This window comes from Sciurus vulgaris, assembly GCF_902686455.1.
Source record: "Sciurus vulgaris genome assembly, chromosome: 12".
Classification (NCBI taxonomy): domain Eukaryota; kingdom Metazoa; phylum Chordata; class Mammalia; order Rodentia; family Sciuridae; genus Sciurus; species Sciurus vulgaris.
The window spans coordinates 64,153,200-64,275,095 of NC_136473.1; the positions used below are offsets into that span (position 1 = coordinate 64,153,200).

Below are 121,896 nucleotides of genomic sequence, written 5' to 3' on the forward strand. Positions count from 1 at the left end.
AGAGATATATGACAACTGTCATATTTACTTCTCTCAACTGTCATATTTACTCCCCTTGCTTTAACTCTGTACAAATTTCCTAGAGAGCTGACCTTGCTGTATAGGCCTGGAAGTCAAAGTATCCATGACCTCCTAACAGATGTCAGTGCTATAGTTTGGCTGTTGAAAGTCCTCCAAAAGTCAATATGTTAAAGACTTGATCCCCAGGGTGGCACTGTTGGAAAGTGATGGACTTTAGAGGAATGATCTCATATGAGGTTTTTAGCTCTCTGAGGTCTCCAAAGGGATTGTGAGACCCTAGCCCCTTCCTCATTTTTTTTTTTCCTTCCTAGCCGATGAGGTGTTTTGTTCTACTATGTGCTGCCACCATGATGTGCTGCCTCACAGCAGGCCCAAAGCTATAGAACCAAGAGATCATGAACTGGAACCAAAATAAAAATTTTCTCTTTAAAGTTCATTTCCTCAGGTATTTTGTTATAGTGGCATAAAACTAACACAGTCACTATAAAATTTGTATACTAGAGGTGTATTTGTGTTGCTACCATATTTTTTCCTTGTTTGTGCCTTGCTTCAGCTTCATTCCTCAACTTCCATAAGAAGTTGAACTTTGTTATACATGCCTGAAGTCAAAATGTCCATATTTTCCTAATATCGATTGTTATGGGGCAACCTCTTTACTTCTTGCTGGACCCCTCCTGGGTTCTGATTTCCTGTGCAGCAATCTACCCGTAGAGATCATAGTTTCTGCCTATAACAGTACACTGCTACATCTACTGACTAGTTTCCTGTTAGCTGAAACTTTACTCCTCTTAGTTTTAATGTTAGTTCTTCCCAGATAACCCCTCAAAATTGAGTGTGACAAAAGTTAAAAAATAAAAATAAAAGCTGGGTACAGTGGCACATGCCTATGATCTCAGTGGCTTGGGAGGCTGAGGCAGGAGGACAACGAGTTCAAAGTCAGCCTCAGCAAAAGCAAGGTGCTAAGCAACTCAGTGAAACCCTGTTTCTAAATAAAAATACAAAACAGGGCTAGGGATGTGTCTCAGTGGCTGAGTGCCCCTGAGTTCAATCCCCAGTACCAAAAGAATACTTTAAAAAAATAATAAAAATGGAAATGGGAGGAAAGAGAAGGGGACAGTAACATTTAACCTAACCTACTCCCAACCAAAATTCTATGATCAATTCCGTAATGAGTAGGGACTGGTAGTTACAATTCATTATAGTTTGCTTTGAAACACATTTAATATAATTGTTTAATAAACATGATTGTAGTATTACTTATTTTTAGTTCTTTTATAATGGTTTCAACATAAGCTCCATTATGAAGATAGGTCCTCCATTAAGCAGGACTATATCATTGCTCTGTTAATTTTGACATTACCTAAGAACAAGAGAAAAATGTGGGTGTTTATAGAGCTATCATTTGAACAATATAATTTTTATCCCATAGACAGTGTCTATAATGTGGAATTTTCCTTAAAGGGAGCTAGAGATTCTCAAACTAAATGCCAGACCTAACAATTCTACAAGATCTTAATGGAACAAGGGGCAACATCTTAAAGAAGCCAAGCCTTTTAAAATAAAAACCTAGGACAAAGCTAAAACTTAACAATGAAGTCCAAGAAAATAACAGGAATTTCAAAGAGCAAATGCAGAATGGCTAGAGTCTGGGGTGAAGTTAGACTTCTAACAGATGAGACAGGTAATAAACAGGATGTTTAAATCTACAACTAAAAAAAAAAAAAAAAAAAGAGGAAGGGATGGGTTGTTGAAAAATCACCAGACTTCAGTGAAAACGGTGTTATATGAGCTAACAACAAAAGGAAATAAGAATTGTCCCACACTTACTTTATGCAAGTCTTCTCCGTTAGGGAGAATGGTTTTCAAATACAAATAATATCACAAGAGTAATGTAAATTTGGAGTTCTAATCCAGTACACTTCTGAAGCTACATAAAAGTAAAAGCAGTTGTTTTAAATTAATTTGCTCCTTAAGCTCAGATTCGATGTTTTTTATCCCAAAGTGCTTAAAAGCATTCTGATATCATCCTAGATTCATTGTTGACTACGTCTTTGGGAATTTATGAAGAATGGGAAAGATGCCAAAATCTACAGGCAAAAAATGGGCCAAATTTTTAAAGGTTATAAATTTCAGACTAGTAAATATGAGATGTGTCCCTGGAAACTCTGAACTGAAGTTTCAAGTCAATCATTTGTTTGCATTTTGAAAAGTTCATAGTATTCCACTTCAGCATCATGGATTTTTTTTTTTTTTAAGAACAAGTTATATCAAGCTAATCACATTTATTTTTTCCTGAAAAATTATTAGCAGCTGGGCATAATCCAAGTGACCCAGGAGACTGAGGCAGGAAGATTTCAAGTTTGAGGGCAGCTTCAGCATCTTAGTAAGACCTCAGCAATATAGCAAGACACTATCTAGGGAGGAAAGAAAAGTACAGGACTGGGGACATAGTTCAGTGGTAAAGGGCCCTTGGGGTCAATTCCCAGGATTCCCCATCCAAGTAACAGAAAGGTTACTAAGTTGATCAAGTAATTCACTTATTACATTCAAAAATAATTTTCTATAGGGAGTACCTGGGATGGAACACAGGGCTTCATGCATACTAGGCAAACAATCTAAATTTGAGCTACACCCCCGGTCCACAAGTAATTTATTGAACTAGGTGCTAAATGCTAAGAACTTTTCCAGACACTGGCAACCTAGGAGAACAAAGTAAAACAAACTCTTGCTTTCAAGAAGCATGAAGGTTAGTGGTGAAGCAGACAAAAAGGGAATAAATACATGATAGGTTCATGGTGAAGAATGCTGTAGATAAAAATTAAGCAGGATACCAGGATAAAAAGTAAGAGGGCTATCCCACTCCTTGGCCTATACCCAAATGACTTAAAATCAGCATACTACAGAGATACAGCCACATCAATGTTCATAGCTGCTCAATTCACCATAGCCAGATTGTGGAACCAACCTAGATGCCCTTCAGTTGATGAATGGATAAAGAAACTGTGGCATATATATACAATGGAATATTACTCCACCATGAAGAATGATAAAATTATGGCATTTGCAGGCAAATGGATGAAATTGGAGAATATCATACTAAGTGAGATAAGCCAATCTCAAAAAACTAAAGGACGAATGATCTCACTGATAAGCGGATGAGGACATATAATGGGGGGTAGGAGGGGTTAGCATTAGGGTTAGGGATAAGGAGGGTGGTAAGAATGGAGGAAGGAAGGACTGTATAGAGGGAAAAGAGGGGTGGGGGGAAGGGAAAAAATAACAGAATGAATCAAACAATATTGCCCTATGTAAATTTATGATTTTTAATTAAAAAAATAAATAATAAAAAAAAGTAAGCGGGGTAACACTGAAAAGCTACATTTTGTAATAGGCAAAACATTCTAAATGACTGTGTCACTGGAGCAGATCTAAGGACGGGGACATTAACTTAGGACAATGAGATCCTTGACAAATGTCTCAGAAAAGAATTTCAAGACCTTTCAGAAGAAGCACAGATAGATTTATTTAGGAAAGCAAGGAACACACATGCAAGTGAGAATACAGGCTGTCGAGAGAGATGTGCTTTGGGGGTCTTGGACTCTTCTTTTAAAGGGGACTTGGTAAGGGATGGGTGTGGGAATGTATGCGGGGTTGACAGTCTGGTGATCCCAGAATGGTTTATGATGATCTGGCAATTCTCAGGATCCTTAGGTTAACATCTTCTCCATTATCTGATCAATAGAAAATATGGAGAAACTAACCTATTATAAATTTCTTTTCCCCCTTTGCTCTCTCTATTCTAAAAATACATATATTATTGGGCTAACAGTGAACAGGGAACTTTTCATAAGTGGGTGAATTTCCAGTAACTTTACCATTTTTTTTTTTTTTTTTTTTTTTTTTTTTTTTTTTTTTTGTGGTGCTGGGGATTTGAACCCAGGGCCTTTTGTTTGCGAGGCAAGCACTCTACCAACTGAGCTATATCCCCAGCCCTAACTTTAAGATTTTTAAAAATATTTTTTACTTGTAGATGGACACAATATCTTTATTTTATTTATTTGTTTATATGCAGTGCTGAGAATTGAACCCAGTGCCTCACATGTGCTAGGCAAGTGCTGTACCACTGAGCTACAACCCCAGCCCCAACTTTAAGATTTTCAGTGAATATTTATAGATTTCCCAGAAATTTGGGAGAGTTGCAGGCCTGGGGAAAACACTGGTTGGGGGAGTGAGGGCATGAGGAAGTTCAGCAGAAATCTTTTAGATTGAAGTCATAGTCTCTTTTTCCTTCCTGTCATTTCTTTTTCACTTATCTCTTCTTCTATTCTATCTCATCTGCAAAATATATTTTTGGACAACCTAATGAAATGTAGATTGACAATGTAAAGTTGTTTGAATTCAACCCTGACACTCAGTAATTGACATGGAACCAAAGGGTTTGATTCAGGAATATGCACCAGATTGCTCCTGGTCCAGTCTTGATTGACACTGGTATTTATAATTTAGATGGAGATGCGAGAAGGCATCATACCAGATGTGCTTGGCAACAAATCTAAGAGGATCAATGGCACAAAACCAAAAAGGGCAAAATGGTGGCACTAAGGATCTCTGAAAATCCATTCCTCTCTAAAAGCAACAATACTGCAAAACATAACTAAAAATCATCTTTTTTAGGACTCTGAAAATTAGCTAAAACATTGCAACAATTGGAGAAGTATTTATTCAAGAAAAAAAAAAAAAAAGACTAAACCTTGATAAGACTGCAAGCTCTGTGGATCTTGAGCTTCCCGATGCAGACCCTCTGCTCCTAGGTCAAGTAAATAGCCTTGGAAACCAATAGCTTTGCCATTATGGTACCATGAAAACCAGCAGTCTAGCAGTCACCACAGTGGAAAGAGACTCCCCAAAAGTCCCATCCCCAGAAAGCTGCCACTGTTTGACTTGTCTGGCAGTGTTCTAGAAACCTCAACCTGCAGAGCTGACCTGTATTTCCCTAACTCCAAGCTCACTGATGTGAGCAGCCTTTTTCAGGGATATAGGACAAAACAATCAACAACAATTACTTAACATCACAGCTGCCTGAGGCTGCAATAACAGTTGGTGGGCAAATAAAACACTGACCAAAAATGTTAAAAGGAAAGGCTAGGGAATATGCTGTCCATAGGGAGCTTTGAAAAGCTTTCCCATATTTCTGGTACTCAAGAAGGCCATGCGCATATGCGGAACTGTTCAAAAGCATGGGAAAACCTAAAGAGGCACTAATCACTCACCTTTGGCTGAACTTAAGGTTCTGCATAAGCAGGAAATTAAGACTAAGGTATAATTGTAAACTGTCTGCAAGAGCATTGAAGATACAGCTCCAATGCATACACAGAGTCTCTGGGCAAAGGTGGAGAGCATCACTAGCACGAGGCATAGAAGAAACTCTAGGTTCAATAATTAGTTGAACACTAAACTAACCAAGCCGACTTTAGTGGCTACAGGTGACTATGAAGAATAAAGACTTTACATCATTAATTCAGGATAGTCACTAAACAACTGCTACTATACAAACATTAAAAAAATAACCAGCAAACCCTAGAGAAAGGTGGGATCTGATTTTCCAGTAAAATGAATTGCCACAATTTACTGCTTACGATGTAGAGTTTAACACACACACACACACACACACACAAACACACACACACACACACAAAGAAACAGGAAAGCATGCCCTTTACTCAAGCAGAAAAAGGGGTTAAAAGAAAATGTCCCAGAGGAAATCCATACTTTAGACTATACTATACAAAAATTTTAAATCAGTTAATTAATATGTAGAAAGAACTAAAGGAAAATTTAAGAATGGTATACCACCAAATAAAGAATACCAATAAAGTCAGGCACAGTGGCAGATGCCTGTAATCCCAGTGGCTCAGGAGGCTGAGACAGGAGGATCACAAGTTCAAGGCCAGTCTTGCAACTTAGTGAGCCTCTGTCTCAAAATAAAAAATTAAAAGGACTTGGGATGTTGCTTAGTGGTAGAGTGCCCCTGGATTCAATTTTCAGTACTAGAAAACAACAACAACTCTGTGTTGAGGGGCTTAGTGTGTATAAAAATGTAACTTATGAGATAATAGTACCATAAAGCAGAGTTATATGGGAAGAAAGTTTTTATACACTGTTGAAAATTGTGTTGATGTTAATTCAAATTAAATTGTTATCAATTAAGATTTAATTGTAATAACAAGGCAAACACTAAAATATAATTAAATGCATGAAATGACAAGAGAACTAAAATGGCTCACTAGAAAATATACAAAATAGAAGAAGGCAGTAGTAGAGAAAGAGAGGAGTATACCCAGTATGTCAACAAAGTGATGACAAAGGAAATCAGAAAATATTTTGAGATGAGTGAAGATGAAAACAACAAGTTAAAACTTATGAGATGTAACCAAAAGCTGTGCTTGGAGTGAAAAGTATAGGTAAACGATTTTTCTTTTTTTTTAAGTAAGAAATCTCAATAAGCTAACACCTTCCAGGAGCTGGAATGTGGCTCAGTAGTGAAGCACTTTGCACCTGGGTTGGATCTCAACACTGCAAGTGCACATGCACACGTACGCACAAACACACACACACACACACACACACACACACACACACACACACACACACACACACACACACACACACCTGAAAACACTGGAAAAAGAAGAGCAGGCTACATCCAAAGCAAGTAGAAGTCAGGAAATAATAAAGATAGAGCAGAAATAAATGAAATAGCCAGGGCACTGTGGCACACGCCTGTAATCCCAACAGCTTGAGAAGCTAAAACAGGAGGGTCACAAGTTCAAAGCCAGCCTCAGCAAAACTGAGGCGCTAAGCAACACAGTGAGACCCTGTCTCTAAATAAATTACAAAATAGGGCTGGGGATGTGGCTCGGTGGTTAAGTGCCCCTGAGTTCAATCCCCAGTGCCAAAATAAACAAATAAATAAATAAATAAACAAAAAAATAGAGAAAAATGAAAGAAACAATAATCTGGCTTTATGAAATAATTGATAAAATTGACAACTTTTTAGCTAGACTGAGCAAAGTATAAAAATAAAAGGTTCTGTCTACCTATAAAGTTATATGCCTCTATCTATATATGAGAGACTGAAATTACCAAAGTTGGGATTGAAAGAGGCAACATTACTACTATCCTTATAAGAATAAAAGGAATTTTAAGAGAATACCATGAACTTCTATACCAACAATTCAAACAAAAATAGATGAAATGAACAGATTTCTACAAAGATACAAATTACTATAACTAGCTCAAGAAGTAGAAAATTTAAATGAACATATAATGAGTAAAGAGATTGATTTAGTAATCAATTTTTTTCACAAAAATCCCCTGACAAAGTTGAGGCCCAGAAGGCTTCTCTGGTAAATGCTACCAAATGTTTAAAACAGCATGAACACAGGTCCTTCACAAACTCTTTCAAAAAATAAAGGAGAGATAACAGTCCCCACCTTCCCTTTTATTCTCTGGGGCCAGTATTGCCTTGCTACAAAAATCAAACAGATATCACAAGAAAAGAAAACTATATCCCTTATGGCTATGGATGCAAAAATCCTCAACAAAATATTAGCAAACTTACTCCAACAATGTATACATAGTATTATGACCAAGACTTATTCCAGGAATATAAGGTTGGTACAACATAGTAAAATCAAACAAGGTAGTATGCCCTATTAGTAAAGGTAAATTTAAAACACACACACACACACACACACACACACACACACACGATTACCTCAGCAGCAAAAACAGTCGTAAAAAGAACCACACTGGGGAGTTCACACTTGCTGATTGACTTTGAATCTCATTACAAAGCTACAGTAATCAAGATAGTATGGTACTGGCCCAAGGACAGATATAAGGATTAACTGGCAGTACAGAAATAAATCCTTACACTGATCGAAAGATTTTTGAATTAATAATCAGAAGACTTTCCACAAAAAGATCTTGGGACAAAGTTGAGGCAATTGTGACAAGTGGATTCAATGAAGAGAGAGGGGTCCTTTTAACGAATGATGTGTGATAACTAGATATTTACACAGTGCGAAGCTGTTGGCCTACTTCACACCATATACTCAAATTAACTCAAAAATGGATGATTATCCTAAATATGAGCTCAAGCCATAAAACTCAGAAAGAAAACATAAGAGTAAATTTTTGTGATCTTGTAGAAGATCTTGTAGACTTCTTAGATATGACAACAGAGGACAATCAAAAAAAAAATAAGACTTCATCAAAATTAAAACTCCTGTTTTTCAAAGAAAACCATAAATAAAGTGAAAGACAACCCATGGAATAGGAGAAAATATTTTGAAATCTCATGCCAGATAGAGGACTTGTATAAAGAATACATAAAGAACTATTACAATTTAACAACAAATATCAAAACGGACAAAGAATTTGACATTTCTTCAGCCAATAAGTACATGAAAAGATGTTCAACATCATAAGTCATCAGGGAAATGCAAATCAAAACTATAGCGAGCCAACTACTTGACACTCCTAAAAGCATGATATTTCCCTTCATCTTATTGCCCTTCTACAGACCGTATTCTCTGGAGCATCCTTCACTCACTCCACCCTACACTCCATGTTCCTGGATAGCTCCTGCTTGTCCTCAGAGTTCACCCTACCTGACATCACTTCCTGGAAACCTTCCCCGATCTCATTCCCACTCTATTTCATTTACACTGGTAGCTGTTCTCCTGGGTTTCCAAGCAATCTGCTTACCTCAGTCATAGCCCCCAGCATGCTACATTGTTATTGCTCCTACATACACACTCCTAGCTGAGAGTATTTTCGGGACAGAGACTCTTGTTCATTCTGTAGCCTCCATGCCTGGTACATAGACTGACAAACACTAAATGCTCAGCAAAGGGCACATGCTGGGCAAGTGCTCTACCACTGAACCATATCCCCAACCCTCAATTAGTCATTTCCTCTGAGTATTGCTTTGGCTGTATGCCATTTGTTTTGATAAAAAGGTCTTACAATTTGTTTTTAGTTTTGCCTCAATTTTACATCCAAGAACTTAGAAAGATATTTTTAAATTTCCAAGTGAAAAAAGGTATGTGTGTGTGTGTGTGTGTGTGTGTGTTTGTGTGTGTGTGTGGTGTGTGCATGTGTGTGTGTGGCTAGCATAGTCATCATTTTGTCAATTTCTATTTTTATTGCATTATATTCAGGGAGTGCAACTTGTGGAACCCATTCACTTTTGAATTTGTTGGTATTTTCCTTGTGGATCAATAAGTGACCTAATTTTATGAGTTTCTCTATGTTTTTAAAAATATGTGGTGGTGGTGGTGGTGGTGTCTCTGTTAAGCAGCAAGTTTTACATATACCTATTAGATGTGTGTACATTATTCAAATACTATTACCATATCATTAATTTTTGTGTACTTACTTTTATTGTTATGTATCTACCAGTTTCTCTTTATATTTCTATTAGTTGTGTTATGCATATTTTGAAGTTGTTATTAGATGCTTAAAGTTAACTTCTTGTTGGACAGTGTTCTAATCAACATGAATATGTCTTCTTATCTTTTTGGTGCATTTGGCCTTAAATTCCATTTTTACCTCCATTAATCATCTCATGCTAGCCTACTTAAGTTTAATTTTGTATTTTTAAATAATGTTATATTTCATGGTTGAACCTTGAAAAAAATACAAAAATATATTCAGAAAAGTTTCTCTTTCACTCTGGTATTCCCCTAGCCAGACTTTCCCTTCCCAGACCCAGACACTACGAAGTGTATTAAATAGATGTCTGGATTCGAGGTTGAGCAAGGAAGGCAGACTTACTTGTTTGAGCTGCCACCTGATTCAGCCTCTGAATATTATTTCAGTGACGTGGATGCATCTAGGGTACATTCCGTGGCATCAGTCTTGGTTTGCAAACTCTCTTGTTAGAACCAAAGAAAATTTCTCATGGTTTATCTATGTCAGGGCCTGTGGTCTATGAAAATCATTCCATATTCCAATACCTACCCATTCCTAGCTTGTTAGTGGGGAGGGAAAACAGGGAGGCCTAAGAGACATGGAATCAGGAAAGTGTTGACATAGTCCTGAGATAACCCATCTCGAAGACATTTTTCAGTTTTATATCTTGAAATGCTCATCCATGAAAGACTTTTTGATGTTTTAAGACTATTGGGCTCAACCAAACAATCAATCAACAGTTGTAACTGATGTTTACTGTCTTATGTGGATAATCACTGTAGACACAAGCCAGGTCCTACCCTTGGGATATCTAAAATTAAGATAGGTCTAAAAAATATTTACAAAACAAGTAAGTAATAGAAAGAAAAATAAAACCAGGCATATGCCTTGGATAATCCTGTTGGTCTTAGAAAAATGCTACTGCAATAATTCACAGAACTCAATATATATAAGAATATATAGAGATAGAGAAGAAAAGAGAGAGAGAGATGGAGAGAGAGAGAGAGTTATTTCCTCCTGGCTGTTCCTTGCATGTAGCATTTGAGAAACAGCCCCATCACGTTAATGAGAATCTCACCCAAAGCATGATTTATGTTATCTGACCACATTCAGTATACCACTCTTGTTCATTTATCATTTTCTTAATTTTTCCCCTACTTAATCTTGTACTCTTTTCTTTCTCTCCCTCCCTTTCTCTTTCTTTTCTTTCTTCACTCTCCTTCTCCCACCACATCTGATGCAGCATTCCCAGCAAGCAGCCTGAGCGAATCCTCCCCTCCATGCGCCTTCCTCCTGAGAAATTAGGTGGCCGTGTCAATGCCTCTGATGCCTATTTTTACACTCATGTTTGTCCGGAGTCTGACGTGGTTTATCACAGTCTCTCCAAAGGCCCATTGTTCAGCACTTCAAGAAGAATGTTGTTATATTGACTGTTAGTGCGTCAGCCCGGCTCTCTCTGGAGGAGCCCTTGGATGAAATTAGACAATTTCCATTAGGAGACGGTGCATTATTAGTCCCTGGTGCCAAACTGGAGAATGAGCCAAGATGACTATTTCTGGCCAGGCTCACCTCAGGAAGGAACCTTCTTGGCTTTAATGGGATTTTGCTATTGTTGGTTGCCTTCTGTTTGACACCAGGCCAGCCCAGGGTTGGAAATTGTTTAGAAAGCTGCATGAAATATAATAGAGCCCCAGGCATTTGCTGAGGCACATTCCTGCACAATGTTTATTTTGAAGAAGGGGAAAAAATATATTGTCCTTGGCAGACAACAATTAAAGAAAAAAAAAAAAAAAAGAAAGAAAGAAAGAAAAGAAAGAAAGCAGTAACTTGAATCCCTGACCATATGCTTCTTGTTGCCAGTTGTGTTTAAAAACTCCCTGCTGGTATCAGAGAATTTCACACTAAAGTGATAAATCTCTCGTAATATTTATAAGCATCTTCATTACAGACCCAGGAAGATATTTAAAGCCATCAAGTCCTTTAAGGTTGAGGTTCTATGGCATGGGTGGGTGAGAAGTAGAGGAAGAATATTCCAGAATCACACTAGTCCCAATCTGGGCCCCAGATGTCAAGTCTACAAAACTCCCTCTGCCTTTCTCTTGAGTCAAAACAGTCTAGGAGCTGAGTTTTTCGAGCTGGTTGTATTTTGAGCAGAGTTGATCACTGAAGCAGTGATCATGCTAGAAAGTGAAATATGTTAGAAATAAAACATCGTCTTTAGACTTAGGGGGCATTCTAGGTATCAGCCTTTGATCAGCATGGTGGTGAGACTGTTTGGTCTTTGGGTTTGATAAAAGCTTGCTCACCTTCAGAATTTGACTTCAGAGCAAAGTCTCTATTTTGTCTCTATTTTGACATAAGTATTACAAGAACTACGGATATTGAAATGCTTTACTTTTGGTGGGGGAGGGTAACAAGGGGGTTGAACTTGGGGGCACTTGACCACTGAGCCATACCATCCCCCCAGCTCTATTTTGTATTTTATTTAGAGACAGAGTCTCACTGAGTTTCTGAGTGTCTCATTTTTGCTGAGACTGGTTTTGAACTCAGGATCCTCCTGCCTCAGCCGTCTGAGCCACTGGGTTACAGGCATGCGCCACCGCACTTGGCTATGGACGTTTTTAAACAAGATTGAAATCCCTAACTTGGTTTCTTACAAATTCATTTAGTGTCACAGTCTTGGCCACCTCATTGTCCAACCCCTTCTGGGCCAAGTTTGTGTGTGTGTGAAAAAATGATAAACAGAACAAAACAAAAAACCTAAGGTGGGGTTCAATAGTCAACCCTTAAAAAAGCAATCAAACTCATTTCTAAGAGTCCCTTGACTGAGTTAAAATGCTGTTTTCCAAGACAGTTTAAAGAAAAAACCTTCAAATCTAGAAGCCAGTTCCATCAATTGACATTTAAATGTCTTCAAACTTGCTTCCTTTCAATTATGAGGTGTTAGCCTTGGCCTTTTCCTCTTTAGTTCTTTCAGTAAATAATATGTACAACTAAGCCTTGACTGTCAATAACAATGATGGAGAGAGGGGAAGCAGAGATAGTTAAAAGATAGCCACCAAAGCTAACTGCCCAATCAAATTTAAACATGATTGTTGCCCTTTTCCCATGAAATCTTTCATCAAAAATGCTGATGGGGCCTGGGGATATAGCTCAGTTGGTAGAGTGCTTGCCTCATAAACACAAGGCCCTGGGTTCAAGTCCCCAGCACCACCAAAAAAAATGCTGATGGCCAAAGCTAATGGGTGGTGTATGAGTCCTGCACAAGAGGAAGCAGACATGGAATTCCAAAGTGCATGCAGCTTGTGTACAGACTTTTCTGGTTCTTCCTAGGCAATGTGGTCCTGTCCTCTTTTAACCTGAAGGAGGACAAGGCATCATCCATAGTAGGAATAAGTTCCATATGGCAGTCAGAATTCTAAGATGATCCCCAAAGGTCAGCCTCTGGTGTACATGTTTATACATCCCCCTCCTTATGACTATGACTGAGTCCTATGAATGGGCAGCACATCACTCCTCCAATTAGGTTACATTATGTACATATATTAAAAAAAAAAGATGTATTAAAAAAAAAAAGATGAAGAGATTTTTTGCAGCTGTAATTAAGTTCCTGAATCAACTGATTTTTAGTGAGCCAAAAAGAATATTCTCTTGTGAGGGTCTGATTAAATCAAGTGAGAGTACATGAAGTGGGGCTGGGTCTTGCTTCAGGACAAATACACTGTTTAGCATTTGGGGCTGCTATACCAAAGTGCCATAGACTGAGTAACTTATAAACAACAGGAATTATTCCTCACAGTTCCAGAGATTAGAAGCCCAGGGTCAGGGTACCACTATAGTGAAGTTCTAGTCAGGGTTCTCTTCCTGGTTGGCAGATGACTGCCTTGTTTCTGACTCTTCATGTGGTAGAAAGAGACCTAGAGAGCTTTCTGGAGTCCCTTTGTTCAGGGCGCTAATCCCATTCATGAGGGCTCCAACCTCATGACCTAATTACCTCCTAAAAGTCACACCTCCTATCATCACATTGGGAGTTGGAACTTTATTACATAAGTTGGGTGGGGGTCATAAATATTCAGTTCATAACACCCACTCTCTTGGGGACTTTGAAGAAACAAAGAGCCAAGTTGCCTATGGTGAGGGGCCGCATCTAGGATTTAATGATTTTAGTTCGTAATTTCCAGGAACTACGTTCTGACAATGATCTGAATGAATTTGGAAGTGGATCTCCAAATGAGCATGTAGCTGGTCAAAACTTTGCATCTTATAAGACCCTGAGCTGAGGACCCTACTGAGTCATGCCTAGGCTCCTGATCACAGAATCTGTGACATAGTAATATGTGTTATTTTAAACCACTAAACTTTTGGAACTATGATTGCCACCTCTGGACAATATGGCCAATTCTGAAATGATGGAAGCTGTGCCTGAAATCTGCTGCTGCTATAGGTCTACTGCTGGCAGCACATCTGTGGGAATGACCTCCAGGGGGCTAGAAGTTTTTCAGGGTCAATGCCTCAGGTCTCTCAACTGGACACGGATAGCTTCGTAGGGTTTCTGAAACCCAGAGAGACCACTGGCACTTTCTTTTTATGTATAGTAGAAATGACACATTTTTGAGACTACACTAACTTGAGTATGAAAGTCCCTTTTGATGTTTATTAGCCATGTAACTTGGTCAATTCATTTAATCTCTTGGAATCTCAGACTTTAAATTGGGACAGTAACATAATTTTTAGAGTTATCTTGAGAATTAAATGAATAATCTATGTGAAACACCTTGCGTAGGGACTGGAATATAGTATGTGCTAAATATGTGAATTTTCTTTGAGACCTAGCTTGAAACTCTGTTGGTCTGCCTGGGTTCATTGTCTCTATTCTGCTTACTAGTAAGTTACTTTAACTTTTCTCTGTCCCCTTTTTATCTTAATAGCACTAAAAATAGCATTGTATATGGCTGTCTTAAGTGTTAAACTAATCCAAGTAAAGCATCCGTCATCTGCACAACACACGGTAATGCTCCTTGGTGCTATTATTATGCCTCTACTCCCAATTCCCAAACTGGCATCCGTCACTTCCTCCTCCATTATCTCATGAACTTTGATTGGATCTCTAAGACAGCATTTCTCACAGTCTCAAATACCTGTATTATAAGAAGTTATATGCATTTCTTTCTGTTCCATTCCCTCTTTTGCTTTAAGAGAAAGGAATCCATGACTGTTTCACTTCTGCAATCCACCCAGAGCCCCAACCATTCCCTTCTGTATAGTAGAAGATCAAGAAGTATTGACTTGACTGAATTTTAAATTGAACAGAGCCAATATCAGGTAGGCACCACCTATGCAATCCAGGACATGGTGGCAACCTGGTGAGATTATTTGGTCCTTCCTTCTGATCAAGTTGGCCCAAGTCAATGCATCTCCAGCCTTGTTTGAAATATCCCTACATAACAGGATGTCCATACCATTAACCCATCAACCAACCAGGCATTTATTTTCCAGGAACATATTCATCTAGTAGATAACTTCAGTGGTGCAAAGCAAGAGGTAGGAGACAGATTCCTGCCCTCCGAAATCTCTATGATATGGCAGCCAATGCTCCTCCTACACTGGGGACTCTTTTTTACTCTAATGTCACTCTCCCTTGCTCCAGCTGTGCTTATACCTTCTCCTCTGAGCTCAGAAACCTGCCCAGGACAGCTGCTGGCCATCCTCAGCCACACAACCCTTGCATGTTTAAAGCCCATTACTGAGTCACCCCCTCAGACCTTGCCTTACTTACGCTCTGCCCGAAAAGCAGGGATATTGATGATGAACCACCTGGTAGGGCAACTGTGAGAAATAACTCATTAACATGGCTGCGCAGTGCAATGAAAAGCCCAGAGAACAAAGTCCAGCAGCTTTCCTCACACTCCATTCATTTTCCAGGGAAAACAATTCCGATCAGAGCTATAAAAAGAATGCTGAAGATAAAGTACCCCTCTCTCCCCACCTTGGGCTATTTGTTTTCAATGAGGACCAGGGCACTGGCTGCCTCCTTCTCAGCCTTTATCACACACATTTCTCATCTGTTCTTTAATTCATGCTGGGTCATTTTCATTGTCTCCTGCTCAGAAATGTTTGATAACAATCTAGCCGAGTGGCATTAGGAAAATCCGTTGTTCAACAAAGGAAACTGCCATTGTGCCCCAAGCACTTCAAAGCTCCCACAATGTCTTATTTTTATTGTTTCTTTCTTTTTTTTTTTTTCTTCAAAAGTATGGTTTGCATCGGAGACCATCTGTGGGAAAATAAATTTCTCATTAGTTGATCCTGAGCTGCTGATGACAGACAAAAAGATAAAGTAATTTGTGCTAAGGTTTATAAAAATGCTTTAAATTATTTTCTAAATAAAGTACAATAGCAACTGATTAGACCTCATGGCAGGGAACAGTAGAAACCAAGGGTCAAAATGGCACAACTAGATTGTTCCAGACTTAATCTTAGCATATCTTTATGTAATTATTAATTCAGTATAACTAAGAGTTTATTGCATGTTAAATATTATGATAGACCTAAGGAGGGTGGATTTTCATAGGAAGGCCCTGACATATCTATTAGGCACTATAGCAAAGGACAGCAACCAGGGCCCAATGAATGGTATAGACAATGATTGTAAAACTCAAGTGAGTTTAAGACCTTCTCAACTTGGTCCTCATGAGTCTAAGAATTACTCCACAGAATTAGTTTAACAGAACAAATTCATCAGGACAGAATTGACAATACATTATAGAAATCAAGAATTAAAAGGAATATGGCAAATGGCAAGGAAGTATAAATTTATACAAAGTAAAATAGTGCAAATTTAGCAAAACTGGTTATTCTAGACTTTCTCCATCTCAATCAATAATTGTGGCCTTCTATTTGTGACATATTAACATCCCTTCATCCAGGTCAGTTCCCTGGACTATTGAGTGAGGGCAGGGAATGTTCCTCTCTTGTTCAGACTGTCCACCTAGCATCTAGCAAGACACCCGGTACACAGTTAAGTCTGCATTTTATGAACAGATCAAGAGATAAAAGGCTTATGTTTCATAAGGAACTCAACGTTTCCTTTCTTCTCCTCCATCAACTCCCTTTTTTGTGGACACCACTGGCAAATGTTTGAATTAATCACATTGTTGTCCATATCACATAATCATCTGCAGTCCTTACAATGCTCTTTTCTTATTTTATTTTACTTTATTATTTCCTCCTCTTACTCCTCTAGCCAGACTTTCATGTCTCTCTTTCTCTCTCTCATCAGCACCCATCCCAGAGTATATAAATGTAGATCCCATTCCATTCCTTAGCTTTTTCATGAAAAAATATCTTAGTCATGTTGCCATATATAAACACATATATGTATTTACATACACACATGTGCAATCATGCACACTTAACAATACAGAGATATTCTGAAAAGCATATCATTAGGTAATTTTGTGGTTGCGCAAGCATCATAAAGTATGCTTACACAAACCTGGACTGTGTATCCTACTACACATCCAGACTACATGGTTTGGCTTATGTCTCCAAAGTTACAAACCTGTACAGTATGGTATTGTAATGACTACTGTAAGCAATAGCAATATGAGAGTATTTGTGGATTTAGACAAGAAAAGGTATGCTAAAAGTACCAGGTGATAGGCATTTTTCAACTCCCCTATAATCTTAATGGGATTAACGTTGTTTATGTCTGTCATTGACCAAAATGCTATTATGTGGTGAATGTGTGTGTGTGTGTGTGTGTGTGTGTGTGTGTGTGAGAGAGAGAGAGAGAGAGAGAGAGAGAGAGAGAGAATTCTGACTACTACATTCTATTCCATTATCTGTATATGTCATCTTATGTCATCTTATACTTATCTATTCCCTAAGGAGTGGACACATGGTTGTCTCTAACTCTTCACTATTTCAGTTGCCCCTACTGTGTAATCAGTCCTTTCCCTGTTGATTTTTTGGTAATTTTCAATTTTGATACAATTTCAAAACCAGAAAAGATGAAATAACAGTGCTTAGGTACTTCCACATACTGCCTACCCAGATTTACCAATCATTTGCATTTTACTCCAGTTGCTTCAGCATGATTTATTTGTCTTTATTATATGTGTGCATTTTTAGTCATTCAATAAGTTGGAGATATCATTTGTTCTTTTATCCCTAAATATCTTAGTGGTTCATTTCCTTAAGAATGAAAACATTCTATTCCATATCAATTTCATTATCAAAATAAGAATATTTAACACAGATACAACATCACTATCTAGTCTACATGCATACTCCAATTCCATTATTTGTATCAATAACAGATGTAAGACAGTGTACAATGGCACATGCCTGTAATACCGGTCACTCCAGAGGCTGAGACAGGAGAATCACAGGTTCAAAGACAGCCTCAGCAATTTAGTGAGACCCTGTCTCAAAATAAAAAATAAAAAGAGCTGTGCATGTGGCTTAGAGGTTAAGTTCAATCCTTGGTACCAAAAAAAGGATAAAAAGCCATTTTGATCTTCCAAACCAATTCCCAATCCAGAATTATGCATTGTGTTGTGTTGACATATCTCTTTCTTAAAAATGTTTTTTTTAATTTAAATTTTATTTTTAACTGATACACAAAAACATAAAAATCATACATAATAATGTGATATTTCTACATCTGACATGTCTCTTTATTCTCCTTTTTTTTTTTTATACCAGGTATTGAATGCAGGGGTGCTTAGTCACTCATATCTCTAGCCATCATTTTTTTTTTAATTTAGGGAACAGGTCTCTCTGAGTTGCTTAGGGCCTCACTAAATTGCTGAGGCTGGCTTTGAACTCTATCCTCCTGCCTTAGCCTCCTGAGCTGCTGGGATTACAGGCCTGACCTCTTTACTCTCCTTTTATGTAGAACACTTACTTCCTCAGCCTTTTCATCTCAACCTTGACGCTTTTGAAGGGCACAGGCCAATATGCAGAATTTTCTTGTGTTAATCAGCTTTCCATCACTCTGACAAAATTCTTGCAAAAAACAGCTTCAAGGAGGAAAGATTGACTTTGGCTCATGGTTTCAGAGGTCTCAGTCCATAGTTACTGGGATCCATCCCTGGGCTTTTGGTGAGGCCAAACATCATGGTGGGGAACATGTAGTAGAGCAGAACCGCTCACCTCATGTTGGATAGGCATGAGAGGCAGGGGGTGGGAGCCACTGGCAACAAAATACAAACTTCAAGACATGCCCCCAGTGACCTACTTCCTCCAACTAGGCCTCACCTGTTGGTTTCCACCACCTCCCAACAGCACCACCAGCTGGGGGCCAAGCTTTTAACGCATAAACTTTTGGGGGACATTTAAGATCCAAACCATAGCAGATCTTCCATTTGGATTTATCTAAATTTTTTTGATATCAGGTAGTGTCTATTCTATATTGGCAGTAATTTTCCTTTATAAATAAAAAGTAATATATCGGGAGCTCTTTTGAGTCTCCGTAAATATTCTGATCCTCCCCCAAGTTTTACCCTTCAGTTTTAGCATCCATCCATCCAATTCTTTTCTAACTCCACAATTCCTTGTGTCATAAAGAGAAGCTTGCTTTTCACACGTATTTTTTTCTATTTATTCGCTTATTTGTTACCATCAATATGGATTGATGGATTTTTGTTTTAATGAGTTTAAATCACTATTATTACTATTCGATTATAAAAATATCACAGATGTGTCTAGCCACAGCCACTTCACTCTAGTTTCAATCTAGTTTTGAAATATTCCCATTAGAGGTCAAGAATTCCTGGTTTTTTATTCTGGTACAAGATATTTGGGGCTCACCTCAGACTTCTTTCTCAGTACCAGAATCAGCCTTCCCTCCAAGGAGTCCTTTCTTTAATGGAAAGAGGTATGTAGAACCAAGATATAGAAATTGAATTATTGCTACTGAAGGGCTTTTAGGCCCTGTGGGAGGACAGGGGCTCAGAAATCATATGAACATCATACTGATGCTCATACCAATACCTCTAATCTTAATGCTCACCACTGGGTACATTCTTCCCTTCTTCTTCGCTATATTTGCAATCCCAACAATGGGAAGGCTGACTCCCATTATCCCCAATATATTCATGCATTTCCTAACCCATACCATTTTAGTAAGCAAACTTACTTAAATGTGTATTTCCAGTTCTTTCTTTCTTTCTTTCTTTTCCCCCCGGTTCTTTTTTATATAAAATTTTCAGGAGAAGAATTCACAAATTTTAAGTGTACAAGTCAATGAGCAGTGGTAAGTGAATACACTTATCCAACCCACACAACTATGAAGATACGAAATATTTCTATCATCTCTGAAAGTTCATAACCACCTTCCCACCACTAGCAACCATTTTTAATTTTTAAACATTTTTCACCATAGATCTTTGTTTATTTGACCCTGTATAAATGGAACCATGTGATACTCTTTTTGTTGTTGTTGTTTCTCAGCATGTTTAAGAGATTGATCCTTGTAGTTGTATGTTTTAGCAGTTCTTCCTTTTAATTGTTCTATTATGACTATACCACAATTGATTTATCTATTAATCTATTCATAGATGTTGAGTTGTTTCCAGTTGTTGTCTATTATGAATAAAGCTGTTAAAAACATTCTGGTAAAAGTCTTTTTGTGGACATATGTTTCCTTTCATTAACCTTTTGAAAGAACTATTTTTTGTTTTCTTTTGTTGTCTATTGTTTTTCTATTTTCTGTGTCACTGATTTCTTCTCTTATCTATATTATTTCTTTCCTAATATTTGCATTAGTTTAATTGCACTTCTTTTTCTAGTTTCATAAAGTGAGAACGCAGATATTTATATTAGGTCTTTTCCCAATATAAGCTTTAAAACTATAGTTTTAATACCCATATCTATCTATAAAACCATAGTTTCAATACCCATAGTTACCTATTTACATATTCATATCATATCTCTATGTAATTTACTATTAATGATTTTTAACCTAATTCTTTTGTAGTAAAAATGCTTCAAACTTCTAAAATTTATTTATTTAGACTATTGTATAGTCCAGCCTGCAGTCTACCTTAGTAAATATTCATGTGCACTTGAAAAGAATGTGTAATCTACAGAAGCAGGTGGTCATGTTCTATAAATGTCATTTAGATCAGTTGGTATATTGCTATTCAGATCTCTTATATTCTTACCATTTTGGTCTAGTCATTCTATTAATTTCTGAGAAAGAGGTTAAAAGTACCTCCAGTTGTGACTGTGGAATTGATTATTTTGCTCTTCAAGTTTTATCAATTTTGTGCTATTTTGTAGCCATTATTATATGTGTATTTTAAGGTTGTTATGTTTTCCTGCTGAATTAACACTTTATTATGATGAATTTTATCTCACCTCTGGAATTGTATCATTCCTTGAAGTCTATTTTCCCTGATATTAATATATTAATAATCAATATATAGTTAATATCACTTTCTTGTGTTTATTGTTTGCGTTGTATGTCACAGTCCATTCTTTACTTCCAATCTGTGTCCTGTACTTAAGGCACCTCTCTTATAGACAGCAGGTAGTTTAGTTTTGCCTTTTATGCACTGTGACTAATGTTGCCTATTAAATTTACCTATTAACATTTAGTGTCATTATTTAATGCTGTGTTACATACATTTGCTCTTACACCATTTGCTCTTTGTTTTGAATTTTTTTCATTTTTTTTCTGTTCCTCTTTCTCCCGCTTTGATCAAATTTCTTTAGCATTTCCTCTCTACTGAAATTTAGTTTTACCTGTTTGCATTTACTTATTTATTTTTATTTAGCGTTGTAGTTATTCTAGGGATTGCATTATCATCCTTATCACTCAGATTTAGTATTGCATGAAATATAAGAACAGTGCAATGTATACTTTCATTTTATACACCTCCAGGTTTTGTGCTATTCTTTCATATTTTCTCTATATGTTATAAATCCCAAAGAGTGCTCTAAATTTTGCTTTAAATAGTCATGTGTTTTAAAGAAATTAGAGTAGAGAAAAGTACTTTTGACTCAACCACTGAGTTCTTTATTTTAACTATTACATTTTTCATATCCAGTACTTCCATTTGGCTTGAACTCAAAAGTTATTCCCCACTTCATATTTTCAATATCCTTTATTCAGGCTTTGAAGATATTTATTAAATTGAATTTACAATCCTGGACTTCTCAGTCCATTAATTCTGCTTCCTCTGGTTTTTGACTTTCTTTCATGATGCCTGTGTTCCCTTGAGTTCTCACTTTTTTTCTTCTCAACTTAGTCACTGGAGGTTGTTTAGCTACCTTTACTGGGAGTACATACTTTGGAGAAGGGTAAAAAGCCTATATTCTAGATTTTATGACCTCCAAGTATGTTGGGAAAGGGGGCGTGCCTCACAGCGCTGCAGGGTGATATTACAGTTCTGTTGCCATTACCGCCTGGGTTAACCTGCTTCTTAAGGAAATGCCCAGGACCCTCACTTGGGCCCTGCTCATTTTCAGAGACTATCTTTCTCCATGGTAATTTTCAAGCTCAACACATCAACAGGATGTTTTGGTGAGAGGTACTCAGAGAGGGCTGACTGGGCAGCCTCGACTTACCATCAAAGTCAGGATCTAGGATTTTACTCTGCTTTTGAGATGCATAATTATTTCCCTGTTCTGTAAGATAATACAACAGAGTGATCTATGTAAGTAAATATGAAGGAAGAAAAAGAACCCAAGTGGAAATGTGTGTGTGTGTGTGTGTGTGTGTGTGTGTGTGTGTGTGTGTGTGTGTGTAAATTGGCTCATGGGATTATGGAGGGTGAGAGATTAGAATATCTAAGGTTGGCAAGCTGGAGACCCAGGAAAGTTGATGTGTAATCCTAGTCTGAGTCCAAAGTCCTGAGAACCAGGAGAGCTAATGGTGTTAAGTTCTCGTCTGAAAGCCAGCAGGTTTGAGACCCAAGAAGAAGTGATGCTTCGGTTTGACTCTGAAGTCAGGAAGAGGCTGATTTTCCAACTGAAGCAGTCAAGCAGAAGGAGTTTCTTCTTACTGAGCCATTTTGTTCTATCCAGACCCTCAACTGATTGCAAGAGCTCCACCTACACTGGGGAAGGCACTCTGCTTTACCCTGTCTTCAAAAGTTAATCTCATCCAGAAACATCCTCACAGACAATGCCAGATGAATGTTCAATCAAATATCTGGGCACCCCAGGGCCCAATCAATTAAATTAAATCATAAAATTAAGCATAAACCTCTCCCTGGGATATTTTGTCCTCTTCCATTCTGTGTTGCTGTCCCCCACTCTCACCACAATTCCTAATTTAACTTTCAGGATGAGCTCCTCCCTCCCTTTTCTTCAGGACTGGACTCTGAGGGGAAGCCAACACCTGATCTAGCTCTTTTGTGGAACTGGAATTTTTCAAAGCATTTAATTTCCATCTTACTTAGGAAACCCCTAAATAGTGAGATCACTCTAAGACATTTCTTTAAATGGTTTGGGGTCCTTGTTAACAATTTTTTAAATATTTTTCTGACCTTAAAGAAATTTAAGAGGAAAACACAGACTTCCTATTTACCAAGTTTTATTTGTTTGGGTTTTTGTGAGAGTGTGTTTTGTTTTAATACATGAGTTCTAATCACTGAAATTTTATTACCCAGTTATAAGAAGAAATATAAGTCATGGACCAAAAGAAGTCAACTATACAGAAGTGGAAATTCTGTATAATACAATTAAGGACATTCATTGAGTGATAAGTGTTGTATTTCAAGTGAGCTTTTAATCCCAAAGGAAACTAATTTTATAGAATTAATGTTATTGACAATGCCAGATTTCCCATCCCTTGAGGGAGCATTTCCTAGCCCTCCATCCAAACCTCCCTTTGCCCTCCCCATTCTGCTCCTTTGCCTAATGAATGTCTCCAAAACCCCAGTTAGAAAAGGCTGCTGGGTGAATGCATAGGCACAGAACTTTGAACTTAAAAAAAAAAAAAAATGAAATTCAGATAAATATGCCAGATACCAAAGTCCTGTTAAAACCTAGACCTGGGCTCTGGTATGCTCTATTAAGATTTGACTTCACATTTCAGTATGTGGGGAGCCACCCCAAAGATTTACTCATTCATTTGTCCCATGGAGAGCAGAAGTCTGGCTACTCTCATAGATGGACAAATGCTTAGATTGGCTCACACATTTACTTCCTTCCAGACAAGGTGGTCTCAAAAGAGGCACCTGGGTGTCAGAAAGCACAGACCATGAAAGCCAGAGGTAATTCTGGAAACCCTCTAATCATCTCTCATTTCACAGTGGAGGGGTAAAGAGGCCCAGGTGGGGTCAATAGTTTGTTCAAGATCAGACAGGTGCAGCAGTGGCCTCTCCACTACACCAAGACTTCACAAGAATCCTGACTTTTAAAATCTGTCCTTTAAGATTCTCTTACGTTAAATGGGGTATACTACTCACATGGACATTTTTTGTGAATGAACAGCTTTGGCTTTCAGAGACAGTACTTTAATTCCTATTTATTTCTATGACTGACTTCTTTAAATGATTTTTTTTCTTGGTAATGGTGTTTGGGTAGAGAGTATAAATGAAGAAGCCTAATTTGAAACAATTGGCATTATCTTTTTTTATAAAGTGATCTTATAAAACCAGAATCGAGGGAGAGCTACAGATCGAGGCCAGGGTCACCCTCCTTTGATTTCACAGCTCTGAATGACAGTGGGTGACTCACTCAATTGTCAATGTACTTTTCTGGAGCCACTATGATGCATCAGACTGTGTAAGATACTGGACATACAGAGCTAAGGAGTTGGTTCCAGGTAGCTGAGAAGACAGCCCAAGAAATTATGTCCTCTGGCCAGTGTGCCAAAGGCCATGATGGAAGTATGTGTGCGTGCTGTGGAAGCAGAGGAGAACCCCAGCAGGCATCATCACATTACACTACATTCATTATTTACAAGTGTGTTGGGTCTTAGTTACCCATTCTCCCCAGCATCCTACATAATACCAGTTCATGGTAGGTGACAAGAAGTTGTAGATGAATGAATGTATAGCTAAGCATTATAGGTTACACATACAGAGTAGAAGGGATAAAGGTCCAAATACTTTGCCTACACCCACTGTAGCTCACTAGCAGCTACAGAAAACATCTGATTCTTAAACTTTTGTCTTTGGCCCATGTTTTGTGGGTATGCGTTTTGTTTTTTTTTTTTTTTTTTTAATTGTACCACATCTTACTCTAAAATACTTAACTTCCAGCTTCTCTTGTAAGAACAAAACTGCTGGCAACACTGTGTTTTTATTCCTGTGTTTTATTATTTACTATGTTTTATTTAGTCAGAATTATCTGACTGGTTAGAGCGAAGTGGAATTTAGATTCTGTGATAACTAATTTTGTCTGTTCACTTGACTGAGCCCAGGGCTTCCAAAACTGCTAGAAGAACATCACATCTGGGTGTGTCTGAGGATATTTCTGGAAGGGATTAGTATTTGAATTGGTAGACCAAGTAAAGAAGATCTGCCCTCACCAGTGTGGACAGCATCATCTACTCTACTGAGAGCTCCAATAGAACAGAGAGAGGAAGGGGGAACTCTAGAGCTCTCTTTCTCTCTCTTCCTAAGCTGAGACATCCATCTTCTCCTGCCCTCAGACATTGGCTTGGTTTTCAGGCTGTCAGACTCAGACTAAGTTGAATCACTGGCTTTCCTGGTCCTCTGGCCTGCAGATAGCAGATGGTAGACCTTCTGGGCTTAAGCAATTCCCATTATAAACATCTTTATGTATACATCTCATTGGTTCTGCATCTCTGAAGAAAGCTGTTGAATACAGATCCCCTTTGATCATGTGGGGTCCATGGTCCTTCCTATCACATGGGCCTATACCCCTCACCCAGATCTCCTGTTTGTATTATGGATCTTGGCACATTAAATTCTTGGTCTAGGTATGACAAGACTTCCTTGTAGAGAAGAGCAGACAGGCCTGGGAGAACCATGGAAGGAACCAAGGAGCTCTAAGGGCCTATCTGTGGATGAATTCTGAACACAGGATTGAGCCAAGCGAAAGAGAAGGAGTTTGGCCTAGAGGAAATGAGATCCTTTACTGATGCCTAAATTGGCTCCTTCCATTGTTGTCTCTGAGGATGAGGAAGGCTTTGTCTTCAGTTTTCCTACAGGGAAAGATTTTTAATCAACCCTGGATTTTCATATGGGATTTGAAACTTACCAAACAGCCTCTTTGTTGAGGTTCATCCAGGAGAAGCATAAATGTTGTAGCTGTGAGGAAGCCCAGTCCTATGATCCAACACCTCCTTTACATTTAAGGAAACTGAGGCTAAAAGAGGGAAAGTGTGTTGGCCAAGGTCACACAGCAAGGACAAGAGTCGAAACTGAAAACAACTTCTTCTCTCTCTGACTTATTACTATTCCAGAGAAATAAAGAAAAAAGGTATGAAGGAGAACATGAAAATATGAAACAAGTGCTCTGCTTTTACGATAGTCAGAACTTTGAATTCAGAAGGTTTCTTTTAATAAGGAAATGTGTTTTAATAATCCTACTTCTATTATTGCTGGGGGGAAAAAATCCTTCGTTTCCCCAAGGAATCTTAAGAAAACCTTCATTAAATTCTTCTTCAAATCTGTGTGAGTCATGATAACTATAATAAACTCAGCGTATGTGTTTTCTTAGAGTTTATTTTTTAGGGTAGGAAGAGGGAAGCTAAAAAAAGGACTTGGAAAGCTTTACGATTATAATAAGAATGTGTATTGATCGAATCATTTCATAGTCAGGCATAGCCTAATCACATATTTGTCAGTCAGGAAACTCTATCTACAGAGTTCCCGAGGAAGAGGGTAGGACTGAATTAGGTGTAAGTGGACTGCTGTGGCCCCATGCCCCTGCCCATGTAGGACATATGTATGTGCTGTTCCTCTGTTTGGAACACTCTTCCCCACTTCTGACCCTAACTGCCCACCACACTTTCACCAGCTGAAGCAGTTAACCTTCAGGGTTCAGAGAAAATGTTCCCTTGGCCCCCTGCACTTCTGCCTCGCTATACTTGTCATTAGTCATTTGTGTAATTGGCAGCTTAACACCAGCTTCCCTGCTGCATAGTAATTTCCATGAGTGACAGTGATGCCTGGGTCTGTTTTGCTCATTATTAGCAAAGTGTCTGGCCCATAGTAGGTGCTCAGTAGGCATTTAGTAAATGACTTTAAGATGTCATCCCTGCCTCTAATGTCTCTAACACCTGGAGACTGCTAAGAGGGCAGCAAAACAGTCAAGTAACTTTTAACAAGGCTACTCTTGCCTCTTCTGTCTCCAGACAGTATCTTGGATCATCTCATCTTCCCATTGAGGACTATGCTTGAAGAGGTAGAGGCGGTTGATTGGCCTGGGATTGAACAAGCAATCCCTACATACCTCCAAAAGACATTGACTGCTCGGAAGGAATGAATTCAGCTCACTGTTCTCCACACTGTTGTGGAGACATGGCTGAAAAGAATAGAAATGCCCTGTGGGTGGAGCAAAGAGATTTCAGATAGGAACCTCAAAGTGACATCCCAAGGGCAGGAGCTCCGAATTGCATGATTTGATTTTCTGTTACACTGCTTCTGTCTTGGACAGTGCTACAGCATAAGCTCTTTGCAGTGATGGGGTACATTGATTTAATCAGACCAATAGTTCTCTTTGAAAGATTTTCTAAAGAAAAAATAAACCATTTGTAAACATGAATTTTAAGTTTTTGGTAACAACTTACCTTGCACACATCTCACAGCACACAGGCTGGTTACCCCTGCCAAATAACTAATACGCAGGCACTTAGGTGCAGTTTGCAGTGTTTTTACTTACACATGCTATTATTAGATCCCCATAACATTATAGGTAGGATTTCTCATCCTACCTGCTTTATGGATGTCCAAATAGACTCCACAAAGATTCGGAAACCTGCCCGTGTGCTCACATAGTCCGCAGAGCAGTGCAGGGGTATGGACAGGCTGCAGTCTCTTGCTTACCTCATGAGGTCCAAAGATTATTCAACAGAACCAGTTGATGTTGATGTTGGAACCCGGATCATTGCCTTCCAGCAGGCAACCAGGCCTGGACATTAGCACATTACCATGGGAGCAATCTGGTAATTTCCAATTGGGAACGAAGAAAAGGAAAATCTCCCTATATGCCACTATGGCATTCTCCTTGTTGTTGTAGTCACTACTGTTTTATATTTATTTAATTTATTGGTGCAGAGGGTTAAAATCAGGGCCTGAAGCATGCTATGTACGCATTCTACCACTGAGCTGCACTCCCAGTTATTGAGCTCTCTTGGCCCACCCACCCCAGAAACCTGACACATGGTCTCTGCAGGCTGTGTGTGTGCAGGGAGAAGCTAGGCAAGTGGCCTTGTGCCTCTGTACAAGAGGTAAGAGCAGGGGTCTGAGCTTGCAGAAACCCTGTCCAGGGACTGACTCTGGGAAACACATCCAGAGACCATAGTGGAAGTTCATTGCAGTAGAATGGATATACAGGGTGGGGTGGGTACAGGGAAGACGAGCTGGGCCTGGGCCTCAAAATCAGCCTCTGGGCTATTGTCCCCAGAAGAGGAGATCTCAGGGGAGACCAGAGTCCTGGACACAAAACAAAAGAGTAATAAGGGAGGAAACAAACGAAATTGCTTATCTCATTTATTTATTTTTCCTTCCCCATTTCCTCTTATGCTCCTTCAACCCAACTTCCCCTGGTCTCTGGTTTCCCGGCCACTATCTGGCCAACAACCTCCCACATTAGGATTCTCAGCCCCTCTCTGCTCCTAGTAATCTCTTCTCCAGGCCCTGCTGAGGACTGTATTTACCCCCACACAGGATTTCCGTAGATGATAACAGTGGCAGGGCCTGGTCGTTCCAGAACTACCCCTCCGCTCCCTGTGGGTGTCTATTTACAACAAGGGAAGAATGTTAATTTTTTCCAAGAATATGGTGTCCCTTCAGAGTCTTCCCCACACCTAACAGCTGAGCAAGACTCTTGGTACACATGCCTCACTCTCTGTCCCTCCCTCCCTGAATGCTGTGGATCTTGATTTAAATAAATAAAAATATGGTCTGTTTTGTCCTGGTCTTCATGTATGGGTGCCCCAAATGGAGATTCAAGACATATAAGATGTACTGAGGCAATTTGTTTGAGGTGAGTTGTCACTCACTCAAAACTCTCTATCTACTCTGAGGATTGTGGGAAAGTGCCTCCAGATGCCTCCTGGACAAACCTTGCCCATCCATGACCCCACCGGAAGGGAATCAGTACTTCTTGGTGGCCATTCTCATGGAACATATGCCCACCCCAGCATGTTCACTCACTCTGGGGCTGTTACTTTTCACTCAAAAGAAATATGGGTGAAGTGTTCTTCTTTTAACTTCTTATTGATGTGTCACGCACAATCAGAAAAGTACACAATTCACCAGGTCAATAATACATTTTTCCAAAACAGATGCATTCGGGTCAATCAGATGCATTTGGGTCAATCAGCACCCAGCTCAATAGCAGAATCTTTCCCACACTCAGAAGTCCTTTCCTACTCTCCAATCCAGTCACTCCCCACCTCTCCATGCAGAGAAACTGTCCTGACTTCCAACACCACATATCAGCTCTGCCTCATGGAGTTTACTTTTAAGAAACTGGATTCCAGAAGTGCACAGAAAAGACCAGTTTTCCTTAATCAACAGTATCCAGGGTGGGTAGGGTAGGGGGAGCCTCGTGGAACCTGATATGGGTGTCTACTTATTTTCAACCATCAAGATCATTAACTCCTTAACACCACATAAACTGCGAGGAATTTGGGGGAATAATTATCTTAGTGAGAAGCATAGCAGTGGGCAGAATGCCAAGTGTGGAGGAAAAGTGAATTGAGATAAACAAGACGAAGGCATTGTAAAGAGCTAGGAGCTACAAGAGGTCAGGGCCTCCAGGGATGGACTGCAAAGATGGCAGGAAGCTTAAACACATGTTAATATTTTTCCCAAAGGGAGAGCAAAAATTTCTACTCTCTTCCAGCAGTCTTTATCCCAGCATGTCTCTTCACATTTTCCCCCATTTCTGAAGACACTATTTTAAGCAAAACCACACCTTCTACCTCTTAAGCATTGCATTGCAAAGAAGTATAATGTGCAACACAAGTATAATTTTTTATCATGGTAAAATAGATATAACACTAAATTTACTGTTAGTGTACTGGCATTTAGTACATTCACAATATTGTGTGACCAATACCACTACCTAGTTCCAGAACATGTCCATCACCCCAAAAGAAAATCCTGTACCCATTACATACTTGGTTCCATTCTCAAAACCATGGTTGGAAGCTGGTGGAAGGCCTTAGCTATAGGTGCATTGGACAGACCAGAGGGCCTTCTGTCCTTGTCAAATGAGTGCTAACTTTTTCTTATACAACATCCACAGATGTAGCTTAAATTTTTTTCTAGTTATCACATTAAAAAGGTAGAAATTAACTCTAATAATTAAATAGATGAAGTTAATTCCAATAATTTATTTAACCTATGTATCTAAACTATTATCATTTCAATATGTAATCATAAAAGATGAATGAGATATCTTATACTCTTTCATTTTTACTGAGCCTTTGAAATCTGTTGTGCACTTTGTACATTTCCCAATATTTTGTGCCCACTGGACACATACGCTATGACTATGGCTCTGAACAGTTTATAGAATGCTATCAATGTGCTAAATCATCTTTTTAAGAGGTGATTATTAAGTACACAAGGATTTCAAGGCTATGGTTTTCTTTTTGAATGTAAATATATAGCATCTTATTTATAAAAGTAATATGTTTAGAAACTGTAGAAATAAAAATTATGCATAAACATCAATACAAGAAATACATAAACATCAATTTGCTCTTGGTATGTCATACATCTTGTTAGTATTTCCCGCATTGTGTGCATCATCTAGTGGTTTTTCCTACCACTTTGGGGTAAAAAACAGAAGTCTCACATGGCCACTTACCCAGAGAAAAAGAGTAGCCTTTCAAAAGGACATGACTGTGTGTCAGCACACAGGGCCATGTGGGGTGACCGCTGAGGACAGCTGCAGTGTTGTCCTGTGGCCTAGGAACCCTTCTGCCCCATCAGCAGTTTTCTAGAAAAGCAGGAGGTTGCAGAGCCCAACTTAGACACTTGGATTCACAGGGTGGAACCAAGGGAGCTGCTGTGGCAGTTTTAGGGGCCATAGTCAGTCCTTTCCTTGTGACCAGTGAAACCAGAGCCTTGTGGAAGATAAATCCAGAATGGTCAAACATTTGCTCCTCTCTGTTGTCACACCACTGACATGGCCAGCACATCTTCCCTTGGGCTACCTGGTGATCATCAGGAGTGTCCATGAAAGCTCTATTTCTCTCCCTCCCTCTCCACCCCCCCCCCCCGCCGCCCCCGCCGCCTCAGGGAATCTCTAAAAGGAGGGGAAATGTCCTTTTCCTTTAGGACTCAGATAGGAAGAGGAGTGAAGGCAAGGGATGAATTCACTATCCTTTCAAAATTCTTTCCAGTCTCTAGCTCTGTGTTAGCTTTCCATTAAAATACCTGAGATAAATCAGCTTGAAAAAAGGACAGAATTTTTTTTTTTTTTACTCCCACTTTGGAAATTTTCGGTCTTTGGTCAGGTGGCCTGTTGCTTTTGGGCCTGTAGCCAGGGAGCACATCATGCTGGGAGTGTGTTTTGGAGGAAGCTGTTCACCTCATGGTGACCAGGAAACAAAGAGACAGAGAGAAGGAGAAAGAGGCAGAGGTCCCCACATCTTCTTCAATAGCACTACCCCAGTGACCCAACTTCCTTCCACTAAGTCTTACTTTGGGACATTCAAGATCCACTCTATATAGCAATATAGCAAGATATTTACAATGTCCTCTCTCACACATATTAGAGCTCAAGTTTGAGAACATGACCCAGTTAGCAAAGAGGTTGGTGAAGTAGCTTGTGTCTAAGATCTCTTCCAACCCAACTATTCCAGAGTGCTAGAATACCATTCTTCCCTCCATAGATACACACACACTCACTGCCCAGGTCTCGGTTCTACCCCACAGAAGAGCAGACAAAGAAAAAGAGCAACTCTACTCAGCTTTGTGAATTCTCTGGGAAAACACAGAGAGCTGAACAGAAGCACTTTTATTTAACATTCATGCTCAGAAAGAAAACCTAGCAGAAACCAGACTTGGTATCCAGGAATGTAAAAACATTTTTTTTTTTTTTAGAAGCTTGATGCCACAGTGCCCCAAGTTGGGAAAAAAATGCACCATTATATATGTTTATAACAACATCTGATTTAATATTATACAGTTTTGCTTAGTCACAAACCAGAACAAATACTTTCAGATTTATTACGTCCTTCTATTCAGAGACTTAAGTAATCATAGTTAATAATCCCGCCATTCCACAGCCCAAGGAAAAGCTTTATAATTCTTTGGGACCTAAGATTCCTGAGAGGCAAGTTATTTTCAAGAAGGATTCAAGGTTTCAATGCTCCCAATGAAGCTTGAAATTCATCTTTTCCAGTTTGTATGAAAAGAGCTTCCTCTGAAGCTTTGGCTGGAAGGCAGAAAGAGGACAAGCAGGTGGCATATGGCCTCTCACTGAGCTCTCAGGGAAGGTGGCAACTGTTCACCAGTGTTGCTAAGACTTACCCTTTTTTTCTAAAAAAAGAAACAAAAGGCAAGACCATGCTATTGACTCCCATGTTTTCCAAATCATCAATGCTGTATTATGAGCCAGTAAATCTTATTTATTGATTCATTAAAAGGCACTAATTGATTTTTTTATTTGTTCTATTTAGTTATATATAACAGCAGAATGCATTTTGATTCATTGTACACAAATGGATCACAACTTTTCATTTCTCTGGTTGTACACAATGTAGAGTCACATCATTCATGCAATCATACATGTACATAGGGTAGTGATATCTGTCTCATTCCACCATCTTTCCCACTCCCCTGCCTCCTCCCCTCCCCTCATTCCCCTCTGGCCAATCCAAATTGCCTCCATTCTTCCCTTACTGCCTCCCCTCCCGGTTATGTATCAGCATCTACTTATAAGAGAAAACATTTGGCCTTTGGTTTTGGTGGATTGGCTTATCTTGCTTAGCATGATACCCTCCAACTCCATCCATTGAAATATTCTTACAAAACACACTTTCTCATACATTCCCCAACACAGACATGCATACACACAAGCATTTGTTACCCAATTTGTACACAAATTTTAAGCCCCAAGCACTGCCCTGCTGGCTAAATTCATCAGGGGTAGTTAATGATGTGGTAGCTGACTCCTTTGCAACTACCCGGATGATAGGTATGATGCCTTCAGAGTTTTGCTGTCTTTCTGGACACAGATGATCCTCGATGGCATCCAAGAGTGGGCACTGTGGTCCCAGAGGGTTAGGATATTTGTTTGGATTGGTATGACCCCATCACCTAAAATGGGCACATTCCTCCTTGGCCATGATGTATTCCCAGAAAATATGTTCCATTTTTCTCAGAAAGCTCTGACTTTTGGTCACTCTGGTAATATTGTTTACACACCAACTATGGAGAATGTCAACATTAGTGTGGGGTGATTGGGGGGAGAGTGGGAACCTTGTATCGAGAAAATTGGGTAGGAGTTTAGAACAATTTGGGTCCTTATAAAAATGAGAATTCACAGGTCCCACTGCAGACTCACCAATTGGAGAAATCTGGGAGCTAGTTACAGGAATATCTACTTTAAACAAGGTTCTCAGGTGATTCAAATTCCATATTAAAGTTTACATCTGTCTATAGTCCCTTTCATTATGTTGAAAGCAAATGTTTCAAAATAAGATTGTGGGGTCAAACCAGTTTCCAGTTGAAGACACTTCCACCCTTCAGACAAATTCACTCCAACTTGTGTTTTGGCAACTCATTTCCTGAAGACAAAATCCTCGAGTTCTAATTCTAGCTCCTTACCTATGGTGTGGGCAAGTTACTTTACCTTCTTGAACCTCACTGACATGAGTCATGCATTGGAAAGAGGTGTGAGTATAATACTGAGGCAATTTGACAAAGACTGATATCCTATCTCACTCACTGAACTCTCAGGAAGATCAATGGCACGTAGTGGGTGATAGAGCTCTGCAGACTTCAGGGCACTTTACAAATGCAAGGGACAATTAGAATGTAGTCCTGTTGGTTTTTGCTTGGAGTTTTTGATGGTAATGGTGGTGTTTGGGTTTTGAGATTGAAATATCTACTTTATTACTAACAAAAGCTAAGCTTTTATTAGGATAGGGTTTAGCAATACAGAAACAAGAAAAATTTTAATAATAATTTCAGTATCAACTTTATCCACCAACCTTAGGCAACACCGGATAACTACAGTCCTCTCCCAGCCAGGATGGGGTCTTTTCAGTCAAGATCACCACTTGGACCAAAGAGACCAGAATCCCAGCACCCTGAAGGCAAGCAGAGCCAAAGAAGAAAGAGGAACAGAAAGCAGAGCTTAAATTTGCTGCTCCCAGGTGTACCAATTTGACCTCCCATAAACAGGAGAATGTGAGGAGGCCAAGACTAAGTAATGTCTCTTCATTCAGATACATGAGGGATGATGTGATTATAATACTGAGACAGTTCACAGGGAGGTTGTCAGCACTACTCCAAAAGTCCTTGATCTTTCATCCTGTCAATCCACTGTGCCTAGCCATTGTGCCCACAGTAAGGCAAAAGTGGGGACAGGCCCACAGAGAGAGAGTTCAGCTCCCAACCCCAGCACCAGGCACTTCTCCATTGTTGACCTTCCTGGACAGGCAAAGTGGATTTGGGCTCCATGTTTCTGAAATGAATCAGTACAATTCAATATGTTCTGTAAGGCCTTTCTGTAGTTATGACAGAATATAGAGAAACTCTTCTGTTTTCCATCTCACGTTACTTCCTGCCACATTGACCAAAGTAATCTACCAGAGGTTATCCAGAAAAATCGAAGGATATCACACAGGTACCCCAACAGTCAGATGCTGAACAATATGAACACAGACCCCCATCAACATCCACTTACCAGGGAGTCAGAGGTCCAGAATTACATCTCCTTACTAATTAAAATAAGTTCAGAAGAGATAATACAAGAAATTAAAATCTGAAGTTAAACATTCCCACCCTCAATCGAGGTACAGTTTCAAAAGACACTCAATTTCAACTTCTCTTTAATCTCAGCAAGATTTCTTAACAGCCTGGGTGGGGGTGGGGCTCTTTCCGTGGTTTCAGAGTAGGATGTCTTTCCAAGAAGCGGCCTTAGAGTTCAGAGTAATTCGACTCCAAGTCTCTCAGGAGCTTCATTTTCTTCTCCTTTATTATTATTTTTTAAACTGTGTTAAGAGACACTTAAAAATTTACCACCATAACCATTTTCAAGTGTACAGCTCATCATATTAACTATGTTCACATCGTTGTGCAATCTCTAGAACACTTTTCATCTTGTAAAACTGAAACTCTGTACCCATAAAACAATGACACACCACTCCCTATTCCCCCAACCCCTGAAAACTACCCTTCTATTCTCTGTTTGCATGATTTTGACTACCCTACTTATCCCAGGTAAGTGTGATCGTGAGATATTTATCCCTCTTTGCCTGGTTTATTTCACTTAGCATAATTTCTTCAGCATTCGTCCATGTTATATAGCATGTGCCAGAATTCCCTTCTATTTCAAAGCCAAATGATATGCCATTGTATGCAAATGCCACACTTTGTTTAGCCATTTGTCTGTCAATGGACATGGATTGTTCTGTCTGCTGACCACTGTGAATAATTCTGCTATGAACATGGTTCTCTGTGCCTCCCTTTTTAAGCTATCAAAAGTTTGAACAGCATAGGAGATTATCACAGCTCACTTTAGAGAACAATCCGATCCCCAGTCCCAGAGAAGTGATTTAGGCAAAACATGTTCCTAAAGATCAATGGTATTCCCAAAAGCTATAACAGGTTCAGAATGCAAGATTTCTCTTAGAAGTTTCTTCTAAGGGCAAATGGTCTTAACTGGAGAGTTGATCATTTATAACCAAGTGACCCTAATCCTTGGAGAAATTAATTATGGCACCATGTTTACCCTGCCTGGAGAAATAAACTCACCACTGTGAGCACTCCACTTTCTCAGAAAGCAACACTTAAGATGTTACCGCCTTAAACATATTTTGGCAATTCAAAATAAAAAACACAATTAACAAGTGTTTTTAAAACAGGATTTATTTTATGCCTAAGAAACCTAAAATGTGGACACCGCTAATAAAGACCATCACTGCTGAGTGTGGCGTAACAAAGAGGAAAATAAAGTGTCCACCCAGTCCTGAGGATCCTGCCTGGAACACTGCCTGCTGCCATGTGGCTTGCCAACTGGAACGACACAAAATGGCAGACACACATGCACAGAAAAGGGACTCATCCCATAAGAAGCAAGATATTGGGGGTGAGGAGGATAATATAATTAAAAATTTAAGGCATAGTGTCACTTAGAAAAAGTGTGGGTTGGACAGCACTTTGCTAAGCCTGGAAATCTATATTTTGTTTTCTTTTTAAAACAAAATATGCCCTGTGAGCATGAGAAGAATATAGCTTTAAGAACTAGGATTCACCCCATCAGGCATTAATGGTGTCCAGAAACTACGTGAACGATCTACTCAACATCCTTGAGACGTTTATATCTGTCGAGCACAAAACCAGAGGGGGGGAACATTTTAATTTTCTCTGTCTTCTGACAGCACATATACAAGATCCCTTAGCCCCCACAAAAAGCTCCGAATATCTTCTCTAGGACTTCAACTGCCTTAAAATATAGACTTGCATTTATCTTGGCCACATTAACGAGATCTGTTTGACCAATACATTTATATTTATGATGACTCAGGGCAGATTATGGTTGTTAAAACTTGTCCTTGGGACATGAAAACACTCCTCTGTCATTAATACATTTTGTAATATAAACTATGATGTCAGGTCAACGTAAAGGGTAAAAACGTTCCTAAAGTATGCACACATCATTTTTTAAAGCAATTGAGGCTGATGGAATAACAAAGGTCATCATAACAAACCATTACAGCCTTGGTCTTGGCAACTCTGGCCACAGAAGAACCTCCAAGAAACTATCATCATTCCTCCAATGTTATGGCATCCAGACGACAGGAATGGCTCGCAAATGAGTCATACAGGCTCAGATCCTCGGTAGCTATGTGAGCACTAGACGATCAATTATTCATGTGTTTACAAAGAGCTTTCCCGGTTGATGTTAACCAGAGCTGCTTGCAAAGAAGAGCTCTCCAGCTGTCCTCGGCCATCCCAGGCCTCCAACTAACAAGCCGCTTTAATTGCTGGACAAGTCATCTGGAAGATGCCCCTCCCCTAGCCCACATAGACTCAATCTCTCAGAGACTTTATTAGGTGTAAAAATATTACGTGGAAATAATTATGACAATACTTTATTTATAGTACTCTCAGGAAACCCAGAAGAGGGTGATAGACATTAGATTTGATTTAGATCCCACTGGGCTCCATCTGGACTGGACTATGTTAGACATGGGTCAGAGACTGGTGAAGAGCGTAAGAGAAGAGAATGACGGGAAAGAAGCAGGGGCTGTGAGTTTCATGAGGGAGATAGAAGGACAAACAGTCTAGAATGTTCTGGGAAGGTAAAAGAGCACGTCTGAGGACCACCAAAAGTGAACGCATTAAATTGGTCAGAAGCCGAATGTGAGTGAACTTGACCCACCCATCAAAAATGGCTTTGGAAGGCAGTGAATAGGGAGCCAATTCTTAAGCCCCTCTTATTACTTAACATAACCTACAGGCTGTCCAGGAAGACAAATAATGTGATTAAGGCAGCTTGTCTCTGAACATGGCCACAGAACATGGGAGCTGATGGCCACATTGGTCCCCCACATGTGTTTTGAGGGATCACAGGTTATAGTCAAAGCTATGACCTGGACTTCTTCCTCTGAAGACAATTGTCTGCACTCGAGGCAGACAATTCCAAGAATATCGTGGTACCAAGACAGATTCTTCCTCTTACTTGAAATTGTGTAACTCAAGATGCTATCACAACTTACCGGTCCAGGTCTGGGAAAGTGGTAGGAGCAAACAACGCCTGTTCTTGCTGATATGAGAGCACACTTTAAAGAGCATATATGTGTGTGGTCGGAACCCAAGGACCCCTGGGGTAATTGCGCTTCATGGAGTGGGAAGTAACTCTAGCTGAAAGGGGTTACAACAGAAAGGTAAAACTAGCAGGCAGCTCTCTGGTACAGGAAGCATCTGGAGTGCTCTCATCACTGGGCATCTTTGTTAGGCCAGGACTGGTGAGAACCTGGGTTTCTCTCTCACAGTGTCAGCCATGCATGCTGGCTTGGAAAACGAGCCCAAGAAAAGGGAATGCTTTTCCCTAAAGCCCACAACTGGAGAGCTGATCTCAGACATTTCCCCACACCTCCTATCTTTCTGCCCTGGTCAGCGGGAGGAGAGGCAAGACAAGAGGAAGGATTCCCAAGAGAGCCCTCCTCTCTGTGGCGGGGGGCTCTTTAACTCCTCCAATCTTCCCATAAATGCACTGGGTTTCATGGCCCCTGGGTGGTGCCCCCTCTAGAATCAGAGGAGCTTTTCTCAGAAGAGAGTCGAAAAGAAACCCAAGGGTAGAGAAGAATTATGCACAAACAGACATCTTTGGGCAGGTCTCTTTAGAACCTTCAATGGGCTGTTCTGTCTTTAAAGAGGAGGGAAGCATGCTAGACTTCCCAAACTTATTGGCCCATGGAATTATTTTTTAGGAGCATCCCTCCGGGCAAACCTTCAGAACTCCACCGACCAATACAACTTTGGGAAATGCAGTGTTCAAGTGTGCTACTGACAACACTCTTATCAGACGTGGAATGAAGGTTGAAAGCCACTCTGATCACTTTCAAGAGACTCTAGGACAGATAGCCTCTGACTTAACAATGGCTCAATTTATGTTTTTCTTTTTTTTAACTTTATGATGATGAGAAAATGATAGGCATTCAGTAGACACTGTTGATTTTTTTTTTTCTCCTGGGCTAGCAACATGTGGTCTGATCCTATCTCTGGCCACAGCTCCCAGTCTGCCATGACAACCAACATCACAGCACTCCGTGTTGCTAAGTGAGGATGTTCAATAGGTTAGCTGTATTACATGTATTTTTGACTTACAGTATCTTCAACTTACTGTGGTCTTATCTGGTCGCAACCCTCTCATAAGTTGAAGAGTATCTCTGTATCCGCTTTCTGCCATCATGGATTAATTTGTCCCACTCTTGAAATTCTGGGGGCACCTGCCTGGAGTGCCAGCCCGCCATCACTGTTGGTGGCAGCCTTGCAAATGGTTTCCCAAAGTCACATTTGGCTAATCTAGCTCACCTGACTACCCACACATATTTTTACCAAATTGGCAGTCTTCCCGCACCTCATCTCCTCATCCTGCCCCATTATCAGTAGGGGAGGTGAGAGGTGTTTTTCTGCCTGATTTCCATGAGGCACACCCTGGTTTTTTGTTTTGTTTTGTTTTGTTTTGTTTATCGTGTGCCTAAGTTGCTACTTTGGGGGCTGGGGGTGCAGTTCAGTGGTAGAGCACTTACCTAGCATGTGTGAGGCTCTGAATTTGGTCCCCAGCACCACCAAAAAAAAAAAAAAAAAAAAAAAAAATGCTATTTTGATCTCCTGGTTGCAAAAAAAAAAAAATGCTACTTTGATCGCCTGGTTGCAAGTTTCTAACTTTTTCTAAGGAATGGCATGAAAGTGAGCCTCTAAGGCAGCCCACCCAGAGTCTTTCCCACATGTTCTTTTCAAGATCTCCAGCTCCAGGGTTTGTAACTCTCTGCAGTGATTGCCCCATAAAGTTGCCTCACAGGATGAAATGTCCATTGAGGGTGGACATTTTGATCTGACCTCAAATGCCCATCACCTGCTGTTGTAAGCTCTTTCTCAGGGTTTGTGATGGTCTGCATTTCTGATCCTATATTTCAAATGGAATTGTGTGCAAATGTTCAGTATCCAAAATAAATGGGACATCAGTTTTGCCTTTGGCATTAACCAACTCATTAAATATAAAATAAACACAAGTAAATGGCTTTTAAAATCTCACTGACAGAAAGCTTGGCAACTGCTCTTGAGATTCTGGAGGTCATTGGAACCTCTCTCTTCAAACAGGCATTTTCCTCTTCTCTGGGGAATCCAAGGAGACTCCCACTAAGTGAGAAGGGAGTCTGGGTACCAGACTTGATTTGAGGGTTGCCCTGCAATGTCAACTACTCGCCCAAGGCCCTGTCCATAGAGAATAATGGGGTCTGCCTGAAGTGGTTAGGCAGGGAGAAGTGGATGTTCTTCTTTTTTTTTTTTTTTTCTCTGTTTGTACATGGCATAAAGGCATACCATTTGTGTAATCATAAATTTACATAGAGTAATGTTTGATTCATTCTGTTTTTTCCCTTCCCCCCATCCCTCCCACCCCTCTTTTCCCTCTATACAGTCCTTCCTTCCTCCATTCTTGAACCCCTCCCTAACCCTAACTCTAACCCTAACACTAACCCTTCCCTCCCCCCCATTATGTGTCATCATCCACTTATTAGCGATATCATTCGTCCTTTTGGCTTTTTGAGATTGGCTTATCTCACTTAGCATGATATTCTCCAATTTCATCCATTTGCCTGCAAATGCCATAATTTTATCATTCTTTATGGCTGAGTAATATTCCATTGTATATATATACCACAGTTTCTTTATCCACTCATCAATTGAAGGACATCTAGGTTGGTTCCACAGTCTGGCTATTGTGAATTGAGCAGCTATGAACATTGATGTTAATTCTTAAAAGGTGTTAGAATCCTATCATCAAAACAAAGAAATAAACAATAGCCAAGCCAAAAAAAAAAAAAAAAGGTGTTAGAAATGCAGGTCTAATGCATTCAGCTGGCCACTGCTTATAAATACCTAGAAATAGCTACTGAACCAAGCTTAGATTTCTGATTGCTCTCTCACTATTGGCTGCTCTCAGAGAGCCAGTATCACATAGCTTCCTCAGCTCTGTGTACATTCTGCCATGGGATGTCAAGGCCCCTTCTCTTTGTCTCAGCCTATCTGTAGTTTCAGCATAAGGAGGATTTACTGGGGAAGGTGGTGGTGCAGATTATGTGGATAATTATTTTAATTCTCTACTTTAAGCCAAAGTGTACAGAAAACAAATTGCAACAATTTGCCCATCAGAACACACACACACACACACACACACACACACACCACCCTTGACTTGTAACTTCACCTCAGAGATGAGCTAGACTGAAGTAGTTACTGACCTCGTTTATAAAACCAAAGTGAAAAATGCATAGCTTTTGGTAAAAAGCATGTTTACTCAACAGCTCTTCCAAGATGGATGTTTGCCTTGGATACAGGTTTTGAGCAAGTCCATTCTGTAGGAGACCCAGCTCTGGCCAAGCATCAGAATTATTGGCTTGGCTGGTTCATGTCAGTCAGCTTTCAAAGTCTGACTTTGGGCCAGGAAGTTAGTAAGATCTGAATCCAGTCAAAGTAGCTTCCATTTATTTACAGTTTATGGAACATTTCTCATGATTTTAGTCAACTTCCTAATACAATCAAAGGACTCAATGACAATGAAAGATACACTCTGTCAGATCTTAGAATTATATAATTTCATCAGTAGAAAAATTAGGTTTTAAACAAAACACATAAATATGCTCTTTTTCTCCATTTGAAGGTTTTCAGTGATTTATTTCAAATCACACAATCATTTTTCTTTTTCTTCACTGACTTCAGAACTTTCTCACCCTGAATTTGAGGAGGAGAATCCAGTTAGGATTTGAGGGGAACTGCAAGAATCCAAGAGATCTCCAGAACCCCCAGCCATGCTCCTGCGTCCTTTCAGAAAGTCAAACTCATACAGCAGAGAAGGAGGGGGACTTGGAAGCTATCCTACTTTCCTTACAAAGAAATACTTCTAGTATAGAACACTAAACTAAATTCACAAGGTTGTTTTTCAATTTCTCCAACACGGCCTGAGCTCTCATTGAATGCCACTAGGTAGTACCATCTCCTTTTGGAGTCATTTATTGTTGCCATTACATTAAGGGCACCATTATTTCCCTGGGGAATGTCAAACCATATCTTAGATAGCATTAAGCCAGAGGTCCTTCCCTCTAGTCACACTGTTCATTTGCATATGTTGGAAAAGTTTTTGAATCACAAATGGGATGCATTTAATATGTTGTTTAATGGCAAAAAAAAAATTTTTTTTTTTTGTTCAAATCATGCTTTTCACATGATTTGAGAGCCTGGCAGCTCTCGTGAATTGGTTTTCTACCCTGACATTTCTGCTATTCTGCAGCCAAAGGCACTGCATGTGTCAAAGGATCCATCAAATCATCATGGACACTGTCTTGGAAGCAGTAGTACCATATCCAAGAAGATCTGTGGAAAACCAGTGTCCTGAGTGCTTGCTGCAGTAAGGTTCTTTACATCCTTCAAAATCTTGCCTGAGAAGAAAAGGCTCAACAAGAGCTCAAGAAGAAAAGTGAAGTGACATTTCAGCCTTATTTGAGGAACTATTTAATTTCCACTGCATGCCCCACGTGCTGGGTAAATAAAACATTCCAGAACATTCTTCTGGCTTACCCACTCTTCCTCTTTCTCTCTCCTTTTCCTAAAGACTTCTGAAGGTGAGATAATGGAAATAAGTACTCTTGGTGGATGAGTAGAGAAGCAGGGGAAAGAACTATTTAATAATCATGGTTAAACAAGAGTCCTATCATTTAAATGACTTACTGAAGTCCTACTAAATTAACAGGACCATATTTCTTTGTTTTGTGCACTGGGTCCTGTAAGCACTGAGACACAAGGAAGTCCAGAAAAAAAAAAAAAAGAAAGAAAGAAAAGAAAACTCGGAAATCACAGATCAGAGAAAATGCTGCTGAGATGTCATTTTTAAAGCACTACTTAAGTCAAGTGCTGTCATTTTTTCAGGCCATTTTTTAAAAGACATCAGATATTTCAAAACACATGATTCCCATTACTCGCCCAGCAGGTATACAGGATCTCCCACTTTGACTTTTCCTGGGTTGTCCAGAACAAAATACTGCCCAAAGAGGGGCGATTTTCCATACAGCTTTTGTTCAGAAGGGTCACACAGGCGATAACTGCAATGAAAGAAAAATCATGATGAGTCACAGCCAAAGAGAAGCATGTGCCCAAACAGCACATGGCTCCTTCTAGACAGAAGTATTCACCCCACACAGACCTGCCACGCTGCACAGCGGAAAGAGCGCCATTCTCATCCGGTCTAACAGAACAGCACCTCCTGGTGATGGGCAGAGGGCAGCCAGCCCAGTGCACAACTAAAGGAGCAGCCAGAGACCGTCTCCCCACAGCAGTCCTCTGCATTAATGTTCCCTCTCTCAGCATTAAGAGATTAAATACTCCATATGTCTAAACATACTTTATCACCTCCCATTTCCTTAGGCTTCTTTCCTTCCGACTTCATGTCTATCACTTGAGCTATGATACTGACAGTCCCTTGAACTTGGAGCCCTGGAGCCATCCTTTCTCCTCTTTTCTATGGCTATAAGTTGGCCAGTCCTGAAATTCTTCCTACACAACATCCAATTTTGCTTCCAGCAAACTCAGATTACATTAGAAGAGCATTTTTTTTTTTTTTTCTCGATGCCAGGGATTGAATGCAGGGGTGCTTAACTGCTGAGCCCTATCTCCAGCCCTTTTTTATTTTTTTTTTTTATTTTGATACAGGGTCTTGCTAAATTACTTAGGGCCTCACTACGTTGCTGAGGCTGGCTTTGAACTTGAGATCCTCCTGCCTCAGCCTCCCAAGTCAAAGGGACAATAATGTCTTCACCAACCTCTCTTTTTCATCCCTCAGCTTTATTCTACTGTTGACACTCTATAACTGTCTTAATTTTGCTCTGATCTTATCAATTCCTAGGCTCCAAAACTTTTAATGACTCCCCCTTACCTAAAGAATAACATTCCAGCTCTTTTTTTTGTTTTGTTTTTAAATTTATTTTTATTGTAAACAAATGGGATACATGTTTCTCTGTTTGTACATGGAGTAAAGGCATACCATTTGTGAAATCATACATTTACATAGGGTAATGTTGTTTGATTCATTCTGTTATTTTTCCCTTCCCCCACCCCTCCTACCCCTCTCATCCTTCTATACAGTCCCTTCTTCCTCCATTCTTGCCCCCTCCCACCCCCATTATGTGTCATCATCCACTTATCAGTGAGATCATTCTTCCTTTGTTTTTTTGAGATTGACTTATCTCACTTAGCATGATATTCTCCAATTTCATCCATTTGCCTGCAAATGCCATAATTTTATTATTCTTTATAGCTGAGTAATAATTCATTGTGTGTGTGTATGTGTGTGTGTGTGTGTGTGTGTGTGTGTGTGTGTGTGTGTGTATATATATATATATATATCACAGTTTCTTTATCCATTCATCAATTGAAGGGCATCTAGGTTGGTTCCACAATCTGGCTATTGTGAATTGAGCAGCTATGAACATTGATGTGGCTGCATCACTGTAGTATGCTGATTTTAAGTCCTTTGGGTATAGGCCGAGGAGTGGGATAGCTGGGTCAAATGGTGGCTCTATTCCAAGCTTTCTGACACATTCCAGCTCTTTAAGCCTGGAATGCAAGATCCTCTGCCTGGCCCCAGTCGGTTTTTTCAAACCCAAAGCCCACGGCTCCTTGTCTGCACCTAGTAGCGCTCTGCTGACAGAGTCCTCAATGCACCTTCACTTTGCTTTGTGTTTTTATAGCTCTGTGTCCCTCAGTGATTCCTGTGGGATTTCCCTCCTGCACTTCTCCATACATTAGAATCATACCTTTTCCTCCAGGCCCAAGTTAAATGAAACATCTCACAGGGAGGAATCCCATAAAACCTCAAGACAAGAATAATTTCACTGTCCTCAGTTTCTCTGCTCCTTGAGCCCTCTCGAGTCTGAGGCCCAAGTGTCAGGGCACCAGTCTGTCTCTTCTGCAGAGTCTCTGGGGATCAGGAACTATGTCCAACTCCCTGATCCTGCTCATACTCAATGCTGGGCTTTGTACGTCACTCACGATTATTTGTTGAAGTGATGAGTGTGTTGGTGATCATCTCTATTAAAGACAGTATGAACATCTTGCCAGGCAAAAAATTCAAGAAGCCCAGGCAGAATGCACATGAGCAGATAATGTGAAAACACCAGGAGAAAGATTTCCTTCACTCTCTTATTTACATCATTTTTATATTTAAGACATTATTATTGCAACCATCAACTTTATTCTGCCTTACTTTAAAAAAGAATCTACTGCAACAACTTGGTTCTATTATGCTTTCTTTTCTTTCCCACTCTCCCTCCCTGTCTCCTTTCTTTCTTTCTCTCCCTCCCTACCCCTTCCCTCTTTCTTTCTATCTGAAGCAGAAATAGCTAGTGAGAACCCACAGTCAAAACTAGAAGCTCCTCTGGAGCTCCTCAGCTCCTCCCCCAGACTGTAAACAACATGCCAGTGGGTACCATGTCTGTTTGGGAATTCTGGCACAGTGCCTGGTACATTGTAACCACTCAGAAAATTGTTGGATGAACAACTAAATGAATGAATAAATAAATAAATGAATTATTACTGAGAGTTGCTGATCCAAACTACCCTGCCTTGCCAAGAGTATTCCCTCATCCCATAACCTGAGTGGCCTAAGACCCTGAAACTCTAGGCATCTCTCCTGGCCAGTCTCTCCTTGGTCAGCAGGCAACCCCAAGGACATTTTGGGATCTGCATCTGTCTGAGAGTGGCATCTTCAGGATCAGGGGCTGGGCAGTCACTTTTATGGCTTGGGAATTCTTATTTCCAATCTCTGTAGTCTGTGAACCTGGGCTCTGATCATCAGTGTTCTGTGAGCACACGTTCTTTACATGTATGTGTGAAAGACTCCACACATATTATCGCTTTGCTTTCTCTTTGCCTAAGCAGAAATCTGTGTTGTCCCTGTTTTATAGATGTGTCTCAAAGCAGTAACTGACTTGCCCAAGACCCCAGATCTAAGTGTCCAGCTGGGGCCAGAGGCCAGGTCTGACTGACACCACAGTGAGGACTCTCGGATATAATCCCTGATCACCCATATTCCTTTTGGGTACACCCACAGGCCTGAGAAGAACTAAGAGGCCTAAAGTTTAGCCACTCATGCATTTCACCTGCCCCTCCCCATTAACCACACGGGTGCACACCCACTCCCCCTCCAGGAAACTGAGGAGTGGAAATTCAGAAAGAGCCACTGATGCTCACAGCCCAGTCTCCTTAAACTGTGAGGGGCTGGGTGAAGGGCAAAGGTGTAAAAGTGAAGCTTTGTTCACTCAATTGGCAGGTGACAGTTCATTCTTCCATCTGTGGAATAGAAAGAGGAAGAGCTACACGAATGGAAAGCTAGTTCTTGGCTGGTGCAGCCTGCCAGGACTTCCCCAGAGCTCAGTGGCAGGCAAGGCTGCTGGACTGCAGCAGTGGCTGACTCTCCACTGGTACCATCCTCAGCAGTTGCTGAGGCTGCCTCCAGGATGTGGGGAGACGAACTGAGGTCACTAGCGACCCCTTGTGTGCATGAGGAGGTACTGCAAGCAATCTATTGACAACGTACTCAACAAGAAGCATTGTTCAACAGACTGAAAACAGTACTGTCTCAAACATGGATCTTCTATGACTTTTATTTAAAAAGAAAGAAAGAAAAAAATATATATATATATGCTTTCTCTTTCAATGAACATAAAAAATACAACTACACTAATAAGCAGAAGGCCTAAGACTTGTTACTTACACAGATGTCTTCAGGGCTAGAGATGTAGCTCAGTGGTAGAGCTCTTGCCTAGCATGTGTGAATCCTGGGTTCCAGTTCCAGCACTGATTAAAACACACACACACACACAAAACAGAGGTCTTCATACTTCACACTCACAGGGAGTAATGTGAATGGAGACACCTTGTTACCTGTAGAGTGTTGTGCACCAGTGAGAGCTGCTCATTGTTCACATGCCTGGTTTCCTCATTACTAGCCAATGACCAGGCTACACCCACAGGGTCTCTTGTCACTGCTCAGTCTCCCATGGGAAGATCGGGAGGCCACAAGTCACTCTGGGCACAGGCCACTTCTGAGGACTTAGAGCCTACTGTGGCCAGTACAGAATGAAGCAGTGCTATGAAGGCCCATGGAGAGATGCCGCATCAACACTGCCACCCAGAGGCTGGCCGTGGAATGGGATTGGGTTAAATTCCATTTAAAGCAGGCTCGGAGATGGAGAGAAGCATCTTTAGGAGTCCTCTTCTTTCAGCAGGTGTCAAGTTTACAAACTAAGACTATCAATGATCCTAGTGTGCACAGTCATTTTGGATGGTATGCTGTTATCTACTTAAAAATTATAGCAAAGTAGCAAGATATAAAATCAACACATAAATCTAATGCATTTCTATTCATAAGTGATGAATCCTCTGAAAGAGGAATTAGGAAAACCACTCCATTCACAATAGCCTCAAAAATTAAATAAAATACTTGGGAATCAATCTAACAAAAGAGGTGAAAACCTCTACAATGAAAACTAAAGAACACTAAAGAAAGAAATTAAAGAAAACCTTAGAAGATGGAAAGCGTTCCCATGTTCTTGGATAGGCAGAGTTAATATTGCTAAAATGGCCATGCTACCAAAAACACTATACAGATTCAATGCAATTCCAATTAAAATCCCAATGATGTGCCTCATAGAAATAGAGAAAGCAATCATGAAATTCATTCGGAAAAAGAAGAGACCCAGAATAGCCAAAGCAATCCTTAGCAGAAAGAATAAAGCAGGAAGTATCATAATACCAGAGCTTAAACTGTAACAAAAGCAGTGTGTGACTCTACATCGTGTACAACCAGAGAAATGAAAAATTGTGCCCCATTTGTGTATGATGAATAAAAATGCATTCTGCTGTCATGCGTAACTAAATAGAACAAACAATAAAAAAAAATTTATTGCATTATTTTAGTTACCAGAAGAGGCATAAGTCCAGTTGCTGCAAGTAAACAAAGTGAGCCTTCAAGAACCTAATCAACTTGTCAATATCAAATTAGTAGGTGACAGGGGGACCTGTCTCCCTCATGGAGGTGTCACCTTCTGCCTTTAGCTCAGCACAGCACAGCCCAACACAAATGGCTAGTGGCACATGTCATTACTGACAGCACACTCAGGCATGCTGCAAAACTTCTTTCGAGCACTTTTGTAGTAAATGTGCTATATTCTTTCTATTAGGAGCAAGATGTTATAGAAGCAACAATGACAGAGTCTAGCCACTCCCTAAGTCATGGGATCGATGTGTATATCACTTTCCCTTAAGAAAGTAAAGCATGATTCCATTCTCATGTTTTCCTGTGAGCAGACCAGCCTCCCTGTGCCTCTAACCCATGTTCATTCAGCAATGCCAGGTAGATTTCATTCTCTTGCCTTGCTTTGCCTGGCTGGGCTGACCATGAGGATGAACATCAGTAGGTCAGGCCAGGCAGGAGACAGACAGCTCTTTCCGCTGAGCATTGGCAATCTAGCAGCAGCACCCACCCTCGGGCATCAGCAGCACACAGAGACAGGGGCAGGCAGCAGTGTGGCTGAGAAGCTGCTGCGGACACCACTGTGTGCTTCCCTTCCCAAGATTTATGTGACATGGCAGGGCCTTTCTCTTCCCAATTTATGACCACCTGTCCTGAGAAGAACATAAATTACTACAGCCCTGGCAATTTAAATCTCAGTAAGAGATAGGAAAAGACACCTCGGCTGGCTGCACTGTCTCCTGGGGTATTAGAAGCAATTAGGGCCGGATTGCTGGACTGTATATAGAGCCTGCAGAAGATCAGGGGCGTATGGGCTCCTTGTGACTCGCGCCTTCCTGCTCTCACTCTGTGTTTGGGGTCAATTACTCTCTTTCTATAAACACAGCCTCCCTATTGAGGGAGGGGCACGAAGGATTCAGAGATGCAGCCCAAATGCTTTGGGCTTCTGCTTTGAGAAGGTTATTTCTGCAAACACGTAAACTCTCTAAATCCAGAGGGAAAGGATGTCTGATGCCAAGCAACATGTTAGGGAGGGAGAGAGAACGAGATGTGTACAACAGGCTGACAACCAATTCCCCAAGTCACCTGGCTGATTCACACACAGAATCATCCAGTTCCACCCTGTCTCCCTTATTTTATAAAGAACGGCTGGGCCTGGCTGAAGGGGCCTGTGCTGATGACCACCATAGCCAGCTCTCCTTGCTCCCCTGCCAGGGCTCTTTCCACTGCCCTACCCTGTCTTTTTCTTCTTGGCGCTCCTCCATGGCCACAGGAAATAGGAAGACTGAATTCTGGTCTGTTCTGACACTGAGCGAGCACATTTCTAAGAATAGCTAGAGTCCATCATTACGACTTTCCAAAATTCAGCTCCTCCCACAGACGTTTTTATAATTGTCCCCCCTTATCCTCTGGAGATACATTCCAAGACCCCCCAGTGCATTCCTGTGAATGTTCATAGTACTGAACCCCCTCTACACTGTTTTTTCTCATACATACATATCTACGATAAAGTTTAATTTACAAATTAGGCACAGTTAGAGATTAACAATAATAATAAAATAGAACAATTAATATACTATATAAAGAGTTACTTAGAATCTACGAATTGCTCATTTCTAGAACTTTTCCATTTAATATGTTCATGCCACAGTTGACCATGGGTAACTAAAACCATAGAAAGCAAAACTGCAGTTAATGGTGGACTACTACATTAGGAAAATTCTCAGAAAAGGCAAACAAATTAAAAGAAGTCTACAATGAACACCATTTACTAACTGTGTGGATTCTGCACTCACCATTTTATTATATTTCCTCTGTACATGTTTATCCATCAGTCCATTGTACTTTTTATTTTGCCATTTCCAAATATGTTGCAGATAACAATATACTTAACTTCTAAATAGTTCAGCTTGCACTAGACAATTATTTACTGTCTTGTTTTGATGGCAAAATATATATGGAGTGAAATGTATAGATCTTCAATGTTCCATAGTATTAACTTTTTATGAAAAAAATTCATTAATGTTGCTTAAATGTTGAAAAATATATAGCATCTCTCCACATGGTGATATCTGCCTTAGGTTGGTCTACATACCCTTCTTTGAATGTTCCTGAAAACTCAAGGCCAGTGTTAGAAGAACAAAATAGAAAGCAGACATTTGGATGCCAAAGGTATAGATCAGAGGTAAAGTACTGGTCCAGCATATGCAAGACCCTGAGTTTCATTCCTAGAACTGAAAAAAAAAAAAAATCTGTTTGTTACCACCCCAAGACTTCCTCTAGTCCCACAAACCCCCTTTCTCCTTATTCTTCTTAACTTCCCTAAATCCATCTTGTTCGACTCACTCCTGATCTTTCTCATTGTGCTGGGTAGCTTAGGCTCTTGCCTACCATCTCTCTACCTTGCTTTAGCCTGGCCCTCAACACTACAGCACATCTCAAAGACACAGGTGCTGATCAGAGAGGGCAGGCCCACAGCCTTGTGCTTAGGGCAAAACCCAAGCTGAGATGACAACATTCCAGCACAGAGCTTCAGCTTGCCCAGGGATGGAGGAGAAGGTAGCTTCTGGACAGTAGAATGGGCAGGGAACAATGGGTACTGATCAAGAGAACTAAATCATTGGCCCAACAGGAACCATGAGTTTGGTGCAAGGTGGAAGGAAGGGGAGGCAGCAGGACTCATTCCAGGGCTCATTTCAGGGAATGAGTCTGCTATACAAGCTTCAAGCATAAGCTCTCCCTCATGTCCTCTTTCATGATGGATCTCATGCAAAATGGCACCTGTCAGCAGTATGCCTACCTCAAGACCCCCAGGCTTTCACCGAAAGCAGTCCCTGCCTCCCTCCAGCCTCCCTTCTACAGGTGACACTTGGGGACACTTGGGCCCAAAGCCAAGGGTGTTAAGACTGAAGAGATGAGACCTGACACCCCACTCATGACTACATACAACATGGAAGGGACCAATTAAAATGACCATCATTCATTCCTTTTCAGCATTTCAGCAATTTCCTGGATCCCAGAGTTGGCAGATAACAGCATGAAAGTCTGTGGATCCTGAATTGTTATTGTTGTTTTTACAAAAATAGATTTAGAGACTATGTATAAGAACATTTTTTCCATAATTCTATTACCAAAACCCCACTGGCATGTTGATTTACATCCTTTCCACCTTTTATCTACTCATGTGCATTTATATATTCTTGAAAAGTAAAATCAAATAAACAAAAACAAAAAAGTAAATATTATATGTATGCAATTTTATAATGAGCTTTGCAAAATTGATGTTATCTTTGCCACCTTTATATAGAATTTAAAAATATTCTCTGTAATTGTATCTTTCATGTAAAAGTTTTTCCTTATAAAAAATTAAGTAAACATAAAAGTAGAAAGAATGACGCAATGAACCCCACGTAGTTCAGCCAGAGTCTATCAAAATTTTGACATTTTTTCATATCTTCACCTGCCTTATAAATATTGTTTTCTAAAATAAAATAGAGCAGATCCCAGACATCAGGCTACTTCACTTCTATATATACACTTCAATAGACTTCTCTAAATTATGTTAACACTTGGGTTGGAGGTGCAGCTCAGTGGCAGAGCACCTGGGTAGCATGCACAAAATCCTGGGTTCCATCCCCAGCACCACACACACAAAAATAAATAGATAAATAAATAAATAAATAAAATATATTGACATTTCTTACGTAAGGACCATACTTTTATGATACCTAATAAACTGTTTGATATTATCTAATAATTGGTCCATAACAAGGTTTGCCAAAATATTTATTTGAATCATGAATTCTAAACAAAAAAATTAAATGATTCCTGCAAGCAGACATCCTGGCAACCAGAGCACCCAGGACGTTTCCCAGTTGCCTAGCCATCAGGACCCTGCAGCTTCAAAGCTGCTTATGAGGTTCTCACTGATTCCTCTTATAAATATTAAGCAATAAATACCACTTCTGGCCCAGGCACCTAAACCCATGGATGAGCCCCCTTCTGCCTAGTTCTACCTCTTGAGCGTTTCCAGCGGCTCCTTCCTGCTCATGATGCCAGTGTCTGGGTCCACTGTGGTTAAGATGCACCTGGACACAGACACACACAGAATCATACGGGGGACAAAGCAAAGTAGGCCTTCACCCAAAGCAGTCCCTCCCTATCCCCATAGGATAGGAAAGAGCCTTACCTGGAAGAAGCCATCACCCTTTTCAGTTCCACATCCCCAATAAGAATTTCATTCCAAGAATCCTAAGCGAAAAAGCACAATTTCTATAAGACCTCACCCAGACAGACTGCATAGAGACTTCCCAGCGTTGACACCTAATCATATCACTTATGTAAAAAATGGCTGGCTTTTATCTCAGTCCTGAGAAGCCAACTGCTACCTACACAGTTTTATGTTCCTTCTATCTCTCTGCCTTTGATGTCACCTCATTCACCTGAGAAGAAACCAGACCTCCCTGACCAATCTCACTTCACTCCTGGAGGTTGGGAGAATGGAGCTGTGTTAAGGGGAGACTACCAATTACTCTGAGTTATAACAGATCCTTTATGTATACTTAAGGTTATGTGAATAAAGCTCCTTAAGTCACTACATGTGTGTATCCTGTATTTCTCCTGAGCAGATATGAAGATATCAAGGGCAGGACAAATAGCTTTATTTCTCACTGATCTTCATTGGCATATTTACAAAGTACTCCAGCTACTTCTGACAGCTGAAGTAGCTCCTCAGACAATGGCCTATGGGCTGAGCAAGTGAAGTCTAGTTTTCAAGACAAATCAAGTCCATGGACTGAGATCTTCAAATCCATCAAGGAGATAGGACATACATACATGAAAAGTTAGAGATCAATAAATATTCTTTTTAAAATTTCCAGAAAACTCAAGAAGAAGCATGATAAGGCAGAGTGCTGTGTGTTGATTTCACAGCGTAGGCAACAATCATTCTGGGAGTGTAGAGGAACACACTCCTGATACATTCAGGGAGAAGTTTTATGGACTAGGGATCTGAGTTTTAAAGGCAGGAAAGATGAGGGGACTCCAGTCAGCAAGGGCAGTAGTAGAAGGAAGGACACTGAGGAGCCCAAGGACATGGGACTGTAGTCCTGACTTTCTTCTTCTTGGAGAGAAGTGCTGGCTTCCTGAGGGTTGGGCAAAGATCTGTGTTAAAGTAGACTCCCTGGTGCTTTGTTGACCATGACCCCAGAGGCAGAGTTGCAAACTCAGAATTTTATTTCTGATAGTGTGTATTATTCATGATATATGTATTGTAGACTTTTGTTTTGCTTTGCTTTGTTTTAAATCATAAAATGGGTCTCTTAACTATGTTTTGAACAGACTGGAAAATGGCAGAGGCTTAGAGCAGCCACAGCCTGTCTTGTGATTATTTATCCACCAGGGGACACTGTGGTCATAAAAACACATTTTTTTTTTTTTTAAAAAAAGGAGAGAAATGAGGAGTGCTTTTAGGGAATGAATTATAAATTAGAGAAATATATCCAGGGCTCCCTCTACATGATATAAAAACTACTGGGGAGTGAGACACAGAAAAATAAGGTAAAAATTCCACTGTGAGCAAAGTATCTACTTAGCCAATGTGAGGAAAAGAAGAAAACTAGTCTGTTGAACTCATACTGTAGACCATGAGTCTTCTACCAGGTCACACTACTGGAGGTGATCAGTTCAAACAGGAAAAGCCCCAGTATGGGAGAGGTGGAGACAGCAGAGCATGACCTGGGCCTGGCCACTGGGTGAGATTTTCACAGGGGAGGTAGCATGACCGGGCTTTTAAAGAAGGTCGGGAGTTTTAAAGGGGACAGAGGCAAGAGTCTAAGCAACCAGGCATCAGAAGAATATATATTAGGTTCTAGGTCCAGTTTGTATTCGGGGGCTTTTTATTGGAAATAAAGGCAGGAAAGTAAATGGTAGTGAAATCATCAAAGAAAATGACAATAGGAAGTTTGAACCTATTGAGAAATGGGGGGCCACTGAAGGCTCTTGAGCAATGAAGGCTTTTGTGATCATTTATCACGAACTTTTAGAGAGAAAGCACTCACACTGGTGCTCTGGCAGGCTGGGTGATGGCAACAGGGGCTGAGAGGGACAGAGCAGAGGGAACCTCCAGGGACAGCTCTTTAGCTCCAAATCTGAGTAAGAGAAAAAATGTGACGCCCTTGACAGAAATCACAAGGTCAAGAGGAGGAGCATGGGTGGGTAGTGGGGATCTGGGAACACATAAGCCTCTGCTGCGTCAACAGAGCCTAATGGTGACATTGTAGGTGACAGCATGACACTGAGGAACGCAGAGAGAAAAGATAGTCAGGGTTGGGACTTTTGGAAGCCCAGGCTTGAGCAAGGAGCAGAAGGACAAATAGCACTAAAGTAAAAGCAGTAGAGCCAAGGGAGAAAAGTTCCTAGTACCCATGGTTCAAAGGGCAGGGCATTGGTGTGCCTCAGTTTTTTGCAGACAGCTGCAAGCAAACAAAAGGTGGCACTGGAAGGGTTTTACAGCAGTGCCATCAAGTTCAAGGGCAACAGTCCCTCCAGCTCTCCACCTAGCAGCCATGCTAAGTGCCCATCATCCCCAAGGGAGTAATAATTCTCCCTCCTTGCCAACAGTATCTCTGCCTTACCCATATTCATAGCCTCCACAAGAGTCTGCACTTATTAGGTGCTCAAGAAATCTAAACACTGAATTATTGTATAGTCAACAAATAACACACTTTCAGAATAATCTAATACAATGCCAAAGACTCTTGTATCTTTAAAAAAAAAAAAGTTAAATCCAAGGAAAGAGACAAGGCAAAGTGTTACCTCTGCAAAGGCATCACATCCTGAAATTACAATATTGGGCCTGAAGTTAGATGCTTTAACATGCTTCTCCAGCCTGGAGTTGAGATCTGCCAGGGATGCCTCAGAAAGGACCAAGAAAGGGCTGGCATCTGAGTAGGCAACCTAGAAAGAAAACACAATCTTATAATGTTTGGCATAGAAATATCTCAGAGATTACTAGTGTCTAGTGCCTAGAAACCCCTCTTCCTATACAGGTACACACATAAAATCACACACAGGCACAATCTTTCCAAGTATTTTTCTAGATCTTTTCATAGAAAAGTCACAGCAATTCAAAATCTCAATTAGACTTACAGAATTGCATGGCAGCCTGAAGAAAGCATGGCCTTGGAAATCCTAGAACGGTCATTAGGCACATGCCATTGGGGACATCACTTCACCTTCTAAGATGCCAATATTCCCAGTGTTTATTATGGTGATCAGGTTTGATAGCTTCATTTGACAAAATGTTCACTGATTGCATGGATACCTGTGTTTCATGCAACCTGCAAATTACTGTTAAGTATTTTTTTAATGATGAAAATAGTATGTGATGCTACCAACCTTACTTTCATAATGAATCCCTACAGCCTTATTCCCTTGAGGACCTGGCTAATCATTTGAAGTCTGCATACCCACACCAACTTGCACAACTGTAATATGACATACAGTTGCAAACAAATTTTAAAATTTCAGACTCTATGAGCAGTTATAGAATGAATGAAAAAGATATTGACGTAGAACAGTTTTGAACCACTACTGGCACCAAACACTTACACAAATAGGAAAGTAGATGCTCATGGGCAAAAATGCAAGAGTCCTCCAAAACAAGAAACAGAATACTGTTCCCATGGGAAGGGCTATCTGTCTGCCTTTTGCTAAGGATCTGAGGCTGCCTAGGGGCTGCCTGGTAAAATGACAGCTCTCAGTCCATCAAAGATGCCACCCATGTCTAAAGCGCTGAGCAGCTGCTCTCCACCCACAGAGCAAGCTTTGTCTTTCACCTGGTCTGTGGGTCGGAATGGTTCCTCAACTTGGTGAGAATTTCTTGGTCGCATGTGGGGCTCGAAGTGCACTAGGCGGTAGGGCTTTGTCTTCAGGAAGCTGGTTATCCATTCAGCTGCGGCATCCCCACAGTCCCTGCCCTGGATATCCAGGCCATGCACTCTACACAGGGGACAGGGCAAAGGGCAGGTATAGATTTGAAGATCTGAGCACCCTGGTACAGTATGTCCTAGATATATCAGAAGAGCTGCAGCAACCTCGCTGCAGTATTGCTATGGCTCTTTCATTGTCAGAGAACGTCCTTTTAGCCCAGCCCTGCCTCGCCACTGTGTAAGCTCAAATGTAAACCTTGCTTTTCCTGATTTTAAAACTGACTGGGGCCTACTTGTATCTCCCTACCTGGAAGGAATGCAAAGAGGAGAAAACAAGTTAGTATTAAAATGTACCCAGCTGGGTGCAGTGGCATACACTGGAATCCTGGTGACTCAGGAGACTGAGGCAGGGGGATCACAGTTTGAGCCAGCTTCTGCAATTTAGGGAGACCCTGTCTCAAGATAAAAATAAACAGACCTGGGGACATAACTCAGTAGTACAGCATCCCTAGGTTTAATCCCCAGTACTACCTACCAAAAAAAAAAAAAGTACTCTATGTATACTGAGTTCTCTAGAAGAAAACTAGGATATCAGTAAAAGTTTATAATTGCTGTAAAATCTGGTTCACCCAGCTGAAGAGCAACCAAAAATATTTATTAATAGTCATAGCTAATAGCTATATTTGGCCAGTATGTGATAATAAAACTAGAAGTAGCAACATATATAAAAAAGATCTATAAAATTGAAAACTTATTGATAACATTAAAAATCAACTTGGATTTGTTGTCAGCAATACCTTTGAAGGATCTGATGTATTCCCTCCCTAAAACATAGCTGTGTACAGGACTGTTTGGAGCTATATGAATTTCTCAGTTGTCCAGAGGAAATAAATGCTAGAGAACAAGCCAGGCTTCCCAAAGTGAGGCACCGTTAATTGCCACTGTAGGGGTTCAAGATAACTGTAGGTGACACATGGGAAGAGTCTTAAAAAATGGCGCACTACACAGAGAGAAAGCAATTCTCTTCAGCTTAGTGATGTGTGCAACTTTTAGTAACACTTGATAATCATCCCATTTAATGAAGATAGAACAAACTGCAGGTCCAGAGACTTCTATAAGCAATAGTTTCTAGCTAAAATTTAGTAACATTCATTTGTGCTATATTAGCTTTAGTAACTTAAGTTTTGCTTCCAGGGAAGTGCAGTGACACATGCCTGTAATCCCAGTGGCTTGGGAGGCTGAGGTAGGAGGACTGCAAGTTCAAATACAGCCTCAGTGACTTAGGGAGGCCCTAAGTAACTTAGCAAGACCCTGTCTTTAAATAAAATATAAAAAGGGCTGGGGATGTGGCTCAGTGGTTACATACCCCTGGGTTCAATCCCTGATACCTACCAAAAAAAAAATCGCTTCCATATCTGGCAAATTATATAGGTAGCTATTTGCTTCCTTTTGAAATAAATATACCTAAGGTTGTTTTGTTTTGTTCTGTTTCTGGGGAACTAGGGATTGAATCCAAGGGTACTCTACCACTGAGCCACATCTCCAGCCTTTTTAATTTTTATTTTTTATTTTGAGATAGGGTCTTGCTAAGTTGACAAGGCTGACCTTGAACTCGCAATCCTCCTGCCTCAGCTTCCCCAGTTACTAGGATTACAGGCGTGTACCACCATTCCCAGATGAATAGTATTTTTTAAAAATCTGAATCAATGTAAAGAAAAACATTAAGGAAATATAAGTATAGATATTTTGTTGTCTGGCTTAAATCATGATCATATCCTGCAAATGCTTAAAGTTTGGGAAAGCATTGGTAAGTCAGGTAGAGCTGATTGGGTGCATCATCTTTCCACACGACTTGCTCCAGGACCTTAGTGACATTTACTAACCCTGAGACTCAATTTATTCACCTAAAAAATGGGGATCAAAGCACAACTTAGATGTTCACTAAAAGAAGTGCTCAAAACAATTCTTAGGTTTGGAATATGCTCAGTAGATGGTAATATTTATTCCGGCACTCCTCCTCAGTTATTTCAAGTTTATATTATTTCAAGTGTATATTTATTTCAGGAAGCAAATATTTAATCAAACAAAAGTACTAATTCTCTAATAAAATACAAATGAATTTCTATATTGCAAAATAGATTGAATACAGTATTCTATATTTTTATGTAATTTTATATAATTGTTCTTTTCAGAAAGTGGGAAGTGATTACTCACAGTTCCTGGTCATTACAATGAGCAGTGAGATTAGTTGTATTTAGTTGAGTTTGCATGATTTTTTAAAAACTTTTTAATTGAAGTGTATTACTCATAGAGAGATTGACACTGCCATTCCATGTGCCTTGATGCCTTTTTACACGTTCCCATTACACCTGTCCTTGACTGACCTCCTAAAAGTCAGAGGGCTGAGTATACACTCAGGCCCTATGAAGAATGAGACTCTTTTATCAGCAAAGACCAGGAGTGTCTGCCTGACTCTTTCCTGGATCAAGATGAAGAATACATAGAATGAATAAAATAAATATACCAAAACTCATATATCCAAATAGTCATTACTTTTTTTTTTTAATTACCTTTTTAAAGTAATCACCTTGGGAAGTAACATAATCATTCTAAACTAAAATTAATCATGTCTATTTATTACTACTTTTAAGTCTACTTCATTGTTTAAACTGAGAAGCAATCTTACCTGGGTTGATCACCTCCTTAATCCTAGGACTCAATTCTAAATGATGTTTCTCCTTTTTCCAAAAATTGAATTCACAGAAACAGGGTAAAGATTTTCACTACGTTTGAGTTGAAAGGGTTGTTAGTGTGTGCTTATATATGTGGTTTGATGTCTAAAATGTGAATTTCAGAAGCATCTTGATACAGGCAGTTCTACCCAAATCTGACAGACTTGAAGTTCACTTCCTTGTTGGATGCCTCTTTGTTCATGTCTGTGCACAAAACGTCAGCCTCCTTCCCCCAAAATCAAACCTTACCAGGCCTCTCCATCAGCACCACAACCACCAAGCCTCCCTCTTGGTCTTGCCATTTGGAAGCCAAGCCCAGGACTCTGATGCATTTATAGGTGAGTGGAGGGACAGGCAGCAGAGAATGCAGATGGGAAGGCTGCTGTTGTGGTTTGGATGTGAGCCATTCACCAAAAGCTTCTGTGTTAATGCAGGAATGTTCAGAGGTAAAGTGACTGGATTGTGAGAGTTGTAATATAATCAGTGCATCCTACTTTGAATAATTGTAACTGTAGATAGACAGGGCATAGCTACAGGAGGTGGTCACTGGGGACATGTGCTGAATGGGTTCCCTATGGCCCCTTTCTCATTCCCTTCCTGACCCCATCACCAACAGATGAGCAGCTTTCCTCCACTGGACCCTTCCCCTGTGGTATGCTGCATGACCTTGGGCCCAAACCAATACAGTCAACCCTCTATGAGCTGAAAACATAAGCCCCAAATAACTTTTCCTCTCCTAAGTTGTTTTTGTTGGGTATTTTGGGCACCGCAGATGCAAAAGCTGATTAAAACAGCAGCTTAGACTCTTTGGGGCTCAGTTGGTGATAGTAATCTTTTTATTGAGTTTGCATTTGCATCTATTTTTGACATTACAAAAAATTGTAAATATCTGCCCTCATAACTCAGTGCTTATTTCCAACTTATTGCAACTTCTATGTGCAGGTCCTGGGTTCTGGTTCATAATCACCCAAACTTTGATAGAATGTGTTGTCTTCTTCCTGCCCATCACATTTCTCCTCAATTTTAAGCAGCCACAGCTGTGCTATTCACATACCCATTCACACATTCTTTCAGAGAATCCAAGCAATTAGAAATAAAGAAGAAAAACAAAGTTCCAAATGCTCCTAAAACCTTTAACAAAGATTATTAGGCACAATTTGGGGCCTATGCTAAAAATAAAATTAAAAAAAAAAGTTCACATAAAGGACCTAAAGCTTTGTATCCCATTAGTGGCAGGCATGTTTTCTGAGATTAAATAAAAACCTCAACCATGAAAAAATGGTGTACCAATTATGATCCTGATCTTTTTGAAGGTGAACCCAGGCCCTGAGAATGCATTAGAAATCTTTAAGAAAATTAAAAGCTGAGATCCAGGATGGCGGACTAGAGGGAGGCTGCATTCCTTGTCACTCCGTAACTCCGGTTTCAAGCAGAGGATATCTGTTTCTTGGTGAGGCAGTTTTGCTGCTTATCGATCCCCTGCTGTTTACCCCATATGTCTGCTGTGATCACCTGCAGTCTGCCAGCATATCAACACCTTTTTTGAGTGCAGATTGCTCACTGTCAGGTGTCTATCATCTGCCATTTGCCTGCTTCTGGCCAGTCCATTGCCTGCCTTACACCTATCCATCACCCAACGCACGAGGTTCACCTCCCAATCATCCGACAACAGTCAACAAACTGATCTCCAACCGCCAGTGGAGCACCAGCTGCCTACTGTTGCCTGGAAGTTCACTGTTACAGTACCTGCAGGTTTGATTCACGTGGCTGCTGCCATTTCCAGACAACAGCCAGGCCCCATAGGACCCCCAGCCAGACTGACTCAGACCTGTCTCCAGGATCCCTCAGCCCAACCGATCACTCCCTGCCTCCGAGGCCCTCACATCGACTGACTGCTCCCTGCCTCCAGGACCCCAGTCCAACTGACTGCACCCAATCACTAGGACCCCAGACTGACTGATTGCACCCGGCCTCCAGGATCCCGCAACCACACCAAACACACCCGACCTCCAGGACCCCTGCCTGACCAACCACACCCCACCTCCAGGACCTCCAGCTGACCACGTCCACACCGTGAGCTGCAGCTCCCCATTTGCCAACACATTTGGAAGCCAGAGCGGCCATCTTGGATAATCCTGGAAGCCATAGCTCCGATCTTTAGGTAGGGCAAATCCCATCCTGAGACACCTGCTGGAGACTTGAAGTTCACTGTCAGGTACCTCTCATGCATCAGGCTACTGAATACTGGGAGGTTTCATTAGTATATGACTGTTAGACTGTAGATTTTCTTTCTTTTCCTTATTGAACAATTTTAAGTTTTTATTTCTTTACTTTTTTTGCTCTCTTATCCTTCTGTATACCTGTTCCCTCAGAGTCTCTTTCTCCCTTTTTGCATGCTAACATCCAATTTCTTTTGATTACACTCTCACCCTTTCTATTATCTAGAACTTCTGTATATTCTTTTCTTATCCCATTGACAGCTACATTCTACATTTCTCTGCATCCTCTTTGTCCTCCATTAGAAACTGCAAACCTTATTGTAAATCTGTTTGTTATACTGAAGATAATATTTAAACTCATTCTGTTTATTATGACAATATTGTTATTGTCCTCATAGGGACTATTTGGTCTAGGATCACATAGTGTCTGAATTGGGCACTGCTAATATTGATCTCCTCTTAAAGAAAAGGTTTTGGAAACCTATAGGGTCACTATAAGCCTATAGGAGGGAATCTGCAATACCCCAGATCTGCACTGCTAGAGAGGAAGAGATGTGAACAACATGAAAAAAACGAGGGAAGAAAATGATCCAAACAAATCTAAATTCTATATTAATAGAATCCAGTGACAGTATGTTAGAAGAAATGTCAGAAAAGGACTTCAGATTATACATGATTAAGATGATTTGCAAAGCAAAGGATGAGATAAGAGAGCAAATGCAGGCAATGAATGATAATACCAATAAGCTGAAAGATCAACTACAGGAAGCAAAAGATCATTTCAACAAAGAGATAGAGATTCTCAGAAAAAAATCAAATGGAAATCCTTGAAATGAGGGAAACAATAAACCAAATAAAAAACTCAATGGAAAGCATCACCAAAAGACTAGACCACTTGGAAGACAGAACCTCAAACAATGAAGACAAAATATTTAATCTTGAAAATAAAGTTGCCCAAACAGAGAAGATGGTAAGAAATCATGAACAGAATCTCCAAGAAGTATGGGACATCATGAAAAGACCAAATTTAAGAATTATTGGGATTGAGGAAGTCACAGAGATACAAACCAAAGGAATGAATAACCTATTCAATGAAATAATATCAGAAAATTTCCCAAACCTGAAGAATGAAATGGAAAATCAAATACAAGAGGCTTACAGAACACCAAATGCACAAAATCACAACAGATCCACACCAAGGCACATTATAATGAAAATGCCTAACTTTCAAAATAAAGATAGGATTTTGAAGTCCACAAGAGAAAAGCATCAGATTACATATAGGGGGAGACTAATACGGATAGCAGCAGACTTCTCAACACAGACTCTAAAAGCTAGAAGGGCCTGGAACAACATATTTCAAGCTCTGAAAGAACATGGTTGCCAACCAAGAATCCTATACCCAGCAAAACTAACCTCCAGATTTGAAGATGAAATAAAATCCTTCCATGATAAACAAAAGTTAAAAGAATTTACAAATAGAAAGCCTGCGCTATAGAATGTTCTCAGCAAAATATTCCATGAGGAGGAAATGAAAAACAACAATGTAGGTCAGCAAAGAGAGGAACTACCTTAGAGAAAAACCACTCAAAAGAGAAACCAAGCCAAGTTAAAAACCAAAAATAAGCCCAAATTGACTGGGAATACAAATCATATCTCAATAATAACCCTGAACATTAATGGCCTAAACTCATCAATCAAAAAACACAGACTGGCAGAATGGATTAAAAATAAAGACCCAACAATATGCTGCCTGCAAGAGACACATCTCATAGAAAAAGACATCCACAGACTAAAGGTGAAAGGATGGGAAAAAAACCACCACACACATGGACTCAGTAAAAAAGCGGGGGTTTCCATCCTTATCTCAGATAAAGTGGACTTCAAGCCAAAGTTAGTCAGAAGGGATAAAGAAGGACATTTCATACTGCTTAAGGGAACCATAAATCAGCAAGACATAATGATAGTAAATATTTATGCCCCAAGCAATGGTGCATCCCTGTACATCGAACAAATCCTTCTCAAATTCAGGAATCAAATAGACCACAACACAATAATTCTGGGTGACTTTAACTCACCGCTGTCACCACTAGATAGATCTTCCAAACAGAAACCAACCAAAGAAACCATAGAACTCAATAACACAATCAATATCCTAGACTTAATAGACATATATAGAATATTACATCCATCAACGAGCAGGTTCACTTTCTTCTCAGCAGCACATGGAACCTTCTCAAAAATAGACCATATGTTATGCCACAAAGCAGCCCTTAGGAAATGCAAAAAAATAGAGATACTGCCTTGTGTCTATCAGATCATAATGGACTGAGAGTAGAAATCAATGACAAAATAAAAAACAGAAATTACTCCAACACCTGGAGACTAAATAACATGCTATTGAATGAAACATGGATAACAAAAAACATCAGGGAGGAGATAAAAAAATTCTTAGAGGTCAATGAGAATGATGATACAACATATCAAAATATCTGGGACACTATGAAAGTGCTACTAAGAGGAAAATTCATTGCATGGAGCACATTCCAGAAAAGAATGAAAAGTCAACAACTAAATGACCTAACATTACAGCTCAAAGCCCTAGAAAAAGAAGAACAGAATAACAGCAAAAGTAGAAGACAGGAAATAATAAAATCAGAGCTGAAATCAATGAAATTGAAACAAAAGAAACAATTCAAAAAATTGACAAAACAAAAAGTTGGTTCTTTGAAAAAGTAAACAAAATAGACAAACGCTTAGCCACACTAACAAAGAGAAGGAGAGAGAAAACTGAAATTACCTAAAATTCGTGATGAAAAAGGAAATATCACAACAGACACCACTGAGATACATAACATAATGAGAAGCTACTTCGAAAATCTGTATTCCAACAAAATAGAAACTACCAAAGACATTGACAAATTTCTAGAGACATATGCTCCTCCCAAACTGAACCAGGAGGACATACACAATTTAAACAGATCAATATCAAGCAATGAAATAGAAGAAGCCATTAAAAACCTACCATCCAAGAAAAGTCCAGGACCAGACGGATTCTCAGCCGAGTTCTACAAGACCTTCAAAGAAGAACTCATTCCAATACTTCTCAAAGTATTCCAGGAAATAGAAAAGGAGGGTACCTTACCAAACTCATTCTATGAAGCTAATATCACCCTCATACCCAAACAAGGAAAAGACACATCAAGGAAAGAAAATTTTAGACCAATATCCTTGATGAAGATAGATGCAAAGATCCTTAACAAAATATTGGCAAACTGTATCCAAAAACATATTAAGAAAATTGTGCACCATGATCAAGTGGGGTTCATCCCTGGAATGCAAGGATGGTTCAACATTCATAAATCAATAATCGTAATCCATCATGTCAATAGACTTAAGGATAAGAATCATATGGTTATTTCAATTGATGTAGAAAAAGCATTTGACAAAATACAACACCCCTTCATGCTCAAAACACTAGAAAAAATAGGGATAGTAGGAACATACGTGAACATTGTAAAGGCTATTTATGCTAAGCCCATGGCCAACATCATTCTTAATGGAGAAAAACTGAAACCATTCCCTTTAAAAACGGGAACAAGACAGGGATGTCCTCTTTCTCCACTTCTATTCAACATTGTCCTCGAAACTCTAGCCAGATTAATTAGGCAGACTAAAGAAATTAAAGGGATACGAATAGGAAAAGAGGAACTTAAGCTGTCACTATTTGCGGGTGACATGATTCTATATTTAGAGGATCCAAAAACCTCTTTCAGAAAACGTCTAGACATCATCAATGAATTCAGCAAAATAGCAGGCTATAAAATCAACATGCATAAATCTAAAGCATTTTTATACAGAAGCGATGAAACAGCTGAGAGGGAAATGAGGGAAACAACTCCTCAATAGCCTTTGCAATAGCCTCAAAAAAAATAAAATACTTGGGAATCAATCTAACCAAAGAGGTAAAAGATCTCTACAATGAAAACTACAAAACATTGAAGAAAGAAATTGAGGAAGACCTTAGAAGATGGAAAGATCTCCCATGTTCTTGGATAGGCAGAATTAATATTGTCAAAATGGCCATACTACCAAAAGTGCTATACAGATTCAATGCAATTCCAATTAAAATCCCAATGATGTACCTTACAGAAATAGAACAAGCAATCATGAAATTCGTCTGGACGAATAAGAAAACCAGAATAGCTAAAGCAATCCTTAGCAGGAAGAATGAAACAGGGGGTATCGCAATACCAGAACTTCAACTATTACAAAGCAGTAGTAACAAAAACAGCATGGTATTGGCACCAAAATAGACAGGTAGATCAATGGTACAGAATAGAGGACATGGACACAAACCCAAATAAATACAATTTTCTCATACTAGACAAATGTGCCAAAAATATGCAATGGAGAAAAGATAGCCTCTTCAACAAATGGTGCTGGCAAAACTGGAAATCCATATGCAACAGAATGAAACTAAATCCCTATCTCTCACCCTGCACAAAACTCAACTCACAATGGATCAAGGACCTTGAAATCAGACCAGAGACCCTGCATCTTATAGAAGAAAAAGTAGGTCCAAACCTTCAACTTGTTGGCTTAGGATCAGACTTCCTTAACAGGACTCCCATAGCACAAGAAATAAAAGCAAGAATCAATAACTGGGATACATTCAAACTAAATAGCTTTCTCTCAGCAAAGGAAACTACCAGCAATGTGAAGAGAGAGCCTACAGAGTGGGAGAAAATCTTTGCCACTCATACTTCATATAGAGCGCTAATTTCCAGAATATATAAAGAACTCAAAAAACTCTACATGAAGAATATAAATAATCCAATCAAAAAATGGGCTAAGGATATGAACAGACACTTCACAGAAGAAGATCTACAAGCAATCAACAAACATATGAAAAAATGTTCACCATCTCTAGTAAGAGGAGAAATGCAAATCAAAACTACCCTAAGATTCCATCTAACCCCAATTAGAATGGCGATTATCAAGAATACAAGCAACAATAGGTGTTGGAGAGGATGTGGGGAAAAAGGTACACTCATACATTGCTGGAGGAGCTGCAAATTAGTGCAGCCACTCTGGAAAGCAGTGTGGAGATTCCTTAGAAAACTTGGAATGGACCTACCATTTTACCCAGCTATCCCACTCCTTGGCCTATACCCAAAGGACTTAAAATCAGCATACTACAGTGATGCAGCCACATCAATGTTCACAGCTGCTCAATTTACAATAGCCAGATTGTGGAACCAACCTAGATGCCCTTCAATTGATGAATGGATAAAGAAACTGTGGTATATATATATACAATGGAATATTACTCAGCTATAAAGAATAATAAAATTATGGCATTTTCAGGCAAATGGATGAAATTGGAGAATATCATGTTAAGTGAGATAAGCCAATCTCAAGAAAACAAAGGACAAATGATCCCCCTGATAAGCGGATGATGACACACAATGGGGGGTTGGAGGGGGGCAAGACTGGAGGAAGGAGGGACTCTATAGAGGGAAAGGAGGGGTGAGAGGGGTGGGGTGGGAGGGAAAAAAATAACAATGAATCAAACATCATTACCCTATGTAGATGTATGATTATGCAAATGGTATGCTGTTACTCCATGTACAAACAGAAACAACATGTATCCCATTTGTTTACAATAAAAATAAATGAGTAAAAAAATAAATAAAGAAAAAGAAAAAAGAAAAAAGAAGAATATTAAAAGCTGTGATTATACTCTTCCACAAGGAAATAAACCCGAGTCCATGGTTGTTTGGGATCTTTGCTGAAAGAGTGTACACTAGTTTGGTTTCTCTAAGCATTCCCAATTAGCTTTATTTATTTATTTATTTATTTTTCTTTTTTGGCAAGAAGTCTTTGTTTAGTCTTTGGGCCTTTTGTAAAAAAGTTTTGTAAAAAAGTTTCCACATAATTCCAAATGAATTCAACACTAAATTTTAAATAAAATAAACTACAAGAACCTATGGGTAAATATTCAACCATGCCAAAGAAACATGAACCAGAATGGACAAGTAGGGAATACAAATTGCAACAGCGCTCTTTAAAAGTTTACCTCATGCAATTAAAACTGCAAATCAAACTAACAAGAAATCATCACTTTCATCCATAAAAATGCCACAATGTTTCTAAGCATAATGATTAGAATGCAATTAGATAAGTTCATAAACTGATGCTTAATAAGTTTGTAAAACTTTTCTGCAAACCAACTTAGCAACATGTATCAAAAAATCAGCAGGATCCATCCTCTTGTTCCGACCAAAACCACAACTAGCAGTTTTTCCCTAAGGAAATAAAAAAAGATATAAACAAATTGTTATGCCAAGATATTCCTCACATTTTTCTTCATACCTGGAAAAAAATGGGAAACCATTTAAATGTTTAAACATGGGGACATGTTTAAATGCTTTAGAGAACACCCACAGAATAAAACAGTATGCTCACGTGAAAAATGGCATTTTTCGAAGATTTTTTTTAATGATATGAAAAAATATTCAACATGTCAAATTAAGTATATAAACAGAACTCAAGACTCTGGTTTTATTATATTATGTCAATTTGGTTTTAAAAGTAGTAGCCAAAGAAAGAAAAGGTGCCAAAATATTAATTATGGTTATCTCATGGAGTTTTTGTTTTCCTCCTCTTTTGGGGGCATTTTCCAATTTCCCAAGAAAAAATGTGTATTTTATAATGAGAAAAGCCATAAAATAAAAAATACTGCTATGTTTTAAGACTAAAATATTATAGAAGCTATATCAGTACTGCATTTTATGAACTTTTCAGAATCCTCAGACATTTTTCAGCTGTTTTTTTGACATGGTATTGACAGACTGTAGACTACACTTAGCATTAACATTGCATTTGAGTTTTAAATGCAGAAACTTTAATAGAAAATATGCCAAAACTGAGTATAATTGAAGAGGATGATTGAAGCAAACTTTTAATTTTCCCACAGTGGGATGAAACACTCTAGATATGATCTCTTAGCAACAAATCCAGTTTTCCCAGGATGATTGCATCCTTGCAGCCCTTTGATGTTGAGAAAACGACATCTATACAGAGGACTCTCCTGGACTGAATCTTCACCCCAACTCTGACACTGACCACTGGGAAGTTAATGTCAGATCACTTTTCTGGTTGCAGCTGTTCTTTTCTTTTTTTAGAACTTTCATTCATTAGAACTAAACATCATAGTTCTAATACAATATTGTATTATTGTGGTCATTTGCAACTTCTTTCTGAACTCAGCTTTGCAAGGTATCCAAATTTTTCAAACCAAGTAAGGAGAGTCTTATGACAATATATGGCCTTTTCCAGGACCCTCTCTCCACCCACTTCCACACCATTCCTGTCCATGATCTATTTGGTAGTGTTATTCTTCTCTTGGTGACACATTAATATGTCTTTGCTCCCATTGTTTTCTAAATGGAACTTTCATATCTCTCAACCCAACACAAGCTTCTATCTCCATGTTTCTCCTATTAGCTTTTCCTGGTGCTGAGGACTTAGCCCTGCCTAAAGTACATCTACAATCAATGGTTAATTATTAATAACATTTTTTTAGGATCCCCTCCCTTGTTTACATTTTCTCAAAATTGTATGAATACTTAGGCAGGGGTTAAGACCTGCCCTGTCCTTACCTGCATTTGAGCACTGCATTTGTGGCAGGTATTTTGATGGGCAGCAGCAGGTCCTTCATGGAGTCTGCATGCAGTGTTAGCATGTCACGGTCACAGGTCAGGGAAATCAGGACTAAACGAGGTTCCTGTCGAGCAGTAACCATGTTCCCATTCTCATTGATCACAAGCCAAAACCTAACATTTTCAAAACAGAAGATAAGTGTGGATCACTATGACAGGGAGTCAATCTCTACCGGAGCTGCAATTGTACATGGTCATTGTTGATTTTCTCCCTGTAAACCTGATGTGTTTGAATTTGCATGTGTCTGTCTGCCTGTAATCAACTCAGCAGCAAGAAAGACTGAGTCTATCAGCTAATTTCAAAGGAATAATTACTCAAGCATCCAAGGTAGTAGGCACAACATTTTGAGCTCCTTAATGGCACAAAAATCAAAGATGCTAATTACATTTTCATCTCATTTGTCATCTCAATTGTTGACCACTTGCATTAAACAAGCCCAAGGAGACAACAGGAATCTATTTCACTAAAAGATTAGAAGGGAATAAGGAAGTACTGTGCTGGCACCCAGTAAGCAATGGGATCTCAGTAATGTAAATAACAAGACCACTCCTTGTACTGTTCACAGTATGGGGAGTTCAGCTGAGCTCTTGCAGTTTACTTTGCCAATTCCACCCCTGATATTAAAAAAAAAAAAAAAAAAAAAACTTATGTTTTAATATTCAGTGCTGTTAATTATGCAAGTTGCTAAAAGGTCTATTGTCAATTCGGACAATATTTTTTTTTTCTGTCTTAGTACTCCTGGGTTTTAAGTACTTGCTAGAAAAAAGATACATGGAGAAATAAGAGCAATAGAAAGTACTATTTCCAGAAAAAGAGCAACACATTTTAGGTTCACTACCAAGGAAGCAAAACCTGCTGGTGTTTTCATCACTTCAGCATGCACTGATCAAGTGATTACAATTTCTGAAGTGAGTTTGTGCTTTGGGGGTCCCCAAACACAGGAAGAATATTTTAGGTCATTGAAAATATTTATTGCATCACCTCCAGCAGGATATCATGGTTGAACTATTCAATTAAAATAGGAAATATGGTCAGCATAAGCCCTTTTCCTAACTGCTTTTCAATCAGCCCTTCATCCTACGAAGTCTGAACCCTGCCCTGCCTCAAATCCTTGGGATAGCATATGAGTATTCTCTCTAGTAATTCTTCCTGGTAGTAACAACTGTTTGATCTTTCTAAAATGCAAGTCTGATCTTTGTACCCCCTCAACCAAAATCCCTCCATGGTTCCTACTTTCAGGATAAAACTCTAACTCTTAAGCAAAGCCTGCAAGTCCTTATAATCCAACTGCTTTCCCAGCTGTTCTTACTTCCTCATGCCTTTATAGACACTGATGTTTTCAAAATATGCTTTTAATGGCAGGAAACACATATGGCATAAATACCCATCATACTCCTACTTAGAGACCCAAAAGAATTGAAAGCAGGGCATCACACAGACATTTGCTCATGGTTGTTCATTGTAGCAATATTCCAATGCCACAAGGTATTAACAACTCCAGTCTCCATCAATGGGAAATAGATTTTTTAAAATGTGATTCTAAGCATTTTGACCATTCTAACTATTTTGAAGTACATAATTTAGTGGCATTAAATACATTCACAATGTTATGCAACTGTTTCCAAACCCTTTCACCATCCCAAACAGAAACTCTGTACCCACTAATGCAATAACTCTCCAATTCCCCCTCCCTCTCTCTTCAGTAACCTCCAATCCCTTTCTGACTCTATGACTATTCTAGATATTTCATGTAACTGGAATCATGCAATATTTGTGTTTTATGTCATGCTTATCTAAATTAGCATTATGTTTTCAATATTTACCAGTGTTACAGCATGTATCAGAACACTCTGTCATGGCTTGATTGATGCTCTAGTGGATGTATAAGGCACATTTCATTTATTCATCCATCCATTAATAGATACTTGGGTTTATTTCCACTTTTTGGCTATTGTGAGTAATGCTACCATGGACATTCAACATTCAATGTTGCTGAGAATATTCATCATGTTCTAGTCCCTATTTTCAATTCCTTTTGGTAAATATCTCAGAGTATGCCAGTCTTTCCCCCAGCATGTCCTTTCAAGCCCAGAATTTTTTTATTCCTTCATTCTAAAATATTCTTCTCCTATCTTACTTGCATGGAAAGTTCCTAATCATTTTCTAATTTTCAGCTTAAGACATTCCTTACTTTGTGAAGTCCTCAGGGTGCACCCCAGACATCTCCTTCCTGTGTTCCCTGGGACTTGTCACAACCCCCACTGAAACATGTGACACCTAGGACTATAAGTAAGTCTTTGTTGGTTTCTCTTGATCATACTTTTTGGGAGTGTATGATGGCAAATGTAAAGAATTTACCATAGTGTCTGGTACAAATGCCAGCTCTTGTCATCTGTTGTTATACAAGCTTAATAAATGTTTTCTGAATTGATACAGTAGAAAATGTACAATGCCTTTTGACTCTGGGGTCTACAAAAACAAATTAATTAAATTATTTCATCTTTCAGAGTCCACAGTACAAATAATGGGACATTTAGGGTTCTCAACTTTCTTCTTGCAGAACACAAGAGCTATGCACCTTTGCTTCAAGAAGAAGGTCCTGAATTGCCCTCTGGGGAGTTGGCAGGAGGAAGGTTACAGCCTCCTCTCAGCCCTGTATTACTTGCTGAAGCTCTGAGGCAGTTCTGGGAAGAAGTTTAAGTGCAGTCTTCCAATGAGGCCCAGAGTGGGCTTGAGGCCAGACCCAAAAGAGGACAAGGCTATTGGCTCTGAGATTTTGCAACCTTTGTTGAACTCCAGGAATCCATGCAGCTGTCACTATGCAGGGAATTAATAAAACCATGGTTCACAAAGACCCAGTGTGCTAATGAAAACAGGAGTCCTGCATCCCGCTGCTGTGTGACTATGAATCTCAGTTTCTTTATCTCCAAAAGAATGTTTGAGAAAATTGGAAAAATAAAATGCAACAGCATTTTTTTTTTCTTTTTTTGCAGGGCCAGGGATTGAACCAGAGTCTTGGGCTTGCAAGGCAAGCACTCTACCAACTGACCTATATCCCCAGCCCTTCAGCAGCATTTTTTAAGCTGCCAGAAGGTATTCAACTGCTGTCATAATTATGTGCTTGCCTTGGTGGGATCTTGGAGGACTGAGCTTTACAGTTCCAAGTTTCCCCCAAAATCTGAAGGTACAGTCACTAAAAATAAAGCGACCTGAACCAATCCCCTGAAGATACTAGGCGGAAATTTAAAAGTTTGCTTGTGATTTAGCAAACATCCAGGGATGGATACCACACCTCGAAAGGAGAACATAACAAAAAGCAGGAAACCCAGAAAACGTAGAGGCTCAGGGTCACAGACTCCCAGGATCTGCTGTTGTGGATGAGGTTATTAATATTATTTTCTCTCTCTCTCCCTCTCTCTCTCTCTCTCTCTCTCTCTCTCTCTCTCTCTCTCTCTCTCTCTCTCTCTCTCTCTCTCTCTCTCTCTTCTTTATCCCACTCCTCTCCCAGTTTCTTTTTTTTCTTTGTGTGGGAAGAAAGGACCTGTTAGCCGACTCTACAGACCTCCCCACCTGCCCTCGGCGTCTCAACCCGGGTCAGCGGCGCAGGGACTCTGCTAACCTGTCCCGCAGGTCACCGCAGCGCAGCCCCATCGCTGTGCATTCCGCCTCGCTCACCGACATCCCTCTGCAGGACTTGAACGGATAGATCCAGAGCTGCGCCACGGTGCCCACTTGCTGCTGCGGCCGACGCCTCCTGGGTCGCGCGCGGCGCCAGGCGACAGCCCCCAGCGCCACCGCGGCCAGACCCAGGGCAGCGACGCTGAACCATAGCCGAGGTTGCACGGGGAGGCCCAGGCGGGCCAGCGCCGAGGAGCCAGCTGAGCCCATGATCGGAGACGCGGGGTGCGGCGGAAACTCCCGGGTTGAAGGGCACCGGCGGCGGCGGGGCGGGGGCGCAGCGGAAGCCCCAAGCCGCTGGGAAAGTGAGGCCCTCGGCCGGGAGCCCAAAGGACTTGCAGCTCCTGAGCCTAACGGGCCAATCAGAGCAGCGCATTCTTGTTCTGGGAGCTGGAGTGGGAGGTAGTAGCTCAGCTTCCAGTTTTCACCCTGCCTTCCCGGTTTCCCGCTGCCTCTGGCTTCAGGGAAACGCGCCCTCTCCCATGTTCCCACAAGTGACTAGCTTATTTACATATTTGTGGGGTTGTTTACTTGACCTAAAATAGACAAAATTTGCAAAACAAAACGTGATTTTGAAATTGAGCGTACAACTGTTCGCTGCCACTTTCCCTGCAGGATGCCCAGGGCACCGGGAGCTTTCGGAGAGTGGGGATCTGAAGGTGAAGGGATGAGGCGGGACCAGGCAGGCGGTTGTCTGTGTTCGGCTCCGAGTGGCCAAGAATATCAGAGAGCGTCCTAAGACTCTCTCCCTGTACTTCTGCGAGCAGGAAGCCTCAGAACTGGAAGGGCACTCGCTAAGACCATGCAAGGCTGGGGTTCTGGCTAGGAAGGTTGGTACTAGGACAGGGCCTCCAAGGCTTCTTCCGCCTTGAGGACCGTGACCTCAGTTACTTTTCACTTACAAGCGAGGTCACTATTTTAATGCATTTTGTCCCATCCTCCCTGATATGGAACATCTATAGATACTTAAATTGAGCCACAAATATATCGCTAATGGTAATTTTGAAATATTATATTTTTAGAGGTCTAGTCTTTTTAAAAAATAGGTGAATGATTAAAGTCTGTGAGATATATTGATATATTCCACATATATAAAAATATGTAAAATATATGTAAGGATGGAATATATATATGTGATATATAAGCTCTTGATTATTATTTCCAAACTATTTTATGCACCTGTCAATTTTGTTGAAATAGTCACAGAATTGAAAACTTGGGACTTAATAAGTTAAACAACAAAGCCACCACTATCAGAGTGATTTAGGAGGCTGAGCTGTATTACAGATAAAAATTACTCTCACACTTATTAAAATGCTAAAGAAGGCTATTCAGGTTATCAGGTGTGTAGCTCAGTGGTAGAGTACTTGTATAGTTCGCCAGAGGTCCTGAGTTCCATGTGGACTGGGGATGAGTGTTCTAACAAGGGTATTACAACAGGGGATAGAGATTGGGGTCCACTCTGTATTAGAGCAAAGATACCTGGGGATTTATAGGAAAGGGGCATAGGGGTCATTAGCTAGTGAAATCATTCCCAGGAGACATCCAGGGGAGTGAGACTCTTGCTAAAACTAGTTTAAGATGCAGTTTCATGTCAGGGCAAGGTGAAAAATGAGGAGCCAATATCCAGAGTGATGAGCTATCAAGGGTCGGAGAATTCTATCTAGAGTGACTTAGCAAGATTCTTCCTAAGAACCTGGACTCCATAGACCTAGGAGGGGTGGGGTATTGAGGAGTGGAACCAAGATTGAAGCCTAATCAAGAAAGGGACTCAAAGTGAAGTTGGGTCAAGGAGTCTTTGTCAGGCTGAGGTAAACCACCAAGCCTGGGTCCAGAACAGTCCATGCAGATGGAAGGTGTCTGGGATCAGAGAAGAGAGAATTCTCAAATGGGAGTAGACTCTTTTCCCCTAGCAGATAACTCATTTCAGGGCCCTTCAGTAATCGGGAAGGATCCTTCTAGAATGTTGTTCCTCATCATAAATGTGTAAGTCCAAACAGATTCTATCCTATTCTTTTCTCTTCCAATCCTAGGTAACCCTTACCCTCTCCCCGCTCCTGTGAAATCTAGAAATTGTGTTCAAAGTACAGAAGTCACTGTTTCTACAGCTGTTGGGATGCATTAAATGCTCTAGACTCTTTTAGGGTTGGCTGGAGGGAAAAGGGACTTAGATAAATCTTTCCTACCCGAAAGAAGTGTGGATTGATAATAATGTGCCACTGAGGAACTGGGTGAGGTGTGACCCATCTCAGTATGACACAGGACTTGTGTTCTCCATAGAAAGACAGTTCAGAGGCACTGACTCCTCTGTGTTTCTGTTTATCTCCTTCCTTAATCTCTTTGGAAAGTTAAAAGGAAAAATATGACTTTTTTATTTTAATAGTTTACTTTAAAGTTAGCAAGACTTTCTCATTTCATCATTTCCAAAAATGTACCAGTGGGACAGCTCACTTACCACACCTCACAGGGTGCCAGGGATGAAGGTTAACTTCAGTCCCAGAACCTATGGAAGGAAAAAAAAAAAATGCAGAAGGACAAAAACTGCTGCTCCTTATTTACCACTAAGAAGTGTCTTCACAGACCCTGACTGTCACACCTCAGTCCAGCCATCTGTTTACCTGCAGTTCCTGATGCCCAGACCCACCAGTGACAGGAGGTAATGTCTGTGGAGTCAGAGCATGTCTCTGGAGGCCATCAGAAAGGGTCAAGAAAAGTGAATGGCAGTGACTGTAGTTCTGAGATATAGTCAAAAAAGCCCTGAAGACTCAGAAATGCCAAAGACAAAGTAGGACTGAGATTCACATTTATTAATCATAAAGAAACCAGAAGATTATAAGTGGGTTAATCATATATTACTTCACTGAGTATTTTTTGCTTAGTCATCAAAACAGTTCATTTTTCTTTGTTGTAAAAAATACATATATATTTCTAAAAATGTATCTGTCCATGCTTTCTTCTTTCCATTCATAGCCTCAAAAATCCCATTTTCTTTTATAGTCCCTTCTCCTCTTTATCTTCCTGGAAATTCCATGTGGTATATTGGCAGATGCAAATTATTTTTATATGGCTTAACACAGGCATAATCAAATATAAAATTGAAGTCTGTAAAATAATTTCTATACTCAAATATGACCCTGATTCCACAACGATAGGGTAAAAACAAACAAATGAATGAAACATCAATAGGGCTCAAGAGCCAGATCAAGACCAACTGTTAGGCATTTGTGACCATGTTAACATGTAAAGGTGTACCAGGAAATGATTTGTTGTTTGCATTTGTCCTAAAATAAAGAATGATAGGCAATAAAATGCACACATTTAAAATTTTTTTCTTGGAGTTTTTTTTTTTTTTTTTTTTTTTAGCTGACTTTAAACTTTCTTAAACTCATCAGTATTAGAGTCAGGTATTAGAAAATGTGACAGTTCTGGTAACATTCAAAATAATTTTATAGACAATTTTATTTCAAAGGTTTTCATTACCTAAAATTTATATACCTTTGTATTCCCAAATTACCTCCAAATATTTTCCTTGCATTAACTCAGAGCACACATAACTCTGAAACGTCAAAAATAGAGACTCAATTCCAGGAGAAAGATGGTTCAAGGCTGGGTAATAGGGATTCACTGAGGTATTGTTGCAGCTGTTGGTAAAATCCTGATCAATGCCTCTTGGATGCTAAAGCTGAATAAATAACAAGAAATTTTGGTTATTTCGTTATTTAGTCTACTGATCAAAAATAATTCAAACACTCACAAAACAGTCAATTAAAACCTCAATAAAGGTTACAATGCAGGAAATATAAACTATGTTGTGCCCAAGGTACCATAATAGAATAAAGTAACCCGTTAATATTTAGTTCTGTGTATATACCGCACGTTGGTTCCATGGCTTGGCTATTGTGAATTGAGCTGCTATAAACATTAATGTAGCTGCATCACTGTAGTATGCTGATTTTATGTCCTTTGGATATAAACTGAGGCATGGGATGAAATACATTCTACTGTCATATATGTCTAAAAACTACAAATAATAATAATAATAATAATAATAAAGAGACTCAGTTCTGGAAAGGGCCCAGAGCAAGAGATCTTTCTTACATGATGCTATGGGTAGAGTGTGTTCTCCAAGTGTTCCTATGTTGGAGGTAAGGTTCCCAGTGTAGTGATGTAACAGGTAAAGGAACCTTTAAGAGGCAGGGCTACTAGGAAGTGGTTAGGTCATTAAGGGGAGTGTCCTTGAAGAACCTTGAGGTAATTCTTATGGAATACCAGTTTGTTCCCCAAGAGTAAGTTATTAATAAGCAAGCAAGACTGGCCCTTCCTACTCTCTGGCTTCTTGTCTTACCATGTGATCTTCTGTACATGTTCCTGCCATGATACCATCCACATGTTGTGACATAATCAAGGAGACCCTTACCAGAGGCCAAACTGAGGGGACCACCCAATCTTGCACTTTCAGCCTTCTAAACTGAGCTAAAGAAACCTCTCTTCATTATAAAATATCCAGGATATTTTGTTATAGCAACAGAAAATATAGTAATCATACAACATGTGGGGAGCACAGAATGGAAATAACCCCTGGGAAAACAATTGGTCAAGATGCTAAATAATATGCCTCTACCCCATGGGCCAATAATTTCATTTTTAGAAATCCAAATTACAGGACAATCCTTTAATTTTAAAATGCTCTTCCTACTGAGATATCCAGATAATATTATTTATAACAAAAGTTGACACAATCCAAGTGTCAAATACTGAAAAATTGTTTTTAAAGAGTGTCCTACATTTATAGCATAAAACCATCAAAGATGGTATTCGAATAGATTGAAGAGCTATGACAGTGCTCATAAATCACAGATATATGTTACGACATATAATATATATATAATGACTACATAAAAAAAATTCCTACTAGAATGAAGTTTATAAATAGTGACCAAAGGTGATTTCTTTATTTTACTTTTCTGGTATTTTATAAATTTGTCATGGTGAACATGTGCTACCATTATAATAAAACACATAAACTTTACTTAAATTTTAAGTAGATAGACAACTCAAGTAACATGTATTGAGTGCATGTATTAACTTATTTTGCTTTGTAAGGCTTTAGACTGTCTTTTCACTTATCCAATAAAGCAGGTCCTCCAGTATGCAGAAACTATAGTTGACTTGCACTTAAAACAAATAAGCAACACTGTTGTTATTTTTATCTTCAGTATGAAAGGCATTCTGGGAAGCTGAGAAATTGGAGGTCATTTGATTCTTGCCTCCCCCTCCATTGCAAGACAGCATCTGATTCGGTGAATCTGTGACCAAGTCACCTTGAGGACCTCCAACTGTTAAGGGGATTGGGCAGGTCTGTGACCAAGTGACATGGAGGACCTCTAATTGTTAGGTCTCTTAGAAACCACTTGACTCAGGCTTTGATCCAGGTCCAGTCAATCATTGCTGGAACAACAAGACAATGAATCAGTTCCACTGATGTTAGATGGCTCAGGTTTGGGTTCACTCTCCCTGCAAATGGGGGGCTTCAGAAATGGTAGGCACTTAGAAATTTCAATTTTCTTTCTAGTATTCACTGCATTTCATCAAATTCAAGATACACCAAATGTAAGTTATACCATGATTTTATGCATCATGAAGATTTTTTTAAAGGTATTCTGAATGCTAAAGATGTTAAAACAGGCATCTTAGAGCTGATGAAATATGGTTAGAGTTATGGTTACTTAAATACCTCCTCATAATAGGTAGCCAATTAACAGTTTATTTCCTTTTTTTGCCCACCTCAAGGGCAAAGCCTGTCTCAACTTTATACCCACTACAGCACCTCAGACTCAGCCAAGATGCAATGATGACAATAAAAATCATAGTTATTATTTACTGAGCACTATGTGCCTGCTGCAATGCTGTAACTTTATATGAATTAATGCTCAAAGTAACTTTTATTGGTTGTTTTGGTGAGAACTAGCATTATTCTCTCTTTGCAGAAAAGGGTATTGATACTTAGTTTAAATTCAAACAAGTCAGAAGACACTAGAACTAAAAATTCAAGACTGTTTGATGTCAAATCTAGACTGTCTGAACCACCATTGTATATCATCAATTAGGTGGGGGGATATCAATACTCTGTAGTGAGAAGTTCAGGCCAGAATTAAAGAGAAAGGTGGTCAAGGGGTTTAGAGATGAAGTGACTTTAAGAAGCGGGTCATAGATTTTAATGAAAGGAGTTAATTCAATACTTCAGTGTGAGGTCTTTCAACTGACTTTTCACTCCTATAATTTGAGGGTCAGGCATATACCTCCAGGATTCAGGGTTTTTCTGGTCCAATGAAATCAATGTGAGCACATTATTCTCTACATCATGTTTCAGGATGCAGTCACCTTCAGGTACTGATTTTTTTTTTTTCCAAACTCAAACTACATTTTAAAAATGTATTTGATAAAAAAACATTTGATTTAAATATTTTCCCAATTTGATTTTGAATAATTTACACATTTCCCCTTCACTTTTCTGAGGCAGAAAAAATAAATACCTAACTCTGGAGAATGGCTCACTTTCACTTCCTTATTCCTTAAGGATCTTCCTTAATGAACTGGGAACATACACCTGTCTCTGCCAGGTTTCCTCCATCAGCATTTTATAATTGAATGGGAAGGAGAGATGGAGAAAGCTCGGCAGAAGTACACACAATACTGAGGGGAACAGAAATGAAGGGCATTTTCTAATTCCAAAGACCAGAACATAAAACATTCTCCCAAGAATCAAAGGAGCATAATGAAAAAAAATATTGTATTAAAAAAAAAAAAAATCCAGCGTTGGCTTTGAGACACTGAGTTCTAGGAGCAAAACTGACCTTTCACTATGTTAGCCCAGTAGATCCATCACTCTACCATCTGATACACAGGGTCACCAACTTTCAGGTTTCCAATTTTTTCCACTGAATAATAAATTCCAAAAAGTGGGGATGACTTGTATATTTGTTTCTCAGATGGATCACACAGGCGGTAGCTGAAAGAAGCAAAAAATCCTCATCAGGCATAAAAAGGAAACAACAATCTAGGTGCTCTCCATAGAGTACAAGGTTTCACTCGGGTTATTTATCATCAATAGCAGAGCCTTTTTCTAAAATGGTGACAGAGAAGTCTGCGGCTAATTAGTGCAAGGAATCCTGGTTCTTTTTAGAAGTATCCTGAGTGTCTGAACAATTTTTTCATGCCTTCAGTTTGAGGCTAAAAAAAAAAAAAAATACTTACACATGTAAGCATAATATAAATACTTTGCTTACACGGGTACCTTCAACTTTATAACTCACTGTAACAAATGCTTATGAAATCTCAAAATGGAACTGCCCTGATCTCCAAACCTTCTGTTTAATGCACTCAAGCACTTTGCTTTCCACACCCTCAAGTTTATAAGCTAAAGTTGGAGTTCATTGGTGAACAAAAATTAAGACACTGATGCAGTAGACAGGCGGGTCTGACTTATTGCTGAAATTAATTTTTTTTTCTCAAAGGTTCATCTAAGGTACAGAAAATTAACTTTACTGTATCTTAAATAGCAAAGGACAAAAACAAAATAGAATAGTACATTCAAAGGCTTCATCAAATAACCTTTTCTCAAATAACCATTGGAAACAAACAACAAAACAAAGTGGAAAAAATAGAATATAATACAACTCTAAAAAATGTTAACTTAGGTTTTTTTTTTTTTCTTTTTTGTTTTGTTTGTTTGGTGCTGGGAATCAAACCCAGGGACTTACACATACTTAGTCAAGTGCTCTACCACTGAGCTACGCTCCCAGCTCTTAACTTAGGTCTAAAAACACATTCTACATTGAGCACTAAGTCAGTGAAACTTCTTTAAATAACAAAAGCAAAAACCCTGACATAAAAGAAGCTCCCAGGTATACAAACTAACAACCCATTCCATTTTTTCTAATATTTTATTATGCAATTCAAATTATTCTCATATTCCTATTGATTCTAATAAAGGAATTTGAGTAGTAATAAGCATAATTAAATAAGTACTTGAGGCCTCCATTTGGAAGTACAATATAAATATCATTGAAGATTGATAAGAAGCTGGGCTTGGAATAGGATACAGTGGATGGGCTCCCCTTGAGCATGGAGGAGACTTCTGATTGCCCTGTGCTGAACGTAGACCCGGCAGGACAGATTGTGACAGGTTGCAGAGGCCAGGCACTAGCCCATGGCCAAGGAGAAAGGTGACAGAAGCAAGAAAGCTGAACTAACAGCCACTGGGACTGGATGGAGGACGGGTGTTTCTCAGAGCTCTGAGAGCAAAAACCGCTGCGGTTTTACAAGATGAGATAGTAGCAAGATTAAAGCAGTGGCCTCGGAAGCTAGAGTATAGTCACTGGAGAAGGATCTCAGTGCCTGGGAAATATCCCTCGGCCTCCCCATAGTGCTGGTGGAATCAGCAAGCCTGGCCAATGGTGATGCAGAAAATGAAACAGCAGCTGACAGCTCCCATGGGCAGCCACCAGAAAGGTCGGCCAAGGAACCAAGTTCACCAGGTTTCACTGGTCAAGTGGAGCTGGTGAAATTGGGAAAATAATTTGGGACAGAAGCCAGCATGGGCCAAGAGAGAGCCCAGATGTGTTAGAAGCAAACAGGAATCAAAGAGCCTAGATATCTGGGATCTGGCAGGGACAAGAGACTTCAGGAGGTACTAGGGCCTGTTACCTAGGTCAGTGAACAAAGAACAAGCCCATACCTTGGAGGTAAGGCACTTATACAGTCCAGGGCTTGTTACACGATGGCTCCAGCCATGGACAATTGCCTGTGTGGATGGTGGTGGCTGTGGAGGCAGAAATGGACACTGTCTGGTTGGTACCATTGCAGGACAAAGCAGCCAGTGAGCGGAGCTACACACACTATCTGGATGATGATAGCAAATGAAGCATCCCCCATAGCAATATGTACTGGCAGCTGTGCTGTGCATCGGGCACAAGTTCTGTGGCAAGAGCTCTGGGAGCTAAGCCACTAGGAACTGGTGACTACAGGGCATGTTACTGGCCATCCCCCACGACTAGCCCAGGGAATCATGAAGCAGCTGCTTTGGCTAGGGTGTGGTGGTCAAAGCAGGCCCCTCCACCCACCTGGCATTGTGGCTGCATCTCTGCCTACAGCATACAGGTGTAAAAACTGTGTCAAACAATGGGGCCTGCTGTTTAACGTGGGATGCCCTGGGAGAGGCCTGCTAGGCATGTGTGGTTTGTCCTCAGGAACATCCACAACCCTGACACCCTGGAGCCACAGATGGTCAAGTAGTGTGTGGACACATCCCCTTGACAGGACTACAGTGTTGACTACATTGGCCCTTTACTGAAGCCAGCAGGGGCCGAGAGAGCCCAAATGCGTTAAAAGCCAACAGGGACCAAAAGGGCCTAGATATGCTGGGAGGTATACTAGTGAGGTTGAATGAGCCATGTTTGCCTTGGTGGCAGTTGATATGGAGACAGGCTTATTATTTGCCTGGCCCAATGGTCAGGCAAAGCAGCACTATGATTCACACCCTGACAGTGTTGATGGCCTCATATAGTCGCCCATCGCAATAGAGAATGACCAAGGTACTCGTTTCACAGTCAGGATGTACAGTGATGGGCAACTCAGTAACAGTCTCAATGGAAGCTGAGCCCACAGGCTGCAGGCATCATGGAGTGATATAACCACCTGTGTAAGCAAGGACTTAGGACCGCAAGCCACACACCTTCCATGAAGGGGTGGGCACGGCACCTGTGGGCAATTGTGAGGGCTCTGAATGTGCATCCCCATCGAGGGGGACCACCTCTTGTAGAGGCTTTGCTACACCACACAGCAGGACCAATACAGGTCCAGCTGACAACAAAGGATGTTATACTTGGGCCTAGGTTTGGTCAGCAAGGGAATGTTCATTTGCCTGCTCCCACTGGATTGAATCAGGGAAAACCATGGAGTGGATGTGGTCCTGGAAAATGAAGGCCCCCACCTTTGTTGAGTAGCCCTGTCAGCCCCATGGGGAAAAGGTTTGGAGTGTGATCTCCATGGGTGACTAGTGAATGCTCCCCCAATACATGTGACTTGGCCAGTTCCTGTGGATGGGATACAGATTTTAAAGGGCATGTTTATTATTTTCCTTCAGTTTTGAGTTCTCCAGTGCTGGTGCACACAGAAAGTGTTGGAGTTCAGGCTCAAGCTGTACGGAGTGTGGTATCACCCAAGAAAGCTGCCACGGGCAGCCACCATGCCTTCCCAGGACTCAAAGCTGACATGCATTCTCCCAGGTGGACGTGATTTACCTGTACTAGAGCCTATAACTGTTTTGTCCTTTCATCCAGAGGTATGTCCTTGCCAACACCATTGTGGACTGGACATACACCTACACCAGAGTAGCACCTCTGCCTGCTGAGTATGCACCAAAGTGTCCATGAGTTTTAGACTACTGTGGTGGATCCAGACTATGTCCCTGGACAATTGGACATGACTGGGAAAGACTTTTATTACCACCTCAATTTGGGATGAAACTGGCAATGATTTTTAGTAATCCTAGATGATAGAACTTGTTTTCTGATTCTATGTTTTTGTAATTTATATTGGCTCTGCCCTCCTCACTAAAGGATCATTGTGCAAGACCTCAAATGCATAGATTGTGCAGCAAGGAATCCTAAAGGGATGGATTGTAGAGCAGGTGCCAGATGGTTGTGATTAGGCTCCCTCACCAAGGCTTCTGGCGGGCTATGGTTTTAGTATATAGCCAAAGTCATAAACACTCTGATTCAGAGTATGTAACTCAAGGTTATAAACGTTTGCTTGTGAGCATGCACCCACTTACGTAAGGCAGTGTGCCTTCTTTGTCTGGCATGGATACATAAAAAAAAGGCCTATGGAAGGACTCAAGGGGCAAAATGGGGCTGGAGCTGAAGGCTGCAGGCTGCAGGCACCTGCCACCTCTGAATAAAAAATATCTAACACTTAAGTCCTGCATGATGGCACAGGTTTATAATCCCAGCAACTCAGGAGGCTGAGGCAGGAGGATCACAAGTTCAAGGCTAGCCTCACAACTTATTAAGATTCTGTCTCAAAATAAAAATCTTAAAAGGGTTGGGATGTGGCTCAGTGATAGAGCATCCATGAGTTCAATCACCAGTAGTACAAAAAAAATTGATATGAGACATTTGAACTTCAGAATGGAATATTATATAATTTAAAAATTATCAAAAGCACTGGAGGGGAAAAAGAAGAAGCAATAAGTATTCATTTATAAGAACTAATAGACACAAAGCAATCAGCATGCAGAGTGGAAGGGGCTCTGAATTGAAAGATTGCATGTACCCTATGACTGACATAGCACCTGACCCTAAGGTCAATATGGGATATAGATAACATTAAAAACACACTGAACTTGGTTCTCTACCTCTTCAGGGTTTCCAGCGGTTCCTTCCTGTCTATGATTCCAGTATCTGGGTCCACTGTGGTCATAATGCACCTGTCATACAATAACCACAGGTTAGGTGACATTCAAGAACCAATGGCATTCCACACCCCTAACCAAACCAAAGGTAAGGTTAGTAAGAATCCTTACCTGGGGCAAGACAAGACCTTCTTCATTTCTACATCACCAATGAGGAGTTCATCCCAGCAATCCTAGAAGGGAAGGAAAGGTATATTTTAAGAGTAAAGCTTCTTTGGTCTTTAAGTCAGTTGATATTTTTGGCTGGTACAACTATGAAGCAAGCAGAAGAAAACAGCACAAGAAGACACCAAGAACTGTCTCATGTGTCTGGGTCCAGGGTCCACTTCTTCCCTGCCCCTCCACACTGGGGATTGAACCCAGGCCCTCCTGCATGCTAGGCAAGTGCTCTACCACTGAGCTGTGACCCCAGCCTCAGGGGTCTACCTGTTGATTCAGACTCAAAACCCTGATTCTGTCAGCACAGCAAGGACAGATTTTCTATTGAGTGGCAGTTTGCCATAAGCATCAGAATTAACTAGAAGACTAATTTATTGCTATACAATGAGATCTATAGCTTGCAAGATAAGCCCACCCTTTCCTCATGGCTAAGCTGATGGAAGGGAAGCTAACATTGAAGTTCTCTGATGAGTGGGACATCACCCAAAGGAAGTCAGTCATGACTCATATCCAACACTGCCACCTCCACAGGAGGCAGCCTGACCTCGGGTGCTGGCCTTCCATGGCCACTGGCTGTGTCTTGCTTGAACAGCTAGCACCACTAATATTTGCCTCAGGTCTTCAACTAATCCTCACACTACCAAGGGAATTGCTATCAGGATCCCTGTTTTACCCCAAAAGACAAATGCCTAGAGAGATTATGAAATTTTTCTTAGTGTCACACAGGGAAGATGTAGGCCAGCTAAGTCTGAAAATCTTTCTGATTATGAAGGCAGAACTTTTAACTGTCCAGTTTCTAACCCCCGGTGCATACTCATACACAATCACATACACACAGATACATACAAACATACAGATACACAAACACACACATATACACAAACACATAGACAGAAACATATGCACACGTACACATATATAAACATATATACGGGCACATGCAAGCAAATATACAGAAACATGCATATGAACATCTATACATACACATATGAGAAAGATGGACTAATTATATGTACACATTTTTTTACTTTTGTATATAGACACTCATCTACATATAGTAGTCCTTTAATATCCAGGGAGATTACTTTCAGGACCCCCTTCCAATACCAAAATCTGCAATGCTCAAGTCCCTTATATAAAGTGGCCTATATATATAAAGTATTTTCTCATAATCTATGTACATTTTCTCAAATACTTTAAGTAATCTCTGGATCACTTATATAACCTAATATAATACAAATGCTATATAAATAGTTATTTAGGAAATAATGACAGGAAAAAAGTCTGTACACATTGCAATTTTTTCTGAATATCTTTGATCCACAGTTGGCTGAATTCGCAGACATAGAGACCTGACTGTATACACATGGACACTTAGATACATGAACATGTACATGGAGGGTATATGGATAATATTGTAGAGGAGGCAAAATATTACCTCTATTCTCTTAGGGATTTTCAGCTCAGCCTGAGGATTAAAGTGACATAAAACAGATCAATAGAAGGCACACAAATTTATTTAATACAATTCACTTTACATGGGAGCCTTCATAATGAAATTATGACCCAAAGACACAGAGTTGAACACATATATTGAATTGGACGAAAAGTAGTAAATTATGAAAATATGACAGGGCAGAGGGACCAGCAAGAGCAGTCAATCTAGGTAGAGAAGTGACTAAGAAGACAGAGGGTAGCTTCACAAGCTGGTTCATGCAGACATACCCCACCTCAGCTTCCCATCCCCAATAAGAAGGATGCTTTCTTTGTTATCCTTTGGGGGAAGGCATCTTTCTCCTGGAAACCTCACCTCCTGCTTGTAAGGAACAGGAGGAAGATCCTAGTGATGCCCTTGAACCTGCTGTTTTCAAGGGCCTTTACCTCAAAATAAGTCAATAGGCCAGAGCAACACGCTTTAGGGTGGCATGTTCTTAACTCCTCTAGTAGGATATACACATATGACATGGCATCCATGTGGGAGGGGGCATGCAGAGCTTTATAAAGGCTACAGGCCTCTCTTGCTAACAGGGAAGCTGTCCGAGTTCTTCATCATTAAGGTACCCATGCCACTTCTGCTGAGATCTATTGATTTAAAGTTTGAACTGCGCATGACAATTCATCGTCCTGGTCTCCAGGTGATAGGCAGGAGGCTCTGGGGATGGGGCTCATTATAGGCTCCTTGACAAAACACCGCCATCTATAATTGGAGCCAAGAATGTTCTTGAGGAGCTGTTTCCTGATATTGAAACAGATTGACTTTGGAGGCCCCTCTAAATTGAGAGCAACTTCCTCAGGCTAAAAATAAAAGCTAAGGGACTTCCCCCACCTGTTCAGTTCCCCTATCCAAGTGAGGTCGAATTTAACACTTCAACGATACATATCTGTGGATATTCTGCATCAGGACTATGACAGAAAGCAAGAACGTCTGGAAATTGTAGTGAGGTTTCCCAACTCAACAAGACAGATTCAGGTCATCTGCTCTCACACTGTGACCTGGGAAGACTGCTTAGAAGAGCATTTAGTCCAGATTTGTAAGAATGGTCGTCAGGACCCCCAAATGCCAGCTCTGATTACTTCATGCAATATTAATCACGACAAATCATAACGTCATTCCTCCTAATTTGATCATTTTTCAAAATCATTTGATCCTCACATCTTGGATCATTTGATCCTCACATCTTGGGGTAAAACATTATTTACAGGGGGAGAAAAACTAAGCTAATTATGTTTAAATATAATTAATTCAGTTCTTAAAGGAAAATAAAATTTAAATGATTGAAAAAAATGAAATGAAATAATATATGAGCTTTAACTTTCTACTGTATTCTACCAGATCACACAATTTTCTGAGTTATACTATCTAGCGGGGTCCCAAGTTCTTCTCCAAACATAAAAATGCTGGAGGAAAGGTAGTGTGTCCCTTGCTGCTTAACAGCCTATCTGCAGTCTGACAAAATTCAGGCCCCTAGGACATCTAGAGTGAGGAGAGAAAACCACGGAGTTTTTGAAATGGAAGAAGAGAAGCATCCAGGTAAATGGCAGGATATACATCAGGCCTCCTTTCTGTGGAATTCTCCTGAGAATTTGTCATGAATTTGCACACATCTTGTGAAATAATCGATTAAGACTACACATGGTTTTCCAGGTGCAGTACCTAGAGGAAGAAGCCAAATAAGGGTTTGTGCCAAGAGCAGTGGACAATGATGTTGGGGAACTCACACAGCACAGAGCACAGCTTTTGTTTATTTGAGACCTTCACTAGAATCCACTTCACATTTACCAGCAATTAAATGTATGAAATTTAAAATGACTAATATAGGACATTCTCTCTCTCTCTCCAAAACACTCTCTCTTTCCCTGCCCACACAAACACAAGGCTATATCCACAAACAGAGGGAATAGATTTAGTAAGAGCATCTATATATCAATCTCTCTCTATATATAAAACATTATATATACATAGATATAGATATATTACATTACTATCCAGAGAGAGTGCACATCTGGAAGCCAAGGTGAGTTCTTAAATACTAACCAACCACAGAAGAACAAAAGATATCTGAGAATAAGATGGAAAGACAGCACAAAGCAGAGTGAGTGGCCTATGAAAGGGGCAATGGGCTATGAAAGGGATTATCCTGAAGAGTCCAGATCAGATCAGTCATTCAAATCAGAGGACAGCTTTTGGGAGGCCATCTGCTGCCACCACCCTGGCCCCCTCCTCCCTCCTAATCTCAATCCCAGGATTGGTGTTTCCCTTTTTCAGCTCCTGACTTTCTCACAGCTACTCTATACTACTACTTTCTCATAGCTACTCTATTGTATGGGGGGGTGTGGTAACACATGCCTATAATCTCAGCAACTGGGAGGCTGAGAAAGGAGAATCACAAGTTCAAGACCAATGTCAGCAACTTAGTGAGACCCTATTTTAAAATAATAATAAAAGGGGCTGGAGATGTGTCTCAGTGGTAAAGTGCCCCTGGGTTCAATCCTCAGTACCAACAAAAACAAAAATTACTCGTATTGTATGTAAAACTGTTAGAAGCAACCATTTTGGCATACAATGAGGGAATGAAGAAGTAAATAAACAAATAAAACTTTTTGGTTTTGAAATCCATAGCAATTTTTTTTATTTGTTATTGATGATCCTACAATAAGTTCAGAAAGTCACCAACTAGAGACTGGCTAAATATACAATAATTACTACTATAGACAATAATTACTACTTGGGCAACAGAAAGGAGGATGCAAATCCATATTAATACTGAATAATGTACCAATGTTGCTGAGTGAAAGTAGCATATTATACACATATACCCACAAAGTCATGTATTTCTTAACAACAGGGTTACATTCTGAGACAGTGTCATTAGGCAATATTGTCATCGTGCAAAAATCTAACGTAGACTGAACAGCCTACTCCACCGCTAGGCTGTGTGGTCTCTTACTGGCAACATCAGCAATGCATCTTGGACACTCAGGGGTCATCTAATTGCATCCGATGTAACCAAGATACGTGGTAAACAGAGATGTATTAGGCTGCTGTTGGTGTAACTTGGCATCGGTTTTACAGCAAACTTTTTTAATAAGTGGAAGGAATACTTACAATAACAGTAAAAATTACAGTACACTACATAAACCAGCAGCATAGTCTTTTAACTGTATGTGCTATACTTTTCTACAGCTATCAGCCCAGTAGGTTCTTTTATACCAGCATTACCAAGAGTAGGTGCATAATGTCAACATTATGATGACCACAGTGTCACTAGGCAACAGGAACCTTTCAGCTCCATTCTCACCTTATGGGACCACCATCATATGTGCGTAAGCTGTCCATTGATGACAAAACATCAAATCTGCATCTATAACTGTGTATCATTTATAGAAATATATCTGCAAAGCTTCCACCCAGGATTTTAAAATTATTTGGCTTTTTAGGTCAATTCTTAATTTTCTTCTTTTTCATTTAAAAGAAGCTCTATAATCCCAACTATGCATTTTAAAAAATCATTCTAGTCTAAGTAGTCTAGTCTCAGATTCCTCTGACACCAAATATGTACTCTTTCCCAACACTTTCTGCAAATCTGTGACACCAGCTGGGCATCCCACAATTCAGTTCAATTCTAACACTAACTTCCAGAAGTTAGCACAGACCCCACAGGTTGATGGCTCAGTCCTGCAAGAGCGTCCCCACTTCAGATGCCACTGTCAGGTCCAGGCTGCCCTTGCTTCTCACCAAATGCTCTAAATCAGGTGTTCCCACATCCCCTCTTCAGGTTATTTTGTTTTATTTTTGTACTGAGGATTTAACCCAGGGATGCTTTACCACAAGCGCCACAGAGCTACATCCCCAGGTCTTTTTGTTATTTTGAGACAGGGTCTCACTAAGTTGCTGAGGGGCTTGCTAAATCACTGAGGCTCGCCTTGAACGTATGATCCTCCTGCCTCAGCCTCCCAAGTTGCTGGGATTACAGGCATGCACCACTGTGCCCAATCCCCTCTAACGGTTTGACAATTTGCTAGAATGACTCCCAGAATCCAGGAAAGCACTTTACTGTTATCAGCCTATTATAAGGAATTTACTACAGGAACAGCCAAATGGAAGAGTTGCATAGGGCAAGGTATGGGCCAGTGCATGGAGCTCCCAGGCCCTCTCAGGTGCACCACCTTCCCAGCACCTGCATGTTTGCCAGCTCAGAAGCTCTCTGAACCCTATCTTTAAGTTATTTTATGGAGGTTTCATTTAGTTGCACAGCAAAGCTATTTTATAGAGCCAAAGTGACCACAGATGTCTTCAGTCACTGGCTCTTGTGATCATGCCAGAAAGATTTCAGGTATGTCACTCAGAGTAGCAGGCATGAGTTTATTAGAAAGGATAGGAAAGGGAAAAGGGGACCTCTCAAGGGAGACAGTGGGTCATATCATAGAGGAGAGGGATGGCACACTCCTCCTGCCCACCAGTTTTATTAAGGGAAGTTTCCAGAGAGTCCAGCCAGTCCTCCTCTTGACTTTTGATGGATGGCAGGGTTGCACTAGTTCCAAATACCCACTGTACGTGATCTTACCCCATGGAGGGGAGGTTTGCTATTATAATGACATGCTAAAGATCCAAGCAATGCTGGATCACTTTAGCCATACTAATTGGAACTTGTTATTACAGATTTTATGGTTAGAGGGTTTTGCTTTTAATTAATCCTATTCCCTGAGTTCTGGAATCTGGTCCATGTAAAGGTCACAAAAGTCCTCCCCTTGAGGGTGTGTTCTTTTTATGGGCAAGGAGGAGCCTTTTGGGTCTGCATTTCTCCTGCAGATAGTAGGTTGTTCACTGAGGAATGTAGCTTATCCTATTGACTTAAGCCAGGCAGAACCATAGGTAAACTGCTAAAAAAAAAAGAAAGAAAAAAAGAAAAAGCATTTGGGGATCAGCACAGTGGGCCCAGTTTATAGAGTTTATAGAATTACTCCTTCACCTCACTTTCCCACAATTCATGTCTGTTATCAATCTTAGGCATGAATGATGAGATCATTGGCCACTGATAACTGAACTCAACCTCTAGACCCTCCCCCTTCCCCAAGGTCAAGGCAGTACCTGAAAGTCCCATCCCTCTAATCATGGCTTGGCTTTTCAGGTGACCAACCCCATCCTGAAGCTGTCTAGACACCTTCCACTCCCCTCAAGAGCTGCTTCCTTACCAAAACTCAGGTATGATTGGAAGAGGCCCGTTGTGAATAACAAAAGATGTTCATCTCACCCCTCTCACTCAAGAAGTTCCAAAGTTCAGGAGCTCTATGCCAGCAACCAGAGACAAAGACCAAATATATATTTCCCATTGTACCACATAGCTGAACTATCTCAAAGATTGTTTCTCTACTTCTAAGTGTTCTTCAAGGTCTTAATCCAAAATTTGATCAGTCTCCCTACAAAAACCCAGTGGCATTTTTCCTACACTCGGATCCAGTTCCTAGCAAATCTTCAGCATGCCCCACACAAAATAGCCTGCCCTGACGGCTCCTCTCTCCTGAGCTCTGGGGAGAGTGATGTCTTCATCTCAGAAGTCATCCGTACTACAGTGCCTCTGTCCCCATTGATGCAGAGACACTGGTAGGCAGACATACTGAGTTCATTTCTGCAATCTTAACATCTATCTCAGAGCTCAGCACCCAGAAAGTCCTTTCTGCAAACATGAATGTTTCAGAACCTTGACATCGATAGTATGAACTTGCAGGAAATAAGTTTCCTCAGCTGAAGTAAAATAGTATATTACTTAGCTAGATTTCCTTCAGAGACTGAATAAGGCAGGAGGTCCCACACCAAGCTTTAACAACTTAAATGAGACATTACTTTCCAGTTATCAAATTATAATCTTTTAAAAATTATAGCAATGCTGGCAATGGTACAATGAGAAGGCTCAGTTTTGGGGAATGTGAACTGGTAGGAGATTTCTAAAAAGCAATCTGGTGATACACATGGAGAAATGTGTAAAATGCTGATTTAGTATTTTCTAAGAACTAATTTAGAAATGTAGATGGAGACTGTTCTACAAAACATTTATGTAAGAGAAAAGGAAAACTACCTGCATGCTCAATAACAAGGGAATAGTTAAGTAAGTTATTGCAGAATCATATGAGACACTAATAGGAAGCTCTAAAACCTTGCTAGTGAAGAATCTGCAAAGCAGGATGTTTCCCATATACCACTAAGCAAAATGATGCAGGGCTGGGGAGGAAGCTCAATGGTAGAAAACTTGCCTAGAATGTCCAAGGTGGTCCTGGCTAAAATCCCCAGCACCACAATCAATCACTCAATAAAATAAAAGTGAAAATGGTGGAACTTAAGATTATCTATACAATACTATATCCATGATATTGGAAACACAATACAATGTTATTTTAGGACACCTTTAATAGAAGAATGGTGATGAGGTTTTTTTTTTTTTTTTTTTTCTTTCTTTAAACTTCACTTAATTTTTCGAACTATACACAGAAGATACAGCAGTTGTATTACTGTTTTCTTGTTTTTGGCAGCACTAGGAATGGAACCCAGGACCTTGCACATGCTTGCAAGGGCTCTACCATTGAGCTTCACCTCCATCCAAGCTGTGTGACTTTAAAAAAAAAAAAAAACTTTATCTGAAAAAGTTTCTTGAATTGAATCATTAAAAAGCTGTCAATGGCCCTCCTTCCAGACTCCCTGATGCTTTCTTGCCATCCCATGTGTGAACAGCACTGTGTAGAGAAGCAGTATATTTTATCTTTAAATTATAAGTATCTTCATGTTACACAATAGCAGGCATAAACACAAGAAACACAAGAGGCACATTTCTAATTTTGCACTGATTTGCAATTTTCTAGTTTTATGATATTGTACTGAATTGCATAATAAATGGCCAGGAGAAATTTGTTGTTTGGGACACCTGCACCTGGAAATTCCTGGGGGAAGGACAGGACAAAAGTCTACGACTTTCTTTAAAGCTAGCTGGCTTCTGTTCCTGGGACAGAAGGAACACCTGCTTTTAGGAATACCAGTATCAGGCTACACAAAAGAAAGAAGAGATCCCAAGACATGGCTATTTATCTCTGATATGTACATACTGATTTGGATACTTGGTGGCACTGATGTGGTTGTATGTATACCACTCACATACCAAAAGAAGTTGGAACCATGAGGATTTTGGTGCCCAAATGGACAAAAGACATCCTACTCTTCCCTTGGGACTCGGCTCCTGATTGTCCAAGATGCTAAGGAACTGCACACTGCAACAGCAGAGTCTGGGAAAGACAGCACAAACCTAGTTCCCAACAGCAGTGACCTAGGCTACACTGGCTGCTCTTCCACACCTTTGGTCCAGGTTGTGAATCACAGCACTCCAGAGGACAGGGTGGAAAGGTGTGGGTGGTGGGGTTCCCCCCAGATGACTCCTACCCACCTCTACCCTTCCTTCCACCTCTATATCAACATCTGCATTTGATGGGCTTGTCTCTTGGGTAACATGGTAAAACAAATGACCATTCGTTGTGATTTGTGAACATGTGTTCACATATGATATTGCTCAAAGGGAATACCCACATATAACCGTCATCAAAGACTTGGGCCCTCCTCAGTCAGAGACAACAACATTTAGAGATGGGTGAGTTGTGAACAACATAATTTGAAAAGCAAATCCTTGCCTCTAATTCAGTTCAACAAGGTCTCACATAAAGTCTTGTTCACACAGGACCAGGGGTAAACTAGTAAAGGTATTGTGAAAGAAATCCTAATCATCCTCAAATTTAAATGAGCTCATTTATGAAAAAGCTGGAACATAGTTCAGTCATCCCTCAGGTATTCTTGGAGTCAACCAACTGTAGATCAAAAGTACTTGGGAAAAAAAAAAAAACTGTACCTGTACTAAACACGGACAGATTCTTTTGTCATTCTTCCTGAAACAATACAGTATAACAACTATTTGCATAGCATGTACATTGCATTAGGTATAGTAAGTAATTGAGAATGATTTAAAGTCTTCAAGAAGATGTACACACACACACACACACACACACACACACACACACACACACACACACCAACAGACAGGAGAAAAATACCCAGGGAATTTTACAACCAGGGCTGCAAAGAACCTTTAATATCTTTTAGTAGAACCTGCTAACTTTTAAGATCAAAAATTAATGCTCAGGGAGGTTAAAATCAAACTCACCAGGGAAGAACCACCCTGGTTTCAGGCACAAATGTAGCTCCTGCTGATTGCAGTCTTGCTCTCAGTGTGACTGAACCAAAGTCCACTGACTTGCCACTCACAAAACGGTCCCATGAATGCAGGACACATTTTGGGACAAGGAAAAAGATTTATTCAGTAAGCCAGCAAGACCAGGGAGAAGGTGAAACCGCATGCAGAAAGACCATCTTAACCCAGGTTTAAGTTCCTTGTATCTTTAGGAAGAAATGACTGGAAAAATCTGGTGGTTGGTAATCTGTTGATCTAGATCAGTCTTGAAGTGGGAGGGGATAAAGTATAGAAGTTTGGGGTAAATCAACCTTGTGCTGCTAGTTTAAAGGATTAGCCAGGGTTGCGTGCTCAGGTAGGTAAACGCTTTTCACCAGTGTGGCTACACCAAGAAAACCCTAGGACAGCAGTTTTCATGCTAGAATCACCTGGGGAACTTTAAAGGCTCCTTCTGCCCAGGCTACACCTGAGACAGAAGTGTCAGTATTGCTTAAGGCTCCCAGGTGATCCAGTGTGCAGCCAGCATGAGATTCACTGGCAGGGGATCTCTGTACATCTCTCCTTCCTTTATTTTCCACTCAACATCCTGGCCACAGATTTATCAGGGGTGACTCTTGCACTCAGGGAGTGCAGCAGGAAACACTGCAGGAGGCTGGGGAGAGTCACCCAAAGCATCAAGAAAAGAGGCTTGACATGCCTCAGCTCCCTTTCCCAGCACCTGAGTGTCTCTTTGGCAAATATTTGAAGTTACTGAGATATAAACAAAAAAGAAAACCTAGGAGATCTCCTTAAGTAAAGTAACTCTGTCAGCAAATTCTTAAGAAATCCCTGATCCCTGTTCCCTGTTTTAATCATTTTGACTTCTCTAAATCAGGACAAATCTATCCAAGATCCTAGCTGAAGGGATTTGTCAGAAAAATTGGGCATGTCAGAAAAGTTCCCCAAATGAGAGCTTGGGACTCCTAACTTGGTTCCCCTACCATGAAGGCCTGCACAAAGGGGGTAAGGTCATAGGCTCCTGCAGCCCACCAGTGTATTCCCCAGAACCCTTCCTATTTCTTTTCATTAATTAAAGGAAAATAATTTTTAGACTCTCCCAGCTTCCTCTATCAGTCAATTCAACATGACACTTGAGCTCATCTCCACTGCACTGAAGCTGACGCCTACTTTTCCTCTCCATTTCTTACTGTCCTCAATGGTCCTTCCTCTTCTGGGGGCAGTGCTGGATCCCTCTGATCCCACAGTGAGCAAGGACCCAATGCCATTTTGCAAAATGACTTGTCAATGGCTTAGATGAGGCATGGTTGCACACAGAGAGGGCTGATAAACAGGGACTTCTGACAGTCAGCCATGTACGACTAAAAAGAACAAATAAAAATACTAAAAGGGGGGGTGGGAAAAAGACATTGTGTTTTGGTGACCTAGGGAAAAGAAAGTCAAAAACAAAAAAACACTACCTGCCTCAATGATTATCAAGTATTCTTCAATGTGACTTACAATGAAAATTATATTTTACATTGTTTCCCGATCCTCCCTCTCACTCACACATGGCATATAACAAACAAGTTTTGCAAAACGACTCTTAACCCTTCTATATATTTACTCTGATAGCTTTTACTATATTCCATTGTGTTTTGTTTTGGACCCACAGTGGGTTGTAATTCAATCTGGAAATGGTATCAAGAAGAATTAAATGAAATAACACACATAAAGGGTTTGGCCCAGTACCTGCTAACTTGTTCAATAATCATGAGCCCTGAGTGTTAACTATTTTGCAGGGTACAGTGGGCATGCCTGCAATCCCAACAACTCCAGAGGCTAAGCAAGAAGAGTGCAAAGTTCAAAGATCTCAACTAAGCAACTTAGTGAGACTATCTCAAAATAAAATGGACTGGAGATGTAGATCAGTGGGAAGTGCTCCTAAGTTCAATCCCCAGGACCAAAAACACCCATTAAGTGTTTATATGTACATATTATATATTATATATAGTTATTATTATTAATACCTTAGAAGTCCCTGAAGCCAGGCGGAAATAACTGCTCTTTTACCAAGAGAAAGTGTGTCATCTAAGCAGCCAAAAAAATCCTTACTTAGTCCCATCTCAGGACCTCAGGAACTAAAAGTCTAGTTAATGATGATTTACCAAGATTGTGTATTTCACCAGCTAGAAAGGATAGGGCTGGGAAGATCTAATTCACACAGCCCGTGAGTGGTGAAGCTTGTATTCACACAACTGCCTGACTTCAAAATCTTCTTCTCTAGAAGTTTCTTTTTTTTAATTAATTAATTAATTTGTTTTTTGGTACTGAGGTTTGAACCCGGGGACACTTAATCACTGAGCCCCATCCCCAGCCCTTTTTTGTATTTTATATAGAGACAGGGCCTTGGCGAGTTGCTTAGGGCCTCACTAAGTGGCTGAGGCTGGCTTTGAACTCCCAAACCTCCTGCCTCAACCTCTCAAGCTGCTGGGATTACAGATAGGTGCCAACGCGCCCGGCTCCAGAAATTTCTTGGAGAACCACTTCCTGTGTGACAGACAACAAACACACTGAGTTTTCTGCAAGCTTTTCCATAGTTCTTTCCTGGTGTGGGGTGAAGACTGACACAACAAGACAACCCATTAAAATGTCAAGTCCAGCTCAGGAGGACAGTGAGCAAAGTTCAGGGAACAGTGACCCCCCCAACAATGGTCAACCACAGAGATAAGAAGCGCTGGTCGATGTCTTTATTTTTAAACTTCATTGCTCTACATTCCCAGAACTCAAACACACCATACTGGTTCAAGCCTTTTGAAATCTGCTGAATATTCTGAGTTACATGAAAAAAATACAAGTACTTTGGGCCACAAAGAGTAAATGTTGCACAATACATTCTCCTATTGCTCTATATTTTTGGTTTTTTTATTTTGTTTTGTTTTTTGTTTTTGTTTTTTTTTTTTTTTTTTTTTTTTTTTTGCTGTGCTGGGGATTGAACCCAGGGCCTTATGCATTTGAGGCAAGCACTCTACCAACTGAGTTACATCCCCAGCCCATTGCTCTATATTTTCGCAAAAAAGTAAAAAATAATAGTAATAGTAACAGCCTGAATTTTTGCACCATGCTTACATTTGCTATTTTTTATTATAAGTTGGTCTATTAAACATTTATGTGCATTATCATTTTGCATTAATATTTAACAGAGTCCCACTAACTGGAAAGGTTATAGTTTTGTAATGGTACCAAGTAGACAGGTTAATGCATCAGGCTCTTAACTACTGGGCTTCCTAATTTAAGGTAGAATAAATCAGCAATGCTAGTATCATTTCATACTAAGGAATTTTTTTAATGTGCATAGCCAGAGGACTTTCCAGAAAATTAAGAGTGTCCTCCCTTATTTACCATTTCTGTAAGCCTATCACAATGCAGGAATAAAACAAGTGAACCTGAGAGCACATTTTATTTTATTTTAAAAAGACTCTACCCATTCAGATTACCTGAGGACAGGATTAGGGTAACATTAGCCTTAGGTTAAGTTTAAAGTATAGTAGAGCAAAAATTCTTCAGCCAGGGATGAGAGCATCTTTCTTATTTCCTTGACTCAAGATCTTAACCCAAAATTAATACCAAAACAATTTATCCTTCAGTGGAGTTAAATCAAGAAAAAGTATATTCCCTAAAAGAAAGTTTCTCAGAAAATAGACAAAGCTAATAGAACCCTAAGAAAGAACTTTTGCTTCATGGACTAATTTCTAATCCAATCTTTAGAAATGCATATTCTCAACACTGTTTCAGTAATTCCATTCTTTTTATCTTTTTCTTTTCTTTCTTTTTGGACCAGGGATTGAACCCAGGGACACTTAACCACTGAGCCACATCCCCAGTCCTTCTGAATATTTTATTTAGAGACTGGGTCTCACTGAGTTGCTTAGGGCCTCACTAAGTTGCTGAGGCTGGCTTTGAACTTGCAATCCTCCTGTCTCAGCCTCCTGAGCCACTGTGATTATAGATGTGAGCCAGACACCCAGCTGCCATTCTTCTATAGACCCTCCTAGACATTTTCCCAGAATCAAATGAAGCTTGATGTTACTTTCTTTTTCTTAAAGCATCCCCCAGATTGTATGTACTTCGGATCTCATCTAACCTGGATTTATTATTGGGGGAGAAAGAAAGGAAGCCGAGTGACTGTATCCATCAGGGCCTCTTCCTCTCCAGCATCCTCCACAGCCCCCTCATTTATTACCTCCACTAGTCCTATAACTCCTAATTCAGTGCCTCTCCAGGTACCATTGGCACGAAATTCATCTGGCCTGGTGCTGCCAATGCAGAATCACAGGCCTTATCTTGATGCTGCTGTAGGTTTCAGGTAAGGCTGCTAAGGTGCAATTTAGAAAAGAGACCACCAGGTGATTGGTCTATCTGCCTCTGGAGTCCCTCCTTTCAATGCACTTGCCAGAGTAACACTGGGCCTGGCGCACTGTGGGCATTGAGCAGATATGTGTTGCAGGAATGACACTCATACTGCCTTGTTCAGAATCAGTGCCAGCTCCTCTATATTCGTAGTTTAAAATCCACATTCCTTGGTGTGATGGCCTACAGTCAGTTCCCAACCCAGCCTCCTTCTGCCATTCCTCTTTCCCCCCAGTACTGTGATTCTGAGATACTCCATGGCACCCCTTTGTTCAGGGCCTCTGCTGCTCAGGCCTTCCAACTGGGTGCTTCCTTTACCCACAAGGACCTTCCAACTTCCCTGGCCTAAATCACAGAACACTCCAATACACAGATGTACAGTACTACTCTGGGTGGTTTGATCAGTCACCTCCCCACTCCCACCCCTCCCTTCCTCAGGCATATTTAAGCATTTTCTACTTCTGAGTATCCCTAGCACATTGTAAGTGTGCACATTAAGGCATTTCTCAAGGCTTTCTCTCTCATAATGGCAAGATCCCCATCTTTTCATTTCTATATCCAGGGATCCTAGACACCATGCCTGGCCCATAATAGAGCATCAATTTGTTAAAATTTAACAATGTTGGGGTGGAGCTCGGTGGTAGAGCACAAGCTTAGCATGTGCAAGGCCCTAGTTCAGTCCCCAGCCAGAATTGCAAAATAAATAACTAGAGAGCAAGTGACAAGACAAAATTGATAAGTGGACAACTTCTATATACACTGATATTTTTAAATTATCAAATAATATAATAATTATCAAATATCTCTTGTATACATCTAAAGATTTATACTAGGCTCTGTTCATAGGTTTATCCTAAAGGACAATATTTGCCAACAAATAAGAGCACATTCTATCCACACAAAAGGAAGTGCAGTCATCCACAGGAGCAAAGAATTTGGGTATTTAAGAGTTTTTCCTCTCAGAGTTAACTACTTGGGTCTCTACACTGGAATCACCACCCCCACCCTGCAGAGGCTGGGGCTCTGCAAGTCTTGGGTTCCAATGCTGGCACCACCACTTACATGTTGGATAAAGTTATATAACATTTTGGAGCCTCTCTTTCCTTATAAAAAGGGGATAGTAACGTAGACTATCCCCTGTAGTAATGCAGGGGCACAGGGTTGACCTGAGGATCCAATAAAGTAATTACATGAAGTGATTAATTCATTCAGTTAATGGTATTTGCCATTGTTACTTCCAATACTCAGAAAGTTTAGCCTCCCTCTCCCATGCTTAATGCCTGACTGCTGAAGGTTCGGAGAACCAAGCAATACCCAGTGATGTCAATATCATGTATAGATTGCAGATTCACTAACGGCTTCTGATGCAGTTGTCTCTTTGTGGCCACGATGGGGTGTGCTTGAAGAGGGTGGAAATTTCTGCCATCAGTTACATATGAGAGCATGTGGGTGTTCCAGGAGAGAACTCAGGCCACAGAAAGCAGTGTCTCCAAGGGCTCTGTTCATAGGCAAACTTCCTGTATCTTCATGGCCTTCACTTCTGGGGCCCAGGACTCAAATCTTTAAGAGCAATTCTGAGTGGTGCAGGAAAGTGGGAAATGTCTGGTCTCTTTATGTTTGTTTCCCTTTAGTTATGTTTATTTCCCTGAGCTGTGATTATATATTCCAGTCTCAGAATTGCTACAATTTGGAGTCTTCTATGCTCTGGAGCCAGCATATGAAAGGATGAGCAGTGCCCCCTGAGCCAGGAGTTCATGGCAGTAGTAATAAGTGACCAACTCCACAAAGTTAGGTGAATTGGAGGGAAGGGGTGTCTCCCCACTGCCAGCCTTGGGGGATCTGAGTCAATGCAGATCCCTAAGCCCATCCAAGCCTGGTGCACAAGTTAGCAAGTCACTTACCTCCTCAAAAGCATCGCAGCCAGTCACTACAATATTTGGCCTGAAGTACTCCATTTTTACTTTCTTCTCTAGCCTGGTATTCAAGTCTTCCAGGGAGGCTTCTGAGAGGATCAGGATTGGGCTGCAGTCTGGATAAGCTACCTGTCCAAGAACACCACTCAATCAGACCTCTCAACACCATGAAGTTGCTTAGACCAACTGCAAAGTTAAGCAAAGTCCAGAAGCAAAACCATTGAAGTGCAGAAGAGGGGAGTGGTGTTCAGGAAGCAGAGGTGACTGTGGGTTTAGAAACTAGCCAGGTCAGCACTGAAACATGGTTCCTGGCCACACACAGTGACAGGGCAGCAGCTGTGCTGGCTCCTTGCTAATGTAATTTCCAGGCTTCCTCTCCCACAGTCCTCATCCCCAGCAGCAGCCCTTCCCACTTCATCAGAGAAACATCTGCTGCCAACCAGCTACCCTCTAGTAAGAATTAGTGCAACAACACCCATTCACTTAGGATGCATTTATTAAGCACCTATGGGGAGCAGGCACTATTCCAGATGGGGAAATACCAGGGAACAAAGGAGTTAAAAATCCCTACCCTCAAAGAACTTGTAGTTACAGGGCTACAGGGAGCAACTTACTGGGGTACTTGAAATTTAAGCACTGGCTCACTGTAGAATCAAAGGCTTTGGTCTTTAGACCTTGGCTGACACAGGACAGTTTTCCTTGGGAGGAGATCCCTTCCCAGCCCCTTAAATAACCCTTAAATAACCACGCTGCACAGAACCCTGGAGAAAGCCTGCTTCTGCTATTTCAGGAAACTTGGATTTAGTCCCAGACTTCTCACCATTGCTTTTCCAGTTTTCTCCAAAGTCTCCATCTACCTGGATGTCACCTCTGGCTTCTCCCTCTGCAACATCTGCCATGTTCTGTCCTCCATGTGAATTGACACAGCTCATTGCATGTTCCTCCCTACCCTTGCTATCGCTACCCAGTTGTGCCTTAGGATCACCCACCTGGTCACTGCCATGGTTTCCTAATGGGGCCACAAGAGAGGCTCTGAGAAGGGGGCTGGGAAGAGAAGTGTCATTGGTGGACCTGAAGGGGATCTGTGAGCTCACCTGGTAATTCTGCACAAAAGGGAAAATTTTCTTTGATGCTCTTCCCTTCATGCTTGTTTCAAATTGAACCAACCTGTATGCTTCTGTTTTCAAGTAGTTGGTGAACCACTGAGCAGCCTCATCGCCACAGTCTCTGCCTTTAATGTCAAGGCCAAATAGCCTAGAAGAGTCACAAGAACACAGGGTGACCTTTCTTACATGAATGCACTGTGCAGTGGACGATGGCGATGGCTATCCAATCCTCCTTAGGCCAAATCTAGACAGCAGCAGAACCAGCTGAGGAGGGTGTAGAACATGCTCTGTGAAGAGTTTCCCAAACCTAAATATGCATACAAATCATCCTGGATCTTATTTCCACCCAGGGTCTGTGCTTCCCTAGAGTGCTGCCTGTGTAGTAAGTGAAGAGCTTTGAGGGAAAAAGTTGCTTACTCTCAGTGACAGAGTAAGTCTGCCAGGCCACAAACATATCCATCACTCAACACATTAAACATTTACCCACAAACTTTTAACTCTAAGTTGCAATAGCTTTTCTCTTTGATGAATTTATTTGCTCAAAACCTGTCATTTGCGGAAGTGTTTCCCTTCCCTGCACATAGGCATTAAAACCAAAAGCCCAGGTGGCAGGTGGGTTCACATCCCAGCTCCTGTCATTGTGTGACAGCAATGGAATTGTTGGTTTCCTGTTTTGTAAAGTGGAATTGATGATATTCACCTCACATAGGTTTGCAAAGATAATTAACTGAAATACTGTGTTCAATGAATTATTGCCTCAGACTTTTAGCTCAGTTGGTAGAGTGCTTGCTTAACATGCACAAGGCCCTGGGTTCAATCCTCCGCACCACCAAAAAAAAAAAAAAAAAAAAGTTCCTATTTTATGATGCTTCCAATATATTAATTTTAATAATTTTCTGTATTTTCTATTGATTATTCTGCTACACTATTTCTGTGCTACAAACTGTAAATGACATCTATACAATTTTAAGAGGACACATTTTGGAACCAAATATATCTATCTCTGTAACAAGGCACAAAATACATGAATTTGAAACAAAAATAAAAATAAAAAAATAAAATGCTTATTTTAGGGCTGGGGGTACAGCTCAGTAGTACAGCCTGGATTCCACAACACAGGAAGGAAGGAAGGAAGGAAGGAAGGAAGGAAGGAAGGAAGGAAGGAAGGAAGGAAGGAAGGAAGGAAGGAAGGAAGGGAGGGAGGGAGGGAGGGAGGGAGGGAGGGAGGAAGAGGGAGAGAAGGAGGGAGGAGGGAAGGGGGAAGCAGAGGAGGAGGAAGGGAGGGAGGGAGTAAAGGAGAGAGGGAAGGAGGAAGGCAGACAGGCAGACACATTTAGCTGGTTATCAAGGTGACCATGATATATCATTACAAACATCTAAGTATCCAGAACTTCACATCAAAGGGCAAGACCAGAGAATGTGACAGTCTATCCGAGGTCCCCAGACCAAATGGAAGCCAAGGCTTGAGGTCTCTGGACAGAGATGGAAATCCCCACCACCTCCTTCTGCCAACAGTGCCTTAGTGTTGATTGCAGACCTCAGAGGCTATAGTCACCTTAGAAAGCTCCCACATATGATCATCCAGCACCGAGGTACAGTCGGTAAAATCTCCAAAAACCCCTTGTCTGCCTGTCTGGGAGGCTGACAATTCTAAATAAAGTTGTATCCAACTTGAATGAAAGGAGACAAACTCTGCACATGGGTACGTGTACCCTTTATACTTGAATTAATAATGCTTTCTATTACCTGTATTTTTGATGCTTTGACATCTGGAGGCCTTGCTGATGCTGAAGGGATCCCCCCTCCCAGGACCAGCCAATTAGTAGGCTAATTACCTGTGTTATGGTTTGGATTTGAGGTATCCCCACCAAAAAGCTCATGCCAGACAATGCAGGAAGGTCTAAAGGTGAAATGATTAGATGACAACTGTGACCTTATCAGTGGACTCATCCATTTAATGGATTAATAATTTGAACAGACTACTAGGTGGTCACTGTAAGCAAGTAGAGTGTGGCTGGAGGAAGCAGGTCACTAAGACAGTATCCTTGGGAATTATATCTTGCCCTCCTGTCTCTCTCTCTCTCTCTCTCTCTCGCTCTTTCTCTCCCTTGCCATGAGTTGGGCAGCTTGCCAATGCCATGATGTTTTGCCTCACCTCGGTGCCCAAAGCAATGGAGTCGGTCAATCAGTCCGCAAAACATGACTTTGATATGAATACCAAACTACCCAGAGCCCATACCCCAACCACCTCCTTTATTGAGTTCTTACCCTTAGGCCACTACTCCCTGACCTATTTGCCCCAAGGGCAAGTAACAGATACTCTAGAAACAGCTTCTGTGTTCCAGAGCCCACTGAAATTGTTCAAACTGGCCAATCCTAAGCCTGCTGACCCTGACTTACAGAAACTACTTAAAGGCTCTTGCTAGTATTTACCCCTTGCTCCATCTGCCTCCTGACCAACCCTGGTGCTGTGATAAATGGCCCTTGTGGCAGACTACACCTTCTCTACAGATCCATTAGCATAAGCAATTTCTTTCTTCATGATGGTCATTTCTGTGTCTGTGTCTCTTACTACGCCCAATTAAAACTAGTCCTGAGTACCCTTAAAATAATACTCTAATAATAATGCAGTGCCCACTTGCACCTGAGCACCACCTGATCCCAACCAGGATACACTTCTCTTAAATATTTCCTTTTCTAATTTCATCCTTTGCTGTACAAACTAGCAAATGCAGGTGGGAGCCTCAAGGAAAATCAGGTCTGTTGTGGTTCCCCAGATGCCCCCAAGCAGTCACCTGCAGTCGTGGAGGGGGTTTGAGGAAGGCAGCCTGTCAGGTAAAACCAGCTGTTCCATGTCGGGAGCCTTGAGGATCAGACAGTTGTTCTCATAAGTGATGGAGACCAGCACCAGACGAGGCTCCTGCCGGGCAGTCACCATGTGTCCATCTTCCTTAATCACCAGCCAAAACCTGCAGAGAAGCAAATAACACAACATTAGAAAATCCCCCTCTACCCTTTCATGAGTTTGCCTTTAGCTTTTTAGTCCCCCCAAACCCTCCATCTTTCCTGATGTGGGACCCAACAAATATTTTCCAGACAATTATTAGCTAGGTCCAAATTCTTTGGGTCTAAATGTTGTTGTCCCCAAAAGGAGCTAGTTGTTTATTTGATGATTCTGCTTGGGTTAGAAGTTTTCTCAAGACATTAAACATCTCCCTGAGCCCCTGGGAGAAGCAAAGTGTCTTCTAGTTCTTTCTGTAAAATACAGAAAAGTTAGCCAAAACTACTGGCCTGAGAGAAATGGGACCTGAGGATCCAAACTGGCCTCCACTCTTCTCCTTGCTGTGACATGTGGGTCCTACATCAGGACACTTGCGAAGTCACACTTCCTCTTTGTGCACACATTTTAAGTAGAAAACAAAGATTCATGGAAGACGGGTGTTGGATTAGAACTTCACTTTCAACAGAGCCCACTGTGCTGGGCTGTTTTCAAACTTGGTGTTTCCATGGGATGAGCTGGGAGTGGGGGGGAGGCTGAGGAGCCGGGTTAATTATACCTTTATCTACAGCATAGCTAAATTTGGGTTGCACCCCACAAACAATCTCTCCCAGGGAAAATAAGTTTTAATATCACTATTTTAGAATATAGAATCCGCAGAGAAGTGGCATGGGTGAGGAACTCTGCCGGCATTGATGAGTGAGAAGCAAATGAAAGCAAGAGGCTCTCCAAGTGTGAGCAGGACGGAAGGACAGACACTTCTTTCCAGAAGGAGGAAGGAGCGCCAGCTTCCTCCCCAGCACATTCCAAAATATGACTGAAGCCAAATGGAACTGTCTGAGGTAACTCTGTTGAGGCTCTCATGTCAGCACACAGGTGGCTCAGTCCCTGCCCTTTTCAGTCTTACACTGGGAACCTCCCCATCAGCATTGTCCTTTCCAGGTTTCAACTAAACTGTCCCTGTAATGAAGCCAGCAGACAATGGCTGTAGGGCAGCTTGGGACCCGCAGCGATCCTAGCCACTGCTGTGCACTCCCACTGAACTGCCGCCTGATCGCTCCTCTCAGTTGTGGCTTGCCAGTAGCTCCCAGAAAAATGCACCACAGACACGAGGTCTCACACAAGAGACTTTATTATGTGGACGACTAACACATCTGCTCCAGGGTGAAAAGAAAGGAAAAAAGAGAAAGATGGCATGTAGCTTCTCCCAGATATTGGAATCTCGCGGGCTGGAAGGAACCAGTAGCGGAGGAGAATACTTGCAAGCTGACTGATGAACCAATAGCTATCTAGCATGTTAGGACTTAATGTGGGAAGCAGGAAGTTCCTGTAACTGTAAGAGGCGGGCAGAGTGCAGATTGACAGGTGGTTGGGAGGCGGGGTATCGCTTTATATTACAATGGTAGTAGCCCATTCTCCACCCCATCCACCACCAACAACAACTGGTATGCATGATGGTGTAAGAAGATGGCAATGTAAAGGCACAATAGAAATTGTCTTGGCTACTCTCTTCCCAAGATCTGGCAATGTTGGGTAGTAGGTCCCCACCCGTTTGAGGAGTCCATCTTTCTGTCTTTGGTTCCCGGGGTTCTCTGATCTGCTCAGACCTAGAGTGGGTTCTGTAACTCAGGGAATCCCTGTCTAACTCATAGTCCTTCTCCTTGGGTTGATCCCATTCCCTATTTCCAGTCTTATCCTTAGGTGCAGAGATCTGGTGATGACCCTGTGCTATGGTTTAAAGGTGTCCCCCAGATTTCATGTGCTGAAAACTAAATCTTCAAATTCATATGTTAATGGTATTCAGAGGTGGGACCTTTGGGAAACAACTGGATTAATCCACTCATAGATGAACAGGTTATCTATCGAGGGAGTAATTTTGCTATAAAAGTAAGCTCTCTCTGGCATGCATGTGACACCCTCTGCCATGTTATAATGTAGCAAGAAGCCCTCACCAGATGCCAGTGTCATGCTGTTGAATTTCCCAGCTTCTAGAACCATGAACTAAAATAAACCTGCATTATTTACAAATTGCCCAATCTCAGATATTTTGTTTTAGCAATAGAAAATGGACTCAGTCTGTTTTGATTAAGCCCCCCAAAACCTATATCCATAGCTTCCAACATGCCCTATCCCCAGACAAGACTGGCTCTAAAATCTGCAGACAGATATCTGCAGACAGATTCAAACAAGTGTCTACACAGGAATGACACTGTTTACACATCATTTCTGACAGTCAGTCTTCCCTCCCTGGGTCTTCTCATCTGCCATCTAACTTTCACAACCTTGGCCCTTCACAGTGGCTCATGACCCCACCCTTAGCTCCAGCCTGTTGTATAGTAACATGGGAGTTAACTGTTGGAATTAACAGTGGGAAGTGGTGGCCAGAGGCTTTTTGACTGCACTTAAAAAGGCAAAGGGCAGCTTGCAGTGAGTTCGACATTGGGAGAGGACAAAGACAAGGATAAAAGGTAAAAGCTTGCCATCTGTAAAATTCCCCAACCACCTCACAGCCCTGTCAACCTGGGTAATGATATTCTTCACTTCCTCAAACAAGGGATGCCCAGTGAATGAATAATCAGCTCTGTTCTGCCAGAAGATCTGAAAGAAAGGGTAAGACTTGGGGTAGGGGTTGGGGGTAAATTTTTGTTTTTGTTTTTGTTTTCTACCAGGGATTGAATCAGGGTCAACCACTGAGCCACATACCCAGCCCTATTTTGTATTTTATTTACAGAGAGGGTCTCACTGAGTTGCTTAACACCTTGATTTTTAGCTGAAGCTGGTTTTGAACTTGAGATCCTCCTGCCTCAGCCTCTGGAGTCACTGGGATTATAGGCTGGGGGTAGATTTTATGACCAAGTTATTCAAACCAAGTTGGTAATACTAAAAGTCAGCATCTTGACTTTTACTTTAAAGGAAAACCAAGAATATGTGGTAGGGGGATGAGTGTAAAAGCCCAGAGCTCAGATTTCTCACAAGAGCAACAGTGCCTTGATTAACCAACAGTTTCTCAAGTTACAAACTAGTCTGGGGAGCTGGAAGAACAGAACCTGAAAAAGGAAGAAAACAGGAACAGAGATATAAGTGATCAATTCATACATGGCTACTAAGGAGAGGAGGGATTTACAAGGTCAGGGAACAAGGCCATGCCCTCCTAGCCTCACAATGCCAGGATTCAGCTGTGTGGATTTAAACACCTCAAAGCTCAGGGTGCTCAGCCAGGTTCAAGCACAACATGCCAAGAGCTTCTAACAAAATACTTCTAGCAGTTTTCAGCACAGAGCACTTAGAGTTACATCTCAGCTTCAAACAGTTCCAAAGACACAGGTTCAGACTGGAATTAAATAAAGGAGGCCTGTATTCTAGGTATGTCTACAGTTGTGTTATCTTTATCTCAGGTCCATTGAGCAGAGTTTTTCTTCTGGCAAGCCTGCTTTGAATATCAATTGCCCTTTGATTAATAAAGGGTAGGGAAGACCTGGTCTTAGAGACCAACTTCTTCATATTTTTTTCAAAATGAGAAAACTGAAGTTCAGAGAGGTTAAATAATTTTGTCCAAGGTCTCCTGATCTTCCTGCAATCCTTACACTTCTATATTCCACACTGGTTTTATAGCAAGAGCATGAATGCTCTACTCACAACCATCTGAGTTCAAATCCCTGCAGCACATGTTGGGTAATGATCTGGGGAGAGTTACTCATCCATTAGACACTGTTTCCTTCTCTTCAGGAAGGGGATAATGATAGCTAGCCCACAAGAGTATCATGAGGTTTAAATCAGCTAATCTACAGGACAGAATTTAGCTCAGCATCTATTGCATTCTAAATCACTGCCCTGCCTCCACCTCAGTCTTCACCCCAACCCAGCTCAAGAACTTATTGCTCAAAACAAGTGAAAGTTGACACAGTTCTACTTCTTCTAAGGTGTTCACAGAAGCAGAAAAGCATGAGCAAAGGACACATACTTTCTTTTCATGGTAGCAACAGTCACTGCAAAGAAGTGCCAATAGGAAAACGACAGGAATTCTGATGATCAGAGGAAGCAGACAAGAACTAAAAAATCTCTGAAATAACCTTAGTGTCTCAAGTGGGGAAGACAGCAACACATGCCCATTTTCTCTGGATGTGCATTATGAGATTCTGTTTCTCCCAGTTGGTTGAAGAATACCCAGTAACACTGTGCCTGAAGTCTCTCTAGCAAGATTTTTTTTTTTTTTTTTTTTTTTTTGTGGTGCTGGGGATAGAACCTAGGACCTTGTGTATGCAAGGCATACACTCTACCAACTGAGCTATATCCCCAGCCCTAGGCAGACTTTTCTGATCCTTTGTACTTGAATAAGCTTTAAACATCTCCTCATTCTTAATGGCCCCAGATAAGACCCTTTATAGTGTAAGAATCACTTGGGAGAAACATGCCACACAAGCTGGCATCACCCTTGGCCACTCTCATTCATTTGGACTGGGATGGGAATCTTGGGAAATGGTAGTTTGAAAAAAAATCTCTCCAGGATTAGAAATCTGGGATGGGAGTGGGGAAGAGAAAATCACCCTTGAGTTGGGTGATCTGCACACACAACACTTCTCTAAGACAAGTTGAAGTTTTCCAATCAGTAGAAGCCCACATTTCTTTAAGAAAACAGCAGTCTTCAAAGAACAGTGCATACATGTATCCTGGCATGAACCCAGGGCAACAGATGGCCCTTTGCCAGAAGGTTCCTTGAATTATCTATTTGCAACCCTCTCCACCCCTACAGATACAGGACCATTGCTAAACCAACCCAGTTATCTTCATCCTAAAAATGAAATTTCTATGCATCAGGCCCTATGTAGGTAGGGAATTTGTCCAAAGTTTTTCACTGAGGACCACTCTGCCTCTGCCTCTGGAAAAAGGGAACACACGGCTATTCCCTTTGGTAACATAAGAATCAAAATGGCTACAGATTGGGCAAAAGGAGAACAAAAGTCCTTTTCTAAGCCCCATTTACTAAAAGGGATAAAACATGGATGTCATGTTAGGAATACCCAGGTCACCAATTCTGCTTCTTGAACTGGATATTCCAGCTACCAAACTTAAGAACGCTCTTATCTGCATCAATTTCTAACCACTGGACTTGATGAAAGCGTAAGCCCACTTTCCTTCAGTGGAACTCTGGTGCAGTCTTGCTAAGCCTGTTTCCCAATTTGCAGATCTATTCTACACTCAAATAAAACTGTTTTTATTTTAACTTTGTTTATGATTTCTTGGTTTATACATTAGAACCAAACATTACGCCTGAGGTTAACTACCTACCAGCCACTCACAGAACTACCAGGTACCTCCTCTCCCCAGCGGAAGACTCCACTCTGCTCATTACTCATTCAAACCTCAAGCCTCCCAGACGTGATCCCCAAAACACAAGTGGGAGGAACAAGCCCCAGAAAGGCCTACCCCAGTGTCCTGGATCGACACCCAGTTCTGTTTTATTCCTGTTTAGTGCCAATGGCATTTTGTTTTTCTGCTATGGGTCTATAGATAGAATCACAAACTTGCGATTGCCATCTGCAATCCCAGCTACTCCGAAGACTGAGAGTGGAGAATCACAAGTTCAAGGTCAACCTGGGCAAGTTAGTGAGACCCTGTCTTAGAATAAAAAATAAAAGGGGCCTGGGGATATAGATCAACAGTAGAGAGCCCCTGGGTTTAATTTCCAGTACAGGGGGGCTAGGGAATCACAAACTTTTACAGCTAATAAGAGTCTTGGAGATACCAGGTCAGAGTCCTACTGCTCCAGAGGAAAGGAGCAATCTCTCATTCTCTCATAGCAAGAGGCAGGGACTTGCCCCATCCATTTTACCAAAACTGAATCAGGCACGCATTTACAGCTAAAGATCAAAGGTCCAACAGACAGGGAAATTCAGGTGACAGCCCTCTATTCTCCTTCAATCAGCAGGCACTCCTCTGTTCTTCTGTTAGCCGCTAGTCAGGTGCCTTAGCAATCATTGAGTACTCAGACTCAGTCTTTTTAGAATAAAAAGTTTACCCTTAAACTTTGCTCTCTGTAATAATAAATTCTCCACCCCGTCTCACTGTAATAATAAATTCTCCACCCCGGAGGCGTTTCTCACCGCTGCTGCAAAGCATGATCTCCTAAGAAGCTTGCTCAGGACCCTGTCCGCTAGTACACATGATGAGGAGTTCTTCCTACACGAATATGTATGACTTTCCCCAATAAATGGCCCTTGCTTTCTCTGTCCTGCAGAGAACACGTGCTCTTTTTGCCTTCAGCAAGTGATAAGCCTTTTTTCACTCTGCCAGCTATTTACAAGCTTTGCACCCGACCAAGAGGCGAATCCATGGCATTTGTTAGGTTTCTGGACAGGACAAGGCCCCAAGGGTGAGGGAGACCTCACCCTTCCCGGTCCCGGGAAGATGCAGCGCAGGGGCTCGGAGTACCTGTCCCGCAGGTGGCCACAGCGCAATCCCATAGCGGTGCACTCCGCCTCGTTCACCTGCACCCCCTTGCAGGACTTGATCGGGTAGATCGAGAGCTGCGCCACGGTGCCCACCCGCTGCAGCCGCCTGCGCCGCCTGGGTCTTGCGTGGCGCCAAGCGACGGTCCCCAGCGCCACCGCGGCCAGGCTCAGGGCAGCTACCCCGAGCCACACGGGCCGGGGCTGCGCGGGGAGGCCGAGGCGGGCCAGTGCCGAAGAGCCCGCGGCGCCCATGGTCTCTGGTGGCGGGCACAGGCCTGGGTGATTAGGCCTGGGAGGAAGAGGAGGGGTTTAAGACTCAGGGAGGGTGGGGAGGAGCCAAAAATGGCTCAACCACCGATCCGGTCAAACTTCTGCCACCCTCCTCCGGTCCGACCCAGGGAGGGAGCGCCGGAACCCGATGCCTAGGACTGCGCGGCAGCAGGGCAGGGAGGCAGAGCGCCCTGGGCGCCTCTGGGTGGCGCGGCTCCCACATCAAGTGAGGGAACAGACGCGTTTCTCTGGAGTGGTCACTTCTCTTTATTTTCCCTTCTTTGTCCGCTACCAGGCGTCAGTCACTTACGTAATGTGACCCTTCAGCCGGCCACACTCGCCTCTTACAGGAGCGCGCTTTAGTTGATCCACAAGGGTACACGAAAACATGAAGGCGGGTTGAAGAATGGAAGGTTTTAAAACATTTGGGAAAGAACTTTTTCTGCCAGGTCGCTGTGAGAACTGCAGAACTTTCAGCACATAAGAACTTGGTTTAAATCTCTGCTTAGAGGGAGCAAACTCTAGCAAGACTTCTAGTAGCACGAGCATACACACACACACACACACACACACACACACACACACACACACACCCCGATTAAAATATCTGCCGCAAAAATTTTCTTTGTTCTGGCCAACGGGTAACTGTCGGCCCCTGACCCCTTTCTTAGAACATTCGCTAAAAAGGACTTGTTGTAAATCCTTCCCTTGGTGCTTCCAGTATGCGTGTTCTTCTATCCTCTCTGATGATTACATTTTAAAGGAATGGCTTCCAGACAGGACAAGTCCCCACCTCCTTCACCCTTCCTGGGAATGGCATAAAGGAATGATTTTAAAATGTGATCACTAGGGAGGATAGGGCCTGGGTGTCCCCGTGTCTGTGGGAGGACAGAATCCCACCACAATAACATTGACCACACCCTGGCAATTTTGCAGTTGTACTTCCACTGACCCTCCACACTCAGGCCCTCATTTTCCCTTTATCCACCCAGTCAACTCTGCCCAAATCAGAATGGGGCTCAGCTCTTTCCTACTGTCATGGGGTGAGTAAAGCCTGTTATTTTTATATTTGTTCTAATTAATGATACATGACAGTAGAATATATGTTGACACATCCATTTGCATGCTTCAACTCATTCTCAGCTTTGTTTATCTTTGAAAACTCCCCTGGAGTAAGCTTCTGGGCTAATGATGGATTTTCTTAGATAAGTCAAGGTTTGAGGTCACTGGTTTATTTTTCAAAAGACGGTCCTTAATTTGTGGCACAGATCTTAAAGAGGCCAGGCTGTGGTCCCCTCCCAAGTCCAGATGGGTCACCCTCTGGGGAAAAGCCCCACTCAGCAGTGTGGGAGAAGATTCAGGGAGGGAGACAGAAACAGAGGAGTCTTCATCTCTTAGACTGTTTTCCATGAAAAGTGAACAAAATTGGACCTGTTCTTCCCTCCCCCCACCCCCAAAGAAACAAAACGAACAAACAAAAAAAAAAATCCTGTTTGAAATCCCAGGCCCCAGAGTTTACCTCTTCAGTCCCCACACATTCTCATTGTGCTCTACAGCCAAGATGTCTGGATTTGTTTTTAAGCATGGTGTTGTGAATGAGGTATGTGTATGTAAGGAAAATCCCACGGAACCCACCGGACACAGGAAATCACATAAGGGAGTTTATTAAGCAAACAGTGTCTCCCTGCAGGGTAAGAGAGAAAATGAGAGGAAAAGAGAAAGGGAAAAGAAAGGGTGCGCGCTAGAGAGAGTGGGAAGTGGGGAGGATAGAGAAAAGTGAGGAGGACAGACAGAAGGATGGGGAAAAAAAGATGGTGGGGAAGCTATAGTAAACAGTTGAATTCCGTAGGGCTAACATGGGACCAATATTGGAGAAGGACACTTGCAAGCTAACTGATGAACCATAGCTAGCTAGGATGTTCACAGACTGACAAGTGGTTGGGAGGCGGGGAAAATGGCTGCACCTGATGGGCGGGGGAGCAGCTTTATACATTACAGTGTATACTTATATCTGATCTTCTCTGTCCCTCCAGACTTGAGGAGAGTCTGAGACACCCTGCCCACAAGCCAGCTGTTAGATTAAAGTCTAACAGCTGAAGGTAAAGTCATCACCTTCACTGGACCTGGGCTAAATGTCTCATTAGCTATCGTGGACTCAAACTTTAGATGAAGCTAACCCTCCATCCAGGAATTCACAGAGCCCCCCAGAAGACTGAAGCACCTCTAAGGATAATGTTGGAGAGAACACATGGTCAAGACAGGGGAAGTGAGATAGAGAGAAGCTAAATCTTGGGACATTTCAGAGAATGGAGCTTTTAAGTTGAGACTGAACATGAAGGGTTGGGGGCTGAGGAGGAAACTCTACATCGGAGGAGCACATGTGATGACCTAAAGGAATCAAAGAAACAGGAGAGAGTGTGGCATGTTTAGAAAACCACCAGCAAGTCGGCTTTATTAGAATGTTCCAGTGCATGGGCAGGGGGAGGAATTGAGGCAGGATGGGTGGGTGAGGGCAGATCAGGCTCTGCCTTGCCTCTATTTAATGTGGAGACACCTAGGATTCTGGGCAGCAGTAAATGTATTCAGATGGATGTTGGCAAGGTCACTCTGGGAAGGAAGGAATGACACCAAGGGTGACTAGATGAGGCACTAATGCCCTAGTTGCTGCTGAGTAAATAAATGAGGATGGATTGTATGTGTGGCTAGGGGAGACAGCAGACAGAATAAGCCAGAGGTGGTGAAGAGGGAACACTGAGACTGAGGGAGGGAAGGAGCCCAAGGTGACTACAGCTTCTGGTATCAGAGTATGGGTTTGTGGTGGGAGTGCCATTCATTCTCTGAGATAAAAAACTCAAGAGAACAGTCTGGTCTGGGAGAAAGATAACCATCCCTACCATTCGATGTCAGGCATTTATGAACCATCCAGGGAGAAAAAAGCTACCTAGACCAGTAACTTGAACTTTCTGGGCTACTACCTTTCTGTAGGATGGTGGGGATAGATCTCTAAGATATCAGCTCTAATACTGAATTTCCTAAGTCCACACTGGCCCTGGGTTCCACAGCCAACCAAGTGAGGGACTTGCCATGGTAATATCAAATTTCAGCTCTCCTCACCCACCAAACACATCACCTAGCCAGCTCTGGTCCCCTTCTACTGATGCTGGGACTAGGGATGATTTCAAGGAAGTAAGGAAATTCCTTATCGGTAATGTGTACAATTTACAGACCTAGCCTCGTCATTTGAAAAGTTTGTAAGGGATGATGGGAGGTTGAGGATCCATTGACTAGTCGCCTATTCACTGGCTTGCATTTATTTATTTGTAGGTTTGTTTCAGTACTGGGGATTGAGTCAGGGGCCCCCACGTGCAAAGCAAGGGCTCTACCATGAGCTACATCCCCAGCCCTTTAGTAAAAAATATTTTACTTTGAGATAGTTCTCACTAAGTTGCTCAGGCTGGACTCAAATTTGCAATCCTCCTGCCTCAGCCTATCCAGTAGCTAGAATTACAGGCTTGTGCCACTGTGCCCGGCTTTCCTTTTGATTTGAATTATTAGCTTATCTTTTTTCTTTTTGATTATATCTTCATAGCCCTTTGTAAATTAAAAGAATTATCCATTTAAACCGGGCACAGTGGTGCATGCCTGTGATCACAACTACTTGACAGGCTTAGGCAGGAAGATCACAGTTTCAAGGCCAGCCTTAGTACCTTAGCAAGTCTCTATCTGAAAATAAAAAATAAAAAGAATTAGAAATGTAGCTTAGAGATAAAGTGTCCCCAAATTCAACCCCCAACACCAAAAAAATAGAGCAAAAAGAAAGAATATTACCCTTTTATCATATGCATTTCAGAGTCCTTGCATGTTTTTCCCCTAGTTTGTCACATTTTAGCAAACTCTGCTAAAAAGAATCTTTCTAGTGAGTAAAGAATCATTGTTGTATGGCTAGAGGCACTGCTGTATCTAAATAAAACTATATTATTAGAATACCAATCAAAAAAAAAAAAAAAAAACAGTAAGAAAGAATCCTAAAAGGCAAATATTGTTCTTGCCCAGCCAGGAAAGACCTCAATAGGTATTAGTTAGGGCCACTCACTATCTGTCCTGGAGAGATAAACAAATCAGATTATCAGGCTGTGATGATAATCAACCTTAAGTTTTTGAGTCAGGGTAGGCTAAAATGTCATGACTTCAACCACTACCATAGGGATCAAGCCCTCACCTATCTATAAGCTTTAAACACAGACACATTAGCCAGTTAGTGTTGAGAGTCAGATATGGTCGAGCCAGCTTTACCCCTTAAAGGATTGGTTACAATGTTTCCTGATTAACTGACTTAAATTCAAGATTAGAAGCAGTTAAATATTGATCAAGCATATGTTTTGGCTCTCACATTCCCACGAGGGTGAGTGTCTGACCTGGGCTTCTGAGAGGATCGCCAATGGCCCCAGCAAGTGCTGGAACTGGGTAGATCTGGGCATCCAGTGATGACCACCATAACTGCCTGCTGGGTCCTCACAGCAGGCCATCTGCAATAAACCTATACTCTAAGCATTGAATGCTTCAGAGTGAGAAGGTGGGCATTCTCTATCTATCATGGTTGAAAGTCTAGTTTATTTTATCAATCAATAGTAGAGATAAAACCTTTGTTTTCCAAGTCTAAACTACTAGTGAGAAATCAATCACGGATTACAGGTTACAGTTTTATTTGACCTATGCCCCAGAACACATCACCCGATCCACCCCATCCTTAGCCCTTCACATCTCCCAGACTGTTCCTAGGAAATGGAACATTAAGAGACTCCTCCCCACCCTGCGTCTAGGAATTTTTACGGCACAACACTGCATTGATGTCATTATAACATAACTTCTTGTCCTGTACCCCACCACGGTAATTCTATCACACCTCAATTCCCAACTTCCACAACTTTTTTCTCTGATAGTTGAAACCTTTCCTGCCACAGAAGTCTTCAGACTCACCCTTCCTCCCTCAGCTAAGATTATAGAATTAACCCTTCCAGGCTGGGTCTAGAAGTTCTTTAGAGAAATACCTATTCGGTTTATAGATACTGCCCAAGTAGCAGAGCTGAGCTCTCTGAACCTCTTCTGGTTCTGAGTATTGCCTGATTCATGAATGGTCCCTGGCTCAAAAAAACTCTTATTCAATTTAGTTTATCTAAAGTTTTTCTTGTAATAGGTGCAATGAATGGGATAGTAGTTGGCGTCAATCTTAATGGAATTAAAAAGAATCATTATCAGTCTTGCAGAAGAAAATTGCAACTTCTAATGTATATGCAAACAGACGTATCGGTATATCAGTGTGCTTTATTTCATTTAATTCTGATACTTATTCATTGATCTGATATTCACCATGTGTTTCCTCTAGACAGTTGGCAGGAATTGAGAGGGGTCATGATTGCTCCCTCATCAATGGCTCTGTTCAGATGCTCATCTCAGGTGAATTTCCAGACTTAGGTAACACAATCTCCCAGAAACCAACTTCATCCCTTTTTCTGAGTTTGAAGCAGGGGTGTTGGTGTTCAGTTTGGATCCTTGTTGCCACAGAATGACATTAAGACAGTATCGGTGGAGTGAGACACGTGCATAGGTTACACAGATAAAGAGGGTGCATTTAAATATCTGCAAGAGTTGTGACTCTGTGGTGAGGAAGAATCTGAAAAGAATGCAGAATGGAATCAAGCAGTAGATTGTTTTGGACTCAGTCAAGTGCTAAAGCAGCCTGCGATTACATATTCCTCGGTAGAAAAAAATCAACTTAAAAGTGGTAGATAATGTGCTTCGCATGCACAAGGCCTGGGTTCAATCCCCAGCACCAAAAAAAAAAAAAAAAAAAAAAAAAGTTTAAGGAGATTTTTGAATATGAAATTTCAGTAAATAAAGTGCAGATTTTTAAAAGTAGCCTCTTTAAGGTCTTTTAATATAGCAGATTTTGTGACATTCCATAATCACCTCAGTATACATACGTTATGATGCCAGTAAGAATTTGAGTTCAGATAATATAATATAAATACTGATAATGATAATAACACCCTCCATTTATAGGACTTTACATTTTCCAGAGTAATTTGACATTCAGTGAGGTAGGGATTGAGGTTTGAAAGGAAGCCAGGAGTCGCCCTGTGGGGGAGGTGTTGTGCATCACCACGTAGGACTGGTGGAGGAAAATACATCACAGTTCAGAGTCTGTCTGTTAGCCTTTCAAGGTAGAAAGTCTAATTTTGCTATGTCAACAGTTGCATGGACTCAGAACCAGATGATTAAAACATCCACCCCATTTTGTTCATTCCAATGAGAAACATCTTTACATGCCCACAAGTTTGTGCAATATTTTCATTTCCCCCCAATGAGGATTTGAACAGGGTTCCTAAGCCAGGTCAAGGGGCATTCTCTGTGTGTTAGCCGGGGGCCTCCTTCCTGTTACAAGGAGATGAACACTGAGATTGTGTTTGAGTTGGAAGTTTGTGATTCGTACACCCAGGGAGGTCATGACTCCAAAGGCGAGTCCCAGAACTCACTCAGAAGGGCTCCAGGGGAACATGTACCAGGGCTGATGTTCAGGGAGTGAGCAGCCTTTATTCAAGCCCACTAGGTGCTAGACGCTGGTATTTAGTCTTCAATGATTGAGGAAGAGAGAATCTCGACTGTAAGAAGCCTGCTGACTGCTAAGGCTATCCATCAGCAAACAAGCAATTAGGTCACTCCGTGAAAAGAGTTGGAGGGGAAGAGCAGAGGTCCTTAGAAGCCCACTAGGGATAGGGACAGGGAAGCAGAGGCCTGATTGATGAGAAACTGTTGTCAGACAAAGCAGGCAGACTGTGACAGAGAACACAGTATTTTGAGGAGCTAAATTCAATCCTGAAGAGAAAGCAGAGTGAAAACGAGGAAAAAGGAGAGGATGGAAAAGGTAAACAAGCACAGAGGGTGGAAAGAATTACAGTGTGAGGAAGAATGTGGACTTCATCCAGAAGATATAAAAAAAAAAAAAAGGTAACATTATTTGCTGATAAGAAGAAAAACTGGGTGGCTAGAAACATGGAAGAGATGGAAACTTTTCATTTGGACACATTTACACTTTTAAATCTTGAGTTATAAAAACTATTACTTATTCAAAAAGCTCAGAAAAAAGTATTAAAAATATAATTTTTTTAAATTATCCTAGCTACAATGAGTCTCCCAGTCACCAGGCTCTCGGTTAGGAAAACAGACAGCAAGTATACCTAACCATCTTCCAATCTACCAGATGTTTTCAAAGTTTTGTAGCTAATGCCTGTGGGTGGATTCCCAAACCCAAAAGATGTGTAAACAAATAACAGTTTAATAACTGCTTTATGAGAGTTTTGGGCTTAGGACTTTGAAAGCACATATTGGGGCTGGGCAAACTTTCTCTGCCTGAAGACTGGAGGTAGGTAACATGTAAATGAGGATTTGAAGATGCACAGAAGCTTCAAAAATGGAAGAGAGGAAGATTAACTCAAGAAACATACAACTTTCTGAAAAGACCTGTGATGTTTTGGAGGACTACAGAGTGGAGTGATGTGCAGGAAAGTACAGGGAGTGAATGGTAGAGGAGCTTAGGCATGATGCAAGCCAAGTGTGCAGACTTCAAATGCTGTTTGGAGGAGTGTGAATTTCTAGCATGTTCAGGTATGCCATCTTGGACATTGGTATTCTGGAAGTTAGTAAATATATACCTCTAGCAAAATTTATTTTTTTCCCCAAGTAACAGAAAAAAATTAACTTCATGGAATTCATGTTTTCTGTATGTTGAGTTTTCCCTGGGATCCCATACTTTGTACAGAAAGTTTCTAATTTCTGCTGGTTAATATAAAGAGTAAAAAAATAAACAAATGAATCAGTATCCAGGAAGCAAATATTCAATATCTAGAAATTCAGGTGCACATGAATTGGCTTGGTATCTTTTTCTTTTTGTCAAGTATGTTCATGGCTGTGCTTTTAATAATATTTTATTTCAGATATTTTCTGTTACCAAAGATTGTTCCTCCTTTCCGTGTAGTGATGAACTGTTGTTAACCTTCCCTGATGGTTTGCAACACAAACTCTGTCCCATGGCTTGTTTTATTTGGCTTAAATACAGATGTTTCAATTAGGTAACGTCTAGCTTGTCTTAAGAAATCAAAATATCTGGCAATATGGAGTCTATATTCTGCAATGACAACAATCAAGTGGATGTGACTAAAACCTCCTGGATTCAGGCATCATCCGTTAGGTGGTGGGCCCGGCCCCACCTCCCTGGGTTGGTCCTGACCCCTGTGGTTCTTGGGTTTCCCCGGGATGGACCGGGGTTTCCCAAGAGGTTGCTCCACATTCCCAGCAGGGGGCGCTGTGACCAGGGTTTTGGATGGAAGGGTGGAGAAGAGGTTCTTGGAGGCTGCTTCCACCAGGGAAGCAAGAGGAAACCCTCCTTTCCTTCCTGGTGAGTAAGTCCTAAGGAACAACTTCACGTGACCCAACCCAGCGAAGGGTGGGCATTAAGAGCCATTTATAGGCCGAGTATTTTGAAAGAGCCTGAGGAGAAACAAAGTCACACCTCAGTTGCTCTGGACATGTGAATGATGCTTTGCAGTTTGTGAAACTGGATCAGGCAGGTATGGTGTTTCATCCCATGTCAGCCCAGACACTGGAGTTCCTGTCTCTCCTAAGAGCCCTCTCCCAGCAAAGAAGCAGGAATCCTGCACTGATTGCTTTCTCGAACTATTCCTTGAGGAGGGGGAGGGAAGGAGGAGGAGGGACAAAGACCCTGGAGAGAAAGTGCCAGAAATCTGTGCTAGAGGAAGGGAGTGAGGAATGGATAGGCCTGTCAGTATGGTGCCCTTTGTAACTAACTGTAAGGTGCTCTGCCATGGGCTGGGGCTGGTACATCTACCCCAGGCACACAAAAATTTGTTATATTTGTTAAATAAATGGTCCGAGGAATTTGTTGAGCCTTTACCTGTATACGGGTAGAGCATCAGTATTCCTTACATGTCACGCCCAAGTTGCAAACACTGAGGCTAGGACTTTCTCACCTCTGGCTAACCTGTCCTGGGTGTCCCCTGAACTCCTTCAATGGCCATGACCCCTCTTGTGCTTTGCGACTTTGATTTTGAGGATGTTATCAGCCAGGATGCAGAATCCTGCTTCCTACCCCAGCCTTCAGTTGCTTTTTCTCTGTGTTTGTTTTCTTTGGCAGCTGTGGGGAGATTTGCTTTTCATCTCAGCAGCACGTGCCTGCTCAGAGTGAAGGAAGGAGGTTATGGCAGGATGTGGTTGTCTGGGAGGGGAAGAGACTCCTTGCTTGGGGTCATCCTTTCCAAAACATGCCCTGTAAATTAAATACTTGTTGATATTTTCCCTCTATCGGCCCTTTTCCAACTCCTTCCCAAGAAAAAAATATACAGTGTGTCTTCACTCAAAACAGTCTGTTCCACCCAGTTTCCTTTCATTTTATTTACTCATTCATTTCTTCATTCATTCATTCTGAGCCTTTTAACATTATTAATAAGTATAACCAGAAAATAATGACATAGAAATGACTTACCCTTGTATTGTAAGAACTGTCCTGTTATTTCTTAAATTGAGATACAATTCACGTAACATAAAATTCACCATTGTAAAGAGCACAATACAGTGTTTTTTAGTATATTCACTATATTGTGCAGCTATCACTTCTGTATTGTTTCAGAATATTTCCATCACTACAAATGGAAACACCATACCTATCAGTACTCCATCTCCTGCAATCCACTCAGCCCTGGCAACTACTTTTTTGTCACTGTGGATTTGCCTCTTCTGGACATTTCATATAAATGAATCATGCAATGTGTGATTTTTTGTGTTTCATGTCTTTCACTTAACTTTATCAGGTAACTCCATGTTGTGACATGTAACTAACTATACATTCTCTGTTATGGCAGATAATATCTCATTGTACGCATATAGCACTGCTTATCCATTTCATCAGCAGACAGTCATTGAGATAGTTTCCATTGGGGGGCTATTATAATAATGCTACTATGAATATTTGTGTAGAAGTTTTGCAACAACACATATTTCCAATTTTCTTGGGCATATACCAGCATGGACTTATAGGATCATAGGGTAACTCTATGTCTAACTTTTTGAGACACTCTGAAACTATTTTCCACCAGTAATAAATGAAATTCACTTTTTTCTTGATCCAATTTAATAGACTATTCAGTTTAATGATAGACCAAATTTAATAGACTATCTAGGTGAACGTACATTCAGAGAGGACTTAGTAAGTCCATTATACTTGCACCATGATGATGACAGTAACCTTCAATATGTGGATAATTTATCCCTAGCCCTGGAGAAGAAAATGGGATTGGTTAGGGCAGAGGGCCTCATGGAGCAGATATGCAAATCTCTTACCCTTATCAATTCAGGGATTGTGTTCTGGTGTCCGGAAGATGGAGAAAAGGTCTGAGAACATTCTATTGAGGTCTACTGTTGAAAGGGCAAGAAGAGGGTAGGCCTGCCTTTCTTCTTTTCCCTGTAAGATTTCTGGGATCTCTTGGGATGTAGGCCTCCGAAGACAGCTGTGGTTGAGATAATGCCTTTCATAAGTGTGTGGAGAGTTGAGGAACTGTGGGTGGGACTTTTCTCTGGACTTGCCCTTGTTTCATGTTGCTTCCAAGTACATAATGAAGCAGAACATTGTCCTTATCAACTGATTTATTTTTAAAAATGGATTCAAGGCATTGTTATAGAAATCCCATCAACCTACTAGAAAACTCATATTTAACACAGCTCTTCTATTGAATGGTAGCTAGAGTTGATTGTTTCATGATTATGGAGTGGAAATACAGAACCCCACTCTTTCTAAGCACAGAGCAAGAACTTCAAATGTCAATTTTTTAATAGTTTTTTTCATCGACAGACCTTTATTTATCTATTATTTACTTAGTTAGTTAGTTAGTTATATGTAGTGCAGAGAATCAAACCCAGTGCCTCACACATGCTAGGCAAGTACTCTACCACTGAACTACAACCCCAGCCTGGAATGTCAATTTGAGACCATCTCAATCCATCCTTGATCCGCCTGTAAAACATAACAGGAAATGAGTTCATGCCAACGATGTGTTAAAACATTTGTTGACATTAACAGAAGGAATGCTGGCTGATTTTAGATTTAAACTTCTAAACAAAAGAGAATGATTTTTTGGGTGGAGAATACTTTAAAACACAACTCTACAATTGTTACCATATAAAGAGTTTTTCGAGGCAAATATTCTATTTCATACCAACTCTTTTGCTTTAGATAAGTCATTTGAACCTTTGAAAGTGTGAAAATCATTTTCTCTCTACCTTTTTTCAATAATCAGATTTAGTAATGCCTGCCCCATCCTTCCTCTTCAGGAACTTCCCTGCAATTTCCCCTTTTAGTATTGTTTATTCATCATAAACTGAAATATTAACACATATGAAATATAACTTCGCATTTATTATATGCAAGCTTTCCTAGGCTAACTATTATGACTCATGCATTGACCACC

At 40.9% G+C, this 121,896-nt stretch overlaps 2 protein-coding genes across 4 annotated transcripts; both read right to left on the bottom strand.

The window, feature by feature from the left end:
• Positions 1–41,038: 41,038 nt before the first annotated feature.
• Positions 41,039–74,373, bottom strand: MTARC1 (mitochondrial amidoxime reducing component 1). 2 transcript variants are annotated; one of them, XM_079106816.1, is made up of 8 exons: positions 71,828–74,373; positions 68,148–68,321; positions 55,437–55,599; positions 54,415–54,555; positions 51,788–51,849; positions 51,615–51,686; positions 42,552–42,670; positions 41,039–41,306 (listed from the first exon to the last, which is right to left on the bottom strand). In XM_079106816.1, exons 1-8 carry the CDS (start codon positions 72,094–72,096, stop codon positions 41,302–41,304), a joined length of 1,005 nt encoding a protein of 334 aa, XP_078962942.1. In that variant the 5' UTR covers positions 72,097–74,373; the 3' UTR covers positions 41,039–41,301. The 2 variants fall into 2 exon arrangements, with proteins under 2 accessions (XP_078962942.1, XP_078962941.1); XM_079106815.1 differs by having other exon boundaries at positions 41,039–42,670; positions 71,828–74,371.
• A 299-nt stretch (positions 74,374–74,672) lies between these two features.
• Positions 74,673–110,385, bottom strand: MTARC2 (mitochondrial amidoxime reducing component 2). 2 transcript variants are annotated; one of them, XM_079106814.1, is made up of 8 exons: positions 110,073–110,385; positions 103,441–103,614; positions 100,634–100,793; positions 99,528–99,668; positions 83,471–83,532; positions 83,303–83,374; positions 78,778–78,895; positions 74,673–75,568 (listed from the first exon to the last, which is right to left on the bottom strand). In XM_079106814.1, exons 1-8 carry the CDS (start codon positions 110,342–110,344, stop codon positions 75,563–75,565), a joined length of 1,005 nt encoding a protein of 334 aa, XP_078962940.1. In that variant the 5' UTR covers positions 110,345–110,385; the 3' UTR covers positions 74,673–75,562. The 2 variants fall into 2 exon arrangements, with proteins under 2 accessions (XP_078962940.1, XP_078962939.1); XM_079106813.1 differs by having other exon boundaries at positions 78,741–78,895; positions 110,073–110,382.
• Positions 110,386–121,896: the final 11,511 nt, after the last annotated feature.

Coding starts and splice junctions, on each gene's coding strand:
- MTARC1 (XM_079106815.1), bottom strand. CDS start 72,096: ATGGGCTCAGCTGGCTCCTCGGCGCTGGCCCGCCTGGGCCTCCCCGTG. Junction 68,322..71,827: donor TGCGGTGACCTGCGGGACAG/GTTAGCAGAGTC, acceptor TGAAAATGTTAG/GTTTTGGCTTGTGATCAATG. Junction 51,687..51,787: donor AGGGTGATGGCTTCTTCCAG/GTAAGGCTCTTT, acceptor GTCTGTGTCCAG/GTGCATCTTAACCACAGTGG.
- MTARC2 (XM_079106813.1), bottom strand. CDS start 110,344: ATGGGCGCCGCGGGCTCTTCGGCACTGGCCCGCCTCGGCCTCCCCGCG. Junction 83,533..99,527: donor GCTGCGATGCTTTTGAGGAG/GTAAGTGACTTG, acceptor CTTCCCTTCTAG/GATTGCTGGGATGAACTCCT. Junction 78,896..83,302: donor CCGCTGGAAACCCTGAAGAG/GTAGAGAACCAA, acceptor TGCTTCTTTCAG/CTACCGCCTGTGTGATCCAT.